The 144179-nt window shown below is 42.9% G+C and overlaps 1 protein-coding gene across 1 annotated transcript; it reads right to left on the reverse strand.

Moving 5' to 3' along the window:
- Positions 1 to 33228: 33228 nt before the first annotated feature.
- Positions 33229 to 97104, reverse strand: LOC126456437 (calcitonin gene-related peptide type 1 receptor-like). Its single transcript, XM_050092187.1, has 5 exons — positions 97090 to 97104; positions 67967 to 68265; positions 58079 to 58367; positions 33379 to 33507; positions 33229 to 33333 (listed from the first exon to the last, which is right to left on the reverse strand). The coding sequence occupies exons 1-5, from the start codon at positions 97102 to 97104 to the stop codon at positions 33229 to 33231; spliced, it is 837 nt and encodes a 278-aa protein (XP_049948144.1).
- Positions 97105 to 144179: the final 47075 nt, after the last annotated feature.

Below are 144179 nucleotides of genomic sequence, written 5' to 3' on the forward strand. Positions count from 1 at the left end.
CAGTACCAGTAGTGTTCCACAAGAATGAAAATTTCTGAATCCGAGCTGGTTACGTGACATAAAATAATTTTCTACGATGTATTTGATTGTGTTCAAACGCAGTATGTGCTTCAAAATCCTGCTGGACATCAATGTCACTAATAGGGTCTGTGATTCAGGGTATTACTACTGTGCTGGCCGTGTGGCCGAGCGGTTCTGGGCTCTTCAGTCCGGAACTACGCTGCTGCTACCGTCGCAGGTTCGAATCCTGCCTCGGGCATGGATGTGTGTGATGTCCTTAGGTTAGTTAGGTTTGAGTAGTTCTAGGAGACTGATGACCTCAGATATTAAGTCCCATAGTGTTTAGAGCCTTTTGAACAATTTTTTAATACTTCTGCGTTTCTTTTGGTGCACTGACAGAAAAGAATAATCAACTTAACAGGCTACAGTTCCGTTGAGAGGTAGTTTTTATTTACATGTTTAATCATCGAGTACTTTGATGCCATCCTCTGTTTGTTTTCTTACCTTGTGATGATCTTTCCACCTCTTTGTAGCAACTGCATTCAACATGATCTGTTTTTTTTTTTTTTTTTGTTCTTGTCTTTGTCCACTCTTATTGTTCCTTGCAGCGCCTAATCAACTATATACAAATATCGTAGCAGATGTCCACTGATCTGCTTGAGGGTCTTCTTCTTTTCTCACATATACTTTTTGCGCGCTTAATTTGTCCACTTAATTTTTAACATTTTTCAGTGGCATCAAATTTCAAATATTTTCAGTGTTCTCTTCTCTGGACTTCGCATGGATCTGTTTCACTTTCATAGTTCTACACTGTACATACATTTCCATATTAATACGTGATATCAGGGAAGGTATTTTATTAAAGAACGCTTTCTTCATACATGTCAATCTACCTACCATTTATTTTTTGATGTTGTGTGATGTTGCTTATTAGAGAGAAGAATTGAAGGTGTCAGTAAATGTACAAGCGAAAGCATAGTTTTAACTTACTGTGTGTTGCACGTTTCGTTTAATATAGAAGTCGAATATCACAATGTACTTATTTGTAACTTCTTCTACAAATTGTTGTACTGTTTTCTGCAATGTGAGTAAAAATGAAGTTCTAGAAAACTGTTTACTTATAACATTGTCCCCAATATTGCGAGTTAGCGCTGTCGTCAGCAAAAAAAGATACTTGGAAATGTTTTGACAGCAAAGATGTGACTCACTATCTTGTATCAGAAATCGGTATACTACAGACGATAACGTCAAGGATATTTACAAAGTAACAATGTCAGCTTTCCTGTGGTGGTTCTAGAGTTTCTGAACTTTTGTGATCCTTTCCTTTTGCGTTAGAAAACAAAACACAAGTTAACCATAGCATCTCATATAAATAAACTATAATTCAGTTTATGAAAACACTCAGGACATAAACTATGTGAGTTTTTTTTAGTGTAGTCGCAACACTAATAATGCATGTTTGGATCTTCATTATCTTCATTATTCACCTGAAGGTCTTCAATACAGAACTGCCTCTTACCTCTTTTTTTTTTTTTAAAAAAGAAAGGTTTAAAAAGTCAACATTCACTTGATGTTCGACCTCCATTGACATTGTCGTCTGCTTAGCACTTTTCTTTTAGTAGCTGTAAACTACTCTCCTTCCTAAAAATAAATACACACAGAAACATTTGTAGAAGAATAAAACAGGTTAAAGATAGTGCTAATTCACAATGTTTAACGTTAGGGTCAAAACAATATTAACTCTTAAGCACGGTTGTTAGAGGTATTTATATTGTAACAAGACAAAATGAACCAGTGACTGTGACAACTTTACAGACGTTCACTGAAAAAAAAGCACTCCGTCTTCAGGCCACATGTAGCTCATCGGGACCATCCGACCGTCGCGTCATCCTTAGCTGAGGATGCGGGTAGGACGGTAGTGTGGTCGGCACACCACGCTCCCGGTCGTTATGATGGTTTTCTTTGACGGGATCCGCTCCTATACAGTCGAGTAGCTCCTCAGTTGGCATCACGAGGCTGAATACACCCCGAAAAATAGAACAGTGCATGGCAGTCCAGATGGTCACCCATCCAAGTGCCAGCCACGCCCGACACCGCTTAACTTCTGCTATCTGATGGGAACCGGTGTATCCACTGCGGCATGGCCATTACTTTGGTATATACTGAAGCGCAAAAGAAACTGGCATAGGATGCGTATTCAGATACAGAGATATGTAAACAGGCAGGATATGGCGCAGTTGTTAGATCGGTTACTGCTGCAGCAATGCAAGGCTATCAAGATTTAAATGAGTTTGAACGTGGTGTTACAGTCGGCGCACGAGAAATGGGACACAGCATCTCCGAGGCAGCGATGAAGTGGGGATTTTCCCGTACGACCATTTCATGATTGTATCATGAATGTCAGGAATCCGGTAAAATATCAAATCTTCGACATAGTTGCGGCCGGAAAAAGATCCTTCAAGAACGGGATCAACGAAGACTGAAGAGAATCGTTCAACGTTACAGAAGTGCAACCTTCCACAAATTGCTACAGAGTTCAATTCTGAGCGATCAACAAGTGTCAGCGTGCTAACCATTGAAAGAAACATCGTCGATATGGGCTTTCGGATCCGAAGGCCTACTCCTGTACCCTTGACGACTGCATGACACAAAGTCTGGGTCAGTCAACACCGACACTGGACTGCTGTTGACTAACACGTTGCTTGGTCGAAGGAGCCTAGTTTCAAATTGTAATGAGCGGATGGACGTGTACAAACAACCTCATGAATCCATGAACTCTGTAAGTCAGGAGGGGACTGTTGAACCAGGTAGAGACTCTGTAATGGTGAGGGGCGCGTGCAGTTGGAGTCATATAGGACCCCTGATGTGTCAAGATGCGACTCTGTCAGGTTAAACGTACGTAAGCAGCCTGTCTGATCACATGCATCCATTCATGTCCATTGTGCATTCCGATGGACTTGGACAATTCCAGGGGGATAATGCGACACCCTATACGTCCAGAAATGCTACAGAGTAGCTTTAGGTACACTGTACTGAGTTCAAACAGTTCAGCTGGCCACCAAACTCCCCAGACATGAACATTAATGAGCATATCTGGGATGCCTTGCAACATGATGTTCAGAAGAGATTTCCACCCCCTCGGATTTATGGACAGTCCTGCAGGACTGTGGTGTCAGTTCCCTCCAGCAGTACTTTAGGTATTAGTCGAGTCCATGCCACGTCGTGTTGTGGCACTTCTGCGTGCTTGAAGGGGCCCTACACGATATTAGGTAGATGTAGTCTACCAGTTTCTTGACCTCTTCAGTGTATATTACAGTGAATTTATATAGTGCTAACACTGAAGAATTCCACAAAATTTCAACAAGTGCGCTATCTAAATCTTTCGAGGTTTGACCGGTATAAATATAATTTCAAACAACAGTTACGATATTTTCAACGCCTACTCAAGATCAGTATCACTGCTATCAAAAATGGACCACACTTATCCCTAAAATCGTCCCTAAAAATCCATCTCTTTAATATACTACTGGCCATTAAAATTGCTACACCACGGTTATGACGTGCTACAGACGCGAAATTTAACCGACAGGAAGAAGATGCTGCGATATGCAAATGATTAGCTTTTCAGAGCATTCACACAAGGTTGGCGCCGGTGGCAACACCTACAACGTGCTGACATGAGGAAAGTTTCCAACCGATTTGTCCTACACAAACAGCAGTTGACCGGCGTTGCCTGGTGAAACATTGTTGTGATGCCTCGTGTAAGGAGGAGAAATGCGTACCATCACGTTTCCGACTTTGATAAAGGTTGGATTGTAGCCTATCGCGATTACGGTTTATCGTATCGCGACATTGCTGCTCGCGTTGGTCGAGATCCAATGACTGTTAGTAGAATATGGAATCTGTGGGTTCAGGAGGGTAATATGGAACGCCGTGCTGGATCCCAACGGCCTCGTATCACTAGCAGTCGAGATGACAGGCATCTTATCCGCATGGCTGTAACGGGTCGTGCAGCCACGTCTCGATCCCTGAGTCAACAGATGGGGACGTTTGCAAGACAACAACCATCTGCACGAAGAGTTCGACGACGTTTGCACTAGTATGGACTATCAGCTTGGAGACCACGGCTGCGGTTACCCTTGACGCTGCATCGCAGACAGGAGCGCCTGCGATGGTGTACTCAACGACGAACCTGGGTGGACGAATGGCAAAACGTCATTTTTTCGGATCAATCCAGGTTATATTTACAGCATCATGATGGTCGCATCCGTGTTTGACGACATCGCGGCGAATGCACATTGAAAGCGTGTTCATCATCGCCATTCTGACGTATCACCCGGCGTGATGGTATGGGGAGCCATTGGTTACACGTCTTGGTCACCTCTTGTTCGCATTGACGGCACTTTGAACAGTGGACGTAACATTTCAGATGTGTTACGACCCGTGGCTCTACCCTTCATTCGATCCCTGCGAAACCCTACATTTTAGCAGGATAATGCACGACCGCATGTTGCCGATCCTCTACGGGCCTTTCAGGATACAGACATCTGATTTTATTCTGACAAGCATTTATGTAATGCAGCATTGCATGTAACTTGTAACTATTACCAAGATAAAAAAAATACACAAAGATAGTAATATTAAAGTACTGTATAAAGACGTGTAGTAGTGTGAAGATTCATGCTCTTGGGTTCTGTTCGCTCTTGCTCTTGCACTCTTGCCAGTTTACTCGCTTTTCTTATCTTACTTACGCTATTGTCTCTGTTATCATTACCGACACGAGATTGGTGCTGTGCTGTATCAGTTTATGTAAAAAAGTGTCGTAAAGGCTATTTCACATTAAAGAAATCTACTTAGTATAGACTACGTTATTTGATGTACGTTTCAGTGAAAAGTGTGGTAAAAGCATACCAATGAGAGCAAGTGAAATATTTATAAACGGAGACTTTTCGTTTGGTTCACGGTCCTTTTATGCGCCATTTTGTGAGTGATAACCATTTATAGTTGCATCGTTAAAACCTGCAATCATATTTATTTCTCCTAGTCCGAAAATGTTCTTAGATAATGTTTTCCGAAGGGAACACATTAGCTCTGTTCAAGGTCAAATAAACATTAAGTTGCCAAACAAATCGTTCTCCAATAAAACTGTGGGTCATAGCTAATTTCAGAAATCCACTCAAGAAAGTCATAATAATGGCAATTATTCTTGGCTTTCATGCACATTAATTATGATAGATCAAAACGACAAAATTCCATTGCTTGGCCCCAGCCTTTTTATAACGCTGCCGGCGAAGATTGGATTTTCAATAATTCATTTACATAACTTCAAGTTTTCTTATTATTAGATTTCATAGCTAAACTCAATTTTTACTGCAAATTAAGAGGCAGTAGCACTATATGTTCTGTCCTGCAAGTTCTTTGCTAACATGTGAAGAAGCAATAAAAAGCAGACCAGCCTGACATCCGAGTCTACTGTCTCCAACCACAGAGACCTAAAAAATCTGAGCTTGACCCCAACACTGTTTCACTCCTGTACACAGGCGCCCGTGCACCAAGAAACGGATGACCAAAAATCCTGGATCACCTCTGATCTGAAAGTGAATTTTCCAAGTAAGCATGTCGCGACCCATGTGGGGTTACAACATATACTAAGGTGGTTTATAAGTCGGGTGAATTTCCACGAAAGAACGGTTTTTTTGTGCCTTAATGGTTGGTAAGCTTTATTCTTCCAAGGATAGTATAAATAATTTGAACAGTGTACAACTTACAGTACATTGTTGACAGCCGTCTGAATTGGTTAGGGTTTCGACTGCGATTGAAAACGCAGAAAATCGAGTTTCGTGCTGTTATTAAATATTTTCATTTGAAGGGTTAGACTGCAGCACAGATCAAAACAGAACTGGATGAATTTTGCGAGGACTCTGTACCATCATTGTAGGCCAATTTTTTGGATTAATGAATTCAAACGTGGTCGGACAAGCAACGAAGATGAAGCGCGCTCCAGCCGTCCAATTGCAGTCACCACGATGTAAACCTGTGGCAAAATCAATGACGTGGCCAAGCAAGATCACAGAATAAAAATTCGTGAGATTGCTGAGACTGTCGGCATGTCAACAAAGCTAGTGCACAATATCCTGCACGGATAATGGGCTATGAAGAAGCTGTGTGCGACGTCGGTGTCGCGATTACTCACACTCGACCAAAAGCGCATTCGGCACAACATTTCAACAAAATGTCTGACGATGTTTGATCGTAGTCCGCGAGACCGTTTGTGCCGATTTATGACTGGTGTCCAGTGATGAATCCAGATATTATAAACAGAGTCACAACGGTAGTCTAAACAATGGACAAAGCTTAGTGAAAGTGCACCAAAGAAGGCGAAGAACATTTTGTCAGCTGGTAAGGTGATTGCCACTGTATTTTGCGAATCTCAATGAATAATCCTAATAGATTACTTAGAAAAAGGCAGAACCATAACTGGACTCTACTATACTTCATTGTTGCATCGTTTGAAACTTGTCTTGGCTGATAAAAGACCGAGATTGGCATGCAAAAGCTGCTGATTTACCAGAATAATCCACCACCTCACACATCAGCGATGACAATTGCGAAAGTGTATAAATTGGGCTCTGATTTGGTTCCTCAACAACCCTATTCACTAGACGCAGCCCCAAGTGGCTTCTCCTTGTTACTTATCTTGAAACATTGGCTTACTGGGAAGACATTTTCATCTAATGAGAAAGTGATAGTAGCAGACAACGAGTATTTTGCAGAATTTGACAGAAACTATTTTTCCGATGGGATGAAAAAGTGGATCGCTGGAATAGGTTTATATCTCTCAAACGGTATTATGTCTAGAAGGGAGAAGAGTTGTTCATGAAATAAACATTTTTCTTACATTTTTACCAGACTTATCAAACCACACTCGTAAAAGTGGTGTCGGATGTGGAATACTGGATTCGATTCCTAACTGAGTACCGTTATTTAGAAGTAAGGTGCCTTGAGTATGGAAGATAAGGTTTTTTCTTAGGAGAACTAGCAAGCCCGTTTTAGGACGAATCGGCTTGTGCTTTCGAGGTAGATCAGGTGCAGCGAACAGGAAGAGCAGTCTTGTTTGGTGCACAGCAGGAGCGAGACGAGAAGGAGCAGAGAAGAAGTCACCGTTCCGTATCGAAGAATTACGAGACCACAGTAAGCAGCCCGCAGCAGTAGACAAAAAGGGATGCCTTCACAGCAGTTATTACAAATAAGGTCGAGAACACCAGCACTCGAATCAGCGGCACGTGTTTATTGACCAAACCGAATTCCAACCATACGCCTGATCGAGCCGTCAACACATCGCCGCCACCTGACCCACAAATGCAGTGAGTGGGTCACAGCACAGAATGGAAACGAGGTCTACAGATGGGAAAAAGGGCTAAAAACGCCTAATATTTATCTGGAAGGTGGTGAGGTCCCTACTCAGCGTATCGTCTTCACTAATGCATTTAAGTTAATCACAATAGTTTTTGATTGAAATAAGAATGAACTTACGGAATTCGCGGACAACTATGTCGTCGCATTTGAACTAACGCCAAGTCATAGTCATAGTGTGCTTTTACTATTTGTTAAAACTGGTTCAAAATGGCTATGAGCACTATGAGACTTAACATCTGAGATCATCAGTCCCCTAGAACTTAGAACTACTTAAACCTAACCAACCTATGGACATCACACACATCCATGCCCGAGGCAGGATTCGAACCTGCGACCGTAGCGGTCGCGCGGTTCCAGACTGAAGTGTTAAAACTAAAGTAAACTACTAGTACTCGTTTTGACTGCAACTTGGGCAGATGTGAAAGGAATTTTATTGGAGAACTATGAGCCAAACTCACTGTGGATTACCATGCATGTTTTTTATTCTCTAGTAGAAAGAAAAGGGTGGAAAGTATGGCCGAATGGGCGAGCCACATTGACACATTGCAGCACCAATTTCGAGAAGCTGTCCAGGCAGTGATGAGCGAACGAGGTGTTCCGTGTAGCCTTGCACTAATTAGGAAACTAACACGAACCGTGTTCTCACACGTAGTTGAAGATAAGAGGATAATAACAGCCTTGAGAGTACGAGGAGAGATTTAACGTTAGCCCAAACAGTAGATCTAGCGTCAGCAGAAGAAACATCCATCACCTCTCGTAAAGAAAAATTCGCTAAAACCAGTTATCCGAGAGATTAGTGTTTTAGGTGTAAGTGAGGTGGCCATCATATGAGTAACTGCACTATTGAGAAACACATCATGAAAATAGACACCATTCAGCCGAATTATAGTGAAGTAGAGAAACGGGCGCACCATCGGCCACCACCACCCAGAAAGATAGAGGAAATACTATGCCGAGATTGTCACAGGGAAACTGGAAGCCTGCGACCGAAGGGCTGCCGTCGATGCCATCTTCAAGGGCATCCAGGGCCGTGTGACAAGGCGACACCCGTGATATGTTACGTTTGTAAAGAACCAGGACACTTGGCCCGACAGTGTAACGCCAATGTCAGGTTAACAGATACGAAGACTCAGAAAACGGGAAACGAAAAAACGACATGAGTATGCAGTCGAGTAATACCGAAGATTTATTCTCAGTAGACTTCAAGAGCAGTAGTGATTTTGTGAATATAAGATACTCTCAGGGAAGCGTGGAAGGCACAAGTTTCCTAGTAGATAGCGCCGCTCAGCTTAGTAAAGGAATCAGCATTGAAGGACACGGTGGACAGTAACGTCGATGAAAGAATGAAACTTAAAAGGATCATAAAAGAAGTAACAGAGCAGCGTGGAGCCGCGATGTTAACGCTGAGGACAGACGACGAATTAGATGTCCCGTATGAAGGAAGTTTAGTCAGAGACTTCTGCGAGAGTTTAAATCACAGAATACGCAAGCGAAAACAATGGGTCCATGGCAGACAGGTGCGGTTACGTACGGAACTGGAGCCGAAGGAACAAATATTGACGACTAGAAACAAGAAATGGCTTGCGATGGCAAATGCGACACCAGAGGTATCAGTAGGAATTCACGCAGGATCGGAGCCTGAGCCGAGAGAGAAGAGAGGCCTCCAAAGTGAAGAACCAGAAGAGATAGAAAGCGATAGGGCGCCGGACGTAAAGAAAGTGAGGATCAAAGATGACCAGCAGACGGTAAGGAAAGGGAGCCTATGACGTGGTGTACGAAAAGGCCCACGAGAAGAAAAGATTTTAAGGATTTAAGTGCAGAACACAGAACTCACCGAAGGAATAGTGGCGAAACTACAGTTGAAAACATGAAAGCATTTGCCTACAGCCTTGGTGATCGTGCAGGGTATTCTGAATACCACAGAAGAAGAAGTTATAGTGGAATGTCCCAAACTGAAGATAGAAGCAGTAACTGACGTGGGAGGAGGCGAGGAACGCCGCATACGTAATATAGTTGCAGTAGACCAAGAGACAAGGTTGGGTTTCAGCTGTTTAAAGGAAATGATGCGAGTGGATCACTTAAACAAAGAAGAAAGAACTCCGTTTATTGAACTGTGTATTGATTACCACCTGTTTCATCTGCCTGGAGGTAAATTGACATGCACTGTGATGGTGAAGCATGAGATTAAGTTGAAAACAGAGGCGCAAGATGCAGTGACAAATAACTAACCGTATCGACTGCTAGAGGCACAAAAGGAAGCCTTCCGAAACGAGCTAGGTCCGATGTTAAGGGAGGACATCAATACGCGGAGCACAAATGAGTGGAATTTTCCGTCATTGAAGATTCCGAAGAAGATAGACACCCCAGGGAAGTGAAAGTGCACAATAGTTGCAACCTACTGGAGATTGAATGACATTTGTATTAGCACTGTATTTCCGCTACCTTGTAATGATGAGATTTTATATAGATTAGGAAAAGTCAAGTACTTTACCATCAGGGTTACCACCAGATACTGTTGAATGAGGATGATCGAAAGAAAACAGCCTTCTCTATTCCAAAGGGGCATTATGAATACGAAAGATTACCGATGGTAATAAAAGATAATGGTGCTACTCTTCAGAGACTGATGAACACAGTAGTAACAGGACTTCAGGACACGAGATATTTGTATATTTAGATGATGTGGTCGTGTCTGGAGTTACGTTAGAAAAGCATAATTCCAGGCTTGGAGAAGTGTTTGAAGGGTTCCGATTGCACCACTTGAAATTTCAAGTTTACAAGTATGAGTTCCGACAGAAAGAGGTAACTTACTTAGGACACTTATACAACTGTAGGATTGAAATTTGACCCACAGAAGGTGAGCGTGATAAAAGAACATCCAAGATCCACTACCACGAAGCAATTAAAGAGATTTCCAGGGGTTGTGTAATTTATCATCATTTTATCAGAACTTCAATCTGATAGCGAAACCGTTACACGAATTATTGAAGAAAGGCCCAAACTACGATTGGTTGACTCAGCAGAAAGCTGATGTCTGGGAACTGAAAGAGTAACTAGTTAGTCCCCTGATGTTACAGTATCCCAGTTTTACGGACCAGTTCATAATTACAACAGACTCTCGCAAGCAGTCGATCGGTGCCTTGTTGAATCAAGGAGATTTGGACGGGATTTGCCAGTAGTCTTTGCTCCAGAACGCTGCACAGCACCTAGAGAGAATATAGTACGATCAAGTGAGAGGTCGTAGCTATAGCGTTGGCAGCGAATCACTATCTACCTTATATGTTTGGAAGAAAATTCTTTGTACGAGGTACATTCAAGTTCTAAGGCCTCCGATTTTTTTTCTCCGGACTGGAAAGAGATAGAAACATGCACATTGTTTTAAAATTAGGCCGCGTTCATTGTCAATACGTCTTAGAGATGGCAGCACCGTATGGCAGATGGAATTTTACCGCCAGTGGCGAGAATGAGAACTGTTTTAAATACTTAAAATGGCGACGTTTTCCTTACTTGAACAGCGTGCAGTCATTCGTTTTCTGAATTTGCATGGTGTGAAACCAATTGAAATTCATCGACAGTTGAAGGAGACATGTGGTGATGGAGTTATGGATGTGTCGAAAGTACGTTCATGGGTGCGACAGGTTAATGAAGGGAGAACATCGTGTGACAACAAACCGAAACAACCTCGGGCTCGCACAAGCCGGTCTGACGACATGATCGAGAAAGTGGAGAGAATTGTTTTGGGGGATCGCCGAATGATTGTTGAACAGATCGCCTCCAGAGTTGGAATTTCTGTGGGTTCTGTGCACACAATCCTGCATGACGACCTGAAAATGCGAAAAGTATCATCCAGGTGGGTGCCACGAATGCTGACGGATGACCACATGGCTGCCCGTGTGGCATGTTGCCAAGCAATGTTGACGCGCAACGACAGCATGAATGGGACTTTCTTTTCGTCGGTTGTGACAATGGATGAGACGTGGATGCCATTTTTCAATCCAGAAACAAAGCGCGAGTCAGCTCAATGGAAGCACACAGATTCACCGCCACCAAAAAAATTTCGGGTAACCGCCAGTGCTGAAAAAATGATGGTGTCCATGTTCTGGGACAGCAAGGGCGTAATCCTTACCCATTGCGTTCCAAAGAGCACTACGGTAACAGGTGCATCCTACGAAAATGTTTTGAAGAACAAATTCCTTCCTGCACTGCAACAAAAACGTCCGGGAAGGGCTGCGCGGGTGCTGTTTCACCAAGACAATGCACCCGCACATCGAGCTAACGTTACGCAACAGTTTCTTCGTGATAACAACTTTGAAGTGATTCCTCATGCTCCCTACTCACCTGGCCTAGCTCCTAGTGACTTTTGGCTTTTTCCAACAATGAAAGACACTCTCCGTGGCCGCACATTCACCAGCCGTGCTGCTATTGCCTCAGCGATTTTCCAGTGGTCAAAACAGACTCTTAAAGAAGCCTTCGCCGCTGCCATGGAATCATGGCGTCAGCGTTGTGAAAAATGTGTACGTCTGCAGGGCGATTACGTCGAGAAGTAACGCCAGTTTCATCGATTTCGGGTGAGTAGTTAATTAGAAAAAAAATCGGAGGCCTTAGAACTTGAATGCACCTCGTATGTGCTAATCACAAACCCTTGAAATGGTTGGCAGGTATAAGTGAACCATCGTCAAGATTAAAGACATTCAGGATTAAACTGGTAGAATACGACTGAGATAATATACAAAAGGGGATCGCAAAAGACAGCAGCAGATGGACGGACTGTTGCATGATACTTGCTTTCCGCACCCTCGGCAGGCATCCTCAATTTTATAAATGTGACCTGTACTATAGAAGACGCCGGCGGCCATTTGCAGCAACAAGCATCAATACTCAAACTAAGGTTTTATTCGGTGGTTTTGATCAAGTTAGAATAAGAATATTATTATAATGAAGTTTTAATACCACCTTACAGAGTTTATTAAATGAAATATGCCCATGAGTGGGACATAGACAGGTGATTAACTGAAATACGCATACCAAATATTCTGTGAAATGATAAGGGAATATGGTGTAGCTGGGAGAAGTCACTGTAACATATTTATATAATAACACGATCACATTTATTCAATAAACATTACCATCTCAAATATTCCCTCTCACTTATAACGGAATGCTGGCGTGATACAAATAGTATCATATCTAAGTAAACTTAGTTAAACATCCGGCTAACATGTGCCGTGAATCGACAATGACTACCGCCTGCACATTTCTATCATCATTTAGCCACACACACACACACACACACACACACGCACACTAACATTCACTCTATTCATTTTATCTAACAGATAAAAGAGGAAGGTTCCCATACACCAAGTGGGACAACATTGGGAGAGAGCACATGGTTCCAACTATAACTTTAATTCGGGCAACTCCCGTCTTCACGTTTAACTAACTCCGCGAGTTTTACTGGATATTATGAAGGAACAATTAAATCACACGCGTGAATTTACGTAGAAGATCCAGCTCGATCACGAAATGTGATTACGTCGAGCTGAAGCTTCTCACCAAGAAATGCACGAGGTCTGCGCACCACGTGTTACCAATCTCTCCACAATCAGCAGTCAATAAACACATTTAAATAAAATACACTTTGCATATATACTTCACACTCACACTGAAATGCAAATTGAGCAATTCTGAGTATTACTCGGCAATGAGCGCCTGTTCACTCCCAAGTGCAGTGAACACAATTCCCATGAAATTACTTGGCAAAAGAAATCATCTCCCTATCTCTCCTAACCGAGATGATTCTAGGAAATACCATAGTGGCTTTCCTCAGCAGGGAAGCTGCTTCCAAGTTCAAAGTGAACATGGAATTCTAAATCTTCGCTAACTATCGGAGCGATAGAGCAGAGCGTGCTTACTCATCCAGGTCTTCACAGCAACAACCCCGATACGGTCTCCCTCGTCCGGGTCCTCACATCGTGGCCGCAAGGACTCAGAGATACCGCACACGGTTATTTGCCAACCTAACGAGCGCTAATGACGCGCGTGGAGCTTATGCCTCTCTGGTCCATTGCAGTCGCGCTCTACTAGATTCGAGGTTGGCTACACTTCCACTATGCCTATCGCACACCCACAGCCGACATCTCACGCATACCTCATCATACGTTCGCATTCACACTTTGCAGACAATTACCATATCTAATATTAAAATGATCGTCTATATTTAAATAACCTTATCTTACTAATTATCATCAGGCTCTTCCCTGAGTGTCGGAAGGGCACTCAGGTGTCTTTAGTTGTGGGGTCGAGCCGTGTAGCGGCTTACATGGAACCGTTACACTGTCACTGATAGAAGGAAACTCAGCTACTGTCATTACGAATGTGCAAGATATTGAAGAGGAAGAACAAGACGATGAGCAGCCACTGATTATTGAAGATGAGGAGCTAGGTATTCTGAAGCAATTTCAAAATTCACCGACAAGGGAATACCAAGGAATCAGCCTAAGATACGGACACATTCAACGGGGACTTTATAGAGAGGTATGAAGAAAGACATAGAAGAGTACATTCGAAGTTGCGAGAGTTGTCAGGAGAACAAGGCTACGCAGAATTAGGTAAAGATGCCATTCGTGCTGACCCAAATACTTTACCATATATCCACTGGTTGTGATATCGACGAAGTTGAACAGCTTCACGTAACGGAGAATAGGAGGAGATACATCTTAACGTTTCAGGATGTCCTCACGAAATTCGTCGTAGCAGAGCCTATAACACGACAGGATGCTGGGACAATAGCACGAGTGTTAGCGCAGAGAATACGAGTAATATGCAATTCTGGAATACCGTCAGTATTGGCGAGTGAGCAAGGAAAAGACTTCCCAAGTAGCATTTTAAAGAACGGTTTGTTGTGACAGATGATAGAGAAGATTCAGTCAAAGACAAGGCTAAACTCTGTGTCAAAACTGACTCAAGAGAGATCAAAGTACAGGAATGGCCTGTGAGGGAGACACTGTGATCCGTCTTCGGAGACAGGCCAACGCGCGGTCAGTTTATCTTTATTCGCCTAACCCTGGCAGCAGCAGCAAGCAAAAGGGACAGGACACTGTATGAATGAACGAAAACTAAGTTAGGATTAAATAAAATAATAGCAGAGCTTGAGAGATCCAACTGGAAAACCTGCATTTCCGTTAATGTATTAGGGACTACCATTACCCTCGTAATCTGACACAGACCTAATTACTAACGCCATGCTAAAGCTGCTCCCACCTGCTGATTTGGCATATATTGCTGACATCTTTAACAACATACTGGAAACGGGGACTTATCCAGCACCTTGGAAACACGCCGAGATTGTCGCTATCCCCAGACCGGGTAAAGATCTGGGATCCAGTAGACTTATTGGGCGATAGCTCGATCTCCCTCGAGATATGGGCCAATAAGTCTACTGCCTGCGATCTCTTAAGTATTTGAAAGGCTTTATAAGCGTCGTCTACTGGAACACGACGATCGGCGGTTTCCACAGTTTCTTCGACGAAGCTGAAGAGCTGACGAGTGGTTTAGTGTCCTCGACGAAAGCCAAATTGAGCACTAGGGAGAAGCTGCGTGATTCATCTGGAAAGGTCACACGTCGCCACTCAGTGGCATCCAGTTGTGGTACTGGCGTGCAAATTACAGTCTTCGTCGCCGATGAAGAGCAGTCAGCACGGATGCATGACCTAGGCAGTCTGCAGAGACCCATATGCAGCAAAGTGCTCTGTCCTCTCACTTAACTGAGTGGTCAGCGCGTCTGAATGCCATGCAATGGGCCCGGCTTCGATTCCCAGCCGGATCGGAGAGTTACGCTGCTCGGAGACTGGATGTTGTGTTGTCCTCATGATTATTTCATAGTCATCGACACGCAAGTAGCCCAATTGAAAAGACTTTCAACTCAGCAGCCAAACTTGCCCAGGTGGGGAGTCCCAGCCATCAATGCCATATGATCATTTCATTTCAGCAACGTTCGCTGCATGGTCGTTCAGGGGACGCTGTTGGTAGCCCCTTGGTTCATCTGGGCGGTCAACGACTGCACTGCTATCCGCGTCCCTCCGACACGTCTCGTATAAAGTCCAGTGCTAGCGCTACCGGCTACCGTCTGTGAGTCGTTATTGTACGCTCATGTCGAACATAGGCGATGGTCACATTAATGTGATTGAACCAGCTTATCATTCAAAAATTCGTCTTTACAACTAAAGCAAATTTCAAATTCTTCTTCGTCGTTGTTTCTCGGGTTATGTAACACTACTGGCCATTACAATTGCTCGTTTCTTACTGCGTCTAACAGTCGCACACAACACACTACTGGCCATTACAATTGCTACACCAAGAAGAAATGCAGATGATAAACGGGTATTCACTGGACAAATATATTATACTAGAACTGACATGTGACTATATTTTCACGCAATTTGGGTGCATAGATAGTGAGAAATCAGAACCCAGAACAACCACCTCTGGCCGTAGTAACGGCCTTGATACGCCTGGGCATTGAGTCAAACAGAGCTTGGAAGACGTGTTGGTACAGATGCCCATGCAGCTTCAACACGGTAACACAGTTCATCAAGAGTAGTGACTGGCGCATTGTGACGAGCCAGTTGCTCGGCCACCATTCACCAGACGTTTTCAATTGGTGAGAGATCTGGAGAATGTGCTGACCAGAGCAGCAGTCGAACATTTTCTGTATCCAGAAAGGCCCGTACAGGATCGGCAACATGCGGTCGTGCATTATCATGCTGAAATGCAGGGTTTCGCAGGGATCTAATGAAGGGTGGAGCCACGGGTCGCAACACATCTTAAATGTAACGTCCACTGTTCAGAGTGCCGTCAGTGCGAACAAGAGGTGACCGAGACGTGTAACCAATGGCTCCCCATACCATCACGCCGGGTGATACGCCAGTATGGCGATGCCGAATACACGCTTCCAATGTGCGTTCACCGCGATGTCGCCAAACACGGATGCGACCCTCATGATGCTGTAAACAGAACCTGGATTCATTCGAAAAAAATGACTTTTGCCATTCGTGCACCCAGGTTCGTCGTTGAGTACACCATCGCAGGCGCTCCTGTCTGTGATGCAGCGTCAAGGGTAACCGCAGCCATAGTCCATGCTGCTGTAAACGTCGTCGAACTGTTCGTGCAGATGGTTTTTGTCTTGCAAACGTCCACATCTGTTGACTCAGGGACAGAGACGTGGCTGCACGATCCGTTACAGCCATGCGGATAAGATGCCTGTCATCTCGACTGCTAGTGATGCGAGGCCGTTGGGATTCAGCACGGCGTTCGGTATTACCCTCCTGAACCCACCGATTCCACATTCTGCTAAAAGTCATTGGATCTCGACCAACGCGAGCAGCAATATTGCGATACGATAAACCGCAATCGCGATAGGCTACAAACCAACCTCTATCAAAGTTGGAAACGTAATGGTACGCATTTCTCCTCTTTACACGAGGCATCAGAACAACGTTTCACCAGGCAACGCCGGTCAACTGCTCTTTGAGTACGAGAAATCGTTTTCAACTTTCCTCATGTCAGCACGTTGTAGGTCTCACCACCGCCGCCAACCTTGTGTGAATGCTCTGAAAAGCTAATCATTTGCATATCACAGCATCTTCTTCCTGTCGGTTAAATTTCGCGTCTGTGGCACGTCATCTTCGTGGTGTAGCACTTTTAATGGCCAGGAGTGTAGTTAACCACCCGATAGGTATCTGACGTTGCAATCAGAAACATGACCAGACTAGTGGCCATAATGATTATGGTTACCAGATTTCGGCACCGACTCCCGTGATACTGCTGAATGTTTTGAAACATTTGTCCCATGTAAATTTTCCCTTGCTGAGATGCTGTAAGAGTATCTAAAGAGTGTATGAGGGTGTTGTTAAGGTAGGTTAGAGTTTGCATTGACAGTACTTCCAACGGTTTCCCTGGCCAACACAACGCAAAGTGGGTTAGTTGGAGTACAGTCCTGTCCTTGAATATAGCCGGGAAGTGGATGTTCGTCCCGGCTGTGTTATAAGTTGTGCCATTTCCCAAAATACAATTATTGCCCAAATCGAACGTTATCCGTCCTTGAGGTTTTCCACTCTCGTGGAAATTCATGTTACAGTTTCCAGCGAAAAATCTAAGTAGATCGAATGTGCTCCTACCATCTGAAAATGAGGTTGTGGTGCCAACATCTCTTTCCGGTATTTCTTTGTCTCTGCTTTTCGTAGAAACAATTTCACATTTGATGTCTGTGCGTCAGTCCGCACTTCTCCAGCTGGAGGCATGGTGGTGCTTTCCTTCAGACACTTCACTTATAGCAATAAACACGCCACTTATAGCCATTTACCCCTTGTTCCCCATCATAATGGGTAGGGGTGAACCGTACAACACTGATACTGCACGTTAATTCCTGCCACTGGCAGTCAGACCGTCATGCATAACTCTATCTGTCTGTGCTCACTTCCACAGCTGCTATGTGGTAAAACATCGTTAAGATCTTTCTGACACCACAGTCACTTATTGTAATTCCGCAAGAACTTTTTACCGCAAAGTGCAACCCTGTCAGGAATTGTTATGATGGTAATAGTATCGAACTCAGTTACCTATTCACCGCATGATAAACTGCTTCTTTCACTCCACAGCCATTCTCGAATCGTTGAGTCTATGTCCTATTCCCTGTAATAATCTGACCACCGCTATTTTACTGTCCAGTTAGCTCAGCCGATTCTGTATTCCTCCAGAACACTGTTCACTGTTTTCATTGTACCCCGGGTGTCCTGAGCTAACTCTGTGATTAACTCACGTACCATTTTGGAGTTATTCAGAACACTCCGGCATAAATACATGTGTGTAGTATCCCGCTTTACTGTGATTTTAGTAGTTCAAAAATGGTTCAATTGGCTCTAAGCACTGTGGGACTTAACAGCTGAGGTCATCAGTCCCCTAAAATTAGAACTAATTAAACCTTAACCTAAGGACATCACACACATCCATGACCGAGGCAGGATTCGAACCTGCGACCGTAGCAGCCGTGTGGTTCTGGACTGAAGTGCCTAGAACCGGATTTTCGTAGTGCATGCCATCAGTTGCACTTGCCCAGTGGTGTCACTCATCTCCTGAATATTCTCGGTATCCACCATTCCAAGCACTGTTTTTTATTATTTTCCTCTCGTACGTCTATCCGGCCTCGTTTCCTACGAACTAACGTCTGTGGAAAAATGTCAGTACTTTGCTTCAGTTGAGCTCTGAGTTTGTCACACTATACCCCCAATTCCTGGTATTCAGCCAGCAGCTCGCTGAAAATTTTGTTATTGAGCGCACCCCTATGCAGTTCCATGGGTGCGTCCTGCAAGCTGCAAAAGAATGGAAAAGAATGACACTGCCGTAACCCAACATAGGGTGCGACAGTCTTACTTCAGAAGCTCACTCTCAGATCAGAGGCGATGTGGGACTTTCGTCATTTGAGATTTTTCCATGAACTGGATCACAGTTCACATGCACATGGTCGTAACACTTCTCTTCTTTCCACTTCCTGCAGAGGATACCGCGGCTGAGACGTCTGTGCACGACTCCTATGGTTACAAGGGCGCTGCTGCTGCACTCGTCCGTCAACAGGATGCCGTGATCCACAGGTGTGGGCAGTTCCGACACTGAAGTGCTTCTTCTACATGCGTAGGGCGCTGCTGTTGTGGAGTTCTTGACGGTCGGACTTCGGGTTTCATCGGACTAACCATGATTGCTGTTGCAGTCAACGTGTCTTGGCTGGTGCCGTGAGTGCGAACAAGACAGGAACACCCATATGGAGCAAGTGTCGTTGCGTGTCAGCTGACTAAGGACACCATTGGTAGCAGGGACGGTCGACTTAGAGCCGGACTAAATGAGGCCATCGCATGCGGCGCCTCCAGTGCAGTTTATCACTAAGGGCACGGGTGTGTTCATATTTGGAAGCAACACAGTATTCATAGAATTGCCTCGCCGTTTCACGGTAGCGCTCGCGGCGAGGAAGAGGTCTCTCTAATTGATGGAGAAGGCCTGTGGCATACCCTTGGGGGTGGCGGACTGCAGCTTGTAATGCACGGTTTCGCACCCATTGCAATTGTCGTATGTAGGTGTCAGTGGCATTGCCCCAGACGACTGCAGCATATTCAAGTGGACGAATCAGGGATTTGTACAGTGCGATGCCGACGTGAGGGGACAATGAGGATCTCCGGAGCACTGGGTAAGGATTGTGGAGGCGCCACATTGCCTTTTTCCTGATATCACCGATGTAGTGATTCCAAGTAAGTCGCTGATCGATGTTGACGCCGAGGTACCGAGCGTGGTCAGACCACGGGATGGGGATACTGCCGGTGGTATGTGTCGCCTTGTGAGGATGATAGCCTGCGTTCTATTAGCGTAGGACGCAAGACGCAATTTGGTGACCCAGTCAGAGAGATCATCAGTGGAACGTTGTAGGCGGTTGAATACTAGATCGATGTTTCGGCTTTTGGCATATAGTAATGTGTCGTCAGTATATAATGCGAGGTGAACGTTTAGAGCACTTGACACGTCCGCGGTATAGAGAATCTAGAACAAGGGGCCCAAAACTGAACTTTGCGGCACGCCAGCATTAATTCGTCGGCGAGTAGAGTGGCCTGAACCGATCCTGACATGAAATGTCCTGTCTTGCAGGTAGCTGTGTATGAGACGCACGTACGAGGAGGGAATTCCAAGTGTATACAGCTAATACAAAAGTTCCTCGTGCCATACTGAACCAAAGGCACTGTAAATAGGCTGTTTAGGTTTTTTTTTATTGATAACGCCACGTAGCGCTCTCTATGAAGATCACTGGCTGTGCTGTGTGCAGTCTTTGGCTGGTTTACATTGTTGTTTGCTATTGTAGTGTTGGGCAGCTGGATGTTAACAGCGCGTAGCGTTGAGCAGTTGGAAGTGAGCCGCCAGCAGTGGTGGATGTGGGGAGTGAGATGGCGGAGTTTTGAGAGCGGATGATCTGGACAGAGACAGTAAATTTGTAAGACTGGATGTCATAAACTGATTTTATATATACATACATATATATATATATATATATATATATATATATATATATATATATATATATATATATATATAATGACTTTCGAACACTATTAAGGTAAATACATTGTTTGTTCTCTATCAAAATCTTTCATTTGCTAACTATGCCTATCAGTAGCTACTGCCTTCAGTAGTTAGAATCTTTTATTTAGCTGGCAGTACTGGCGCTCACTGTATTGTCACAACGGGTGTGTATGAGACGCAGATTGCGTTGCGCTAAAAATATTGTGTGTCACTTTAGTGAATGTCTGAGTACGTTCAGTTTTGCTCAGCTGCTTGAAAATCAAATAACGTAGGGGTTTGTCAGCACAGTAATTCATTAATTTTTCTAAGGGGACGTTACAGCACTTGTGACATCCAGAAGGAGAGCACCAAGGAATTCGCGACGATCAGATGAATCACGCTTTATGCTCCATCGGGCTAGTCTGAAGGCAAGCAACCTACAACCGTCGTCGTCGGAAGACGCATCAACACAAGTACTGACTCAACTTGATAATGCCGTAAAGAGATACTAGCAAAGGTACTGTACTGTTGGCAACCATGGCAAATGCATATACCCTTAAATGGAGATACGAAACTGGTTAATTAGCAAGTGGTACGATATTTAAGTGGTACATATTATTGCACACATTCAGTCATGATCATCTATCGTGCTGTGCAATAACTGAAGAGTGGTTGATGAGGCAACTGAATATCAAACTGTGGTAATCATGTACTCTATGTACAGTCAAGCCAATAGCCTGGACACTGGCTTTTACCACAGACTTTACCTTTTTTTTTAATCCCTAAGTTTGCTACAAATGTTGATATACTTACTATTAATTTGAATTTTTTGCAAGCCAGAGATAAACGGCTGTAGTATAAATATGTAAATAGTCAGAGTACTGCAGTGGAAGGACATGAAAGCTATGGATAATAAACTGGATTAATAAGCAGTTATTGATATTTACATGTGAAGGAATGCACAAATAAAGAGAAGTACTTCTTCACAGTGCGTGCTTTCATATATCTTCCAGATCACATTTTTCATTTTTATTTTTATTTCATACTTACAAATTCAGGCATGATGATTCAGTAGAAGTCGTCACTAACGTCTACCTGTTGATCGTGCCATTGAAAACCGAGATAGCGAAATTCCTTGCTGCCTCACATGTACTGACTATGTAAACAGTATTGCTCACCTACCTGGTGCCATACACGTTTCTCAAATAGCACTGACTCAACTTGATAATGCTGTAAAAAGATACTGGTAAAGGTACTGTAGTGTTGGCAAGCATGGCAAATGCATATACCCTTTAATGGTGATATGAAAGTGGCTAATTAGCAAGTGGTATGATATTTAAGTGGTACATATTATTGTACACATTCAGCCATGATCATCTAGCGTGCTGTGCAATAACTGAAGAGTGGGTGATGAGGCAACTGAATGTCAAACTGTGGTAATCATTTACTGTATCTTGATTTGGATAATTTTGAACGACTGTGATGTGGATTACATCTTGAATCCCAGCTTGACTCTCTGCTTGTTGAATAATTATATGTATGCTACTTACCACGTTTAAAATAAGCATTATGGTAAAAGTGAGTAAATTAAACAACAACTGAACACATTTAGCAACAAGGATATGGACACGGATGCTCGCTTTCTGCTTAAGTTGTTTACATTCATTGGTTCTCAGTGATCAACCATCTATGTAGTTCTGACGTTTTATTACAACCCATCAGTAACATTTTAAGTAAGATTTGTGTGTGTGTGTGTGTGTGTGTGTGTGTGTGTGTGTGTGTGTGTGTGTGTGTGTGTGTGTGTGAGTGTGTATGTGCATATTATGATCCCTGCTATTTCAATAGTTTATCAACACTGATCTTTTACTAAAAATTGGTTGGACGATATGACAAAGCTGTCATTTACTTTAAATTTAAATAGTCAGACTATCATCACTGTCATCATAAGACAACAGCTATTGTTTGAGTTAAATTCAATTTATTTCTAGTTATTTCTTCTAAATACAGGATTATCCAAAGTTGTTACCACTCAAATGGGATCTATTAAGCATGTACCAAATATGTGTTATATTCAAATTCAGTACGATAATTAAACTTTATCTTATAGGATATCAAACTATAAATGCTACCACCGTAAATGTATTTCTTTGTTATAGGTAAGGTTCCATAGTGTCTGTATGACTGACATTAAAGACAGAACATTTGTAGCATGTTTGATGAAAGTGTATGGTTCACCGACTGCAGACAGTCGAATGTTTCAGGACGGATTTGCACTTAATCCACTAAGCCGTTTAACAGTTCGCACAGTCATCAAAGGTTTGTGGAAACTGGCTCAGCGTCAGACAAGTATAGGACGTCCAAGATCCTGATGTCGAGTAGCAAAGTGTAGTGCAGGGTCCTTCGAAGTCAGCCAGCCAGTGCTGTTTGGTAACAGCAATTCCCAATCAACCGTGTGGTATATCTTGAAATATGACTTTAGATGTGGCCCTGTCACTTTCAGATTGTTCAGTCACCAACAGTTGAGCAAGAACGCTTTAGAGTTCAATGCTGTCAGACTTTGGCTGAACTAACAAATATTCAGAAATGACATTTGGAAGGTACTGGATTCAAAAGAAGCTGATTTTAATACAAGTGGATATGTTAACAGTTATTACACCATTTTTTCGGGCAGTGGAAATTCCCTTTAAATTCGAAAAGATGAACGTGGCTTCCCTATGGCGAATATTTGGGGTGCTATGACCGACACTGGAGAAATCTTTTATTGGGTACACCTACAATGAGCAAAGTCGCGTACTTCATGATGCTGCAAGAGTATGCCACCGATGAAATTTCGCTACAACTCCGACGCGTGAGTTTCTTCCAACCGATGGGGCACCACCGCATTACGCGTGCACTGTTTGTGAATATCGTGAGCAAATATTTCTCGGTAGACGGATCGGCCGTGGTGGACCAACGCGCACGATCGCCAGAGTTGTACCGTGTGTTTTTTGCTTGTGGGGAATGGTCAAGAAGCGTGTGTACAGCAGGAAAATTAACATCAGTGACCCCAAGAATGAAATACAGGAAGTGAGTTTATACATTCCCCGTGAATTTAGTGTACATACTTTACGTGTTGTAATATTTTATTCACGGCTGTCACTTTTAGCAGCTGTAGGGTTATTTTTTCAGGATAAATTTCAGTCGTCAGTTGCAAATAAATTTTATTACGCTCTACCGGTTTTGACAAATTATTCATCTTCAGACGCTTAGTTTAGCATATACATAGATGTGATTCAATTATTGCAAATTGTCAAAACAGTGTTTAAAATAATCACACACAATACGTAAGTTTCTGAACGTACCATGGCATTATCCTTCCATGAAGAGGATATTGACCTCGGCTTAACTAAGGTTCTGAAGATAACAGATTAATTTGTAGAAACCGGATAAGCATAATAAAATTTATTTGCAACTCATGAGTGAAATTTATCCCGAAAAAATGTTAAGAGTTGGTTACAATGTATTAGACATGATGGCGAACAAGTTGACAACCACTGTATTTAAATTTTACCAAGCAGTAGTACAGAAGGTGTGGGCAAATACACTTTGAATCTTAAATTGGAACAAGGGAAGTTGTGGTAGATAGAAACTGTCATTTAGCCTCTGAGGCGTATCTCGATTATTAAAATAAGAGACAAGTGCAAGGGCTCGATTCTCGGTAGGGTGACAACGTGAAAATGACTGGGATCATTACGTTTGATCAAAGATCATTGTCTTCATTCTTTCTAAAATGTCAGCATACCGATATATGGATGTTACTTTTTACCAGGAAGACAGAGTCACACCTCATTTTCTGCCTATTGTTTAAACACTTACTTGGATGAAGCGTCAAATGTTTGTAATATACATTTACATTTATTTTAGACGCAATCACAGAATACGATTACAACCATAACGGTCTTCATACACACATTGGCCGTCTTCAGATTCTGTATGTCATGGACAGCATGCGGTAAACAATGCGTCAACATGTGTTGTACTTGTGTAACTATTGTCTTGTACTGGACTGTACGTCATCAGCGATGGATTCTCGTTAGGAACGCATGTGTTTGTGCAGCTGAGGACGCTAGGCGAATAAATGTGTGGGATGCAACGTGTACAGCCTGAACAGTTCCAATCAATGCCTTAGCGAAAAGACAGGAAAGGGCCTTGAAAGGGATAAAAGAAAATATCTGACACAGACAGATTTTTATTATGAATTGTTTGAAATCAAATACATTCATTTAAATAGACAAATATTTAGTTTTACGTTTATTACAATGAAAACCAACACTGTAAGCGTAATTTACCCCCACTGTAGAAAATACGTCACTGTTATTACCATGACTGTAACACAAGCAGAGAAAATAGAGAAACATGTATGTCATTTGCGGTATCCGTCTTCTACCTCTGAAAAGATTAAAGGAAGAAAACATATAGGATAATTTTGCTCTCCTACAAAAGAATACTACACCTTCGCCATATTTTGAGAAGGTTAGCACGTCTTTCTTGCTCAGTACCTGAACAATTCAAACATAGGAAATTTGAATGTTTCCTAGGTTATGTAGTTCACTCACAACTTGAATTAATTTTCAGTTCAGCATCTACCTATTTTCTTCTTTCCAAAGGACATCAAAAAAGAGAGGACGTCAGCCTGATGCTGACATAAGCATCATCCATCCACATTTGCCTCTCATTATATCTGGGTGATGTTAATGAGTTCTATTATAGATCAGCACTCACTGAATTCACTCTTAAATACTTTTGAATTTACTAATAGATCACACATCTACTATTCTGCATATGGAGTAATAATTTCGCTATTTCATGAAAAACCAGCACACGATACATCTGGTCCAACTGATAACTAGTAGAAACTTCTAGATACAGCAACAGAATGTCACCTTACGAAATTCATCGGAAGCGTCAAATCTGAAACGATGATAGCGGCATATAAGCAAGCCTACTATATCTAATTGCAAGGACTTGTCACATTAGTTTAATATACTAACTGAGGATTACCATCGGCACTTCAAGATTGGGTCAAAATCAAAATAACGTGTTAATAACAACTCCTTGTTGTAGGTGGATGTAGCTTTTCCTACAACACAGACAAGGAGGAGGAAGGGTCGTTGCGGGCGATGTGATGCAGAAAGAAGGGTGGCTGCAGACATGTTGGTGTTCTTCCTGGGTAACGAATTTGGTGCCTCTCTCCCTCACCTAAGAATCATATAAACCGTAATATTACGTAGTTTCGACGGATGATACAATAATTATTATTTACCAAAATGAAAAAGAGTATAAAGTATTTTTAAATGTTTACAATACTTTTAACATGTATACTGGATTTTTGAATCATCTATTGGAATTATGCTTCTAGATGACTAGTAACAGTTACAATCAAACGATGCTCATCTACTTCAGTATGCTGTTCTGCTTTAGAACCTGGTTCCAAATATCTTGCTTTTATCCTTGAATATTTAACATTTTCAGAATTATTTGTCTCTATCTTTGGAAACTGTTGAGAAGTCAACTAGTCTCTCCTAGACCATTGAACTTCGGGGCTAAACTTTTAGTCAAATTCAACTGGTATGCACATGCAGCAATGTGCGAGATAAAGGCACCAATAATGTAACGGGACGAATAACCTGTTCCTTAAAATTTTCTAGATATCCACATAAATTTTGGTATCACACTCTCTGTTTCCCCTTCTCCAATTTCCTGCGAACTAGATGGTTGCCGTGGTGGCAAGAAAGAGCAACAAAGATATTATTTGGGTAATTTGCCATCTTCTGTGAAATTCGAGGTTATAGAACAGGGAATGGGAGGATAAATGCTCGGAACAGTTATGCAAGGATTGCATCATCAGAGAGACACCTTACTGAAATTGTTAGAGATTAAAAGGAAGAAACACACTATATTTAGATAATCAACACAAATTCTATCGTGTTGCTTGCGTACTATGTTCGATGTTGCTGTTGAAATATGTCTTTGCATCAAATAATATGTGATGTTATAAAATTGCAATCTTACAGCTGGGTATTCGTCTGGTTCCAGTATATTTATGCAGATAGTTCTGTTGCAATAGGTACAACTACGACGGTTTACGGTATTCACACAATGCTGTTGATACTGATGTGATACAGTGTACAAAAGCGTGTAGCGGAACCTTCCAGTGACTGCTTAGCTTCTTCCATACCTCGGAAACTGTTCATTAAACGTCATACGAATAACAGGATAAGCTGTATTGAATTGAAATCTCATTAGGTTGCATTTCGAATTAAAGTCTATGAAAGACGCAGCATGTCGAAGATAACACGCCCAGAAATTGACTGAAAAGTCAACGGGTAACCTTCTTAAACAACACAGTGGATACCGTTGAATGTCCCCAAAAAACCAGTTGTATTCTGTGTACGAGACGAAAAAATCTGCCATACGTGTAAAGCTTCCAAAGAATGGAAAAGTTAGCTCTTGAGATTCCTTTGGACTTCGCTTTGTTATAGTGAAGTACGGTTTCATCAGAGTGGACAAGTAAGCACTCAAAAAGATGTGAATACATTTAGCAGGCTATATAGCGTAAACATGGAAAACAGACTATATTTCAGCGCACGACAAATGCTGTGCCGGCTTCTGTACTGGCGATTTTACAGCCAGGCACCTGATTCTTTTTGACAGTAATAATATCCTGCAATGATAGAAATAGAACATTTGCACTATATATACTAATAACAATGCAAGATGTCGAGGATTTTCAACCACTGTTCTGACATTCTTGTGCGAAATGCAAGTCCGGCTGGTGGTGTCATTAATTTCACTACACGCTGGACTGAAAACTAATAAGATATAATCATAGAACCAACATACGTGGCTTACGTGATCTTAAGTCTGAGTTAGTTGGTTAAGGAATGACATGTTTTAAAATTTCCTCCTGTACAGAAGTGTCGGAACTAATCTCAGTTTCTCTATAAATGTTTCTGACATGTGTACATTCTTCAACTTCGTGAGTAGCGGAACGTAACGGAATCTTCCTTTTTTAATTTTTTTATTCACATAATCTGGTCAGACCAGAGCTCCACAGTTACAGTACTTTTTTATATAATAGTTACTAAAGAAGCTACAATAATTTTAATATTTTTTGTCAATCATGTCAAAGGAAACATAATGCATCATCTTGTACTCTGTCCAAATTTAAGATTAACTGATCATAATTCAGTCCAGCTATTGTATCCAGTGTTAGTTCATTCTTATAGAGTTGACTATGTACTTTACTTGTCAACTAACATAACTTTGTGAACTGCATGAAGATGCGTTATTAGTATTTACAGTACACAATGTCAGTGCATGACATCAACGCTGCTCACAGATTTTCACAGCGGAAGACTAGCGCGGCAGTTATGGAAGAAGAACGACCTAGCAAAAGTAAGCAATAAGTGATCTCACTGTAGCTGGAGACACAATCGTGACTGTAACGTGCAGCTAGATGGCCGAGGCTTTAATGAATCCATGACTCTATCAAGCTGTCCCACCCTTTGAACCCGGCAACACCTGCTGCTTCATATAAAAGCAATAATGAAACTGGACACGTATCTGGTTCTGAAAAAGTGAAATGCAACTTGCTATATTAATTCACGCTTACAGTCTAGGTTAAAAAGTCGTTCTGATATCAAAAAATTATTAGTAACTTGACTATCATATTCCTTAACTTGTGAACTAGCTGAAAATAAATTACAACAACCTAAAACTATTTCACCGCTGAAGTTCGAACCAATATGCTTGCAATTAGCGCACAGCGTTATCCAATTCGAACCACACGATATCTTTGCGGAATAATCCAAAGCTTCAACTTGCCTTGCGCTCCTCCTCATTCCTCGATGCAGGGAATCGTCTAGGAAGCAATATAACAAGGAAGACAAGGATGATAAAAGGGTGTAATGTCAGGTCCATATCAAACATAGGTCTCTTAGGTGGACAACTGTGGGGTGGTACCCCCCGTCGCGTTGTAGCAAAAACTTATCACAGCACTCGCCTGATTGATTTAGAGAAGTTGTGATCACAATGCTCATGGGAAAATCTAAAATAAACTCCGCGATTTTTCCCGGAAGGCCATGCTGACAGGCCATATCATACTCTACTAACCGCATCACTGGATGTGGTACAGGGCGACAATTATTGAACTATATGAAATAAAATCGTCATAACTTCTGAACGGCTTACGTTAGCACGTTCAAACTGCACGGTTGGCCGCGGGGCACGACGAGAATTAGTATGTGCATTATGGTTTGGTTGGGCGACGAAGCCCTGTTTCATTTGCATGGGTTCGTCAATATGCAAAACTGACGAATTTTCGGGATTAAGAATCCGCGTATCGCGGTCGAGAAATCTCTCCTCCTTCAACGGGTGACTGTGTGGTCTGCAATGTCCAGTCACGGAATAATCGCTGCGACATTCCATGATGGCACAGTGGCTACCGAACGGTAGGTGAAGGTTTTGGAAGTTGATTTCATACCCATTATTCAAAGTGATCCTAATTGCGACAAGATGTGATTCATGCAAGACGGAGCTCGACCCAATCGAAGCAGGTGTGTGTTTGACATCCTGAAGGAGCTCTCTGGGGACCGCATTCTGGCTCTGGGGTTCCCAGAGGCTACTGGCATTGCCCTCAGTGGCCGCCTTATTCTCCGTATCTGAACACATGCGACCAATTTTTGTGGGGCTATATTAAAGGCAAGGTGTACAGCAATAACCCCAAAATCATTTCTGAGCTGAAAACAGCCATTCGGGAGGTCATCGACAGCATCGATGTTCTGACACTTCAGCGGGTCATGCAGAATTTTACTATTCGTTCGGGCCGCATCATCGATAATGATTGCAGGCCTATCGAACATATCATAACCTAAATCCGAATATCTGTAGCACCGTGTCTATGTTTAATAAACTGCGTGCACGGTGTAGTTAGTAAACAATTTAAGGTTTTTTCAAATAGCTCGGTAATTGTTCTACTGTACGAACGGGCAAGTGGTCTTTTCAGATCTCTCCTAGCCGTTAATTACATCACTACTCGAGGAGCTCCTCAACTGGCCTCACAACGCTGTGTGCAGCTCCTTTCCACTCACTCCACCCGGTAACAATTACTGAGAATGCTAAAAAACCAACTCGCATCCTCCTCGTGGCATACAGACAAGCTCAGTTCTGGTGGCGGACTGCTCTCTACTCAGTCAAAAGACTCACATGTTGTACCCCTACCCTTTGTGGAATGCGAGACGCCGTCTGCCGCAGACATCTACCACTCCATGCGCTCTGCGCCCCTTGATTTCCCTTAAACGGGTGCGCCTACTTAGCTGGGTGGTAACGTGCTCTCCTCCCACGCAAGCGCGCCGGGGTTCGATTCCCGGCCGGGTTGGAGATTTTCTCCGCTCGGGAATTGGGTGTTGTGTTGTCCTCATTGTCATCTCATTACCGGCGCGCAGGTCGCCCAATGTGGCGTCGACTGAAATAAGACTTGACGGTCGAACTTCCCCGGGTGGGGCCGCCCGGCCAACGATGCCATACGCTCATTTCGATTGTTGACGCTAGCTCGCTACGAAGTACGTAGGGATATTACAGTACATGTTAAGCGAGTTATACGTTTTACTCTTTGATATAAGCAAATACCTACAGTCTGGTGAACTAAGCCTACTATTTTTTTTTACTTACACAAGACCGTGCCAACTGTAAATTGGTGTAAAATACTCTGGTTTTAGATATATTACTATAGAATGGTAGAGAAATGGCAGAACTGGAATCGCTTTTATTTGGTTGAAAAGAATCGATGTCTGGACTGGGAGATTTCTGGAAAAAGTAGCTGACCCTACCCAGTAACGCATGGAGTGAGTCACACCGGACATCAACACTTTCCCACCTTTTGGCGTGCTGAGATTTGTTGTTCAGCGTACAGTTCCACCTGTAGGTATCTTCATTAGTTCGATATCGTACTTCAGTTCGCAAGACGCCATTTGTCATTACCTAGACGAGGGCGTTTTCAATGGCGATGTCTTTAGCACAAGGACGTTTCTTAACAACCTTGACTTACTGATAGAAATGTAATTACTATATTAGCAGCGTATAAAACAGGCGGTATACTAGTTTCTACACGATGACATCAATGATTGGTCCTATATGGCAGAAGAACAACCGTGGCTAAATCATACAATTACTTATCACTAATCTAAAAACTCTTCAAAGTTTTTGTTGAAAGTTCAAGTTTGTGTTCTGAGTCTCAGGGCAGTTCTGCAAATTTTTCCTGAGATTTTAGTTACATGTATTTTATGTGTTGCATTGACATGGGAAAAGGATTCTGAAACCAATCTGATTAATTTTTGGTTCTGATACAAAAACTCCGGAAAATTACTTTTCAAAGAAACCAAAAGATATTTATGCACACACATGTTTGGTAGGCTGTTTCTGTGACGCTTTAAAGTAAAAATTTAAACACACTGTAACCAGTCAATACATTTTAAGTTCTTTGTTTACGACGAGTTTCGGAGTGTTTGCGCCATCATCAGGTGGAAGTTCAATTGTTCACTTAGGGTGGGTTGCTTCCGGGAACCAGCACTATCCGAATATCTATAGTTCAGGGCATCACCATTCTGTGCTTTTCTCGAGAACTTTGCATTTGAATTTAACACATTCACCGTTTACGAACTTTAATGGAGCGTACTTGAAGAAAGTACATATGGATGATACTCATGACGGCAGATATGCAGACATTGTTGGCTTCGCAGAAGTATTGCAGCAGAGGTAAATACTGGAGCTGCCATCTGAAGATAGAGCAAAGCCTCCGAAAAAAGGTAGTAAATAAAAAAAATTGTGACTGCTTACGTTATGTTTTGTTAATACCAATCCTGTTCTAATTAAAGAAGGGAACGCTGAAGTGGCAGGAATATACAGATGATCTTTTTACAAGGAAACTTGACTCTCAGACAGTATTACATCGAGAAGAGAGATTAAATGAAGTTGGGAGGTAAGAAATTACGAGAAGAATTTGATAGAGCACTGAAACATCTTAGCCAAAACAAGGCCCATGGAGTAGATGACATTCCCTACGCATTATTGAGTTCTTTCGGAGAGGTGGCCTTGACAGCATGCAGGACTTACTAGACAGCCGAAATACCCTCAGACTTCAGGAAGGATGTAATGAGTCGTAATCCAGAAAGGCAGTTCCTGACAAACAAGGAGTTGGAATACACATAACTTCAGTGCTATTTTCAAAAGTAAGGGGAAGTGTAAATAACGCAAATGCAGCGTAAGAAAAAGTGCAAAAAGGCAAAAACTGCACAGTGTATATGTGTAACAAAGTTTCTTTCGTCATCAGTCTCTGATAACTAAGAGGGAATAAGCTATGGTTTGATAAATATGTAGAAAAGAGGCAGAAATACCAATGTCCACAGAAGATGCTTTGTAAACATAAGCGAAAAACGTCTGGTGTAAAATTCTCTTTACTTAATTGCACCAACCTTAAGACGGAGGAACCAATAATAATTGAAGTCAGTTTTTCAATCTGTAAGTGACTCGACTAAGTTGATGACGAAATAAGGCCAGTCAGCGAAGACTAAAAAACATCGAATTAATCGGTGCAATCGCAAAATTTTGCACGGTCGTAGGAAGGAGTGCCATGAACTACATACTAGATATCGTGACTGATGAAGTCTGAGTGTTGGAGTTGGGGTGCGTTTGAAGGTTACTTTTGTACGTTTTTCTTGGATAAATCGAATACTACGGCCTCTAGAGAAAACGTGTCCCAGTACAAAATTTCACTATATAAAATTCCCTACTAAAAGTTTCTGTTCATTTTTCTGTATGATAAAACAGTTTGCGTGTAGCAAGCGAGAGAATATGACTATCTCTAGTGTGGTTTTGAAGGCCAGATATAACTTTGCGGGTTGCATAAAACGACATCGGTAGGGGCAGCTGAATCACCTTGTATAAATGTCAGCATAATTTGAAAAGCCAATTTGGATAGTGTTAGAAATTTACATATTCACAATCTAACTGATACAAAAAGAAGATTATATTATTTTTTAGCTCTGAGCATCGTTTCAGAGGTCGTTCTTTTTTACAGCCATTGAAAGACTAAAACATTCCTAAAACTAGTTTCTTCCAGATGATTAAGTGATTCCTGAAGACTGACGCGATGCCGCTGCGGTCGCGGCCCCTAATTTGAGGATACTGGACGTACACAATAGCTAGACTGTCTAAGACTTTCATAAATTGTCTTGAGGTCTGGGTGGGACAGTGCAATAAGATTTGAGAGTGTGTGAACAGAAATCGTAAGATGTTCCATTTCAGACGCGATCCGGAAGCAGTGCAACAGTTTCATAAGTCTTGGTTCTTTGCAAAAGAAACAGAGCGCCTGTAAAGTTGAAACTCTGAGATGGTTCCTGAGACGCTCCCACATGTCTCAGCCGAACAGCAGCACAAGCAAAGAACATAAGTCTGTGAACACAAACAGTTTCAAGTTGTAGCGAAATTCATCTTAATCAGCTACCTGTCTATATATTCCTAACGTTACATAAGCGGGAACGATGACAATGCACTGTCAGAGAAGTTTATTGTCTGTCTGTCCTAAGGAATCACAAGACGCAGTCACTTGCCAGCGCACCAGAAGCCCCTGTCGAGCTACAAGAATGTCTGTCTGCTACGTTCCAGGCAGGCGCCTCGGCGTCAGACGACGCTGACGGCGTGGCGCAGCAGAGGCGGAGACGGCGGCGGCTCCGGAGAGCGGAGGCTGCGGCTGGCGCCGCCCCCGCCGCCGGCGCCGCCCCCGGCCTGGCGTCAGATGCGGTGTCGGCGCGCTGGCCGGCGGCGTCAGACGCAGACGTCGCGGCTCTGCGTGTGCATCGAGGCTGCGCGCTGCCGCCCCCACAGCCGGCACAGCAGCGGACGCAACGCGCCGTGCACGTCCACGTTCGCGAAGCAGAACAGGCACGACACGCACAGGCCCTGCGACAGCACACAGACACAAACAGGACAGTATTGAACGGTCCGCCGACCTGTCGATCCGTCATCGGTTGACGACACGAGAAAACGCGACTGAGCTAAACCCAATACGACACTTGCAGCAGACGGCATTACCAACGAATAACTGAGTTCCCTTGCAGAGAAAGTATTATGCAAGAAATCAGAATTATATTAATAATCCGCACAACAGAAGAAGGTCATGGCTGGTATTGCCAGAACTATATACTTATATGGATACTGTGTCTGTTCTTTCGGACATCTCGTGAACAGAACAGACATCACTAATGATCTGCAGCCGCCTAGAACGAAATTAGAATTATATTAATACCGTTAGCTGCCGACGGCATCTCTACGCCAACTTCTTGCATATTCTTCAATTAGACATTTAGGGTGAATAATTAGATCCATAACAGTCAGAGAAAACATCTGAGAACTATACTTTATTATTTATTCACTACTACAGGGCTATTACAAATGATTGAAGCGATTTCATAAATTCACTGTAGCTCCATTCATTGACATATGGTCGCGACATACTACAGATACGTAGAAAAACTCATAAAGCTATGTTCAGCTGAAGCGGCACTTCAGGTTTCTGCCGCCAGAGCGCTCGAGAGCGCAGTGAGACAAAATGGCGACAGGAGCCGAGAAAGCGTATGTCGTGCTTGAAATGCACTCACATCAGTCAGTCATATCAGTGCAACGACACTTCAGGACGAAGTTCAACAAAGCTCCACCAACTGCTAACTCCATTCGGCGATGGTATGCGCAGTTTAAAGCTTCTGGATGCCTCTGTAAGGGAAATCAACGGGCAACGGGTCGGCCTGCAGTGAGCGAAGAAACGGTTGAACGCGTGCGGGCAAGTTTCACGCGTAGCCCGCGGAAGTCGACGAATAAAGCAAACAGGGAGCTAAATGTACCACAGCCGACGGTTTGGAAAATCTTACGGAAAAGGCTAAAGCAGAAGCCTTACCGTTTACAATTGCTACAAGCCCTGTAACCCGATGATAAAGTCAAACGCTTTGAATTTTCGGCGCGGTTGCAACAGCTCATGGAAGAGGATGCGTTCGGTGCGAAACTTGTTTTCAGTGATGAAGCAACATTTTTTCTTAATGGTGAAGTGAACAAACACAATGTGCGAATCTGGGCGGTAGAGAATCCTCACGCATTCGTGCAGCAAATTCGCAATTCACCAAAAGTTAACGTGTTTTGTGCAATCTCACGGTTTAAAGTTTACAGCCCCTTTTTCTTCTGCGAAAAAAACGTTACAGGGCACGTGTATCTGGACATGCTGGAAAATTGGCTCATGCCACAACTGGAGACCGACAGCGCTGACTTCGTCTTTCAACAGGATGGTGCTGCACCGCACTTCCATCATGATGTTCGGCATTTCTTAAACAGGAAATTGGAAAACCGATGGATCGGTCGTGGCGGAGATCATGATCAGCAATTCATGTCATGGCCTCCACGCTCTCCCAACTTAACCCCATACGATTTCTTTCTGTGGGGTTATGTGAAAGATTCAGTGTTTAAACCTCCTCTACCAAGAAACGTGCCAGAACTGTCAGCTCGCATCAACGATGCTTTCGAACTCATTGATGGGAACATGCTGCGCCGAGTGTGGGAGGAACTTAATTATCGGCTTGATGTCTGCCGAATCACTAAAGGGGCACATATCGAACATTTGTGAATGCCTAAAAGAACTTCTTGAGTTTTTGTATGTGTGTGCAAAGCATTGTGAAAATATCTCAAATAATAAAGTTATTGTAGAGCTGTGAAATCGCTTCAATCATTTGTAATAACCCTGTAAGTCTAATCATGGTTTTACTATTCAAGCAAATAAATCTTTTCTTTACAAACCAGATTTATTCAGCCAGAAATATAAAAACTGAAATTAAATTCATAATACTCTTATCTCTTCTATCTCTAGGTGGTTTACCACCATTTCTTGGATCCCTACCAAAATGAATTGTAATACAATCATTAATAGAAAACAACATAACAACTATTATAACTATTATAGTCGTATTAACTACAATAACACTTTATTATTACATACCTATTAGATTCTGAGCCTTAAATATGTCATATACAGAAAATTCATGATCTATAAAGATACAGTTTCAAAAATCAATAATTATTCTTCCTATGACCGTAATAATTTCAACAATAGGATTGATTTCAACATCAAACTTAAACTCATTATACTAAGTTAATTAAACTAATAACCTTCAAACTTACAACTAAAAGAATAATCTTTTAGGCCATAGTAAAACTTTACACCTCTAGAATTGCAATCTAGAATCATAATTGAATATATGACAAAAATACGGCAAGAGAGAAAATATCTCATAAGTAGATTTACTGTCTACCACCTAAAATTCAGCCATCTTACCGCAAAAATGATTATTCTCAACAAACCATAAGGACATTGGTACTTTATAGTTTCTATTTGGAGCCTGAGCAGGAATAGTAGGAACATCGATAAGAATATTTATTCGTGCTGAACTTGGTCAATCAGGATCTCTAATTGGAGATGACCAGATTTATAATGTTATTATTGCAGCCCACGCATTTGTAATACCTATTATAATCGGTGGACAGGTGAAAATGTGTGCCCCGACCGCGACTCGAACCTGGGATCTCTAGCTTCATGGCAGACGCTCAATCCATCTGAGCCACCGAGGGCACAGAGGATAGAGCGAGTGCAGGGACTGTCTCGCGCACGCCTCCCGTGAGACCCACATTCTCACCTTCTGTGTCCACACACTACATTCTTAGTGTCCCACCCCAACTCATCATTACTCGTGGAAGACATTCTTACCAAGTCCCGTAAGAGCGGAGAATATGCGTGTATCTGCACAGAAGAAGAAGGTCATGGCCAGTATTGCCAGAACTATATACTCATATGGATATGGTGTCCGTTCTTTCGGACATGTCCGACAGGTCAGACACCATATCCACGTAAGTATGTTATGCAACAGATTACGAGATCATAGACTGCTGTACGGCATGAGCCCTCAGCGGTGGGCATTCAGGTCAACTGAAGACATAGTTAATGCAGTCAGTTCCACAAGAAAGTGTACGCCATAATTTTAAATGTAACATCCCACTGACATCTCCGGTAATGTTCTCGAATCTGTACTCAATGCGATTTTGCACAGTGTGTAGATGAACAGCGTGAGAGTTAAATGTTTTGTTCTGTCAGTTGCACTTTAAAATCAGTGCAAAATACCTAAAGCGTCACGAGACACTGTTCTTTGTAAATGATCTTTTTGGGCGTGGTCTCCTTTTTCAAAAGCCTCCTGTACCAAGCGTGAAAGTTTGCTTCAACGGACTGTCATGCACCCATTAAAAGTGAATGTTTGGGGATGTTTACCTAAACTGAGTTTTGGCTATTTGCCCTCATTTACAGCCAATTTAAACGCTGAAAAAATGTACAATATTTATCAAAAATGAATTCCGAGATCCATTATGCAGATATTTGGTTCAAACGGTGGGTGCTTCAATAGGATAATGATCAGAAACATCGCAGCCGTCAAGACAATGGGGTGTCCACGATGGACTGGCCTGCAATGTTTCCGAATATCGCCAAAATTAGGGCCATTGCAAATTTTGGTGATATACATCTCAGTAAATTAGCTTACCACGTGTATTTTCATTCTCTGATTTCGTATGGCATCATATTCTGGGGTAACTCATCATTGAGTAAAAGAGTGTTCATTGCACAAAAGCGTGCAATCAGATTAATTGCTGGAGCTCATCCAAGATCATCCTGCAGACACTTATTTAAAGAGCTAGGGATCTTCACTGTAGCCTCACAATATATATATTCACTTATGAACTATCCGAATGAGTTCAAAAGTAATAGCAGTGTGCATGGCTACAACACTAGGAGAAAGGATAATCTCCACTATTCAAAGTTAAATCTAACTTTGGCTCAGAAGGGGGTAAATTGTGCTGCCACAAAAGTTTTTGGTCACTTACCTAATAGCATCAAAGGTCTGACAGATATCCATATAGCATTTAAAAGGAAATTAAAAGAATTTCTGAATGGCAACTCCTTCTACTCATTAGGTGAATTTTTGGATATAGTACGTGGGTAATTTCCCCCGCCCGCACAAAAAAAACTTAGTGTCATGTAATATTTTTTGTAATGTAGTATCTTATATAGACACCTTTTATTAACCTAACACGTTCCACATCATTACGAAGTGTCGTATTCATGATCTATGGAACAAGTACTAATCTAATCTAATCTATCGAAGCTCTGGCGATGATGATCGATATTGCTGTCGCTTTCGATAACCTATAGTGGCCGTCTTTCTTTGGTCGTCTTAGGAAGTTGGGGTTTCCAGAAGCGCTTTAGAAGTGCCTGAGAGATTATTGCCACGGGCGATATTCTTTTTTAATATGCCCAGGAAAGAAAATAACGAAGACAATAACAAAAGGCTGTACGCAGGGATCAGCGTGTTGATCAGAGTTTTCGAATGCTGCATTGGAGTCCATACTACAGATGTTACAGATGGCGCCGACATAAGCAGACTGGTAGCATCTGCAGATGACGTGCTGTACGTTGTTAAGTTGTGACTCCAAAAGACATCAACCTGATGGCTGCTTCACAAAACAACGAACTTACTACCGAAATGAAACACAGCAAGAAACCTTAAAACAAAATTTAAGAATAGAACGATTAGGAGAAGCTCATTCACGAAATAGTTAGGAGTATTTCTGGATGTCGTGCCTTTGCACATCATATACGGGAAGCAGGCAGGAAAGGCACGAACGTGATGAATCAATTATAATCACTGCAAATATTTAATTTCGGCTTCCTTGAAAACAATCAGAGCATACCACCAGTCTCTATTAGCATCAATCGCAGGATATGGTGCGAGCTTTTGGGCTCATAGATTGAGATAGTGTAGCCCCCTTTATTAGTGAGAAGAGTTCAATGAGGTATGCTATTAAGATTGACGGGCGCCTAATGCGTTACCCCGAATTCTAATTCTAGGAACATACCCATGGAAATTAGGAAAAAGGGAGACTTTGGCTGTTAAAAGAAAGGCAATCAAATGTGTGTACGAAAGATGCTTTGAACTGAGGCCGATACGAAAGGGTTGATGAAAGATCGCCTATTAAAACCGTAGCAAAAATTAAAGGGCCACTTCAAGCACAGGTAGGAGACCATACTAATTTCTCCCTAACATCAAGGAAAGACTAAAAATGAGATTTCTTAGCCTGCCGAGTGGATCGATAAATTACCTGACTGACCATGGCCCGCACGCTACGTATTTATAGAAAGCCAAAAGACAGATATAGCTGCGCTTGCGGCAGTATGGGTACACCAGAACACTGCGCGTTCTACGAAGATGTGGCACGTAATGGGTGTCAGGCATTAAGGATGTTGGATCCCAAAGCAGCACTAAGGAGCGAGTTGAGCTGGCGCATCTCCCACGATTTTGCAGCTGCAGCATCCAGAAAGGCATTCAACTACACGTCCACTTGTTGCGATCCCGGCAAGATCACATACTCTGCAGACGAGGAGACGACAGCTGGGGTCGGCGACCAACGAATTTAATAGTTTCTCAAGAATGTACACTGCGTTGGTGTAAGTGGTCATGGAAGTGTGGATTTCAAGACGTAACAGTGATTAGTGGAATCGCTCGTTATAGTGGAAACGTTGCTGTCGTGCTGACCGACGCTCAAGGAATCCAGGAAACAATGAGTGTAGGCCGGAATAGTTTGAGAGCGGATCCAGTTGAGGAAAGAACCATCTACAGGTTGAATTAACAAACACAGCACAGATTCTCTAGTACTTGTAGTAGTATTAGTAGATGGGTCATCTACATCTACATGGATACTCTGCAAATCACATTTAAGTGCCTGGCAGAGGGTTCATAGAACCACCTTCACAATTCTCTATTATTCCTCTCTGGTATAGTGCGCGAAAAGAATGAACACCTATATCTTTCTATACGAGCTCTGATTTCCCTTATTTTATCTTGGTTACCGTTCCTCCCTATGCAGGTCGGTGTCAACATAATATTTTCGCATTCGGAGGAGGAAGTTGGTGATTGGAATTTCGTGAGAAGCTTCCGTCACAAGGAAAAAGGCCTTTCTTTTAATGATGTGCATCCCAAATCCTGTATCATTTCTGTGTCACTCTCTCACATATTTCGCGGTAATTCAAAACGTGCTGCCTTTCTTTGAACTTTTTCGATGTGCTCCGTTGGTCCTGTCTGATAAGGATCCCACACTGCGGAGCAGTATTCTAAAAGAGGACGGACAAGCGTAGTATAGGCAGTCTCCTTAGTAGGTCTGTTACATTTTCTAAGTGTCCTGCCAATCAAACGCAGTCTTTGGTTAGCCTTCCCCACATTTTCTATGTGTTCCTTCCAATTGAAGTTGTTCGTAATTGTAATACCTAGGTATTTAGTTGAACTTATAGCTTTTAGATTAGATTGATTTATCGTGTAACCGAAGTTTAACGAGTTCCTTTTAGCACTCATGTGGATGACCTCACACTTTCCGTTATTTACACTTCAAGAAGACAGGTGGTGACAGATGTGAATATTACCGAACTCTCAGTTTAATAACCTTTGTTACAAAATACTGACAGGAGCTGTTTACAGAAAAACTGAAAGACCGGTAGCAATCGACCTTAGGGAAGATCTTTGTATGTCCACTAGATATGGAAGAATGCATTAATCAACACTAACCCTACGATGTATCCTAGAAGCTAAGTTGGTGAGAGTCAATCATCCGTTTACACCAGTTGTAGATTTAGACAAAACTTTTGACCCTGTTGATCGGAGTACACTCTGTATTATTATGAAGGTATCAGGATAAAAAGAAAAAAAGCGAGAGATTATGAGCAAGTTGTATGTAAGCCAGAATGCAGATATTATAGTAAAAGGGCATGAAAGGGAAGCAGCAGTTGAGAAGGAATCAGACAGTTACGTAGACCATCCCCGACGTTATTAAATGTGTGCAATGAGCGAGCAGTAAAGGTAACCAAGCTGAAATTTAGAAACGGAAGAAATAAAAACTACAAGGTTTGCCAATGACACTGTAATTCTGTCAGAAACGGCAAGGGACTTGAAAGATCAGTTTAATGGACTAGATATTGTTTAAAAAAAGATAATTAGATGAACATTAACAAAAGTAAAATATGGGTAATGGAAGTTAGTCTAATAAATTTGGCGATTCTGAGGGAATTAATCCAGAAATGAGACACTAACAGCAGTAGAATAGTAGATCAGTTACAAAATAACTGACGATAGCTGAAGCAGAAGAGACATAGAAAATAGGGGTCTATGGAAAGCAGAAATTTGTTAACGTACAATATAAATTCAAGTGTTAGGAAGTCTTTCTTGAAGGTATTCATTTTGAGTGTATTATTGTATGGAAGTGAAATGATGATAAGCAGTGCAGTAAATAAGAAAACACAATTATTTGAAATTCGATTTTAAGAATGCTGAAGATTAAACTGGTAGATCGAATAACTAATGAATTTTGTACTGAATCTAACTGAGAAGAAATGATACTCATGGTATGTTTTGACAAAGTGTAGGGTGAAGAGAATGTGGAAAGAGACCAAGATTTGACTGCAGTAAATAGATTCAAATGGATGTAGGTTGCAGTAACTACCGACAGATGCAGAGACTAATGTACAATAGAATAGTGTGAACTTCTGAATCAAACTTGTCTTCGCACTGAAGGCTACAACAGCAACAGTAAGAACAACACTTTATAATATCTCTTATAATAGGAGTAAGTTAGTGACTCTCTTTTACAGTATTTATGACCCTTATCGTGAAACTAAAGGATTTTAAACAATCGGTCTATTATTTTCGTTTCCAAAACACGTTATTTTGTGCAGGAGAATAGGTCTTGTAAGGTGGCATGGTCTCCTGATCTTCATTTCTTACATATTCCGTCCTCACAATCGTATTCTGCACACCAAGACGCTTCATTTGAACCCAAACTCGATGAGGTAGAGTCAGTTTTGTATGAATTCATGTAAGCGATATGCAAATCTAATAAGTAAATCGCAAGTGCGCACCAAGGTTGAAAAAGTCGAGGCTGGGGTACACAAGATGACGGCCACAGGAATTTTCGTTCTAGGGTGGCGGCCGGCCTGCTGGGAGGCCCGTCCCTTCAGAGGGGTGGGTCGGTGCACACCTACGTTGGCCGGAACGACCACCCAGAGAGAGTACAGCTTTTACCAGAGTGAAAGGATAACAACCCCTGTGTTCGACTTAAAAGCAAATTCTGGTACATTGTGTGGGAGCTCCCAGATGACGCATTTTTTGATGGAATGACTGCGTAGTTACGGAGTTCTCACATGAGGACAGTATATATCTAAAGGGGATGTTACATCTTTTTGCATTGGTCGACTTAAACGAAATGTCATTCTCCCATTTAAAAGAGCAACGCTGATTGGCAGAATGTTTCTGACACAAAGAGCCGGAGGAGTGAGGGAAGACAGAAAAAGCGGCTATTCCATTGTCGCTCTTTGAGCAGGAACACATAACGAGAGTGAGTGCATTCGTACGTGTATGCAAAAGAGCGAGGAACAAAGTCTGTCCTCAGTACTTCACTGGGACAGCACCTCTGTCATTAGTGAATCAGAGTGATTATATTGAGTCACTCGCGATTAAGTGTTGTTCACTGTGTTGGCCGCCACACTTATTGTGTGGTGTGAACACGGACAGAGTACTAGTTAAATGCCGGCGAGTGAATATTGAGTGGCATCACAGTAGACTGGTTATCTGACCGGTGTACCATGCCAACAGTTAGCCTAGGGGCAGATAGGAGTTCTTGACTTGATCAAGGCATAGGGAGAGTTTGATTAGCGAAGGTCATTCCAGATAGAAAGAGATAGTTGGGTTATTTGTCAGCAGCGAGCGACACAGGTAGCAGTCATCACAGCTCACGGTATTGTCCACTACAGTGTATGCAAGCCCTATCTGTGCTCCATAACAGTACACTCCATTACATTTCTCATGTGACAGCCTTGACCGTACCTAGAAAGTTTATTCAAGTTGTGGAGGTGCAGCTCTCAGCCATTCTGCAAAGTAAGTAACATTCTTAAAGAGATGGGAGAAAAGAACCTTTCCATACTTTGTAAATTAATAGCATTCCTATCCATAAGAGGCAATCTACTGTTCCAAAAAGAACCTGGAAATTTATTAATTTATACAAAAAAGTTTCACTTGATTTCTAAGAATTTTTTTGCAATAAATAATATTTTTCGTTCATTTAATGTTTTTCTTACACTAACTAGCAATACTCCAGTACCCAAGTAATCCACTACTTACGTAAGAATATACAATATTTTTGTGTCTTTTCCTTACAGTGGACGACTCCAGAAGATATTTGTTGTTGAATGTTTTTCAAGCAGTTCTTGTTGGTACATTAGGAGCATCTTTCTGACTTCTGTAATAGTGTGAGGTGGAAATTATTTCTTGACGGAGCCAAAGAATACTTGTTGGGTCAATCCATTGCGCAACTTGGCAAAATAAAACCCACATGCTCACAGTCTATAGATTAGAAGGCAGTAACTGAAAACAGATTTACTTAGGAGTTGTAATTATTTGTAACTAGGTAAAATAATGTCGCCAGTCCAATTCGGACATTTAAATTTGAAATAAGAGTTAACAATTGTTAGGCGTCGGAGATTTATTAGATGAAATGGAACCTTCTAGGATTGAGAGCAGTTTCGCCAAAGCAGTCACTAACAACAGCTTGTGTATGGCTCTCCATCACAAAACTTGGTTTACTGAACCGTTTAACTCTGAAAGTATATCTCTCTGACAGTATGTTATCAAGAAATCAGTTTACGTAACGTCTATAACATGGGGGCCCTCTCAATAGGAAAACACATTATAACATTGATTTGGAATAGTCTTAAAGCAGAAATGCTTTCAACCTTTGTATCAACTGTGCATTCAAGAATGATTTCAAAACATAATGAAACAGTATGTTAGTTATTTTCTTCAATTAATAAATTTACAGTTCCTATTATGCAATCTAAGAAAGACAATCTTTTACTCATATTTAAATCACTTCTGTTATTATTATTAACATAATCAAATAGTCCTTTTGTGATTAGATTCGACATTATGGACACTTAGATAACTTCAGGGATAAGTAAAGAAGGGTCCTAGTACTAGTCACACGACTAAGGTCAATAACAGTCTCGTATCATACCAATATAAAAATTTGACAAATCTATTAGATCATATTAAAGAATATACTGATTCATGCTTTTTTACATGTCTAAACAAACAGTAGGTTACGTGTAGGGAGTGGTTATCACTGAAAGAACCGTTATCGGTTATATGGATTTTTTCCACGTCATTTTAACCCGAAAGTTATAACTGCTCAAATTAACCAGTTTCTGAAATAACCGGTTTTCGGTTTTTTATTCCCATTAATTCCTCTGATAAACGTAGGAATGGAACAAAGGTTGAAAAATTTTGACCGACTCTGTTTCAGGACACATAGATGTCAAAATATTAAATTAAATAGGCATATACACACATCAAAAAAAGTTTTGCATCACCCTGGTTCCCAAAACTCCTGAAGATAGACGTTGACTGTGGATATTGTATCACAGACATAGTCCCTTTGACTGCTCAGAGATGTCACTAAACGCAACCAAAGATATAAAGAACCATGTATGAGCAGCGCCTATTAGACAGAGGGGGTCCGAAAGCCGATCAGTTCCAGTCATTTTACCAGGAAGGAGGTACACGGCTCGTTTTGTCTGTAGTGCAACCATGCCTAGACGGTCAACACCGCGGTTTGGTCGCGTCCGCATTGTTACTTTGTACCAGGAAGGGTTCTCAACAAGGGAAGTGTCCAGGCATCTCGGAGTATATCATGGCGATGTTGTTCGGACATGGAGGAGATACAGAGGGACAGGAACTGTTGATGACATGCCTTGCTAAGGCCGCCCATGGGCTACTACTGCTGTGGATGATCGCTACCTACGGATTATGGCTCGGAGGAACCCTGACAGCAAATCCACCGTGTTGAATAATGCTTTTCATGCAGCCACAGGACGTTGTGCTACGACTCAAACTGTGCGCAATAGGCTGCATGATGCGCAACTTCACTCCCGACGTCCATGACGAGGTCCACCTTTGCAACCACGACACCATGCAGCATGGTACAAATGGGTCCAACGCCACGCCGAATGGGCGCTCAGGATTGGTATCACGTTCTCTTCACCGATGAGTGACGCATATGCCTTGAACCAGACAACAGTGGGAGACGTGTTTGGAGGCAACCCGGTTAGGATTAACGTCTTAGACACAGTGTCCAGCGAGTGCAGCACGGTAGAGGTTCACTGTTGTTTTGGGGTGGCTTTATGTGGGGCCAACATACGCCGCTGGTGGTCGTGGAAGGTGCCGTAACGGCTGTACAGTACGTGAATGTCATCCTCCGACCGATAGTGCAATCATATCGGCAGCATATTGGCGAGGCATTCCTCTTCATGGACGACAATTCGCGCCTCCCATCGCGCACATCTTGTGAATGACTTCCTTCAGGACAACGACATCGCTTGACTAGAGTGACCAGCATGTTCTCCAGACATGAACCCTATCGAACATGCCTGGGATAGATTGAAAAGGGCTGTTTTGGGACGACGTGACCCACCAACCACTCTGAGGGATGAACGCCGAATCTTCGTTGAGGAGTGGGACATAGTGGACCAACAGTGCCTTGATGAACTTGTGGATAGTATGCCACGACGAATACAAGCATGCATCAATGCAAGAGGACGTGCTACTGGGTATTAGAAGTACTGGTGTGTACAGCAATCTGGACCACCACCTCTGAAGGTCTCGCTGTATGGTCGTACAACATGCAATGTGTGGTTTTCATGAGCAATAAAAAGGGTGCAAATGATGTTTATGTTGATCTCTATTCCAGTTTTCTGTACAGGATCCGGAACTCTCAGAACCGAGGTGATGCAAAACTTTTTGATGTGTGTAAAAGAAAATTTAGTCCGTCCACAGTTCGTTGCTTTTCTTGAAAGCTGATAAGTGGTTGAATACTACAAAAAATCAACAGTATTCTCCTATTGATTCTAATTTATGAAACTCTGTTAAAAATAACGTTAAAGTCAGGGTTCGTACACTGCCTGGGCGCTACGAACAGTTAGTGCTAAATGGTGAAAACTGAATTAGAAGAATATTTTTCGTATTAATTTATCCGTTTTCAAGGGCTACCCGCAGATGAAGGCATATTTTCTAGACACAGGCGGCAGATTGGCTACTTACTGTTTTTTTTTTGTATAATAAATTGTGAAGTTTTTAATTTACTACTGTTAACATAATTTCCTTTCTCTTTTATTATTTCATAGAAATCGTAGTCAGACTTGAAATCTTTTAAAGTAAATGGAGAACTGTGATTCAATACCACGTCACTCCATAAAAATATTTCCATACAGGGGTTGATGTCATTGTCTAGTACAATGGATGTCTGGTGACGACAGCGAGAAACTACCGTATAGAGCAGTGGGGGTAAGTCTCACACTCTGAACGCACACGCGTACCTCAAGCCGTCTCAGACGGCAACCTGGATGTTATTGTCTCAGCAATGCAGTGCCAATTCTTGTGTCACCAGTTTGTTGCTCGTCTCTGTTGGCATTATTATTAAAACGGCACTGATCGCTCTACACATTTTCCAAAATAACGCAATATTTCAAACAAAAGCTAGTTTTATGAATAAAAATTATCTAATTTTTTAAATATGGTTTAATTAAAAATGAAAAAATGTTAGTACTGCTATTATCGTTAACTGATATTTCTGTTTTTTACTTGGTTGTTAGCAAAAAATAAAAAAAACACCTATTATAACCGACATCAATGAAGTACCAAAATACCGGTTATTCGGAATTAAAATACAGGTATCAGTTTTAATCGCTCAGTTTTCCTATGCCTAATTACGTGGAGGCGACGATGCGTTGAGCTGCAGCGGTGATTGCATCAATTAGTAATGGGAAAGCGTCGGTTATTACACAAACTGCTGTAATACAGATATACAGCATCTCCACTTTCAAAGGACATAGAGCGTTGTATAAACATTCCATGCTTGAATAAGTTGGTAATGCGTCAATCCGTAACTCATTTACAGTGAACCTGCAGAAATTTGGCCTCGCTTCCACTCCATGGTGTTGACAATGCAAAGACTAACGACTGTTTGGTAGCCATCCCTCTGTTAGCGCGCTCACTACTAGCCGTTAGACCTTTTACTCTGGCTCGCTAACCACCTCATGTACACAGACCGATTTCTCTCCAGCTCATCCTTCCCTGATGATATATTTTTACCAATCAATTCCTACGCATTAATCAGTAATATAATTAACAATTTATCATATAGAAAGTACACATAGAAAGATTTATCATCACTACAAATAGTGAAAAAATATACACATTTATGCACAGACTGTAATACTATAGCAGCAGTTATATTAATGACGTAGTGTGTTTATGTCGCAACTTGGCATCACCGAAATAAATACAAGGCGCATCTCAATCGTTCGTTCGGTGCATGGTGTCCAAACCGGAGAAAACAGACACAGGAACAAAATAATAATAAAAATGGCTCTGGGCACTATGGGACTTAACATCTATAGTCATCAGTCCCCTAGAACTTAGAACTACTTAAACCTAACTAACCTAAGGACATCACACAACAAAATAATACGTCCACAATTAATATTTCAGTCTGCATCAGAGAATACGCTATTACCAAACTTCCTGGCATGTCGAAACCGTGCACCGAGCGAGGTGGGGCAGTGTTACCACACTGGACTCGCATTCGGGAGGACGACAGTTCAAACCCGCTTCCGGCCATCCTGATTTAGGTTTTCCGTTATTTCCCTAAATCGCTTTAGGCAAATGCCGAGATGATCCCTTTGGTCCCCTCCCCCAAGTCAACCAACTGAAGCTTTGCACAGGACGGGGACTTGAATCCGGAACCATGACTTCACGGGCAATGCTCTTCCTGACTGAGCTACCCAGGCCCAACTCACGAATTGTCCTCAGGGCTCCACTTCTGTCAGTATCTCTCTAGCCTCTCCTACTTTCTGCTCAGCATGAAAAAATGGAATTTCTTTTGCACTTTTAATGGTGACGCCTTTAGGTTTTAATTTCACAGGCAGCTATTTTAACTGTTTTATAAGCTGCGTCTCTCCTTTAGACACTCAGTTCTTTCGATATCTTCACGTTTTCTCTGCATCCATGTCGCATTAACTTCCCCGCACGTCTTACTGATGTTCTACATGACTTGTGTTTCTGTGTGTCTTTATTTTACTGATTTTTAAATTTCTTTCCTTCGTCGATCAGTTGAAGCATTTCTTCTGCTACCCACGGTTTTCCGCCATTAAATTCGTGATACCTATAATTGTATCTCCAACTTCTGTGATTGTCCATTTTACGGATTTCAGTTACTCTTCAGTTTAACTGAACTGTGGTATACAGTATCGCTTTATCGACAGTCTAAAGAGCTTCAAATGCACTTCGTCATTCCTCATTACTCCAGTACTCTGATTTTCGAATCTATGTCTGACCATTATGTAAACCAGACTGAATCCGCCCGTATCTCTATGCCTTTCCTAAGGGTACCTACTCATGTGTACCCATGTAAAGTAATTGCCATTTCCTTAATCTCCTTGTCTTGTTATTCTCAAAATGTACGCTGAAGTTTGTTTCAGAACTTAAGTAGCTTTTTTCCTCTTTCATTTCTACTGCCGAACACGTATTCTCCAGCAATTCTGTCTCATATCTCTTCTCCTATTATATCGTCCAAACCCCCTACGATTATTAGATTTACATCTCCCTCTATATATTCAGTTAACGTTCAAGGTCCTTATACACTCTATCCTATAAACTCCTGCTTATGACGTCGGCATGTATACCTAGACTAGTGTTACTGATGTTAGTTTGTTCTCGATACTGACAAGAATAACACAATCACTCAACTGTTCAAATCAACTCACGCTATGCCCTAACTTCCTATTTATAACTGATCTTACTCCTATTATACAAATTCGTGTCTTCTTTATTTCTTTACATTTTACTTCATAGTTCCTTAGTACGTCTATACTGATGCTCTGCATTTCCCTTTTCAGATTTTATAGCTTTCTTACCATATTGAGACGTCTGGAATTCTATCTCGTAGAACGTTACTCTTTCGTAGTTTATTCAGTGTGTGTCTCGTGGTTGTCCTTTCCTCGGAGGCAGCGCTCCAAATATATGAATTTAGGACCATCCCGGAAACTTTTGCCAATGGAAAGGTCATCACGACACTTTCTTTTGAGTTACAGGCCACATTTCCTTGAATACGCATAATCTGTCTTTAATGCAGTGGTTACCATTGCCTTTTACATCCTCATGCTGAATATCATTGCTGACTGTTCCGCATTCATCAGCTGTTTACGCATCTCAAGGGCAAGAGAGTGCCCTACATTTCTAGTCCCTCCTCGGCTCTCTTTACAAGGCCGCTGCCGCATTGAGGGTTACTTCTTACACGGGAAGTCTTCGGTCGCCTTTACCGAAGATTTTTATTACAATCTAAACATTTTCTGGAAATGAAACCGGGGACTAAGCAGCAGTCGAAAAGTTACAGTTATCTCTAAGCTCAGGTCAAATCAATAATCAGCTCAAGTCCTAGAAATTCCATTTTAGCGTGATAATTCTATGTATTTCAGACAGTTTCAACTATGTAACGCACGTTGGTTGGCTTTATTGTTGTCGTAAATACTGAGAAGACAAAAAAAGAATAAAAGTTACCAAAGAATGTAATATCATCCCCATTAAGCATAGATTTCATTTTAGACCAATTCTCTCAAAGCAATGAGTGGTATTTAAATTTATCAGTAACGTAAGTGATATAGTGTCAGTTATGCATTTTCACCATTATCTTCCTTCACTTCTTCTCTAACCAACAAAAAGTGAAACTTCATATAAATTTATTTATAGTAAAAGTCGGTGCGCCATAACTTCCAGAAACATAAAAGAAATGGAATGACACTATAAATTTATATTGGAATGAAATCAGGTGATTACATTTTAAAGTTTCGGTTGTCGACGTCTGAATATTCCTCAAGAGGTAGATAAGTAATAAAGGTGTTCACGGAGGAGAGAGGAACAACTGCACAAGTATGCTCTACTATAGAGGGCCAACAGAAAGATTCCAATACCAGTACCATCTCTGCAATGAAGCCGAAAAGAAACAGAATGCAAGACAGAGAGAATGCTTTTCTTTCCACAGACGTCTTTCGGCAGCTGTTGGAAAGAGAAGAGCGAAGGCAGTTGCAAGATACCACAGGCAGCTGTTACCCGACGGCTATTGGACATAGCGAATACTGCCGGTTGCACTAGGCCACTAAGGATCGCAGTTCTCAGTCCGTGCCTAGAACGGAACTGCGCAGTTTTCTTTTTCTGGTGCAGGTTCCTCGGATTACGACCAACAATGCAGCTGTAGTGGTTCCTTCTCCGGAAAAGGAATACAAGGAGCGTCACCAAAAACGGGACATCTTGCTACTGTAAAGACATAAACGCGATACTCAAGGCATTGAAGCAGGAGAGTCTTTGCATAGCAGTACGTGTGTAATGTACAACACAGCCGACCGCTGTGGCCGAGCAGTTCTAGACGCTTCAGTCCGGAACAGCACTGCTGCTACGGTCGCAGGTTCGAATCCTGCCGCGAGCATAGATGTGTGTGATGTCTTTATGTTAGTTAGGTTTAAATGGTTCTAAGTCTAGGGGACTGATGACCTCAGATGTTAAGTCCCATAGTGCGTAGAGCCATATGAACCATTTGAATGCACAACAGACAAAGAGAGAGAAATGCAAGTAACAGGAATCTGTCGCCAACGATGATAAAGTTAGTAGACTGTCTTGCAATTAAACGGAAACGTCGAAAAAATTGAAGTAGAGTGAAAGCAAAAGATCAGAATATTTATTTTTTTATGGGACCCGTAGATATGGTACATGTTAAGTAAGTCAGTGATAATACTATTTGTCAGGCGTACGGTAACACACAGGTGCAATACGCTGAACATTTTTGTCCGAGCCACTTTGACCCAGAATCAAACGGACACTGCATCCAAACTCTCAGTTTCAGCCAGGACGTTTGACATTATTTTAGTGGATGCACAGCAAGTGCCATGACAATGAATTCCCTTCGTCAACAGACGTGAAGCGGATACAATGTGCTTCATGGACAATAAGGTGATTCCCGCTTGTGGTGGTCAGATGTGGTTGACCGGATCCTTGACGACGAGTATGGCTGCCCTCACTTTCCCTTACAGTCCACAGTCGCGTCACTGTTACATCCGAATGCCCCACGAATCTAGATAATGCACAGCTCGACCAACTGGCCAAATGGAGACAGACAATGAGGCCACTTTCAAGATCTGTAGGTGCTTATAGCTCTGTTTCAGACGGTTACGAGGCATTTGCGTGTCCTTCATAGAAATCACTCAGCATCTGACGGTGTTCACGACCGTTATAAATACTACCAGTCCTGATAACAACACCAAACACGAACAACACCAATGCATTCCGGTGGCCATGTACGTGCCACAAAGAATTACATTTCTAATGAAACTTCCTGGCAGATTAAAACTGTGTGCCCGACCGAGACTCGAACTCGGGACCTTTGCCTTTCGCGGGCAAGTGCTCTACCATCTGAGCTACCGAAGCACGACTCACGCCCGGTACTCACAGCTTTACTTCTGCCAGTATCTCGTCTCCTACCTTCCAAACTTTACAGAAGTTCTCCTGCGAACCTTGCAGAACTAGCACTCCTGAAAGAAAGGATACAGCGGAGACATGGCTTAGCCACAGCCTGCACTTGCCCGCGAAAGGCAAAGGTCCCGAGTTCGAGTCTCGGTCGGGCACACAGTTTTAATCTGCCAGGAAGTTTCATATCAGCGCGCACTCCGCTGCAGAGTGAAAATCTCATTCTGGAAACATTTCTAATGGTTTACATATACGCCGATGGTGTGTAGGTGTACGAAGTTACATTCATATCCGACCATGTGTTCTGGGTGCTACACTTTTTTATCGGGCAGTGTATATGATATGAATCACATGTGCCTACCCCAACACTGATCTTCACTGTGAGTTGTGCCACATCTTGACGCCTATTCTGCCTTATGCAGCGCACTAAGAGCTGAAATTCATTTTCTAGGATGATGGATGTGTTTTACTTGCTCCTTGCGCAATTTAGATAGGTACGAGCATGCGAAGAGCGTAGCCAGGCCCAGGATTTGTGATGGTGAGGGACGGGGAGGTGGCGGTAACTTGGGTAGGTTTCGCGGTGAACGGCGAAATAGTTTTGAGATTTCAGGAAAAATGATTCTGACTACATTTGCTACCTGTACTAGTCAGTATGCAATACACGTGCCGCCTTTCTTCAGACTGATACCCAACTGACACACCGATCTGTGTGGAAGGGCACGATTAGATTTCGGTTTGTGAAAATTATTATTTTTTTTTCTTGGGGGGGGGGGGGGGGGAGGTGTAAGCTATCCCGTTGCCCACCACCCGAGTATGCGTGCGTCACGTACCACTCCGATTTCACAAAAGTAATTACTAGTTTCTCGGTCACTGTAATTAGTTTTTGTCACTCTCATTTTAAGTAGGTGCTTGAACAACTGTTTGGAAATGGATTAAGTGAAACGTACTTTTTACGAAATGAACTTTTTATCGCCTATTGTGGATATTAATACGTGGTGTGGCTGTCCTTCATCTTAATGACACCTTGAATTCTACTGGAGATATTTTCAGTGATGTGTCTGTCTGTTGTAAGGGATCCAAGCTTCCTTACTCAAAGATAAGCGTATTTTACTGGTACAGGTCGAGGATAAAGGAAGAACCGATAGTCAAATGCCGAGTGCGTCCACCGAATGCTATTGTTGTAAATCAGTGACTCGCAGGTGAGCCAGTAAAGATATGTCGGCTGTAATGGTGCAGCGGGAGGAATCATATTGTAGCGGCTGAGAGCGTGTCCCTGTCGCCCTGGGTTGACATCCAACAAACCGAATTATACTGGCTAGTGACAAGTGTTTACCAAGAAATGATTATAAATATGGAATGCCAATATTAAGCGTTCACGTCTACCGCGCCGACCAATGGATTGCAGTGAAAGGATAGCATGTGCAGATTTTCGCAACGTGTGACGATGTTTCAGCGTATTTGAACTGTGTTGAGCTTAAACATGGGTAGAAATGTACAATGGTGGAAGTGAGTGCCTCCAATTGCGTTTAAAGTGAATATATAACCTTTTACCTTACAAACGTTTCGCGACTTAATAAAAAATCTCTGTCCTTGGATTAAAGCGTAACTGAGCAGCGACAAACGATTGAAACCGCTCGCGAAGCGGTCAAACGGATTTGCAGTTATCCATTCGGATAAAATCATTAACAGTAAAGTTTAGGCTGTTAAATTTTTAACCGGCCGATGTGGCCGAGCGGTTCTAGGCGCTACAGTCTAGAACCGCGCGACCGCTACGGTCGCAGGTTCGAATCCTGCCTTGGGCATGGATGTGTGTGATGTCCTTAGGTTAGTTAGGTTTAAGTAGTTCTAAGTTCTATGGGACTGATGACCTTAGAAGTTAAGTTCCATAGTGCCCAGAGACATTTGTTACATTTTTAGAACACTAATAACACTATTAATTTAATTGTGGGTTGTTTCACTTTGGAGGAATGGCATCCCATTCTTCCTCAAACGCCGATTCGAGAGAAGGTAGTGGTGCTTGGATGCTGGGATGAGGAGCGAAGCTGACCTTCTAACTCATACAAAAGGTTTCCATTGGAAAGGCCAGTGCATTTCAGGAATGTTATTGTTCACGAGGTATTGTCTCATAGATGCTGTCTTATGACAACGTGTACTGTCATGCCGTAAAAACGGAACCTTTACAGGATCACTTCTGTTATCCGTTTCTTAAGATCCCTTTCCTCAGGAACGAGTTTATGTATCAGCTTCAGATTTATATCACACACGATGGTCTACGGTACCATGGCGGTGTAAAAAAGTTAAGATCCTAAGTTATGGAATCAAGAGATATGGCCATTTATACAACATATTTCGATAGTCGCAAAAAGACTCATCGAACCGAATAGGAAACCGTATTACAATTCTTATAATACATTATAAAATCAGCTACAATTTCTGCACATACACCATCACCTTTAAACTATACAAAAACAGAATGGTTCAAATGGCTCTGAGCACTATGGGACTTAACTTCTGAGGTCATCAGTCCCCTATAACTTAGAACTACTTAAACCTAACTAACCTAAGGACATCACACACATCCATGCCCGAGGCAGTATTCGAACCTGCGACCGTAGCAGTCGCGCGGTTCCAGACTGTAGCGCCTAGAACCGCTTGGCCACTACGACCGGCTCAAAAATAGACTTGGTCTCATTAGCCTTACGGACATTGTGAGTGCCTACATCTCAAGACATACTGGAACTGAAGTAAGATGTTCCGATGTTCCTATTAAAAACTTCTGACATCTGGAATGTGCGATAAGCAATGAAGTCCCACTCGTTGAACGATTAAAGGGCAAGCTTATCCTTAACATTATCATAATGTACAATTACGGCTGTTATCCACCCACAACCAATATCATTCTCATGACGTATATTCAAAACTCCTCCAACAAAAACAGAAGGCTGCTTTTGCAACGGCGTTGAACGACTTACCAGAGATGACGCGTTAGTAGAATCATGAAATTTGTCAAGTAGCAACGTTTCACAGTAAAGAAGAGAAAAAAATCCGAAAATGGTTGATTTGTAATTCTATTACATAAAAGATATATTTTTGTCGTTTCTTATCCGATTGTCTGTTCGTCTGATACCACCCATTTTTCCCAGGAACCGGTAGACAGACGTGTATCGCACCAGTGTCGATATCGACAACAGGCTAAAATCGTCGAGATTCTCGACTTGCAGGGTGGATGAACTATCTGTACACATAAGTAAAAAGTTTGTGTGTAATCCACGGTGGACGAGTCGTACTCGCACTTTACTGGATTTTGTACATCCACCCTCCTCATGCTCGATGATCTCTCTGCACTAGTACGTGAGATTTACCTAGCCTTGTTTTAGCTGTAGCTATTCCTTTGGGTTTCCACTTCACCATCGCATAACGAGCAGTAGAACTGGGCAATTTTAGAAGGTCTGAAATGTCTGTGATGACGTCCAGGTAGGTCACTGAGCGCTTCTGAACGACCAGTTTTACCGCTACTGCGTCTCTTCGGACAACACAATACACTTTGCTTACTTTTATACTGATGGAACCGCCTCTGGTGTCATCCAGCGGTCAATTCCACATTACAGAGAAGTGTCCGGACACTTTTGAACATATAGTGTACGAGGAGCGTTCAATACTTAATGAAACACCTTTTTCTCGGGCGATTTCGGTTGAAAAATTGCATAATTAGTTGTTGGACATAGGGGAAAATTCCTCCTCCTCCACCTCCTATAGTTTCATGAAATTACGGTACGTGGCGGTGCGATACGTGGCCTTCAAAGTGGCGTCTGTAACGGAGATGCATTCCAGGATGAGAGCTGTCTTCGAGTTTCGTTGGCGGAAAACCGGAGAATGGCAGACGTTCAGAGGCGCATGCCGAATGCCTACAGAGACCTGGCAGTGAACAAAAGCAGGCGAGTAGTTGGGAATGGCATTTGTCATCATCGCAACAAGGTCATGCAAACTATTCCGATCACCTGCCTGCTGGCTGGTCACTCCCAGCTGTGACTCCTGCAATTTTGGAACGTGCGGACACTCTCATCTGATCTTCGTTGATCCATTATGGATCGTGGGAGGACGGCTGGCATGAACTACTTGATGCAATAATTTACCAACAGCCGTATGTACTGTAGAAATTTATTTTATTTTATGAACTTCTATGTGCTACCAGTTTCAGCATTACATTGATGCCATCTTCAGGCCCCATTCGTCATAGACGCAAAATCGCTATACATCGAAGGAGCCATATAATCGTCCTGCAACAGTTCTTGGTGGCCAGGGGACACAGATTGAGTCTGTGTCGCCAGGCCACCAAGAACTGTTGCATAACGATTTGATTCACGGATCCAGTTATAAGGCTCCTTCCGTGCGTAGCGATTTTGCGACTATGACGAGTGGGGCCTGAAGATGGCATCAATGTAATGCCGAAACTGGTAGCACATAGAAGTTCATAAAATAAAATAAATTTCTACAGTACATACGGCTGTTGGTAAATTATTGTATCAAAAAAGACTCTCATCCGAGATGATCGACGGCTTACAGCCAAAAACCTCGCTGCTCAACTGGACGTCTCCATTGGTATTGCTGGCACACTCCCACCACTTGAAGTATCAATCCCGCCTAACAGAAGATTGAAACGGGCAACGAAGGACCACCTGTGCCTAATTGGTTGTTTTACGACACTGATTGTGACACGTTTTTGCTAAACATCGTCACAGGCAATGAAACATGGGTTCATCATTTCTAACCGGAAACAAAACGGCAGTATGTGGAGCTGCGTCACCCCACCTCTCCTCCAAAGAAAGCCGCAACCTTCTGGGACTCTGAAAGAGTAATTTTGTTATGAGAAAGCAAGGCCTCGCAGAAGTCTGCTCACCCGAGAGGAGCTCACAAATCTTCATTAGTCTGTTATTCCTCATCCACCCTACAGCCTAGATCTCATGCCTCTTGCTTCCATCTGATTGGCACAATGGCGGATGCACTCTGCAGAAAGCCGTACGTGGATGATAGAGTGGTTACTGATCCAGCAAGACGTTGATTCATAAGTCGACCAGAGGATGACACGCGTAAAGCTGAAATACTAAACACCTTTTTCAAAAGCTGTTTCACAGAGGAAGACAGCACTGCAGTTCCTTCTCTAAATCCTCGTACAAACGAAAAAATGGCTCACATCGAAATAAGTGTCCAAGGAATAGAAAAGGAACTGAAATCACTCAACTAAGGAAAGTCCACTGGACCTGACGGGATACCAATTCGATTCTACACAGAGTACGCGAAAGAACTTGCCCCCTTCTAACAACCGTGTACCGCAAGTCTCTAGAGGAACGGAAGGTTCCAAATGATTGGAAAAGAGGACGGGTAGTTCTAGTTTTCAAGAAGGGTCGTCGAGCACATGCGCAAAACTATAGGCCTATATGTCTGACATCGATCTGTTGTAGAATTTTTTGCTCGCGTATCATGTCATTTCTGGAAACTCAGAAGCTACTCTGTAGGAATCAACATGTATTCTGGAAACAGCGATCGTGTGAGACCCAACTCGCTTAATTTGTTCATGAGACCTAGAAAATATTAGATACGGGCTCCCAGGTAGATGCCATTTTACTTGACTTCCGGAAGGCGTTCGATACAGTTCCGCACTGTCGACTGATAAGCAAAGTAAGAGCCTACGGAATATCAGACCAGCTGTGTAGCTGGATTGAAGAGTTTTTAGCAAACAGAACACAGCATGTTGTTCTCAATGGAGAGACGTCTACAGACGTTAAAGTAACCTCTGGCATGCCACAGGGGAGTGTTATGGGACCATTGCTTTTCACAATATATACAAATGACCTAGTAGATAGTGTCGGAAGTTCCATGCGGCTTTTTGCAGATGATGCTGTAGTATACAGAGAAGTTGCAGCATTAGAAAATTGCAGCGAAATGCAGGAAGATCTGCAGTGGATAGGCACTTGGTGCAGGGAGTGGCAACTGACTCTTAACATAGACAAATGTAATGTACGGAACGGAGAATCCTTAGCAAATGTAGTCCATCAACAAAGGAAATGGCTTACAAAACACTCGTTCGACCTATACTTGAGTATTGCTCATCAGTGAGGGATCCGTAGCAGGTCGGGTTGACAGAGGAGATAGAGAAGATCCAAAGAAGAGCGGCGCGTTTCGTCGCAGGGTTATTTGGTAAGCGTGATAGTGTTACGGAGATGTTTAGCCAAGTGGCAGACTCTGCAAGAAAGGCACTCTGCATCGCGGTGTAGCTTGCTGTCCAGGTTTCGAGATAGTGCGTTTCTGGATGAGGTATCGAATATATTGCTTCCCTCTACTTATACCTGCCGAGGAGATCACCAATGTAAAATCAGAGAGATTCGAGCGCGCACGGAGGCTTTCCGGCAGTCATTCTTCCCGCGAACGATACGCGACTGGAACAGGAAAGAGAGGTAATGACAGTGGCACGTTAAGTGCCCTTCGCCACACAACGTTGAGTGGCATGCGGAGTATAAATGTAGATGTAGAGTGGTACCGTGCTGACATACAGGCCCTCTCAGTAAGATGACAAAAGGACGTCACATTGAGGCGAGATAGTGCTGATAAATAGGGTTCTGTAGCCAAAAAAATGTGACGAATAATATGGTATATTGGAATACTCAATAAAACCAACTTGCTTCCAGGCAAAAATGTGTTGTATTACTTATTGAGCACCCCTCGTATTTTATGTAGCACAAGAATGGTACTTCAGTTTTAGGCCCCTGTGGAGACAGGGGGCTGCGTACCTGTAGCGAGACGAGCACGGCTGAGATGAGCTGGTAGGCGCGCTCGCCCGGCTCGTGCGGCGCCGGCCGGAACGGCAGCAGCACGTGCTGCAGGCCGAACAGCGGCACCAGGATGGCGGCGGCGCGCACCGCCTTGCGCATCCCCACTGGGGTCGGGTTGGCCGAGTGCGTGTGCAGCTTGGTGAGCAGCACGCGCACCACGTTCACCAGGAAGACGGCGCTCGCCACCAGCGACAGGCACACCGGCACCGTCAGCACCCACTGCGCCGTGCTGTCGTGCATCCAGCACCTGGCCACACAACACCGCAGTGAGCGGCGGGCGCGACGCATTGCCCTCAGCAGCTTGTGTGCTGACACCTTCGGCATCCTCTGCACGACACTCCCAGGCATCTAGCACCTTCGTACACCGACCATATGCTGTCAATACACACGCACACGCTCACACACACACACACACACACACACACACACACACACACACACACACACAGACAAGCACGCGCATGCGTCAGTGAGAATGCGGCAGTCACTTCTCTTAGCTTCAAGTGAAACAGTATGGTAAATACAGGGTGTTTAAAAAGTGATGGTCAATAATTCACACATGAAAAGTACGTGCCAATAGTAGCTAAAATGCTCCTATAAATATGGGTCCATAAATCAACCGTTGACGAGATACAACACATTTTCTGTTGCGGTTCATCAGTCTCTATGAACATATGGTATCTCTAAACGTTAAAGTAGGTGCTCGAAATGTTGTCCATGCGTCTGAATGCAACATTGAACTCGTCTCTGAAGTGAGTTGCGAATTCTCTCATGCAGCCCTGGGGAATTCTGTAAATGCTTGAAGGCTGCTTCAATCGGCAAACGTAATTCCTCAAGAGAGTTGACCTCGTTAGCGTAGACCACACTTATGACATGACCTGACACACAGAAATCTATGGGATTTAAATCCGGAGACCTTGTAGGCCATGGCACAGGCCCTCCTCTACCTATCCTATGTTGACCATACGTCCGAGGTAGAAGCCAGCGCACTCGTAAAGGAAAATGTGTTGCAGCAACGTCATGCCTGAACCACATGTTCAGACGTTGGTTCAGTGGGACATCATCATGAACATTTAGAAGTACAGTCTGCAGACACCGCATGTACTGCTATCCGGTTAGTCTCTGTGGTAGGAAGTGTGGCCAATTATGTAGTTTCCGAGCACTCCTGCCCAGACGTTCAACGAATAACGCTGCTGATGTCGTGGTATGTTTGTTGCATTAGGGCTGACTTCGGCCTAAATGTGACAGTTATGGAAGTTAAAAATACTGTCACGGGTAAATCCAGTCTCACCCGTTAACAGAATACTGCTTCCAAACAGGAGATTCAGAGTACACTCTTGTTGCAACCATCGGCAGAAATTCCCTCTAGGAGGAAAACCTGAACTATTGAGGGCTTGCACTCGCTGCAGATGATGTGGGTAGAGTACTTGCCGACGTAAAATCCGCCACACATTGCTATGACTCAGGACACGCTCTTGGGTAGCAATGCTGGCTGTTGTGGCCGAGTGGTTCTAGGCGCTTCAGTCCGGAACCGCGATGCTGCTACGGTCGCAGGTTCGAATCCTGTCTCTGGCATGGATGTGTATGATGTCCTTAGGTTAGTTAGGTATATGTAGTTTTAAGTCTAGGGGACTAATGACCTCAGATGTAAAGTCTCATAGTGCTCAGAGCCATTTGAACCATTTTTTTGGGTAGCAATCCTCCTTTTCGAAGTACTCCGACGTTCGCGTACGAAACTCCCCGTTTCTCTAAGGCGCTGATGTAAATGGCTAAATGTACGCCCGTCGGGATGCGTGTGGAGAGGAAAAAGCTTTTTCATACAGTATTGTAGCCTCAAGGGCACTGCCATACGCTTTGCCACACATGATGTGCATGGCAGCTTACTCTTCATTGGTGTAACCTCTGTCCATGGTGCCTTCACGCTCGTTACTGACTGTGAGGCCGTTACGGCACAGTGCACGGAGCGGAAAGGGAAGTAGGTGTGAGAGGTGGCCATTGTCTTTGGCAATTGCAACTGTCATATATATTTCTAATAATGTAACAATACTTAATGCAACATATAGTCGGGTTCTTCTGAGAACACGAGTTTGATCCAAATAACATCATTTTTTGATCGTAATAATATCGTTTAATTTACTAAGCACAGACTTACTGTCGGTCTCTGCAAACCAACACCAAGTTATAAAAGAATGACCAGAGGAATCGAACTGTTTTTATTGATTGAATGTATCAGATAGATTATATAATGGTAAGACAGAGATTTAGGAAAAAGGTCTTAAATTGTAAGACATTTCCAGGGGCAAATGTGGACTCTGACCACAATCTATTGGTTATGAACTGTAGTTTAAAACTGAAGAAACTGCAAAAAGGTGGGAATTTAAGGAGATGGGACCTGGATAAACTGACTAAACCAGAGGTTGTTCAGAGTTTCATGGAGAGCATAAGGGAAAAATTGATAGCAATGGGGGAAAGAAATACAGTAGAAGAAGAACGGGTAGCTTTGAGGGATGAAGTAGTGAAGGCAGCAGACGATCAAGTAGGCAAAAAGACGAGGACTGGTAGAAATCCTTGGGTAACAGAAGAAATATTGAATTTAATTTATGAAAGGAGAAAATATAAAAATGCAGTAAATGAAGCAGGCAAAAAGGAATACAAACGTCTCAAAAATGAGATCGACAGGAACTGCAAAACTGCTAAGCAGGGATGGCTAGAAGACAAATGTAAGGATGTAGAGGCTTATCTCACTAGGGGTAAGATAGATACTGTCTACAGGAACATTAAAGAGACCTTCGGAGAAAAGAGAACCACTTGTATGAATATCAAGAGCTCAGATGGAAACCCAGTTCTAAGCAAAGAAGGGAAAGCAGAAAGGTGGAAGGAGTATATAGAGGGTCTATACAAGGGCGATGTACTTGAGGACAATATTATGGAAATGGAAGAGGATGTAGATGAAGATGAAATGGGAGATACGATACTGCGTGAAGAGTTTGACAGAGCACTGAAAGACCTGAGTCGAAACAAGGCCCCGGGAGTAGACAACATTCCATTAGAACTACTGACGGCCTTATGTTAGAAGAAAGATTAAGGAAAGGCAAACCTACGTTTCTGGCATTTGTAAGCTTTTGACAATGTTGACTGGAAAACTCTCATTCAAATTATAAGTTGGCAGGGGTAAAATACAGGGAGCGAAAGGCTATTTACAATCTGTACAGAAACCAGATGGCAGTTATAAGAGCCGGCCGCGATGGTCTAGCGGTTCTAGGCGCTCAGTTCGGAACCGCGCGACTACTACGGTCGCAGGTTCGAATCCTGCCTCGGACATGGATGTGTGTGATGTCCTTAGGTTAGTTAGGCTTAAGTCGTTCTAAGGGACTGATGACCACAGATGTTAAGTCCCATAGTGCTCAGAGCCATTTGAACCATTTGAGCAGTTATAAGAGTCGAGGGGCATGAAAGGGAAGCAGTGGTTGGGAACGGAGTGAGACAGGGTTGTAGCCTCTCCCTGATGTTATTCAATCTGTATATTGAGCAAGCAGTAAAGGAAACGAAAGAAAAATTCGGAGTAGGTATTAAAATCCATGGCGAAGAAATAAAAACTTTGAGGTTCGCTGATGACATTGTAATTCTGTCAGAGACAGCAAAGGACTTGGAAGAGCAATTGAACAGAATGAATAGTGTCTTGAAAGGAGGGTATAAGACGAAAATCAACAAAAGCAAAACGAGGGTAGTGGAACGTAGTCGAATTAAGTCGGGTGATGCTGAGGGAATTAGATTAGGAAATGAGACACTTAAAGTAGTAAAGGAGTTTTGCTATTTGGGGAGCAAAATAACTGATGATGGTCGAAGTAGAGAGGTTATAAAATGTAGCCTGGCAATGACAAGGAAAGAGTCTCTGAAGAAGAGAAATTTGTTAACATCGAGTATAGATTTAAGCGTCAGGAAGTCGTTTCTGAAAGTATTTGTATGGAGTGTAGCCAGGTATTGAAGTGAAACATTCACGATAAATAGTTTGGACAAGAAGAGAATAGAAGCTTTCGAAATGTAGTGCTACAGAAGAATGCTGAAGATTAGATGGGTAGATCACGTAACTAGTGAGGAGGTATTGAATAGAATAGGGGGGAAGAGGACTTTGTGGCACAACTTGACAAGAAGAAGGGACCGGTTGGTAGGGCATGTTCTGAGGCATCAAGAGATCACAAATATAGCATTGGAGGGCAGCGTGGAGGGTAAAAATCGTAGAGGGAGACCAAGAGATGAATACACTAAGCAGATTCAGAAGGATGTAGGTTGCAGTAAGTACTGGGAGATGAAGAAGCTTGCACAGGATAGAGTAGCATGGAGAGCTGCATCAAACCAGTCTCAGGACTGAAGACCACAACAACAACAACAACAAGTTAAGAATGCCCACTGTTTCCTATATTTCCTTATCCTATTGAGTCCACAGCAGGAGAGAGAAAAATAATGGCACTGAGCACCATGGGACTTAACTTCTGAGGTCATCAGTCCCCCTAGAACTTAGAACTACTGAAACCTAACTAACCTAAGGACAGCACAGACATCCATGCCCGAGCCAGGATTCGAACCTGCGACCGTAGCGGTCGCGCGGCTCCAGATTGTAGCGCCTAGAACTGCTAGGACACCCTGGCCGGCAGAGAGAGAAAGAATGTACGAAAATAACTGCAGGAAGAGAGTTTTGGGATAGAATAAGGATCGAACGATATTTTGCGATTGTGGGTGTACGATAGGGAACAACTAGTCGATAGGCAGCGATTATGGAAGTTCTGAAACTTCAGCCTTTGGCTGTAGCGAGGTGTAGGAAGGCTGGATAGTCTGCAAAACTCAAGTTTCCGTCTTTGGGAAGCAAAGTGCGGGATCTTTACCATTATGTAGAAGGGATGTTTGACTGGAAACTTTAAACCGGGGAATTTCTCAGCTGATGATTGGTTAGGAGCCGCCCCCACGATGAGCGGTGAGGCGGGCAGGACTGTAGCGTGGGTGCGAATCGGGACTGCTGCTGAAGACTTGGACGAGAGAGGACGCTTTGCTAAGATGGGTCGAGCCACGCTCGATTTAAGTGTGAGAAATGTGCTATATTTATGATTAATGGTTTCACATTAGGTGAACAACCCTTTTTTGCAGCTAGACGTAAAGTAATATTAATATTTTGGGGGAACGAAATTTACTTAGGTAGGTAATGTGCAGTAGTAGGTGAAGTAAAATTGTTGCTTTCCTTTGTGATAGTAATTTGCAACTTTGGGGTTTTATAACAATTTCGCGGTGAATAATTTAATCTAATTTGTTTGAGCAAGCAAGTTTATTATGAAAAATGAAATATTTAAGTGCGTGTGGCAATTTATTTAGTTTTACACCTGGCACATACCATGTGGGGCTGATCAAGAATTTTATGAACCAGTGCTAGGGACCTAAAGCATGTATGTAGGAAGTGTGCTATTACATGAAATATGCGTGTGAAATTAAGTACTGTTATAAATTTTCAATTTTCTTAAATATCTGCAATCTTGAAAGATTTAGTAACGAGGATGCTTTGTTAAGGACACGTGGTATCTCGTGTGAAAGCGTGTGTCAAATTTTAGCAAACCAAGTGAAGATAATGCTTGCTTATTCATGTTTATTGGAATGTAGAGTCACGTGGGGAGATTTTCTGAATAATTAAAATTGCAAAGCGGGGAAAGAGATTAGTAAACTGATAACGTAACCATGAATTTTGGTTGCAACAAAGTAAGTAGTTCATCTTGAGTGTGTGTATTTTGTATATGTAATTTTGGAACGGTTTTCATATTTCAGTGGGTGAATTTGTGTCGGGAGTAGGCAGCAGTACAATAGTGGCTATTACAGTGAATGATCAAATAGGCGCGGAGGTTATATGTAATAATTTTGGTTTTCGGTGGAATAATTTTGAGTAGAGATAGTTACTGTACGGTGAATATCGGAACCGGTAACAGCTCGATCCTTACGTTTCTCCCTTGCATATGTTGGTGCAGTAATTGTGTGTGCACGTTGATTAATGGATACAGTTATGGAATATCCTTTTCTTCCGATCCAAAAGTGGGGACTTGTGGTAATAAGAGATACCATTCTGTAGGAGACCATAGTTTTAGTAAAAAGTCAGATGCGTTAAATTTTGCATTGCTAATGAGAAAGTCAGATGCGTTTAAATTAATTGTGGAATCTGATGCAATTTCATGCTGTGCGTTAATATTTGTTTAAAGAAGTGAATTTTTTGTTCTTATAATTATCTGAAGTGCTTAATGAATAAACCAATTTGTTCTATAAAAATTCAAGTTTTAGTCGGAACATTCTTTCTATAAGAATAGACAAACCTTTCATTACTTTGTTTTATTATCAGTTGAAAAAGAAATTTTATTTAATAATTTTACTAAATGTTTGAAAGCCATTCATTGGGCCAAGCAGAATTGACATAGCTTTCAAATTAGGGCATTTATGCAAAGGTCCCGCAAATAAATCCGTTGCGCATAGTGTTAAACTGAAGTAATGGGTACTTTGCAGGTGCACAAGCGTAAATAGACAGACAGTCGATTCCAAACCTTGAGATACCAACGCAAATACCGCAGTATCCAGCGGCGTTTACAGTTGGTTCCCAATTCCAATTAATGCGATACCTCGGCAACTGTTTGATTTGTGGACCCATGTTTATTGGACAGTTTTAGCTCCTGTACTTTCCACGTGTGAATTAATGACCACCACTTCTGAAGCACCCTGTATAGTGATAGACAACAAATAACAGAGACATCATACCCACCAATATCTAGCTCTCTATTGTTTTGCAGAATTGCAACACTGAGTCTTCATGACAAAAACCTCTTTTAAGTATACTGATCATCAAGCTTGATCAGCAACTGCAAGACTACAGAGGTATCGCAACACCCATCCTGACATTATCGTAGGTGCCCTCGGCCAGAGCAAGTTCAGCTGATGCAGGAGAGAAGCAAAAGCTCTAGGCTCGCATCAAGCCTTTCTGAAATAATTTGTATTTGACGGAGTATTCCATTAGTTGTTCACTGTGTCACCTGTGATGTGCAAACGTTCACTATATAAAATTAAGCCCGCTGCCATATGGCCGGCAGCTGTGAGTCCAGGAACTGGAGACGTCAACCGAAGGCATAGGTAAAGACCGAACTATTAGCCGAGCGGGGTAGCCTCGCGGCCTACGGAGTCTTGTCACGGTCCGCGCGGCTAACCCCGTTTGAGGCCACCCTCGGGCATGTGTGTGTATATGCGTGTGTGTGTGTGTGTGTGTGTGTGTGTGTGTGTGTGTGTGTGTGTGTGTGTGTGTCGTCCTTATCGTAAGTTAGTTTAACTTAGATTAAGTAGTGTGTAAGCTTAGGGACCGATGACCTCTGCAGTTTGGGCCCATATGACCTAACCACGAATTTCCAAATTTACGGAACTGTTAAACGGAGAGCATGCTGATGCACCAGACTGACGGGAATGTCTGCAAGTAAGGGAAGAAACGACGTCCAGATATTCTCCATAGTGGAACGTCGACTGCCTTTCTAAGAGGAGCATTGCGGAAGGATAGTTGTGCCAAACAACAGTCCCTTATATGGATCTGAACTCAGTGGTCAAGAAAGCTGGTTATCACGATTGGAACTGTGAATGGCATGCATCCCAGAACAATAAGGGCGACAACCTGGCGGCCATATAACGGAAGGTCTCTCCTCGGATATGGTTCACCTGGGTGAAGCTTAGTAGACTTCATCTGACTTCTCTCATCTGCATGGCACTTGGACATAGGTGTTAATCCACCCAACTGCACCAGATGAAAATCATCGCTTCTGGACGTTGTGGTCAGGACACAATGGTGGTGGCTGGTGTGAATCACGTCATACTTGCGAGAGTAGGGGAACAAGGTGGTGTCACCCCAAGTACCGTTATTTAAGATGGCCTACTTCGATTCTGGTAAATAATTAATAGGTTTCTGGAACCTATCTCCTGGTTGAAAATGGAATTCTGTAGCCATTACTAGTAACTGATAGTTTAGCTCACCCCTAGTTGTAGGCCAGACAAGGCTATTTGAATAAATAAATAAATAAACGCAACAGCTGCCGGGACTACATTTATTGATCTCCTGTTGGTTCCCAATTAGTTTCCTGACAATAAAGTCACATCCTTAGGTGCCAAACGACTGACCAAAGCCGGCCGAAGTGGCCGTGCGGTTAAAGGCGCTGCAGTCTGGAACCGCAAGACCGCTACGGTCGCAGGTTCGAATCCTGCCTCGGGCATGGATGTTTGTGATGTCCTTAGGTTAGTTAGGTTTAACTAGTTCTACGTTCTAGGGGACTAATGACCTCAGCAGTTGAATCCCATAGTGCTCAGAGCCATTTGAACCATTTTGACTGACAAAAATAAGATGTTCAAAATGGTTCAAATCGCTCTAAACACTAGGGGACTGAACATCTGAGGTGATCAGTCACCTAGACTTAGAACTACTTAAACCTAACTAACCTAAGGACATCACACACATCCATGCCCGAGGCAGGATTCGAACCTGCGACCGCAGCAGCAGCGCGGTTCAGGACTGAAGCGCCTAGAACCGTTCGGCTACAGCGGCCGGCTAAATAAGATGTAAAAAAACCTTTTGTTAACCTATGCCGGCTAAACTATATGACAAAATTTTAATTGCATTATAAATAACAAAAGAAAGGTACCGGACCTTTTCAGACGTGGAAGCCGTCTCTCAACAAAACATGGATGTCTCCTACATTCATGATGATCGTAGCGTAAAACAATGGATTACATGCGAGATGAATCTTAGAAGAAACTGGAATGCTCAGAAATCAATCCATTTATAAAACAATCCGGATAATGCATAATGATACACAAGGGAAACTGAGAGCCGATTCTAAGAACCCCCAGAAATAAATCGTGCTTACATAAAGTGAACTGCGTGTGTCCTCACAGCTGATAGTGTAAGCAGTATTTATTGCTGGAGGTTCTTATAATGGATTCTCAGTTTCCCTTCGGTATCATTATGTATCAGTGGGATTCTTTTACAACTTGACTGGATTCTGAACATTGCTGTTTCCTCTAGATTACATCTTGCACTTTCAAGTTTTCTTGACGGTTTCATTTTTACGCTATGATCAGCCTGATCATAGGGGACATCTGTGTTTTCTTGAGGAACGGCTTCCATGTCTTAAAAGTTCCATGCTCTTTCTTTTGTTATTTATAATGTACTTAAAATTTTATCATATAGTTTAGCCAAAGTAAGTTAAATGGTTCAAATGGCTCTGACCACTATGGGACTTAACATCTGAGGTCATCAGTCCCCTGGAACTTAGAACTACTTAAACCTAACTAACCTAAGGATATCACACACATCCATGCCCTAGGTAGGATTCGAACCTGCGACCGTAGCGGTCGCACGGTTCCAGACTGTAGCGCCTAGAACCGCTCGGCCACTCCGGCCGGCTAAAGTAAGTTAACAAAAGGTTTTTTGCCTTCTTTAGGTCACTTATTTGGCACCTGAGGATGTGACTTCACAGTCATAAACTGATTGCCAACCAATAGATCAATAAATCTTCTCAAGGCAGCTGTCGCAGTTATGTATTTATTCAAATGGATTTCTGCAGCTATGGCTGCCACACTCACCAAGTAGTATGTGATTGTAAAAACTACCAAAAGCTACAGCAGAATAGGTCTGGACAGTGGATCCATCTGAACAACCATCTTGTGTCCTAGTGTGGAATCACCTTGCCTATTAGCATTCGGGGAAAGGACTAATCTATCGCGTTTGCACTGAAGTTACTTATCTTCGAACAGTTCTGTTTTGCTTTTGTATTGCGTCACATTGCCGTTACTCACTGTAGCACGTCAGCAGGCCGCGACATGCGGACCCCCACGTAGAGAGCGGCGATGGGCAGCGGCAGTCCCCAGCCCACGAGCAGGAACCAGCGCATCGCCGACTCGTCCTTGACAAAGACGACGACCAGCGCCAGGTGCAGGTGGAGGCCCTCGCAGAACATCCACAGGTAGTTGGCCAGCATCAGGTACTGCAGCGCCACGTGCAGCGCCTGGCACGCCACCTGTGAACCGCGTAACCAGGTTCTCAACAGCCAGTTCGTGGTGACAGTGACGCCCAGCGCCAGGTACAGAGGAGGGACCTGTCAGGGGTAGCTGAGCAGGGCCAGGCAGGCCACTTCTTTGACTCCGTACCACATTGTCGATGCCTAACGGAGATTAGGCTATAGCCCGCAGCTCGTGGTCGTGCGGTAGCGTTCTCGCTTCCCACGCCCGGGTTCCCGGGTTCGATTCCCGGCCGAGTCAGGGATTTTCTCTGCCTCGTGATGGCTGGGTGTTGTGTGATGTCCTTAGGTTAGTTAGGTTTCAGTAGTTCTAAGTTCTAGGGGACTGATGACCATAGCTGTTAAGTCCCATAGTGCTCAGAGCCATTAGACTATACAGGGTGGTCCACTGACCATGACTGGGCCAAATATCTCACGAAATAACCGCCAAACGAAAAAACTACAAAGAACGAAACTTGTCTAGCTTGAAGGGGGAAACCAGATGGCACTATGGTTGGCCCGCTAGATGGCGCTGCTATAGGTCAAACGGATATCAACTGCGTTTTTAAAAAATAGGAAACCCATTTTTTATTACATATTCGTCTAGTACGTAAAGAAATATGAATGTTTTAGTTGGACCACTTTTTTCCCTTTGTGATAGATGGCGCTGTAATAGTCACAAACATATGGCTCACAATTTTAGACGAACAGTTGCTAACAGGTAGGTTTATTAAATTAAAATACAGAACGTAGATACGTTTGAACATTTTATTTCGGTTGTTGCAATGTGATACATGTACCTTTGTGAACTTATCATTTCTGAGAACGCATGCTGTTACAGCGTGATTACGTGTAAATACCACATTAATGCAATAAATGCTCAAAATGATGTCCGTCAACCTCAATGCATTTGGCAGTACGTGTAACGACATTCCTCTCAACAGTGAGTAGTTCGCCTTCCGTAATGGCTCTGAGCACTATGGGACTTAACATCTATGGTCATCAGTCCCCTAGTACTTAGAACTACTTAAACCTAACTAACCGAAGGACAGCACACAACACTCAGTCATCACGAGGCCCTTCCGTAATGTTCGCACATGCATTGACAATGCGCTGACACATGTTGTCAGGCGTTGTCGGTAGATCACGATAGCAAATATCCTTCAACTTTCCCCACAGAAAGAAATCCGCGGACGTCAGATCCGGTGAACGTGCGGGCCATGGTATGGTGTTTCGACAACCAATCCTGAAATATGCTATTCAATACCGCTTCAACCGCACGCGAGCTATGTGCCGGACGTCCATCATGTTGGAAGTACATCGCCATTTTGTCATGCAGTGAAACATCTTGTAGTAATATCGGTAGAACATTGCGAAGGAAATCAGCATACATTGCATAATTTAGATTGCCATCGATAAAATGGGGGCCAATTATCCTTCCTCCCATAATGCCGCACCATACATTAACGCACCAATGTCGCTGAGGTTCCACTTGTCGCAGCCGTCGTGGATTTTCCGTTGCCCAATAGTGCATATTATGCCGGTTTACGTCACCGCTGTTGCTGAATGACGCTTCGTCGCTAAATAGAAGGTGTGCAAAAAATCTGTCATCGTCCCGTAATTTCTTTTGTGTCCAGTGGCAGAACTGCACACGACGTTCAAAGTCGTCGCCATGCAATTCCTGGTGCATAGAAATATGGTACGGGTGCAATCGATGTTGACGTAGCGTTCTCAACACAGACGTTTTCGAGATTCTCGATTCTCGCGCAATTTGTCTGCTACTGATGTGCGGATTAGCCGCGACAGCAGCTAAAACACCTACTTGAGTATCATCATTTGTTGCAGGTCGTGGTTGACGTTTCACATGTGGCTGAACACTTCCTATTCCCTTATATAACGTATCCATCCGGTGAACGGTCCGGACACTTGGATGATGTCGTCCAGGATACCGAGCAGCATTCATAGCACACGCCCGTTGGGGATTTTGATCACAATAGCCATACATCAACACGATATCGACCTTTTCCGCAATTGGTAAACGGTCCATTTTAACACGGGCAATGTAACACGAAACAAATACCGTCCGCACTGGCGTAATGTTGCGTGATACCACGTACTTATACGTTTGCGTCTATTACAGCGCCATCTACCATAAAGCGAAAAAGTGGTCCAACTAAAACATTCGTATTTCTTTACGTACTGCACGAATATGTAGCAAAAATTGGGGTTCCTATTTAAAAAACGCAGTTGATATCCGTTTGACATATGGCAGCGTCATCTAGCGGGCCAACCATAGCGCCATCTGGTTTCCCCCTTCAAGCTAGACAAGTTTCGTTCTTTGTAGTCTTTTCGTTTGACGCTTATTTCGTGAGATATTTGGCACGGTCACTATCAATGGACCACCCTGTATAAAGTGTCTCCGCTAATATATGATTGAGTAATAATTTTTTGAGTAATATAAGAAGCAATTAAAAAGTTTCTGTTTGAAGGCCGTACAGCCCAGAATAGGTACATCAATTAGGCAAAATCGCCATGAGCATTGAGACAATCATGCCACTGTCTCACCAAGTTGAAGATACCCATGTGGTAAAACACTGTGTCCTGCTGAGTGCAGAAGTCTGTAACTGCCTGCTGAATGTCCTCGACTGACAGGAATAGTCGACCCTTGAAGGCCTGTTTTAAGAGACCAAAGACGTCAAAATTGCTTAAGGAGAGACCACAGATCAAAGATCGCGATCCACGACTCTGTATATTTCGAGCCCGCAATAGGGAATTACAGGTACCGCACATCGCTGCTCTATAGACACTCGGACCATGACTGTCACCTGAGACAGCGCGACACACTGAGAATAGGGGAATTGTATTGCTATTCTGGCTTGTTAGGGCAACCAGGATCACAATCTCACCACTTATTCTCAGTTGAACCAGCGTAGTATAGCTTCTGTGTAGAATAAATCTATCAAATTCTATTGAGGGTTAGATAAGATCAGATGATACTATCGATATTTTGAGTCAGAGTAAATAATTCAGTCAGCCGCCATTCAGAGAGTGTTAACTGCATGTTGCGTATTTCAGCTGCCATCAGTTCATGTTTTGTTTTGTCATCAAACTTAACATACACTCCTGGAAATGGAAAAAAGAACACATTGACACCGGTGTGTCAGACCCACCATACTTGCTCCGGACACTGCGAGAGGGCTGTACAAGCAATGATCACACGCACGGCACAGCGGACACACCAGGAACCGCGGTGTTGGCCGTCGAATGGCGCTAGCTGCGCAGCATTTGTGCACCGCCGCCGTCAGTGTCAGCTAGTTTGCCGTGGCATACGGATGTCCATCGCAGTCTTTAACACTGGTAGCATTCCGCGACAGCGTGGACGTGAACCGTATGTGCAGTTGACGGACTTTGAGCGAGGGCGTATAGTGGGCATGCGGGAGGCCGGGTGGACGTACCGCCGAATTGCTCAACACGTGGGGCGTGAGGTCTCCACAGTACGTCGATGTTGTCGCCAGTGGTCGGCGGAAGGTGCACGTGCCCGTCGACCTGGGACCGGACCGCAGCGACGCACGGATGCACGCCAAGACCGTAGGATCCTACGCAATGCCGTAGGGGACCGCACCGCCACTTCCCAGCAAATTAGGGGCACTGTTGCTCCTGGGGTATCGGCGAGGACCATTCGCAACCGTCTCCATGAAGCTGGGCTACGGTCCCGCACACCGTTAGGCCGTCTTCCGCTCACGCCCCAACATCGTGCAGCCCGCCTCCAGTGGTGTCGCGACAGGCGTGAATGGAGGGACGAATGGAGACGTGTCGTCTTCAGCGATGAGAGTCGCTTCTGCCTTGGTGCCAATGATGGTCGTATGCGTGTTTGGCGCCGTGCAGGTGAGCGCCACAATCAGGACTGCATACGACCGAGGCACACAGGGCCAACACCCGGCATCATGGTGTGGGGAGCGATCTCCTACACTGGCCGTACACCACTGGTGATCGTCGAGGGGACACTGAATAGTGCACGGTACATCCAAACCGTCATCGAACCCATCGTTCTACCATTACTAGACAGGCAAGGGAACTTGCTGTTCCAACAGGACAATGCACGTCCGCATGTATCCCGTGCCACCCAACGTGCTCTGGAAGGTGTAAGTCAACTACCCTGGCCAGCAAGATCTCCGGATCTGTCCCCCATTGAGCATGTTTGGGACTGGATGAAGCGTCGTCTCACGCGGTCTGCACGTCCAGCACGAACGCTGGTCCAACTGAGGCGCCAGGTGGAAATGGCATGGCAAGCCGTTCCACAGGACTACATCCAGCATCTCTACGATCGTCTCCATGGGAGAATAGCAGCCTGCATTGCTGCGAAAGGTGGATATACACTGTACTAGTGCCGACATTGTGCATGCTCTGTTGCCTGTGTCTATGTGCCTGTGGATCTGTCAGTGTGATCATGTGATGTATCTGACCCCAGGAATGTGTCAATAAAGTTTCCCCTTCCTGGGACAATGAATTCATGGTGTTCTTATTTCAATTTCCAGGTGTGTATATTTTTCGCTCCTATTTTATAATCAATAAACTTGTGCCACAACTTGTATAAAAGATCAATTCAATGTTGCTATATTAGTCACCCATCAACAATTGACTGAAATAATGACAGGTATGCCATTTCATTAATATTATTTCAGCATTCAAGTTCTTTTAGATTCTGATAAATGTGATAACCACAGCCGCTAATGCAGGCTATCAACAGTAACACAGTCAAAGGACAATATAAATTTAGCAGACGCATGGGGTAGATAGACAAGTGGAAGTTTTACTAGTTAAAGTGATTGGTGTCAGGGCGGTAACTCATAGTCGTCTGTCGCCCTCGAAAACATACCGCAAGTCCAGTGTAGTCTTGGAATTTGGTGACCGCTGCTAGGAGTTGAATTTATGGCACCATATGTGACCGTCTTATGCAATTTTACTACATCTATATCTACATTTATACTCCGCAATCCACCCAACGGTGTGTGGCGGAGGGCACTTTACGTGCCACTATCACTACCTCCTTTTCCTGTTCCAGTCGTGTATGGTTCGCTGGAAGAAAGACTGCCGGAAAGCCTCCGTGATCTCCTCGGGAAGTATAGGTAGGTGGAAGCAATATATTCGATACCTCATCCAGAAACGTACCCTCTCGAAACCTGGACAGTAAGCTACACCGCGATGCAGAGCGCCTCTCTTGCAGAGTCTGCCACTTGAGTTTGCTAAACATCTCCGTAACACTATCACGCTTACCAACTAACACTGTGACGAAACGTGCCGCTCTCTTTTGGATCTTCTCTGTCAACCCGACCTGGTACGGATCCCACACTGATGAGCAATACTCAAGTATAGATCGAACAAGTGTTTTGTAAGCCACCTCCTTTGTTGATGGACTAAATTTTCTAAGGACTCTCCCAATGAATCTCAACCTGGCACCCGCCTTACCGACAATTAATTTTATATGATCATTCAACTTCAAATCGTTCCGTACACATACTCCCAGATATTTTACAGAAGTAACTGCTACCAGTGTTTGTTCCGCTATCATATAATAAAGGATCCTTCTTTCTATGTATTCACAATACATTACGTTTGTCTATGTTAAGGGTCAGTTGCCACTCCCTGCACCAAGTGCCTATCCACTGCAGATCTTCCTGCATTTCGCTGCAATTTTCTAATGCTGCATCTTCTCTGTATACTACAGCATCATCCGCGAAAAGCCGCATGGAACTTCCGACAAGCCGCATGGAACTTCCGACACTATCTACCAGGTCATTTATATATATTGTGAAAAGCAATGGTCCCATAACACTCCCTGTGGCATCACAGAGGTTACTTTAACGTCTGTAGACGTCTCTCCATTGAGAACAACATGCTGTGTTCTGTTCGCTAAAAACTCTTCAATCCAGCCACACAGCTGGTCAGATATTCCGTAGGCTCTTACTTTGTTTATCAGGCTACAGTGCGGAACTGTATCGAACGCCTTACGGTAGTCAAGGAAAATGGCATCTACCTGGGAGCCTGTTTCGTTACAAGGTTTCTGCATTCCCATGTTGAAATACAACTGGTGCAGTGAGGTAAATCAATTTCGTGTAACCGTAAGAATTGCTGGCTCTAAGTGCATTGGTGATTTGTAAATTCTATGTGCGTTGTTTGTTTGTATTAATATTCATTTCTAGTTGTGATTTCTGTGCCACTTGTTAATTGTTCCTGTCGGAGAAGGCGTTGTGTTAACGTGTGGAATGTTTGATCATTGTATTTTATCTTAGACTAGGGTTGATACGCGTTTCCATGGATTTAGAATTAGCGGCTCGCCGGAGCAAATTTCAGGGTAGAATTGTACTACATTACGACGAGAACCAACAGAAATCCCTGGGGAGCAGAAACCAGAATGCATGCTCATTAGAAGCAAAGCACGTTTGCTCCAAAGTAGTGGGAATATTCGGATCTAATAGCATATTGATTAATGTCAGACTGGTAGCACTGATCAAGAGGAAGCTGTGGGGAACCCTCAGTCGAATGTAGTTGCTGACCTTTCGGATATATCAAACACGGAATTTTCTGATTATGAGGACGAAATTCAGTCAGACAACGAGCGCGAAGATGAAACGGCTGCAGAGAGCCATGTAGAATCTGCTGGCATGGCAAGACGTACAGTTAGTGAGAGTAGCGGAGCAAACTCACGAACAAAAAGTCATAGAACTATGGAATCGCATTCCTTTAGACCTGGAGGTGTCAGCGGATGATCTCAATTTGAGGCCTCATGCTACCCATGCGGGAAGCGGAGCGAAAGAGACAAGAGAGGCAGGAGAACGAGGAGATAACCTCAAAGGAGATGAAGAAGATGAAGAAATTAATCACTAAGGAGACGAAGGAGATATGGATGGTAGCTGAACAGCTTGCTGAAAGTATAGACCAAGTTAAGAAGTAAGTAGCGAGTGTTATAGAACGGTTAGAATGCGTCAAGGAAACATCGACAGAGACACAAGAGGTCGCGAAAGAGGCAAAACGCAATGCGAGGGCGGCAAGATTAGCAGCCGAGGATGCACCCAAGGACCCTGTTTTAGCTAAAGGACAAGTAAAACAGGCTCAACCGAAATGTGCAAAATCGGAAAGGTTCTTGCCACGCTCCAAAACCGCGGAAGAAGGATCGTCCAGGAAAAGCAAGAAAAAAATTAGCTACAACGTGAAGAGCATCGAACAGATCTAGAACAAACAGGCAGAAATGTCAGAGATTAAAGAAGAGCAGACTCTGATCGTCTCAGAGCAAAACGATCTGGCAAAAGACGTCCAGCAAGATCATCAGCGGGTTGCACAATTATAATCACAATCTGGTACGGCAACACTCCCGCATAATCAGGGAAGGAGTGAAGAGCATGGATTACGACATTTCGGTGTGCATCACCAGCACAAAGGCGAATGATGCAGGAGAACACACCAGACGCTATAGGGCGCACGATACAACACGCGCCGCTGGAGCCGCAGAGTATGACAGAAACCCAATCAGAACACAATTGTGTACGTCTTCGGCGGACGGAACAATTACTTCGTGAATCTGACGACACAAGAGGAGGTCTTAACAGTGCACAAGATCGTCTGGACACCGATTTATGGACATGCATGCTACAGAAACGAGGGAAATTTCGTTAGCGGGAAATGTCGAACCATTCGACCAAAAATATTTCTTATCCATTCAAAATTTCCAAGTGTATAAAAAGAATAACAATACGTTTCATTCAAAACGTTGGATAACCAAGCGCACTAAAATGCTACCAGAACAGTCACCACCGAAATAAAAGCTGGAATTTATCTGTGGATTTTTAGAGGGATCGATTGTGGAGCATAGGCGCAGAGTTGCTGAGAGTTGTCGCTCGTATAAACTAGTTCAGGAAGGCATTCCTTAACACGTATTGGTCGCAACACACGCAGGAAAGAATCAAGCAGGAGATTATGTTGGCCAAAGGTTTAGAAGCGTTAGGATTCCGTAATCCGGTGAAGTTTTCTTAGAAGAATCGGTTTTTGGACCAGCCGTACAGCCTCAAGGAAATTATGAAGCCCTGTTACGTCAAATCACCTCTGCACCACCAACAACTCCTCATCAGACGGTGCAACGAGTCCACTGAATCCTTCAAGAGCGCGCTACGCGAATCTGACTATGTCAACGAGGAATAAAACACAAGAGATAGTAACAACGACCGCAGCTGACAAGGATCGTCAGTAAGGAACGACAACAGACGAAATGAGGGAAATTATCCATCACAGGGAACAACAAAACTCGAACTATAGAGTGAAAGGTCTCTGTTGGATTCCTTTCATGTTTGATTTCTTAAATCTGTTGTCATTTATGGAATAAATTCCTCTTCTAAATTTACTGTGGCGTTTCTGACTGTCTGGGAGGAGACTGAGTAGTGGAACGTGTTACTTTTACACGTAAACAAGAACGATCTGTCACACTACTAAACTTTAAAACACAGTTTATATGTAATTCATGTCACACAGTCTCATACGGAACCTACATCCGCTTTCTGTTATATACTGTATATGATAAGATACTGTCATTCCCCTTCCCTTCTGTGTGAGAGGATCAATGATCAAATGTGTTTGTAGTTGCATGCTTGAGGGTAGCAGACAAGCTTGTCTGCTAGAGAACAGTAGGACCAACGTCGGAACAGGTAGCTACGCTTCCTAAAAGCAAAGAGGTTTCTATCCTTAGTATGGTTCTGTCCATCCGTTGTCATGTTGGTATAGGAAGCTGCCCCTCTGGCCACTTCCGTTTGTCTTTGTGAGCCACCCTCAGGAAGCACGCTCGGCAGTAGGCAGTTGCAGTCTGGCGGTGGCGAGCGTCTGAAGTGGTAAGATCTCCGGCTAAGCGCGTGTCTGCTAAGTCCATAGGACAATGGATTTGTTAAGTTCAGCCTAACTGAAAATTTAATCATCTTTATTTCGGGTTTAACTCTAAAATACTAAGGTTATCTTAAATTGCAGCGTAGTGTAATTCTCGTGTGAAGTTCATAGTATTTTCCGGTTGTTGCTTTGTTACTACTTTGTGAGTAAAGTGGAACCACGTGTTGATCAGTAACTCTAACTAAGATCAATCTTAAATGCGAATGCTTGTGTGATTATAACGTCTCGTCTTGACAATATTTTCAATATAGCAACTTTTCTTTATGTTCAACCCACGTGGGGTGTACTTTGCGAGACCAGTACCACGTGCTTATATAACTGTTTGACCCGTCAGGTTAACAGTAAGACGTTAATAACCAGTTCGAGGTTTTTCTTTTGTAATTTGCTTTTCGATCTAATTTATTTTAATTATCAAAATTATTGTGGAGTTATACGCTTTGTGTAAACCAAGTTGACCACGTGAAGCATGTGGTGTAATCATCAAAGTAGCCCTCAGCTATTCTTTTCAGGAAGATTTCACAAAGAGTTAATATGAATTTAGTATACCAGTGTGTGGTAATTAGATGACGGACAGGATTGTGCTACGAACGTAATTTCTTTGGGTGAAAATTTGAATCTGTTGGTAGTGGTTAATTTTCTCTTGGATATGTTTCAATGTTCTTTGTGTGTTGTTTTATGAATGCAGTGTTGTATGCAGACTCCGAATCTTGGCTCCATATTTGATGTGTTCCGTAAGATTTTCACAATCCCAAATATGGCACCAGCTTGTTACGAGTAGAATTTAATATGCTGAAATTTCAGTGAACAATGTTAAAATAAATTTCCAAATATAAACTGATTTCTTTCTTGTTATTTAAATTCTCCTTTTTATATATATAGTACCGGTTGTTGTATGACTGTAAAAGATTATAATCAATGTTAGTCTGATTGGTAATGTGGTAAACCTAGACTAGTTACCTGGTGAAACAGTTGCGCAGTAATGCATGGTTAACTTCTCCCCAGACAGCTCACAGCTTGTAACCCACCTTTATTCTACTATTAGCACCCGATTTCAGCATAGCAAATTCATGTAGCAATATTACACATGGCGATCCTGTTCTGTGATTCCGCTAGACTCTGGAATCTCTGAGACGTTAGATTGCAAGCGTTGTATAATCTTAATTTTTTTTCCCTACAGCGCTCAAACAACTTCTGCGTTGTTTCTGAGGAGACTTTCTAAAGATTCACTGCGTTGTTGAGCGGCGTTGTGTTGTTTGTCTTGTTGTTTTGTTTTCTATATTTGTGTGTTTTATATGTGTGTGTGGTTTTTTTTTCTCGCTTGTAAATTCCACTGTTTCGATCAAAGATAAAAATTTGTTTTGCGTGTGAAAAAGTGAGTACTAGGTTGGGTACCTTTCGTGTAACTGTCGAAATTTTTGGGGGATACATTTACTGTGATTAGTGTGTTGCGTACTGGGTATAAATTGAACTAATGCAGACACGTAACCAAACTAAAAGTAAGCGGTCCGACAAGTTAAGCAACATGGACCAAGGGGATAGTCTGATTTCGAATGTTAACGCGTCGGGCGGTTCCGAAAATGCAATGGGAAATACTTCAGACGAAATGCAGAACAGCACGAACGGGCTCACATCAGAGCCACAAATTAATTTGCCTCCTACTAACCAAAATGATTTGGCAGAACTCATGAAAGCCTTATTGCAACAAAATAAAGAAAACGCACAGAAATCTGAAAAATCGATCCGCGAGCTAGGGGAACAAATGACGCAGAAATCTGAAAAATCGATCAGAGAGCTAGGCGATCAAATGACGCAGAAATCAGAAAAATCGTTCCGAGAACAAAAAGAATCATCCGAAAAAGCGATCCGCGAGCTAGGCGAACAAATAGACGAAAAACTAATCCAGCAGACAAATAAAGTCGACAAGTCGATGCAGAGAGTGTCCGATGATATCTCACAAAGAATAAACAATCTGGCAAGTGAAATAAAAAGTGATATTATGAAAGAATTAGGCCGTACATTTGAACAAATCGATGATCGTCTGCAAGCCTTAGAACAGAGCAAGCGGAGTCGCGATGCCGAATCTAAAGAAAGCGAAAAACGGCTACTTAGGAATTTCCAAGAGCTGAGGGAAGAATGCCAAAGGGAACACCAGCAGGTACTCTCGAGGGTCCAAGAGGCGGAAACGCATTGTCCCACGTCCGTTAGCAACACAATAGCGGACAACAGTTTAGCGATCCACGCTTTGGAACAGCAAGTAGAACAATTGAAGCAGGCTGGGGCGGAGGACAAGAGACAAATAGATGATAAGATTGCGGCATTAGCGGACATTGTAGGCAGGATGAAGCTGACGGAAAGCGAGAACAATACTACACCGGTAGCGGCCGCAGAGACCGAAGAAGTGCGTTCACTTCTGAGATTTCAGAAGGGACAGTTCGAAGTGAACAGGCAAAACAAAGCTGTAACAGGCGAATTACAAGAACGCGTGGCGCATCTGGAAAACCACATGGCGTGTGATTCCGAACTCGCCAATAGCACTAAAAATAGCCGTACGAACAGTGCAGAGAGGGACTCCGGCCACGAGGGAGATTTTGACGACAGGGAAGAATGTAATTTAAGGGGCAGACATGAGAGACATTGAAACATTCAAGGGCCTCGCCAGGAGGAACTGCGGGGATTTGATTTCAAACATTTCCTTACAGTAAGAAAGATTGAGATATTCCGAAATTCGCAAAAAGGAATACATCCACGTGCATGGCTCGAGCAATTTGAGTTTTGTCTTCCCCCCGACTAGGCAAGTTCACATAAGATAGAATATATGTGTGGCTATTTGGAAGGCGAACCGGCGAGTCGCATGAGGTCGGCAGCGCGTCACTGCAACTCCACTCGGGAGTTTCGACAAGCCTTTCTCTCCGCCTATTGGTCGGAAGCGGCACAAGACAGGGTCAAACATGGCATAATTATGCTGCCAAATTTGAATCAGTCTGGTTTCGGCAGCCCTGCACGCCTATTCGACCACATGCTGCAGGCAAATCAATTTTTATACGACCCATACGGGCCTGCGGAACTAATTAGGATATGCATCACCAAATTGCCGATGCACTTGCGGCACGTCATTCTTGCGGGACGATGCAAAGAGGACGTGGAAAGGTTTAAAACACTTCTCCAAGAGTTGGAATATAATACAGCAGAATGCCCGCCTAATCAGGCACAAAGTTATTACGGGGCACAGCAGCGCGACCGCAGTCGTGGCCGTATTACTAATCAACGGCGTGACTGGTCGTCGCGACGCGAACGGAACAATAATCGGGACCGGCCGTATAGAAACTGGGGTAACAGTCGCGAACACAGGTGGAACAACGGAAATGATCGAGGACGTGGACAAGATCGTGAACGCTACAGGTACGGCAACCAGAATCGATACTACGATGAATACGGTGGGAATAGGACTGTAGGGGGAGCACCTCATGATGTCGAAATTCGGCCGGCCAATCCTAGACATAATCCAGCAAATGGAAATGAACAAAACCGGCAATGACAAATGATCAGCGCAGAAGGCGCCCAATCAGAACAAATGAGCGACATGGCAAATGAGTAGAAAGGACAGTGAGAAGTAGAGAGGACGGTGAGGAGAAAGAATTGATTAGTATAAATTTGTGACGTATGCATTTTGAATAATATGTTGCTAAAAATAATGATAAAGATGTTTCTATGTGATTGATTGAAGTGATGTTTTAATTTTTTTTCTTTCCTTGTGCAATTAGGATTTAGTTTGATTCAAACGTGAAGATAAAAGGTTTCTTTGTGAACGAGTGAAATGCTGTTTATGTTTTTTTTGTGTAAATTGAAAAGAGTCGCTCCTGAGGGAAGCAAGATCTGTGTTGAATTAATGCAAAACTCAGGGGAATATCCGATCTGTGGGTATTATGGGTCTGGCAAACCCAGGTCCCCAGCTGTTAGTAGCCTTGTTTCCGATTTTCTGCTTTCAGTGCTACTATCTATCTATTACTATTCTATATCTGTCAGTATAAATGAGGATCTCTTACTATAGTATGCGTGCTGTATGAATATTTTAAGATAGGAGAACTCTGAGAAAGGAATGAGTAAGTTTGGAATCTTGAAAACAGGATGCGATAATACGATTGTTTAACCATTGGCTTCCCAATATGCGATGATATGTTAATATTGATGATATATGTCTTTTTTGTTCTTTATAGCTGAGTACGTAAAGTGCTGTCTGTGGATTTCGTAAGTATATTGATTCCCTTCAAGGTGAAAGAAGAATTGTGGTTTGTGTAATTTACGTGGCCCTGAAATATTATTGTGGTAGTCAAATACGAGCAGTTTTTCAGCAAATGGAGAATGGAACAGAAATATGGATCCTTTCTGTACTCTTGATCGATGTTGAGCCAAAGCCTAAAAAAAATTATTCTGCGTTAATACTTGTCCTAGAAAAGCGACGTTTATGTGTTTTGCTGATGCTGTGAGCATTACAGCTTACTGTTTTCGCTGGTGCGGGATGCACTGCAGCCTATATGATGTGTACTGAGGAAATTTCCCTCTTGAAGGTAGAGGATGATTAAATAATTTTGATTATGGGACCGAAGGAAAGCTTGGTTTAAGGTAATAAGGATGAAGCAAAACATTTGTCATTTAAACTACAAGAGAATTCGGATCTTTTGTGTCTGTTGTGAGTTCAACATGTTAAGATGAAACTGTTTTACAGAATAGAGGAGACCACAATTTTGCCATTCATGAGAAATGAATCCAGAATAACCACCACAGGCGAAATAACTGATTTGGAAGCGAAAGGTAACTTAAAGAAGGAACGAAATCGAAGCAAAATGGGTAAGAAAATGTAGTATAACCTGTATAGTGCAGACATTTTTACCGTTCTCAGAGCCATCTGTGTGATTAATTCTTGTGATAACGTAATTTTAGATGAAATTTTCTTACTGTTTTATGTGTGAATATATGAGTATGATAGATGTATAATTGCGAGTCTCTTTTCAGGTGTGCGAACTGGTATAAATGTTTTGGTGTGTAAATAACCATTGTTCTTTTTACTGTGTATGTTTAAGGAAAGTTTCGCCATATTTATCATGTGACAAGACGTATGCCGCGAGCGTCAAGAAGAGGACGAATTAGAACAATGTTGTAGTGGTATATACACGGTGTTGAAATAGCATTGAAGTAGCTTATTGGCTTAACTAGTAGTGGATAGAAGTAGAATATTGAGTAATGCATGTTTATGGGTAGTTAGTTTGTAGAATAGACAACAGGTGTGCATGTATGTGTGTGTAAATAACATGTGAACCCTATGCTGTCCTGACCTATACTTGCACAAGGCATAATCCTATTCATTTTAGTGAAGTAATAAGTAGCACTTGCTTTATTAAAACGTAAGTGAACCACATTAGTGATGTGGATTTAAATATTACACTCCTGGAAATGGAAAAAAGAACACATTGACACCGGTGTGTCAGACCCACCATACTTGCTCCGGACACTGCGAGAGGGCTGTACAAGCAATGATCACACGCACGGCACAGCGGACACACCAGGAACCGCGGTGTTGGCCGTCGAATGGCGCTAGCTGCGCAGCATTTGTGCACCGCCGCCGTCAGTGTCAGCCAGTTTGCCGTGGCATACGGAGCTCCATCGCAGTCTTTAACACTGGTAGCATGCCGCGACAGTGTGGACGTGAACCGTATGTGCAGTTGACGGACTTTGAGCGAGGGCGTATAGTGAGCATGCGGGAGGCCGGGTGGACGTACCGCCGAATTGCTCAACACGTGGGGCGTGAGGTCTCCACAGTACATCGATGTTGTCGACAGTGGTCGGCGGAAGGTGCACGTGCCCGTCGACCTGGGACCGGACCGCAGCGACGCACGGATGCACGCCAAGACCGTAGGATCCTACGCAGTGCCGTAGGGGACCGCACCGCCACTTCCCAGCAAATTAGGGACACTGTTGCTCCTGGGGTATCGGCGAGGACCATTCACAACCGTCTCCATGAAGCTTGGCTACGGTCCCGCACACCGTTAGGCCGTCTTCTGCTCACGCCCCAACATCGTGCAGCCCGCCTCCAGTGGTGTCGCGACAGGCGTGAATGGAGGGACGAATGGAGACGTATCGTCTTCAGCGATGAGATTCGCTTCTGCCTTGGTTCCAATGATGGTCGTATGCGTGTTTGGCGCCGTGCAGGTGAGCGCCACAATCAGGACTGCTTACGACCGAGGCACACAGGGCCAACACCCGGCATCATGGTGTGGGGAGCGATCTCCTATACTGGCCGTACACCACTGGTGATCGTCGAGGGGACACTGAATAGTGCACGGTACATCCAAACCGTCATCGAACCCATCGTTCTACCATTCCTAGACCGGCAAGGGAACTTGCTGTTCCAACAGGACAATGCACGTCCGCATGTATCCCGTGCCACCCAACGTGCTCTAGAAGGTGTAAGTCAACTACCCTGGCCAGCAAGATCTCCGGATATGTCCCCCATTGAGCATGTTTGGGACTGGATGAAGCGTCGTCTCACGCGGTCTGCACGTCCAGCACGAACGCTGGTCCAACTGAGGCGCCAGGTGGAAATGGCATGACAAGCCGTTCCACAGGACTACATCCAGCATCTCTACGATCGTCTCCATGGGAGAATAGCAGCCTGCATTGCTGCGAAAGGTGGATATACACTGTACTAGTGCCGACATTGTGCATGCTCTGTTGCCTGTATCTATGTGCCTGTGGTTCTGTCAGTGTGATCATGTGATGTATCTGACCCCAGGAATGTGTCAATAAAGTTTCCCCTTCCTGGGACAATGAATTCACGGTGTTCTTATTTCAATTTCCAGGAGTGTATATTGTCAGTTCATTTAATTCTTATTTTTTTACATTGTAAAGTCATTTCATTTTTAATCTTTTACATTGTCAAGTCATTTAAATTTTATTTTATATTGTCGATTCATATAATTAAAAAAAAAATTAAGTCTCACGTTTGTTCTTAAAAATTGTGAAAGAAAATACTAAGTGGTATTATGTATGACATTGTGTAATCACATAACTACGATAAAAAAAATTTTCTGTGAATGCAGTTGAGAACGTGAAAGCGAACCGGCTAAACTCTTACGAGACAGCGGGAGCAGCCGGACTAGTTGTAAACTGGCGGGTTTCCCAGCGGGGGACGCTGTCAACCGGGCCACTTCGGGAGCGCGGTCGACCACAAAAGAAGGGCATGCGGCAAACACTTTCCCCTGCACCTGGAGCTAATGGGCGGCCGCCCCGTGCGACCCTGCCTGAAGGCGACGACCTGAGATGGGCGAGCGGTCCACCGCGCGGAAATCCATCTGCTGGCAACGCACCACACGCACGCGACCGTGACGAGACGGCCGCGGAGAAACAACACAAGGGGCGCGGAGCCTTTTGACACATACTGTCCAGAGAAACTGGCAGACTTCAACGACTGTCCAGAGAAACTGGCAGACTTCAACGACGCCTATCAACATTTCCTGATGGATGCCTACTGTCAAGCGACAGTAAATCATGGTTCGATGTTCTCTGGTCGCTAAGGGTGGCACAAAAGAAGAGCCACTAAGTGCCATCCTTGCTCAGGAATATCAACCTGGCGTGTCAATCGAGGATACCGCACGAACTTGACAACACAAACATGGAAACAAATCGAGATGTACGTGACACAGACCACCAAGAGAAACTTCATGAGAGGGCAGAGACGGCGGGATTGCACGCAACAGATGGACAAAAATCCCTACTGACAGCTGCGGCGACGCACCCCCTTCCCCTCCCCTCATATTGTGCCTCGGAACAGTGGAACTAGTGAGTGTATCAGTGAACAGTGATTATACGGTTCTTAGTTCAATGCATATACGTGTGTTTCTGTCACAGAAACTTTGACTCGTGTGTTTTGCAGGGATTCGATTTATTGGTGTTTACTAGACTGACTCTTGTATTTTGCAGGTGTTCTATTTATTAATTTTTTTTAGACTTTGACTCTTGTGTTTTGCAGGCGTTCTATTTATTATTTTTTTTAGACTTTGACTCTCGTATTTTGCAGGTGTTCTATTTATTGTTCTTTTTAGACTTTGACTCTTGTATTTGGCAAGGTGTTTTATTTATTGGTGTTTTTTTAGATGTTGACTAGTGTACTGTTTTATTGATCAATGTTTGTTCTTGTGTGATGTATTAGATTTGTGTTATTTTGTTTCGTAAATTCATGCATGTGGCATTGCATAGTTTATCAGTCAGATTGCTATTCATTCTCATTGGAGTGTGATCGATTAGCCTTTGCATGGGGCATATTTATTGTGAGGAACCCCTTAAGGGTAACAATCACATAATTATTGAAGTTTCAGTATAATGATACAGTGCTCATTGTTTGCTAGCTAATTGAAATGTAGGAGAGTGATTAAATTGTGCCACATAGTTATTTTAATTCTACAAATTACTAGTTTTATACGATATAGAATTTTTTTGCGATAACCACTTTGTAAAAAATGTTTTTTTCTCTTATCATTTTTTTTGCTTTTGCGGATTGTGCATTGTAATGTTCTGCTTTATAATACTGATGTTATTTCATGTTCTTTTTTAATTGCTGTGGCACCTTTGCTATTTTCATAAATTTTGCTTGTTAATAAACAGTCATAAATTTGGCTGTGATCAGTTGGCTCTTGCAATGAGCAAATACTGGTGAACTCCATAAGGGTAACAACCAGAAATTGTTTTCATATTAATGACACAGGAACCATTGTTTTTACTTGCTGACCGAATTAGGTCTACACTATCTTTTAAATAGGTGTCACAGATTGTGTTCTTTTTTTTCTGTTTGAAATTAGTAGATTTTAAAGATTTGTGAAATTATTGTGTTTTAGCAAGTAGCTGGTGACCTTTTGCCTTTTCTTTACACTTTTGGTTTAAGTAGGGTGTGAGAAGCCTGCTTGGGAATGTCCTAGCATGGCCAGAAAATTCCCTGCACAGTCTTTTCCCGGAGCGTTGGGGTTATGAAAGGTCTCTGTTGGATTCCTTTCATGTTTGATTTCTTAAATCTGTTGTCATTTATGGAATAAATTCCTCTTCTAAATTTACTGTGGCGTTTCTGACTATCTGGGAGGAGACTGAGTAGTGGAACGTGTTACGTTTTACACGTAAACAAGAACGATCTGTCACACTACTACACTTTAAAACACAGTTTATATGTAATTCATGTCACACAGTCTCATACGGAACCTACATCCGCTTTCTGTTATATACTGTATATGATAAGATACTGTCATTCCCCTTCCCTTCTGTGTGAGAGGATCAATGATCAAATGTGTTTGTAGTTGCATGCTTGAGGGTAGCAGACAAGCCTGTCTGCTAGAGAACAGTAGGACCAACGTCGGAACAGGTAGCTACGCTTCCTAAAAGCAAAGAGGTTTCTATCCTTAGTATGGTTCTGTCCGTCCGTTGTCATGTTGGTATAGGAAGCTGCCCCTCTGGCCACTTCCGTTTGTCTTTGTGAGCCACCCTCAGGAAGCACGCTCGGCAGTAGGCAGTTGCAGTCTGGCGGTGGCGAGCATCTGAAGTGGTAAGATCTCCGGCTAAGCGCGTGTCTGCTAAGTCCATAGGACAATGGATTTGTTAAGTTCAGCCTAACTGAAAATTTAATTATCTTTATTTCGGGTTTAACTCTAAAATATCTAAGGTTATCTTAAATTGCAGCGTAGTGTAATTCTCGTGTGAAGTTCATAGTATTTTCCGGTTGTTGCTTTGTTACTACTTTGTGAGTAAAGTGGAACCACGTGTTGATCAGTAACTCTAACTAAGATCAATCTTAAATGCGAATGCTTGTGTGATTATAACGTCTCGTCTTGACAATATTTTCAATATAGCAACTTTTCTTTATGTTCAACCCACGTGGGGTGTACTTTGCGAGACCAGTACCACGTGCTTATATAACTGTTTGACCCGTCAGGTTAACAGTAAGACGTTAATAACCAGTTCGAGGTTTTTCTTTTGTAATTTGCTTTTCGATCTAATTTATTTTAATTATCAAAATTATTGTGGAGTTATACGCTTTGTGTAAACCAAGTTGACCACGTGAAGCATGTGGTGTAATCATCAAAGTAGCCCTCAGCTATTCTTTTCAGGAAGATTTCACAAAGAGTTAATATGAATTTAGTATACCAGTGTGTGGTAATTAGATGACGGACAGGATTGTGCTACGAACGTAATTTCTTTGGGTGAAAATTTGAATCTGTTGGTAGTGGTTAATTTTCTCTTGGATATGTTTCAATGTTCTTTGTGTGTTGTTTTATGAATGCAGTGTTGTATGCAGACTCCGAATCTTGGCTCCATATTTGATGTGTTCCGTAAGATTTTCACAATCCTAAATAAGGCACCAGCTTGTTACGAGTAGAATTTAATATGCTGAAATTTCAGTGAACAATGTTAAAATAAATTTCCAAATATAAACTGATTTCTTTCTTGTTATTTAAATTCTCCTTTTTATATATATAGTACCGGTTGTTGTATGACTGTAAAAGATTATAATCAATGTTAGTCTGATTGGTAATGTGGTAAACCTAGACTAGTTACCTGGTGAAACAGTTGCGCAGTAATGCACGGTTAACTTCTCCCCAGACAGCTCACAGCTTTTAACCCACTTTTATTCTACTATTAGCACCTGATTTCAGCATAGCAAATTCATGTAGCAATATTACAAGAGTAAGTAACCAGCCACCGTGGGAGAACAAAGGTATACCAGATAATTACAATGATAATTACAACGAAAGGCGAAAAGGAAATTGGAGAGAACAAGGAAATCCCAACCAGTACCAGCGGGATACTGGAAAACAACAGCAGCAAAGAAGCAACTAGGGGAACAATAGTCGATGGCAGCTAGAAATCCAACAAGATCATTATATCCTCATTAGGCCATCCAATCTGTGTCTGGGGAAACGTAGCAGAAGTCTAAGTAGAAACTGAGGGAATCTCTTCACTATATATGTCATGTGAAACCATTTATAGAATAGGTTTTTATGGTATATCAGTAGAGTCAGAGTCAATTTGTACATAGATCTTCAATGGATCAACAAATTCTACGTCATTTTGTGTAGCACAGACCACATTATTCCTTTACTGACTTTCTGAAACTGAAATATTCATCAATGTCATTTATTAGCTTGTCGTACGACTGCTTGAGGAACATGGTAAAACGGGTAGTGCGGTTGTTACAACACCATATCAATATGTTCACTGCCTGCTTGAAAATCAAAGTCAGGGATGAGAAGAAATTCGTCGTCAGTGACTACTCTTCGTATTAACTGACACCTCTCTCTGACATGATAACTTCCGCATATTGACTGAACAAAGCTCAGGGTCCAACCTGCATTTACCTTTGTGACAAATGGTCATTATTTCTTCTAGTCAAGAAACGACTGCATTATGAATAACAAATTCAGATTTATAGTTCTCGTAGTAGTGTCTTCAATCATATCACTATAGTCTGTGAAAGTACTTCTGTCCCTTTCCCGCGGTATCTTATGCACTGCCTAAGACGCGAGTGTACGTTGCTTTCCGCTGTTGGCGATGACGAGATTGTGACCATGCCACTGCGTATATTTGTCTCGGTATTCAGGTGTGTTATGGGTGGTATTAGCTGCCTACGCATGGAGACGCAAAGTTTACGGGGATTCAGGGCCATCACCAGTCATGTAATGAAGTGTTTCTCGAGATCTTTGTGTTTTGCTGGCGCCTAGAGAGAGCGCCATAGGCAAAGCACACTATGAGGAATGAGCACATGCAGTGCGAGTCATGGTGGTGTGGCGTAGCTCAGTTTCAGGAAAAGGAGGGCAGCAGTAAGAAGGGGATCGTTGGTGAGGATGAGGACCGGCCTACATCGGAAAACTAACTTAGCTTTAAGTATTTTATTACAGTAGAGATTCAACAAGGGGAAATTGGAGGCGTTTTTGTAACGTGTAGAGTAACAAGTAAGCGGAAACTAATGACGTTTGTAAGTTTCAGATATGCGAATGCAGGAGCAGGTGTCATGAGAGAGAACATCTATGCAGACAGATGGGAGCATGGTTTCTGACCACGTTGGCACTGGGTGACAATGCTGAGAGAAGTATCAAGAACAGGAGGAGTGTACGTAGCGTAGTCACAATCTAAGAGTAGAAAGGACTTGGAGGTAAAGTTGACAGGTGCTGGGTAAAGCGAATAAGGTAATACTGAGTGCTGAGTGGAAAGAGCATGTTGGGTGAAGAGTGGATGCAACGCTGGCCTGTCATAGGGGTAATGCATGTCGGGAAATGGTACTAACACAACTCTCACACACAGATCAGAGACACTTCACACCATATATTTAAGACATGTATTAATATTAAGGATGTCATGTTTAGTCTGTATGATAACACATACTTCCTCTTTTCATTTCTTTGTTATTACAATCACACAAGGAATTATATATACTATTTCAATGCATTTATTCAAACTACGTATTTTTGTGTTGTTAATTTTGTTCGTAAGAAACTATGCACATAGAACTTTGTAAAACATTGGCACTGAAAAGTACTACAAGGATTGTGCAGATTTTGGGAGCTGTTAGACTCTCAATCGATGCATCCGGTGGGACGCTGCAAGGCAAAAATTTGTGGCCGGCAACAACGCTCACGTGGTAGTCTGAAGGAGAATGCCTGCGGTGGCACAGCCTGGAGATCTGCCTGCTGAGTGGAGGGGTGCCGTCAGCGCTGAATGAATGCCGGGATAGCTGGGGGTCTACCTGTCGCCTCCACTGCCCAGCGAAAGTGGAGGGGGAGCTAGGCCACGTGCAGCGGCTGCTGTAAACCAGCCTTCACCAGGTGGCTGTGAATGGAGGCGACCCTCGAAACATGGCTTACCCGTCACTAATACCATGTTACTCCTTCGACAGCCTATCGAGAGAGCCAGGCCCCGACTAAATGACAGCCGACAGCAACCTCTCACTGAACGGTTGCGAATGGCACCGCCAGTCTGCAGGCTCATCCCTGACATCGCGACACGCCTTCGAACGACCCACAGAAGAGCTGGCGCCACGACAAGGCCCAGAGAGATTCCACAGGCGGACGCGCGATTGAACCGTCGTCCTCCCGAATGCGAGTCCAGTGCGGGTGGTGTTCTACCCTTGTTTGCGCAAAACAAAGTGGAATAACCTTGAAGCAAGACAACACGTCAATGAAGCTTAAAACTTTGTGTTTTGCCTTACGGCAGGTCTGGTCACGGGGGAAGCCCCGTCAGACAAGTCCACCGAATGAGCGTCTAGGTAAGTGATTCCAGTGATGGTTTCCCGTTGTCTTCCTCTGATAATGATGAAATGATAATGAGGACAACACAGAGCGGAGAAAATCTTCGACCCAGCCGTGAATCGAACCCTGGCGGCTTGACGTGACAGATCGCCGCGCTGACCACTGTGCTGTCGGGGCGGATCAATGAAACTACTAAACTACTGAAAACTTCCAGTGTAGCCCTCTTAAACAAAACTATTTCAACACAACCGTATTAGATACACGCTTTTGTCATCAATGCGTTATAATGAGTTTGTGACGAACCTGCTAGCTTTCTGAACAGCGCTCAACAATTTATAACCGAGAGAGCAACCCTCCGACGTAGAAAATAACCTCTCCTCACACATTCTGTTAAATGCCATTAGCAAATCAAACATGGCCTACGCTACATGAAATTTGAGAGCAGGCATGCTGTGATGTTCCGACTAATGATTTCCCCACTCACCAACAGAAGATCGTTCTGTACCTCCAGCTTTTCGTGAATTATCTGTTAACTGTTTGCTAATCAATGAGATAGGAATAAATTGCCATTGACTTTGATACCAGCAGCATATTACAGTTTTAGTTCGTGGTTGTGAACTTATTGCATTAATGTACAGTTTTTTTAAAAGATTTTCACAAATAATTTGGTACAACCCATGGCCTTCAGTGAATCATTGCAAGATAATTACATTTCTCAGGACCGTGTACTAGTTCATCTGCAAAGCAACACTCGAAGATGCGCTCAAAACTCCATAGAAGATCTTCTGCTAACAATTCATGTGATTGTACGTTTTTAACTTAGTGATACACTTTGTTTGTGATTGAAGAAGTCACGTTGGAGTACAGTTTCGGGTAACGACGGCTTTGGTTGTGGTTATGATGTTTTATGACTAGCTCAGTTTATGATGTTCTAGTGGACACTATAACGTCTCTGGCGGGAAGGAATTACCGTAGCCTCCCATTTTTCCAGTCAGTCTTATATTGCAGTTTTTGCGACAGTACATGGCTCATTGTTGTGCGGTCTGTTTTGATAGCGATAGTCAAAAGTTTAGTCAGTTGCTTCAAAGAAATGGCACCGGCCTTGCCGCAGTGGATACACCGGTTCCCGTGAGATCACCGAAGTTAAGCGTTGTCGCGCGTGGCCGGCACTTGGATGGGTGACTATACAGCTGCCATGCGCTGTTACCATTTTTCGGGGTGCACTCAGCCTCGTGATGCCAATTGAGGAGCTACTCGACCGAATAGTAGCGGCTCCGGTCAAAGAAAACCATCATAACGACCGGGAGGACGGTGTGCTGACCACACGCCCCTCCTATCCACATCTTCAACTGAGGATGACACGGCGGTCGGATGGTCCCGATGAGCCACTTGTGGCCTGAAGACGGAGTGCTTTTTCAAAGAAATAGCTTTGATCAGTATCATTAGATATAAACTGCAGCACTGTGACACAAATACAATCGTCTTTATACTCATAATTGTTGCTTGCATGAGTGGTATAATTTAGGATATGTGATTACCTGCTCCCATGTATACGTTAGAACGTTCATTAGAGGACAAGCAGTAGACGACTGTTTTATTGTAGAAATAACAAGACGACGACATTCCCACAAAATTATTGACAATCTACAATGACAAAATTATTGCATCTAATATGCAAAATATATGAGACATGCGAAATACCCTTAAATTCAAGAAGAAAAGAATAACTCCATTTCCAGACAATGCAGAATCTGAAAAATGAAAATATTACAGAACCATCAATTAGATAAGTAATGACTGCAAAGTACTGACACGAATTATTTATAGAATAATGGAAAAACTCATAGAACTTAATCTGGTGGTAGATCACTTTGGGCCCCGGACAAACGTAGGAACACGTGGTGTAATAAGGATCCTATGAGGTATCTTAGAAGACCAAGAAGGAATGCAAATCTACATTCATTGCATTTGTATATTTTTAGAAAGATTTTGACAATATTGACTGGAATACACTATGAAGCTGTGAGGGCAGCAGGGATAAAATACAGAAAGCGAGATACTAACTACAATATACACAGAAATAAGTCTGTAATTATGAGTCTAAGGATATGAAATTGAACTCTTGGTCGAAAAGGAAATGAGACTGCTCCGTAACATACACTCGATGTTATTCAATTTGTTCATTGAGCAAGCACTAAAATAAAAGAAACTAAGGAGAAGTTTGGAAAGAAAATAAAATTTCATATAGAAGAAGTAAAGATTTTGTGGATTGGTAGTGACACTGCATTTCTATCACAGACAGCAGACGGCTTGGAAGATCATTTGAACGGAATGCATAGTATCTTGAATAGTGGTCTAATGAATAAAAGAAAAACAAGGATAATATAAGGTAGTCGAATACAATCAGGCAATAACGAGGGAATTACAAAAGTAACTGCGACAGTAAAATCAACATATGTTTTGTTATTTGCGCAGGGAAATCAGCGTGAGATAAGAAGGACATTCTCAATAATAGTACAAGCGATTCTGGAAAAAAGAAAATAACTAACATCGAATAAAAATGTACGAGGGGCGTTCAATAAGTAATGTAACACTTTTTTTTCTGAAACAAGCTTTTGTTTTTATCCAGGATTCCAATACACCATATTATTCCTCACTCGTTTAGCTACAGCCACATTTTTCAACAAAATCTCGACTTTGGATCCAACGTCTTGCTGCATCAAGAGCCTCCCCATCACCCACGTACTGACCGCCCCGATAGCTGAGTGGTCAGCGTGACGGATTGCCGTCCTACGGGTCTCGGTTCGATTCGCCGCTGGGTCGGGGATTTTCTTCGCTCAGGGACAGGGTGTTGTGTTGTCTTCATCATCATTTCATCCCTATCCGGCCTGCAGGTCGCCCAATGTGGTGTCGAATGTAATAAGACCTGCACCAAGGCGGCCGGACCTGTCCCGCAAGGGGTCTCCCGGCCAATGACGCCAAACACTCATTTCCATTTTCATCCACGTACTGCTTCTCGCAGAGTGCATCCTTCATTGGACCACACAGATGGAAGTCAGAAGGTGCGAGATCTGGGCTGCAGGGTAGATGAGCAAGAACAGTCCATTGGACTTCTCTGCGAGCTCCTCTCGGGTGAGCAGAGTTTTGTGAGGCTTTGCGTTATCATATCAGAATTACATCTTCAAAGTTCCGACAGACAGTCATAATGACTTTACTGGTTGAGGCTGTGGCTTTCTTCGGAGGAGAGGTGTTGTGAAGTCGCTCCATGGACTGCGTTTTGTTTCCGGTTGTAAGTGATGAACCCATGCTCCATCGCCTGCGACGATGTTTGGCAAAAAATTATCACGATCAGTCTCGCAACGATCAAGCAATTCGGCACAGACGGTCCTTCTTTGCTCTTTATAGTCTTCTGTTAGGCAGCGAGGAACCCAGCGGGTTGAATGGTTCAGTGGTGAACGAGTGTGTCTGCACTACCAACGAAGAAGCCGAGTTGAGCAGCGAGGTGTTTGACTGTGATCCGTCGATCAACTCGAATGAAAGTGTCCGCATGTTCCAACACTGCAGGAGTCACAGCTGTATATGGACGGTCGGTCAGCAAGAGATCAGACAGGTTTGAGCGACCTTATTGCGGTGATGGCAGACGCCTCCCCCAGCAGTTCATCGTGCTTTTGTTCACTGCCAGGTTTTCCGTAGACATTCAGCAAACGCCTATAAATATCTGCGATGCTCTGTTTTTCCTCCAAAAGAAACTCAACGACAGGTCTCTGCTTGAAACGCGCCTCCGTTTGAGACGCCATGTCGAAGGATACGTGTAGTGCCGCCACCTATCGAGGGAATATTCCACGATGTCCCACAGCAAATTCTACAGTCTTGCAACTGAAATGAACTGAGAAAAAAAGTGTGTTCGTTGTGAACGGGGAAGTGTTTAAATGGGGGACCAAGGCTTGACCAAGCAGATTCAAGCCAGTGTGGACATTAGCAGTTACAGAGAGGTGAAGAGGCTACCAGAGGACAGAGTATCATGGAAAGCTGCATGAAGCCAGTCTTCTTTCTGAAGATCACTACATCAATAACAACTAAAGCTCCAGCCACAACTCAGAAAGAGTACTTTGTTCATAGATGTCTGTCAATATGGAACGACTGTTTCGACTTTGCTGGAATGCATGGAACTTCGGGTGACTGTAAACCGTCTTTCAGACTATGATCCTAATATTTCTACACTCTACTATTGCATTAGATGCATGCCGTCTCACTTACATCGGTGGGGAGGCTACGCTATTCGGAGATATTACAGGAAAGTCACATGGGTGACAAGAGTGCACATTGCCATTCCCTCATGTCAACCTGTGTGTAAACGAAGGTGTGTATTCTGGAAGTTGTGTACTCGAGTGTGTATGACAGAGACACGGAATGTGAGAGGCATTTGTAGGTACTGAAAGATAAAGATGGGCTCTGCTGCGTGGGGTAGCCGCGAGGTGTAGGGCGCCTTGTCACGACCCGCACGGCTACCCCCGTCGGATGTCCGAGTACTCCCTCTGATCGGCCGCTGTGGTCGAGCGGTTCTAGGCGCTTCATTCCGGAACCACGCGACCGCTGCGGTCGCAGGTTCGAATCCTGCCTCGGGCATGGATGTGTGTGATGTCCTTAGGTTAGTGAGGTTTAAGTAGTGCTAAGTTCTAGGGGACTGATGACCTCAGTCCTATAATGCTCAGAGCCTCCCTCGGGAATGGGTGTGTGTGTGTTGTCCTTAGCGTTGTTGTTGTTGTGGTCTTCAGTCCTGAGACTGGTTTGATGCAGCTCTCCATGCTACTCTACCCTGTGCAAGCTTCTTCATCTCCCAGTACTTACCGCAACATACATCTTTCTGAATCTGCTTAGTGTATTCATCTCTTGGTCTTCCTCTACGATTTTTACCCTCCACGCTGCACTTCAGCACTAAATTTGTGATCCCTTGATGTCTCGGAATATGCACTACCAACTGATCCCTTCTTCTTGTCAAGTTGTGCCACAAACTCCTCTTCTCCCCAATTCTATTCAATACCTCCTCATTGGTTATGTGATCTGCCCATCCAATCTTCAGCATTCCTCAGTACCACCACAATTCGAAAGCTTCTATTCCCTTCTTGTCCAAATTATTTATCGTCCATGTTTCACTTCCATACATGGCTGCACTCCATACAAATGCTTTCAGAAACGACTTCCTGACACTTAAATCTATACTCGATATTAACAAATTTCACTTCTTCAGAAACGCTTTCCTTCCCATTGCCAGCCTATATTTTATATCCTCTCTACTTCGACCATCATCAGTTATTTTGCTCCCCAAATAGCAAAACTCCTTTACTACTTTGTCTCATTTCCTAATCTAATTCCCTCAGCATCATCCGACTTAATTCGACTACATACCATTATCCTCGTTTTGATTTTGTCCTTTGCTGTCTCTGACAGAATTACAATGTCATCGGTGAACCTCAGAGTTTTTATTTATTCTCCATGGATTTTAATACCGACTCCTAATTTTCTTTTGTTTCCTTTACTGCTTGCTCAATATACAGATTGAATAACATCGGGGGGAGGCTACAATCCTGTCTCATTCCCTTCCCAACCACTGCTTCCCTTTCGTGCCCCTAGACTCTTATAACTGCCATCTGGTTTCTGTACAAATTGTAAATAGCTTTTAGCTCCCTATATTTTACCCCTGCCACCTTTAGAATTTGAAAGAGGGTATTCCAGTCAACATTGCCAAAACTTTCTCTAAATCTACAAATGCTAGAAACGTAGGTTTGCCTTTCCTTAATCTATTTTCTAATATAAGTCGTAAGGTCAGTATTGCCTCACGTGTTCCAAGTTAGGTTAAGTCAGATTAAGTAGTATGTAAGCTTAGGGACCGATGACCTCAGCAGTTCGGTCCCATAAGACGTTACCACAAATAACCCACTTTCAAAATTTGCAGATGGACTCGGTGCACGGTTCGCCTCTTACTTTTAATCAAATTACGTACTACGGAGAAATTTAGAAGTTTATTTCAGGTGTGTGATTTGTTATACAGTGTCTATATCCAAAGTTTCGCAATAATAAATAGCACCAAGATAGTAGGCTATAATTTTGAATATGTTTCTATTTGTAAATTTTCTCTATTCTTCATTTCTTATGGTGCAGGTCTACTTGAAGTTAACGTTTACAATTCGGTTACACGGATAGGCGAGTGACGTAGGTCCGTAATGCTGTGGAGTAGCCCCATTTAAAAAAATTTAAGCATCGGTGTGCTCTATGCTGTAATCCAGTCACAGGAAATAGTTCTCTGTTGAAGGGAAATTGGTTAATTAGGTCAACAGTGGAGCTAATTAACAGGAAAATCCTGTACAGTACGTGACGGGCATTGATCCACCGGGCCCCGAGATTGTCAAGCTTTAGCAGTTTCAGCTGATGTTCAGTACTGCTTGTTAGCGACTGGTCGGCGTCCCCGTGCATCGCCAGCACAGCTAGCAGCCGCTCCGACCTTCAGACGGACCTCGCAACCACGAAGCGAGCAGCGAAAGAGGGCTTTACTTCCGCCCAGGCAGGGGCGCAGCGGCGCGCCTCCCGCCCAGTGGGCCGCACCTGATGACAATGGTTAGGAGCGCCAGCGGGCTCGAAATTAGCAGCCGCGCGACCTGTCGCAAGGACGTTCTCGCAGGAGGAAGTCCCCGCAATACATCCGCGGTACGACCAATCCACTCACGTGTTCTATTGCCATCCTCGCCCTCAGTGTGCAGCACTTCTGAAAAATCACACAGTCTTCGCATGTTCTAGACATTACTGTCACAGACAAGACTAGACTGGCGAAATCAGGCGTCCAGTTGTGCATAGGGACTTGAGAGAATAAGCTAAACATGTCGTCTCACGCTAAGGCCACTGCGCAACAAGAATGGCGCACTGTTAGGAGAGAGTACACGAGGACCGTCGTTTCCAAACGTATTGAATGCACCTGAAGTTAAAATACATTTTGATGCCCATTTTTGGAACAGTGATCAAAGATTTTTTTTTTTTAAATTTAGTCTTGATCACACCACGTATGTTACAAGAACATAGGTGACCGGTTTCGATCATATCACATGACCATCATCAGACCCATGGCATCCTTCGAAGATGGTAAGTGGAGCAGTTGACATCACAGCAGCTGAGAAGAGTGCTCCACCTATCTTCTGATCAAGACTGAATTTTAAAAAGAAACATTTTGATGCATTTCCAACCAAATTGTGGTTTGCTCTTTAAGGCTCTTGAGTCGGATCGCGTCATTTCCTATACTTTTCCAAAGTGATCTAGTGTCTGAAAACATGCATCGGAGCAAATCGTATTATGTACACCGCAGCCCACGGTTCGAAACGAATTATATTTATGGCAAGTTTCGCAGCTTGCGTTATTCACCCGCTTCTTTGCTTGCTGTTTCCGCTATTTTCATCTTGGAGCTCGCAGTGTGGTGTTGATTACATGACTGTCAACTTCGACCTCCATGGTGGGCTACTTATCCTCGGGAGAGAAATCGAAAGAAAGTGCAATGAGAATTAGAGCTGTGAAAACTAAAAGACAGCTTGAGAAGAAAGCTCAGTAAGTATTAACACCTGACGTAATTCACGAGTGATTACTTTCAGTAAAAGTAGTAACGTCAGTGTATTGGCGTGTTATTCGTGTGGGAAAGATTCCATAAAAGCATGTTTTTATGCTTCGGTTCAGCTTTACTATATTTAGCTGCGACGAGACATATACTATGTGATCAAACGTATCCGGACACCTGGTTGAAAATGGCTTACAAGTTCGTGGCACCCTCCATCAGTAAGGCTGGAATACAGTATGGTGTTGGCCCACCCTTAGGCCTGATGACAGCTTCCACCCTGGCAGGCATACGTTCAATCAGGTGGTGGGAGGTTTCTTAGGGAATGGAAGCCCATTCTTCACGGAGTGCTGCACTGAGGAGAGGTATCGACGTGGGTCGGTGGGGCCTGGCACGAAGTAGGCGCGCCAAAACATCCCAAAGGTGTTCTATAGGGTTCAGGTCGGGTCTCTGTGCAGGCCAGTCCACTACAGGGACGTTATTGTCATGTAGGCACTATTCCACAGGCCGTGCATTATGAACAGGTGCTCAATCATGTTGAAAGATGCAGTCGCCATCCCTGAATTGCTCTTCAGCAATGGGAAGCAACAGGCTGCTTTAAACGTCAATGGAGGGCTGTGCTATGATAGTGCCACGCAAAACAAGGGGTGCAAGCCCCCTGCGTGAAAAACACGACCACACCATAACACCAGCGCCTCCGAATTTTACTGTTGGCACTACACACGCTGGCAGATGACGTTCGCCGGGAATTGTGTACCCACATCCTGCCATCGGATGGCCACATTGTATACCGAGATTCGTCACTCTACACAACGTTTTTCCACTGTCGTCCAATGTTTACGATCCTTACACCAGGTGAGGCGTCGATTGGCATTTACCGGCGTGATGTATGGCTTATGAGCAGCCGCTCGACCACGAAATCCAAGTTTTCTCACCTCCCGCCTAGCTGTTATAGTACTTGCAGTGGATCCTGATACAGTTTGGAATTCCTTTGTGATGGTCTGGATAGATTTCTGCTTATTAAATATACGCCCCTCTTAAAATGTCGGTGGTATCTGTCAGTCAGCAGACGAGGTACGCCTGTACACTTTTGTGCTGTATGTGTCCCTTCACGTTACCACTTCACTATCACATCGGAAACAGTGGATCAAGGGATGTTTAGGATAGGGGAATCTCACGTACAGCCGTATGACACAAGTGACACGAAATCAGCTGACCACGTTCGAAGTTCGTGAGTTCCGCGGAGCGCCTCCTTCTGGTCTCTCACGATGTCTAATGAGTACTGAGGTCGCTGATATGGATTACCTGGCAATAGGTGGCAGCACAATGCACCTAATATGAAAAACGTATGTTTTTAGGGGTGTCCGGATACATTTGATCACATGTAATTCAACCGAGATCCACATTCAAGTAATTTTGAGCCGCCTCGTAATTACAAAGAAGGCAAAATCAGGTATGGAAGCATCCCAGTATTCTACCAGGTGACAGCAAAAAATAAAGTTTGCGCCGTACCGCAAAGAGTGGAAAAAGATCGCAGACTCTAGTTATTTGATGAAAGTTAGATTTCCAAAACCAAAAAGAACTGGAAAGCGTTATGAAGGAAAGCGTGGTCGACATTACACTGATAATTTCATGCCAGTAAACTGTTGAAAACAAAATTTGGAGACAACTGGAAAGAGGTTGGCAGTTTTTTTTGTATCGCCACTACACATAGATGTGACATCAACTGAAACTAGTAGGCTGACTCATGGGGACGATGGCTGAAACTGTTTGCACGAGGAAGATGGACTGAGTGCAAGACTGTAACACATCGATCTACCGTCAACATGTTAATGACTTTAATTTCTTACGAGACGGGCTGTGTCCAACAATAAATTGGATAATAAAATTAATTGAATGTTTCAAATCGCAATACTTGAAAACATGATTGGATCATAACGTACATTGTTAAGTGAATTGATTCAAAACGTACTAAGTGTAGTTTAAATACACTACTGGCCTTATAATTGCACAAGAAGAAGAAATGTAGATGATAAACGAGTATTCATTGGACACATATATTATACTAGAACTGACATATGATTACATTTCCACGGAATTTGGGTGCATAGATCATGAGAAATCAGTACTCTGAACAACCACCTCTGGCCGTATTAACGGCCTTGATACGCCTGGACATTGAGTCAAACAGTGCTTGGATGGTGTGTACAGGTACAGCTGCGCATGCAGCCTCCACACGATATCACAGTTCATCAAGAGTAGTGCCTGGCGTATTGCGACGAGCCAGTTGCTCGGTCACCATTGACCAGACGTTTTCAATTGGTGAGAGATCTGGAGAATGTACTGGCCAGGGCAGCAGTCGAACATTTTCTGTATCCAGAAAGGCCCATACAGGACCTGCAACATGTGGTCGTGCGTTATCCTGCTGAAATGTAGGGTTTCGCAGGGATCGAAAGAAGGGTAGATCCACGGGTCGTAACACATCTGAAATGTAACGTCCACTGTTCAAAGTGCCGTCAATGCGAACAAGAGGTGACCGAGACGTGTAACCAGTGGCACTTCATACCATCACGCCGAGTGATACGCCAGTATGGCGATGACGAATACACGCTTCCAATGTGCGTACACCGCGATGCCGCCAAACACGGATGCGACCATCATGATGCTGTAAACAGAACCTGGATTTATCCGAAAAAATGACGTTTTACCATTCGTGCATCCAGGCTCGTCGTTGAGAACACCATAACAGGCACTCCTGTCTGTGATGCAGCGTCGAGGTTAACCGCAGCCACGGTCTTTGAACTGTTCGTACAGACTGTTGTTGTCTTGCAACCGTCCCCATTTGACTCAGGGATCGAGACGTGGCTGCACGATCCGTTACAGCCATGCGGATAAGATGCCTGTCATCTCGACTGATAGTGATACGAGGCCGTTGGGATCCAGCACGGCGTTCCGTATTATCCTCCTCAACCCACTGATTCCATATTCTGCTAACAGTCATTGGGTCTCGACCAACACGAGCAGCAATGTCGCGATACGATAAACCGCAATTGCGATAGGCTACAATCCGACCTCTATCAAAGTTGGAAACGTGATGGTAAGCATTTCTCCTCCTTACACGAGGCATCACAACGACGTTTCACCAGGCAACGCCGGTGAACTGGTGTTTGTGTATGAGAAACCGGTTGGAAACTTTCCTCATGTCAGCATGTTGTAGGTGTCGTCACCGGCGCCAACCTTGTGTGAATGCTCTGAAAAGCCAATCATTTGTATATCACAGCATCTTCTTCCTGTCGGTTAAGTTTCGCGCGTGTAGCACCTCATCATCGTCTTGTATGAATTTTAATGGCCAGTAGTGTATGAAAAAGACGCCTTCATGCAATGGGAAACGATATCAGTCAGGACCCATTCTGGAACGTAAGATCCTAGGTCCTGCGTTCGCGAATTTTGACGTGTTTCATTTGGTTAGGAAGAGAAAAGTTATTTGAGCTCCCTGTAAATTTGTAATCTGTACACTTAGTATGAATTGAAACGACGCACCACACACGTTTCGCAATCGCTTTAGATACAGTTCTGCTGCGGTGCAGAGAACAGGTGCATTACAATCAGCGACTTAAATGGTTCGACAACGGGAAAAGTACTCCAAAGATGAAGTACAATACGAATCTTGTGGGCCAATCGTCTGAATAGCAAACAGATCCACGTGAAATTCTGGCGATATGTATGGACCAAAAGCAATGCCGCTTTCAGCTGTACTGTAATTGAGTCAAAAATTTGAACAAGGGCCCACAGACGTGGGTGATGCCGATCGAGAAATTCAGATCTTGCACATGCAATCTTTTCGGCGAGCTGGAAGAACATATTTGGGGGGGGGGGGGTAGAGATTTTGCAGCTATGAGGACATTCACACAGCGGTTCTCGAATGGTACCGTACACTGTGATCAATAGGCCGCTTTCCATCGTCGAGGAATTCAAGCATTGGTAGAACGTTCCGACTGTTATTCATAGAGAACTGGTGACCATGTAGGAAAGTAGTGTCACCTACTTGTGTCATTACGGAGAGCACTGCAGCATTAAATAAAAGTACTTACCCTGCCATACTAATGTTTAATTTACTGTTTGAATTTCCCTCGTAGTAGCCTGTGTTTATTACTTAGACTCTATGAAGATGTATACAAGACATTTTCAAATTAATCAGAGCGTAGGAACTTAGCCTATAGCTGATTTTCCTTGAATATACGGCCACAGTTACTAAGAATTTTTAATGACTCCATGCCGCCTACATAAAGCGATAGGTTTAAGAAACTAGGTGATTTAGTTTCAGGTCGTTGTCCAAGGCATATTTCTTTGCTTAAAGTTTCGTTTCTCAGTGCTAGAGGCATCTTCAGAGGCTATAAAGACTTACATAACAGTATCAAACCTAAACAAGCTCAACAGGACAAATAGTTTATATGTATTCACGCAGTGGTCGCTTAATGACATCATCAGACCGCTGGTTGAGACCACGGAATAGCACCGACGTGTGTAACGGAGCTTGTATTGGGGAAGAGTCGGCACAGTTTCCTTTATTCAGTACTAAGTCCCACAACTTACCTAATTACAATCCTTCTTCTTTGCTATTAAATCTGTTTTCATGCTTATGAGTTTCTATGTGCCTTGTATAAGAGGCGGTCAAATAAAACGAGACAGATGGAAGAAGCACACTGTTTGTTATTAAAAGCAATCGCCGTAACTGTTAATATTTTTATCCCTCAAGACAGTAAATGTCCTCATGGAAAAATGTTTGCGGTTGCATGCGGAACCATGAATTCCATCCAGGTGTGCACCTTTTCGAGGCAAACTTCTGCAGCGTAGTCGAAAGAAGAGGCACACCAGGTCCGGAAAAGTCATGATGACCTTTTCCTTTGACTGCAAGGGTCCGCTGCTCATTGACTTTCTGCAACACGGCGCCACCATTGACGCACAATTGGTACATGGGTACTTTGCAAAAAGTGATAAAACCATACATCGGAATTTGGTGATTATCTGTCACCGAAACATCATCTGCTACTGCTAACTAAATCCTGTTTCCAAGAAGATAATTTCTCTTGAGCTCCTTAGTCAGCTGTTAATGCTTCTTATTGTAGTTAATATGTGCGCCTGACCGCGTGTGCAAGGCAAGCGGCAGGTGTAAACACTTTGCAGTGTCCAAATAATCTTCTTAGCACTCTGCTGATGCGATCTGTGACCGTTTTTTACGAATGGGAGGAAAACTCTCCCATCAGTTGACTCTTTTTCACTAGGAGCTGCAGACGTTTTAGGGTGTAGTACCCTATTTATCTCTTTGTCAATGAAACAGTTTCATTTGAAAACAGTTTTTAATACTTGAGCTCGTCCTGCAAGTATTGTGGTTCACAGATTCTTTCATCGCTTTTGTTTAGATCGCTCCTCTTTTGTGCCTAGAATAATCATTGAATTTTTTTTGAGGATACGTATCCATTTAAGAGGCTTTCTATAGGCTTTGTTCCCTAAATTTTCATTGAGTTTTCTAAGTATTTGTAAATGCAAAAAATAAAAATTCAGCTCCTTTCTCTGTTCCCATAGTGATTTTTATGTTAAAATTAATAGACTTCAGAAAATTTAGAAATCCATGACGCCACACACAAAAAATATCACCAACGTACCGCAATATACATGACGGCTTCTTCTTCGCCATCTTAAGGGCAGTTTCTCCAAATTCTTCCAAATAAAAATTAGATATAGCTTCACTGAGTGTGTTCACAAAAAGCCCTGCCATTAATTTGCTCATAGAATTTGTTGTCCCATTGGGAGTAAGTTTATGTGAGACAATGTTTAAAGTGATCTACCATATCTTCTGCGAAAATACTTTCCTACTTTGACGTCACGTCATTAAGAGAAACCATAGTAAACAGTGATACAATATAGAAATCATAATTTCTCATAGACTCAACCTGAAGGATTTTAATTTTTCTATGAAACGACCAGACAGTTAATGAGTATCAGTTTTTTTTACTATAAATGGCTGTAGAAGATTGGCCCAGTGTGTAGGAGTCCCATAGGCTGGGCAGTCACTAGCGCTAACAATAGGTTTACTGCAATGAAAGTGCCGGCCGGGTGCCCGAGCGGTTCTAGGCGCTACAGTCTGGAACCGCGCGACCGCTACTGTAGCAGGTTCGAATCCTGCCTCGGGCATGGATGTGTGTGATGTCCACAGGTTAGTTAGGTTTAAGCAGTTATAAGTTCTAGGGGACTGATGACCTCAGTAGTTAAGTCCCATAGTGCTCAGAGCCATTTGAATCATATTTTGCAATGACAGTTATGTAAATATTTCTAAATCACACAATCTTGGTGGCAACGCTACTGATTGAATGAGAAGCTTCGGGTCAATGGGGGAAACTAAAGCAGGTGCTGTTAGCGTGTTCGTTGCCCCAAGAACAGAAGCTTTGAGATCTCCCTTACGCTTTTTATCTTCCTAACGTGTATCGAACTTGCTGCGGTAGTCTTCTTTCCTCATTACCACTTTAGCAAGTCCCTTCTCTGCTGTGGGGATTAGAATATCTTTATCAGATTAAGAACAACCGATTCCAACTTTGATATACGTTCACTACTGGCCATTAAAATTGCTACACCAAGAAGAAATGCAGATGATAAATGGGTGTTCATTGGACAAATATATTACACTAGAACTGACATGTGATTACATTTTCACGCAGTTTGGGTGCATAGATCCTGAGACATCAGTACCCAGAACAATCATCTCTGGCAGTAATAACGGCCTTGATACATCTGGGCATTGAGTCAAACAGAGCTTGGATAGCGTGCACAAGTACAGCTGCCCATGCAGCATCAACACGACACCACAGTTCATCAACAGTAGTGACTGGCGTATTGTGACGAGCCAGTTGCTCGGCCACCACTGACCAGAGAGATCTGAAGAATGTGCTGTCCAGGGCAGCATTCGAACATTTTCTGTATCCAGAAAGGCCCGTACAGGACCTGCAACATGCGGTCGTGCATTATCCTGCTGAAATGTAGGGTTTCGCAGGGATTGAATGAAGGGTAAAGCCACGGGTCGTAACACATCTGAAATGTAACTTCCACTGTTCAAAGTGCCGTCAATGCGAGCAAGAGGTGACCGAGACGTGTAAACCATTGGCACCCTGTAACATCATGCCGGGTGATACGCCAGTATGGCGATGACGAATACGCGCTTCCAATGTGCGTTCACCGCGATGTCGCCAAACACGGGTACGACAATCATGATGCTGTAAACACAACCTGGATTCATCCGAAAAAATGACGTTTTGCCATTCGTGCACCCAGGTTCACCTTTGAGTGCACCATCGCAGGCGCTCCTGCTTGTGATGCAGCGTCAAGGGTAACCGCAGCCATAGTCTGCTAGCTGATAGTCCATGCTGCTGCAAACGTCGTCGAACTGTTCGTTCAGATGGTTGTTGTCTTGCAAACGTCCCCATCTGTTGACTCAGGGATCGAGACGTCGCTGCACGATCCGTTACAGCCATGCGGATAAGATGCCTGTCATCTCGACTGCTAGTGATACGATGCCGCTGGGATCCAGCACTGCGTTCCGTATTACCCTCCTGAACCCGCCGATTCCATATTCTGCTAACAGTCATTGGGTCTCGACCAACGCGACCAGCAATGTCGCGATACGATAAACCGCAATCGTGATAGGGTATAATCCGACCTTTATCAAAGTCGGAAACGTGATGGTACGCATTTCTCCTCCTTACACGAGGCATCACACCAACGTTTCACCAGGCAACGTCAGTCAACTGCTGTTTGTGTATGAGAAATCGGTTGGAAACTTTCCTCATGTCAGCACGTTGTAGGTGTCGCCACCGGCGCCAACCTTGTATGAATACTCTGAAAAGCTAATCATTTGCATATCACAGCATCTTCTTCCTGTCGGTTAAATTTCGCGTCTGTAGCACGTCATCTTCGTGGTGTAGCAATTTAATGGCCAGTAGTGTAGTTTCAGATAGGAATGATCATCCTCAGATGAATCTAGACGACACAAAATGTGTCTGATTAGGCATTATTAGCAACAAACCCCTACGTACAACGTGGAAACAAGACTTATGAAGCATAATAATATCGTCGCAGAACAACACATCTGTATCAATAGACTTTTGTAAGAAACGTTATAAAGTTTCTGCCTAGAGTGGCAGTCTCAGAAAATATAATTGGATTATAACATTAAAGAACAAACATCGTGAGTCGTCCGAAGAGTAGGTCACATTTTCTATGAATGTCTTACATTGATATGGTACTGCAGTGCTTGTGTTACTAAGAAGAACGATGCAATGTTCCTTCGGACATGCATGCCTTCGTGTCCAAAGGAACACTGTACACTTATTATTAACAACGCAGGCGCTGCAACGTCGTATTTATCCGCCGATATCAGGCTGTGACTTTCAACTAAAATAAAGTGTCCTCCGCTGTGGGTGAATCGCATAAAATGTGTACGAGAACAGGCTGTGACGCAGGAGCGACGGACGGCCTGGGGAAGTTTGGGAATGGCCATGAGTCGTGCACTGATCACTGAAGCTGCTACGACGACCTGTCGAGTAAAGCGAGAAATCTGTGTTCGAATCCCAGTTCGTTATAAAATTTTAATCATCGTCATTCCCTTATACAGCTGATGGTTGTTCATATTCGCAACGGCGGATAGATTTCACGTACACTATATTTGTATTGTGAATAGATTTTATTAAAGGGATGAATAGTACGTTATTTTGCAAGAGTAGATGTGTGGTTTACTACAAACATTAAATGCCAAATAAAGAAAGGAAAAAAAATATGCCGGTGTAAGTAAAAAAAGTAAAGAAAGCTTTTCAAAATTTCATTCTGAAATCAACATTGGAAATACCGATAACATCATTCCTCTACATTGTAACATAATGTCTGACTTTATATGCATTTGGTCTATTTCTTGTCAAACATCCTAATTCTGAGCCTGGAAGGAATTTTGTGGCACCGTGCGCAGCCTCTTGCACCATCTCCGCGACCGCGTCATTCGATGAAAACTGGGATTCACACGAGCGCTCCTTCATCGAACAGGAAAGATGAAAATAACTTGCTGATAGTCAGGGGATGTATTTAGGGTGGCCCTCCAGGTCAAGCCGATGACTTCTGAGTAGTCTATCTGGGCCCTTCTTTAGCTGTCTGGGGTATAGTAGAGGCTTGCAGCTGCTTTACAGAGAAATATTCGCTGCATTCAGTCTTCCGGAAGCGATTTCACTGCTGAAAGCGAAGACAGTCTCTTGCAGCGCACTGATGGTGCGTAAGATGAATATAAGGATCGGAGAGTTGCTACAGAAACCACTGCAAGTACGATGAGATGAGCAAGAAGTGTTATTTAACTCCCGATTAGAAGAAGGCCTACTCTTTTTGTATTATATCACGGAGACCGTAAAGATGTTCAGCAGACATAGAAAATAGCAAAATAGCAGCACAGCACAGAAACGAGAAAGATTAAAATGTGTTCCTCCTGCATGACCTGTTCCCTCGAGAAATATTTGATTTCGACGAACTGAATCAGACAGCATTCTAGCAGTATTAGAAACTAACAATTGTGGAGAGAGTAAGAAACACAGCTTCACGGTAAGACATATGGTACATTATAACTGTATGGATGTGCAGTAATTATCTGGAAGGGCATCGAGATCACTGTAAGAGAATGGATCTCATTTGTCCATATCATTCTATGAGCCTCCTGCTATGTTTTAAATACAGTGCGCTTAGCAGAATCCGAACAATAAGCACTTAGTACAGCTTTAGCGAAACTGGCGTTCCCAAACGTAGACGTGGTCCAGCAACCACAGTTTAGCCCCACATTGAAACACAGGGAAAGGGAACATAACCGCCCTCATCGCGGAAGTGATACAAAGATCTATAAGCAATCCACAACCACAAAATGAGCTTGGTAGAGATGTTTTGAACGCTGGAGAAAAATAGTCGTTAGTGGGAAATTTCTGGGGTACCTGCAGTGACAGAGTTGAATGAAGCTTGCTCAGATATGTGCGGCCCTGCTGGAGTTCACTTTTAACTTCTCAGTTGCTCGTGGGAAAGCGATGACTTTCAGTAGGTAACGTAAAAACGCTGCTGAAGGGGCGGCTATAGCGTCTAACAGCACATGGGCGACAACATCAAGAGCTTCGCAGATGCTCTTGTTGATTATTAAAAGATCGAAAGATGTCATTAGAAAAGGTACGCCAGTTTATACACGCGTAATGGTCTCCAATTCATATCAGGCACTTTGTAATAGAGAAGAGTCTAAGAAATAGAACAGTGTTAGCAGACAAGAAAAAATTCTGAGTGAATGTGCAGGAGCTACGGAACTTCACCAAATGCTCACTACAATATATATTATGTTTTCAAGAATGGTACACAATTACAGACCTATGCTCCAGGCGTTAATCTATTGTGGAATTACTGAACATATTTCATGCTCAAGAACTATGAGGATTCTGGAGAACGAAAATCTATAAAAATCAACTTGGATTCCGCAAACAGACATGTTGCGAAACTCAGCTTACTCTGTCCTTCCATGAGATCTATAGCGCTGTTTCTTGACTTCACGAAGGCATTTAACACCGTACTATGCTGCCAGTTAGTTAAAAAATTAGGAGCGTATAACGGAACAAAATCGACAACTGTAAAGGTAATTTACAGAGTACCTCAAAAAGTGTGATACGGCCGTTAAAGTTTACAATGTATACACATAATCTAGTAGAAAGCGTCGGATACTCTTCAAGACTGTTCGCAGATGATGTGGTTGTCCTCAACAAAATAGTAACACCAGAAGACAGTATCGATTTGCAGAATGACCTACAGATGATCGTATGGGCGGGAATACATAGGGTCGTACACATTGCGAAACATTAACTGTTGCTGTATACCACCGCTTTCTGCGGGATGAATTAGCAGCGCTATTGGAGAACGTTGCCCTTGATTAGAGACAACGACTATGATTTGTGCAGGTTGGAGTATAACTCCATTTTGTATAGATTGTGTTCAGATGGCTCTGAACACTATGGGACTTAACTTCTGAGGTCATCAGTCACCTACAACTTAGAGCTACTTAAACCTAACTAACCTAAGGACTTCACACACACCCATGCCCGAGGCAGGATTGGAGCCTGCGACCGTAGCGGTCGCGCGGTTCCAGACTTAGCACCTAGAACCGCTCGGCCACCCCGGCCGGCGTATGATTGTGTGACAGTTTCCTTCACCACACCGTTTCATGGGCGATATATTGGCGAATGATGTCTAGGAGATCTCCTGCCAGTTCACCGGACCTGAATCCAATAATGGACAATGACTTGCAACCACAGAAGAAAAACTTGAAATGATGGCGAATGTAGGAGAAATGTTGACGATGATGTTGCCGTGTATGCTGGGCATTATCTGGATAATGTTCCAGAGAAAGTTCTTTCTCTCCTTACTTTTTTTTTGTCTGATGGCAGCGTAGACACCAATAAAAAGAAGCGAAGATAGTCCGTTACAGGAGAAGGTAATGAAATATTTGTACTAGCAGCTGTTCACCAAGGCCCACAGACGAGCACTCGGCATTTGCAACGTGTATTGTCAACATATTTCAATGTTATAAGTGTAACCCATAGCGCATTTCATTGTATCAAGAACTACATGGTGATGGTTTTCATAATCGAGTAGTATTTTGTGAATGGGTAGTACAACAAATTCAAACTAAACCCAAGTTGTTTGCTAATGTACTGTTATCAGATGAGTCTACATTCACAAACCATGGTAGCATTAATCCGCATAATATGCGTTACTGGCTTGTAGGAAATGCCTACTGGTTACATCAAATTGAACATCAACGTCCTTGGTCAGTTAACGTTTGGTGTGGAATCATAGGGAACAAATTCATTGATCGTTACTGTTTTGAAGGCGCTTTAAACAAAATCAGATATCGAAATTTTTTAGACTAGGAACTACCAATAGTACTTGAGGGTGTTGCTTTGAACACTCGGCAAATTATGTGTTTTCATTATAATTAATGTAGAGAGATCCGCTTCAGTTGTATTAATATTTATTGAAATCCATGAACGGTTTCTAGATTTTAAAATCTCATCTTCAGGTATATGGTAACCCCTGCCACTGCGCAGCTGGAAGGTGGGAAGCCAACCGCTACTGTGCCCCTGCCCTGAAGATGGAATTTTAAAATCTCCGAACTGATCGTGGTTTAAATAAATATTAGTAAAACTGAAGCTAATCTCTCTAAATTAATTATCATGCCTCTCAGTTTTGATTTTCTACGTACCATGTCTTGTATGTGGTTTCAACACGACGGCTGCCAGCGCATTACTCAGTTAAAGCATGGTATGTAGTAGTCCATGTTTATAATGTTCGGTGGATGGGAATTGTCTGCCTAGTCGCCTGATTTCTTTCTGTCTGGTTACCTAAAAGATAATGTTTACCAACAAGTGCCAACAGACACGGTAGATAGTATAAGTATTGATTTTGCTGAAATTCCCAAGATACGCTTCTGTCCTGCGCACAGTCATTTGAAGAAAGGATCAATAAGTGTATTCAAGTTGAAGCCAAAAGTTCGAACATTTACTCTAATTGAAAAAAAAACCACTCTGATATGTGAGAGGCAAGGGAACTTACGTTAATAAAGCACCCCAACTGCTTTTTTGTGTAAAACTGACATGGTGAGACCGTGGCTGTGTACAATTAATGTAGGTTGATTCTTACAAAGACGAAGACAGCAACCAGGCACTATTAATACTGCTATTTATTTATGTAAATAGAGCCGTTACCGGTTTAGAACTGACAAGTACATCATCATACGGCTGTTCACGAGATTTGCAAGACACACTTTATAAAAATTGAAAACTGACGATTATGTAAAGTGTATCTTGCAAATCTCGTGAACAGGCGTCTGATGATGAACTCGTCAGCTCGAAACCGGTTACGACGCTATTTACTTAAATAAATAGCAGTATTAATAGTGGCTGGTTGCTGTCTTCTTCTCTGTAAGAATCAACCTACATGAAGCACCCCAAAGCCAACAAACTACCACACGATGTTATTGGGAAACCCTAAATACAGTTTTTGACTTAGTGTTAATCGAATCCCTGAATCTTTTTTCGATCATACTGTACTGCCTTTTCTCACAAGTCGCAGTTCGCTATATGGCCACAATGGCGCATCGTGTAGTCCCCTTTTCGTTATGTTGGAGGAAAAGAGCGTTGAGAATGAGTTTTCCCATTAAAAGCTACGAAATAATTGCCTGTCCTACCCTCGCGACATGGAAGGGTGGGAGTGAGGGCTAATTCAAGTGTAACTGGATAGCAAGCGTTTTGAAACATACGATTTTCTACCCGTTTTCATTGTTTCGATTAAGCGTCATACAAAAGTTTCAGACAAATTTTATATATTTTTTCCGTAGAATACGAATCTCCAATAAGAAACGGGGGTTCGCATTTAAGGTTTAAAAGTTGCCCCGCAACACACGTGGTGGCCAAGGGTCGAGTTTGGCATCATTGAATGTCCCCCTCCGAGACAAACAAATATTAATTATAAATTATTTCGATCCGATGTCTTGCTTTCGAGATATATCAATGTCTTCAGATGAACTGAACAGTCTGTACATATGTGTGTAGTGGATTACCTAAAACTCGCACACCTTTTATTCGATGAAGAGTTTAAGATATCTAAATGAGGTTTACGGCAAATGATATTAGGTAGGAGGATACTGAAGCAGGTATAATGTTCTTAATAGGACGATGTTCTTGCTTTTAATAGTATTCTAAAACTCTCGAAAACGGGCGTAGAGTGCTGTAGCTCTCGTTAATGTTATATCAAAAACTTTTCTCAAACATAGCTGAACAACATAATGAAACCGAAACGCTGTCTGACCAGGCCGGGCTATTGTATTGTACAAATCAGCAAGCACTCATGCCAGGCATCGCCGTTGCGTTAAGACTTCCCATCGCTTTCTTGTTTCCACAAAAGCTGTTGAATTAAACATGAGTATGTATACATTTGAAATAGTTTTCCTAAGCCCCCTCTGATACGCTACAAGTTGGCATATACTCTCGTTACCAACAACCGTAGATACAAGTATGTCGTACAAAGTGCGACCAAGAGAAAATATATTCAATCTTAGTAAGTTATGGCTATCTTCTAGCTGCTGTGACGGTACGTCACGTAAATGGACATTTGGTGAAGTTTTTGTTATGGAAGTTTTTGTTATGAGACATGTGAATTATAAATTATTTCAAGACTGTGTACGTGTGCGCGATGTATAGCAAATAGTAAAGAACGTAAGTTATTTTTATCAAAACACAAATATCGATGTAATTAACAAGACACAGTATTTTTTGGTCTAATCTCTGTGTTGCATAAGCCATTAAAATCAGAGACAATGCGGTAGGCCGCCATTGTATTGCTGTCTGATAATTAACGGAAGTTTTATCTGTATTTTTGAAAAATATAATAGAAATTGTTATTAGAAAGTGTGTATTATTGACTTAGTTGTCACCTCTCATGATCGCAACCATTAATTATAATTAACAAAGTTTTTACAGAACTTCGTAGTGCAGGGAGCTCATCTCCCCTAGCAAGATGTAGTCTGCCATTACGCTGACTGTATTATTTAATTAAAATTTCAAGTCGTAATGTTAAATGTAAATGCGAGAGACTTCTCAATTTTGATCTTTAATTAATTTCAAAGTTAAAGACAGTAGTGATAAATTTCATTTACTAAAATCCACAGCACAATGAGTTCAGTATGTTTCATTTTGGCCGCTTAACGGCAGATGAGATTTTCTCCAGTTTTGTCTCGCAAATAATGAACAAGAAATATTGAAAATCATTACATTCCGCAATATCTCAGTTAATCTTTATGTAATTTGGTACATAAATAATCAGTAGCCCCTGAGACCCATATTAATAATTACAGTTTGCGTAAGAATAGGCATATTTTCTATTATACATAGCAGCGCTCAAGCAAACTATTTATTAGAAGGCGGTGAGTCGCGCGCTGTGTTTAAAAAAAATATTATATCGCACGTACTTCGGGGCAGCCAATGTCCGTACGAGTTTTATCGTGGTATAAGTTAATTAAAAGTCTCATGCTAGCCCACAGTATTTAAAGCCACCCCAAACCAAAATCATAAAATATATAATTATAAAAGTATATAATTATCCCATGATAAAGTGCACCCAGACACACACAGCCACACCTGTACACTTATATCGTGATACTGCATACAACGACGGATCCTAGCATGAGAGACCCACTCGGCGGAGTTTACTCCTCAATAGCAGATTCCCATCGACTGGAATGGATTCCACTTCTCAGACATTTTTCCGAAAACTTGCAACGCCAACATTAGCGCCCATCACACCGGTATACTCGTCTAGTCAAGAGATTTAGACTGGCGTTGAAAGGTATTCGTTCAGTTAAAAAAAACCGTACCTGCTTCAATGGTTCAAATGGCTCTGAGCACTATGGGACTCAACTTCTGAGGTCATTAGTCCCCTACTTAAACCTAACTAACCTAAGGACATCACACACATCCGTGCCCGAGACAGGATTCGAACCTGCGACGGTAGCGGTCTCGCGGTTCCAGACTGTAGCACCTAGAACCGCACGGCCACTCCGGCCGGCGTACCTGCTTCAATATCGCGTTTGATACAAGAATTACGAGTAAACTTCGTATCTGTCGACTGTCTTGAATATGCTTTCGAACGTAAAGTATTTAATAATACCTCACTACTCTGCTCCCACATGGATTAACTCCGCTGCTCTGAACTGTGTAGATGTGTGACGATTACCAACTCCGTTGTGTAGGACGCGTTGAAGAAGTTGCATTAAGATGCCAGCGTCTCCATTTCTGTCACTCTATTACTTAAGTGTAATATTAACAACAACGCCTGTTCAACGCGAGAGCTAATATTTAACATTATACTGAGCTAACATAATATATAGGCCATCAATTAGGGCTACACTAAGGTTTATTTAAACAGCGGTCATCAATTAGGGTTACACTCGAGTTTATATAAACTGTTTGACTCGGAAACTCGGTGTAGCCACAATACCTAGTTATTATAGGTTGCAGTCTGATTTGCCTCTGTCATCTCAGCAGTGTCAACCATCTCGCCCGCTGCTTTATGGACGGCAGCTAATATATTCAGCAACGCAGGCGACTCAAGTCTGTCATCCTGGAGTGTTGACGCAGACGCGCTGCGCTGTTTGCTCGCCTGGAGAGCCGTGGCAATGAATCACGGCCCGCTGCTTCGGTTAGAGCGAGAGACCGCAGGCAGACGGACCAAGACAAACAGCGGACGGAACCGTTACGACGCCACGCGTCTGTCCAACCTCGGTACGGCTTAGCGGTCCCTCCGGTGTCCTCACATGGCAAGCAGCATGGTACGCCGCACATCTTATATGGCCGCGCGCCTCCTCTAATTCACGAAGCATCTTATACAGAATGCGTAATTCAACTTCACCACCCCAAATAACTTTTCCTCCAGAAACCGAAATAAAAAAAAGGATCAAGAAAATGTTGGTTCGTTACCAGGGAGACACTAACGGGATGATAACCTTTTTTTGCCAATTTGCTCGTTCAGAAGCTTTTTTTTTTTTAAAAAAAAAAGAAAACGGCACTTTATATTTTTCACTCAGTATGGAAATGCTCCAGCAGGCCACGGTTTTTCAATCGCCTTGGGTCAAACCGAGGCGCTGTAGGCGATGTCCTGCTGTTAGCGATGGCACTCGCATCAGATGTCTGCTGCCATAGCCCATCGACGTCAGATTTCGCCGCACTATCCTAACGGATAAGTTTGTCGTACGTCCCACATTAAAATGGTTCAAATGGCTCTGAGCACCATGGGACTTAACGTCTGAGGTCATCAGTCCCCTAGAACTTAGAACTACTTAAACCTAACTAACCTAAGGACATCACACACATCCATGCCCGAGGCAGGATTCGAACCTGCGACCGTAGCGGTCGCGCGGATCCAGACTGAAGCGCCTAGAACCGCTCGGTCACAACGGCCGCCCGTCGTAAAATTATTTATGTGTTTTTTTTCGGTCAGAGTTCTTTGTCTGTTAGCACTGACGCATCTACGCACACGTTGCTGCCCTCGGTCGTTAAGTGAAGGGTATCTGCCATTGCGTTGTCCTTAGTTAGAGATAATACCTGAAATCTGGTATTCTCGGCGCACTCTTGACATTGTGGATCTCAGAATATTGAATTCCCTAAGGACTTCCGAAGTGAAATGTCCCACACGTCGACCTCGAATTACAATTCCGTGTTCAAAGCCTGTTAATTCCCGCCGTGCGGCCGTAATCACATCGGAAACCTCTTAACATGAATTAACTGAGTACAAACGACTGCTTTACCAATGCACTGTCCTTTTATGTCTTGTACACGCAACACTACCGCCATATGCATACGAGCATATCGCTACTCCATGACTTTAGTCGCCTCAGTGTTTATCTTAACCTGTGAGTCCATGACAGACAAAGACTCTAGATTTTAATGTGCCCAAACAAGCGGAAGATATAAAAAAATAAAAATTATAATATCAGTTGCCTCCAGCATTCGGTGCAATCCTGCTATAATAATAAAATAATCCACACACCAAAATGAAACCAACCGCCGGCCGTTGTGGCCGAGCGGTTATAGGCGCTTCAGTCCGGAACCGCACTGGTGCTATGGTCGCAGGTTCGAATCCTGCCTCGCGCATGGATGTGTGTGATGTCCTTAGGTTAGTTACGTTTAAGTAGTTCTAAGTCTATGGGACTGACGACTTCAGATCTTAAGTCCCATAGTGCTTAGAGTCATTTGAATTTTGAAACCAACCAATTCATCAAGAAACACAAACAGGAAGACCACCTTCATAAGTCTACCTTTTCCTAGGAAAGATATCACACCAATTTGTCAACCTATTTAAGACTATGACATAATAATTACTTTAATACAAACTTTTTTAATGTAACACGTTTTCGAAGTGCACTAGAAAGCATTAAATGATTTCTCACAGTCCCGTACACATTCCCGAACCCATACGGACTGTCCTGAAAATTTTTGTTCCTGAAATTTTAATACCTACTACAATACGTATAAAATTTAAAATAAAAAAAGTCGAACACATGCAATAGATAACTGATGCATGAGTAGATCACGTAAGTCATTAACAATTTTATTATACTATGAATGATATAAGCCGTTGTATGTTTATTCAAACGACATCGAATCTCTACACTTCTTACTATTATCTACTGCATGCGCTCTACGTTTCTCGTTTTAAATTTGAGAAGTAATTTCATAGTTACTAAAAATCCACAAGCGCAAATTTCCATGACTATCCGTGTGGGGTTAGGAATCTGTGTGGTGCTAGGAGAAATTATTTTATACGTTTTAGTTCGTTTTAAAAACGTGTTATATTAAAAAGTTTTTTATTAAAACAATAATTTTCTGCTTTTCAGTTTGATCTGTGTCAAACGTTTCAATCGGTTTAAAATATTTTGATGAGACCGCGGCCGGCCGCTGTGGCCGATCGGTTCTAGGCGCTTCAGTCGGGAACCGCGCTGCTGCTACGGTAGCAGTTTCGAATCCTGCCTCGGGCATGGATGTGTGTGATGTGCTTACGTTAGTTAGGTCTGTTCTGTCTAGTGGACAGATGACCTCAGATGTTAAGTCCCATAGTGCTTAGAGCCATTTGAACCATTTTTGATGAGATTCCGAAAATGACATGCGACAAATTTCAGGTTTATTTCCGTTTCTCTTCGCCTGAGTCTGCCAAAATATTGCTTCAACCTCCGTATATATCGCGGAAAAGACCATGAAGGTAAGAATTAGAGAGAATCGCGCTCATACGGGGACCAGCAATCGTGCTAACCACGAAACATTTGCGACGGCAAGAGGAAAACGAAGGAACAGCACTGGTACACGAATTTCGCTCCAGCACGCAGCAGAATAGGAAGCGAGTTAACAATGCATTGTCATCCACGTCTGAGCTACGCTGAAAGTTTCAAGTCTCTAGCCCATCGGGAAGTTAGTTTCAAATCGAATGCAAACTCTGAACCGAACAGACAGACAGACAGAAGAAAAGTTCTATACCTCACACACCAGACACGGAAGCGAGACAGTATTTCATTGTCATCCACTTGCAAGAGACTAGCTCATCGGGCAACTATTTTGGAATCATCGACAGTACCAAAACCACTACTCAACAATATAAAAAATCAGGTTAATGCAAACTCATTTGCAGCTCGTGTCCACGCTTCTACACTCGACAAACCGGTAGAAGCTTGACGAAGAATTCAAAGAGAGGCATCAATGCACTCCGTCTCAACAAAGTGAACAAATCCAGCTTTGTCACACTTATTGCCCAACACTCATTTTGCAAACAGCGTAGACCATGGCCTACAGATAATTCATCTTGATAACAAAGGCATGAAACTTGAACTTCTTGAAGAAACTGATTTCTTCGTCCGACAGGATATCGATTCCATTCTACACAGACTAGGCGAAAGGACTGCCAATTTTCTAGCAGCAGCGTATCGTAGGACTCTTGAGGAGTGAAGCGTTCCTAATACTAGGAAAAAAGGACAGGCATATCCATTTTCAAGGAAGGTCATCGAACAAACGAACTAAACTATAGGCCTGTATCTCTAACGTCGGTCTATTGTAGAATTTTGGAACATGTTTTATGCTGGTGTATTATGACATTCCTGGAGACCATGAATATAATGTTAGAGAGATTCGAGACCAGATGGAGGATAACCAGCAATCGTTCTTCCCACGAACCATTCGCGACTGGAACAAGAAAAGGGACAAATGACATCGGTACACAAAATACCCTCCGCCGCGCACTGCAAGGTGAATTGCGGAGTACAGATGTAGATGCAGATGTTTATCAACAAAAAGACAGCGTAAGACTGCCTACTCAATCACCACATTGAATTCAGAAACAAATTGTTCCTTCACAATTTCAAGGACTTACAAGCTCAGAATAGCTAATCTGTCTGTCAACACCTGTCCCCCTTACACCCCCCCCCCCCCTTGTCCCCTCTCTATCAATAATCTGCACTAAACACAATATGGTTTCACAAATATTCCAATTCACGTTAGTGTAAGAACAGAAATAAAACAACAGATAATTGTGAGAAAGAAATTATAAATGTAAGTTCATGTGCAAACAAACTTCTGCAGTTCTCTGGAACTGTTATAACTTATTTTATTTTGGGCACTCATGATAACGTCAGATCCTGAGAAAGTATTTGCCCATACAACAACTGCACTGTACACAAAAATAACAAAAAAAAACACCAGATAATGTCAATAAGTATGTATGAAGATCTCTGTAACAAGCATCAGTGTATGCTGGATGCTAGCAATGTTTTCTGACAAACGGTGATATAATCACATCCAGTGAAAAGTGAGTGCTCTGCAACCAATTGACAATCACAGTTGAAACTACTGAGTGGATACCAATTACAAAGCCGTCCATACTCTCGCAGTAAGTACAGAATTACTTTTGGGGACAGATCGCGAAATAAACATTACTCACAGCGATACACTAAAAGATTTTCTATCTTCTTGTAAGAGAGCCCATACTCAGCATTATGCTATGAAATAGTCATTTAAATTCCATGTGAACCATAATAAGCCTGAATAGCTTCTACAGTCGGTTTATGGAATGAAAGTATTCAAAACTGTGAGTGACTGCAGTTTTCGTATTTGTACACTGAGGTGGCAAAAAGCCATGGGACGCCTCCTAATATCGCGTCGGACCTCTTTTTGTCCGGCGTCGATCAGCAGCTCGACGTGGAATAGACTCAAAAAGTCGTTGGAAGTCCCTGCAGAAATATTGAAACATGTTACGCCTATAGTCATCCACAATTACACTACTGGCCATTAAAATTGCTACACCACGAAGAAAACGTGTTATAGACGCGAAATTTAACCGACAGGAAGAAGATGCTGTGATATGAAATGATTAGCTTTTCAGGGCATTCACACAAGGCTGGCGCCGGTGGCAACACCTACAACGTGCTGACATGAGGAAAGTTTCCAACCGATTTCTCATACACAAACAGCAGTTGACCGGCGTTGCCTGGTGAAACGTTGTCGTGATGCCTCGTGTAAGGAGGAGAAATGTGTATCATCACGTTTCCGACTTTGATAAAGGTCGGATTGTAGCCTATCGCGATTGCGGTTTATCGTATCGCGACATTGCTGCCCGCGTTGGTCGAGATCCAATGACTGTTAGCAGAATATGGAACCGGTGGGTTCAGGAGGGTAATACGGAACGCCGTGCTGGATTCCAACGGGCTCGTATCACTAGCAGTCGAGATGACAGACATCTTATCCGCATGGCTGTAACGGATCGTGCAGTCACGTCTCGATCCCTGCGTCAACAGATGGGGACGTTTGAAAGACAACAACCACCTGCATTCGACGACGTTTGCAGCAGCGTGGACTATCAGTTCGGAGACCATGGCTACGGTTGGCCTCGACGCTGCATCACGGACAGGAGCGCCTGCGACGGTGTACTCAACGACGAACCTGGGTGCATGAATGGCCAAATGTCATTTTTTCGGATGAATCCAGGTTCTGTTTACAGCATCATGATGGTCGCATCCGTGTTTGGCGACATCGCGCTGAACGCACATTGGAAGTGTGTATTTGTCGTCGTCATTCTGGCGTTATCACCCGGCGTGATAGTATGCGGTGCCATTGGTTACACGTCCCGATCACCTCCTGTTCGCATTGACGGGACTTTGAACAGTGGACGTTACATTTCAGATGTGTTACGACCCGTGGCTCTACCCTTCATTCGATCCCTGCGAAACCCTACATTTCAGGAGGATAATGAACGGCCACATGTTACAGGTCCTGTACGGGCCTTTCTGGATACAGAAAATGTACGGCCGCTCCCTGGTCAGCACATTCTCCAGATCTCTCACCAATTGAAAACGTCTGGTCAATGGCGGCCGAGCAACTGGCTCGTCACAATACGCCAGTCACTACTCTTGATGAACTGTGGTATCGTGTTGAAGATGCATGGGCAACTGTACCTATACACGCCATCCAAGCTCTGTTTTACTCAATGGCCAGGCATATCAAGGCCGTTATTATGGCCAGAGGTGGTTGTTCCGGGTTACTGATTACTCAGGATCTATGCACCCAAATTGGGTGAAAATGTAATCACATGTCAGTTCTAGTATAATATATTTGTCCAATGAATAACAGTTTATCATCTGCATTTGTTTTTGGTGTAGCAATTTTAATGGCCAGTAGTGTACGAAAGTAGTGCCAGTGCAAGATTTTGTGCACGAACTGACTCCTCGATTATGTTTCATAATGTTCGATGTGATTCATGTCGGGCGATGTGGGTGGCCAAACCATTCGCTCTAACGGGCCAGATTGTTCTTCAAACCAATAGCGAACAATTGTGGCCCATAACAGGGCGCATTGTCATTCACAAAAATTCCATCGTTTTTTGGAAGAAGTCCATAAATGCTGCAAATGGTCTGCCTGTAGTCGAAAACAACCATTTCCAGTCAATGATCGGTTCAGTTGGACCAGACGACCTATTCCATTCCATGTAAGCACAGCCCACACCATAATGAAGTCACCACCAGCTTGCACAGAGCCTAGTTGACAGCTTGGGTCCGTGGTTTCGTGGTGTCTTGGTCACACTCGAACCATACCCTCAGCTCTTACCAACAGAAATAGGGACTCATCTGACAAAGCAATGGTTTTCCAGTCGTCTAGGGTCCAGGAGAGGCGCTGCAGGCGATGTCGTGCTGCACTTGCATCGGTCTTCTACTACCAGAGACCACCGACGCCATATTTCACCGCACTGTCCTATCGGATATGTTCGTCATACGCCGCACATTGATTTCTGTGGTTATTTCGCTCAGTGCTGCTTGTCTGCTGTCAACTCTACGCAAATGCCGCTACTCTCGGTCTTTAAGTGAAGGCCGTCGGTCACTGCATTGTCCGTTGTGAGGGGTAATGCCTGAAGTTTGGTATTCTCGGCATAATCTGGACGCAGTGGATGTCGTAGTGCTGAATTCTAACGACTTCTGAAATGGAATGTCCCATGTGTCTAGCTCCCAACTACCACCCCGCGTGCTAAGTCTGTTAACTCCCGTCGTGCGGCTATAATCACGTCGCGCCTTTTTTCACATGAATCACCTGAGTACAAATTTCAGCTCCGCCAGTGTACTGCACTTTCCTATCTTGTGTACACGACATTTCATCCATCTGTGTATGTATATATTGCTATGCCATGACTTTTGCCAACTAATAGTATGGAATAAAGATCAGAGGAGTCGAAAAAAAGTTCGTGAGAATTTGAAATTACACTAACAATCAATACATGGTTTGAAAACTGAATCTTGAATCTCATGTTTCACATTCAAGTTCAGCGAACTATGTGTCTTTACATGGCCATTCACATGCACAAGACGAACAAAATCACCCCATATTCGAATTAACGCCTATCGTATTATTTAATGAGTGAAAAGTTATTGAGATTAGCACTTTGTGTGCCTGAGTGACTGAAAAGAAATTGAATACTGATTCCTACGTGTTCTAACCAAGTTGTGAACCTGAACAAGACCTAATGTTGCCCATGTTGCATATGATTGTGTATCTCGAGTAAATCGTAAGAAGCACGTAATATACTTTATGCTAATGGAGTGTAAGCAAGCTAGCCAGGAACCATCTCACAATAATACAGAACCATGTCGCATAAAGGTCCCCATTCGTTATCTCAAGACAAATCGTCTTGCCAACATAATTCAGAACAATGTCGCTTATGTGTGCCCGTTTGCTGTTGCCGAGCGGTTCTGGGCGCTTCAGTCTGGAACCGCCCTGCTGCTACGGTCCCAGGTTCGAATTCTGCCTCGGGCATGGATGTGTGTGATGTCCTTAGGTTAGTTAGGTTTAAGTAGTTCTAAGTCTAGGAGACTGATGACCTCAGATGTTAGGTCCCATAGTGCATGAAGCTCTTTGAATTTTTGTGCCCATTTCATTGTCACAAGACAAAGCGTCTTCACTAAACGGGTCGGTACGTCGTCATAGCACCAAGAAGAACAACATAGTGTGTCCTCTTGTAAGCTGACAATGCCACTAAGTCTCCCTACTGACTGACTAACCTCGCAGTTTACGCGACTTGCTAAGACATGTCTCACAGATTACACCCAAAGGCAAGCTACTCTAGCAGACGGATAAGCGACTATAGGTTCTTTGAGACAGGCAAGTGCTTATGGATGCGCAAGTGAGTACGTGGAACGAAAAGTGTCGAATAGCAGACGACTTTCAAGTATTCCATTTTCTCTCCTCGAGACCTCCTGTGTGAGCACAATGCACACCAAAGAACAGAAGAAGGTAGGAGTGCTACATATCGTCTGAAAATACTACGGTACTGTACTACATGCTGCTACATTGTGAATAAGAAAACATTATTGCAATTACTGTTCTCCTAATCTATATTCTCATAGATGTGAAGCATGCACCAGGTTGACTAAAGAGACTGCCTACACTACGCTTGTCCGCCGTCTTCTGGAGTATTGTTGTACTGTGTGGGATCCGCACCAGATGGGACTGTCGAAAGTTCAAAGAAGGGCAGAATGTTTCGTATTATCGCGAAATAGGGGAGAGAGTGCAACGGACACGACGTTTGAATTAGGGTGGCAGTCATTATAACAAAGGCGTTTCCCGTTGCGGCAGAATCTTCTGGTGAAATTTCAATCGCCTTCTGCTCCGAAAGCGAAAATATTCTGATGGCTCCCACCTACATAGCGAGAAATGACCATCATGATAAAATAAGAGAAATCAGAGCTCACACAGAAAGACGTAAGTGCACGTTTTGCCCGCGCGCTGTTAGAGAGTGGAACCGTAGACAACTAGCTTGATGGTGGTTCGAAGAACCCTCTGCCAAACACTGAATTGTGAATTTGCAGAGTAATCATATAAGTGTAGATGTTGGTGTAGATGGATATGATCAACCCGAAAGTCATTTCTGAGTTGTTACATTTCGTTTGATTTCCTACCCCAATTACCTTCGTAACTGTATAGCACTGAAAATATCTACACAACAGTGTTGACAGCAGTAATGCTCACTTTACCCTTCGACTTCAAGATTGCATCCAGTAATGCTAAGTTCTGTCTCGAGGTTGATTTTCCGGCAATGATTATTTACTGGTTCCAGGTAAAGCTCATTTCACCACATTCTATGACAGGAAGATGGACCAAAACATGGAAGCACCAAAAAAAAAAAAAACATATGTGGTCATCAGTCCCTTTAGACTTAGAACTACTTAAACCTAACTAGCCTAAGGGCAACACATACATCCATGCCCGAGGCAGGATTCGAGCCTGCGACCGTAGCAGCAGCGCAGTTCCGGACTGAAGCGCCTAGAACCGCTCGACCACAGTGGCCGGCTAAAAACACAACACATTACCACGACGTTATCGAAGTTCATAGAATTACCGTTAACGACGCAGAGTTGAGAACCAGCAGATTTATTTCCGATACCCTGTTCATGTACGGTGTTCGAGGTTTGCCCTATACTGAATTTGTCATGCATTACAATCAATCTGTAGACCTTTTGTACCTTGGAAATCGATCACTTGTATCTGATTTTCTTTATAAAAAATTCGGCGTACTTTCAATTGAATACTTTCAGCGTCAGGAACGCCAGCAGATGTTTAAATACCTCTGTGTCACCTTTCAAATTCGCAGTGTATAACCGTTTGTTATATGCATAAACTTTGCGGATTAGTTGAGACAGTGACACGTCGGCGTCTAAAAAATCATGACGTCTAAAACACCCTAGGGGCTGGCAGGAAGGAATTTACAAAAACGAGTCTGCCTCACACGAAAAAGGGTATGACAGTATTTTTTCCCTCAGTTGTCTAACTAGTTCGATGCGGTCCACGATGACTTCCTCATCTGTGCCAAATTCTCTGTATCAAAAAATCCTTACACCCAACGATCTAGATTATTTGTTGAACGTATTCCAGTCTCTATTCATCCCCTTCCTTCTTGCAGTCAGTGTTTTGAGCTTTTCCTTTCATCGCTCATTCCGCTGAGGACCACCTCGTTTGCACTTAATTTTCAACATCCTCCTGAAACAAATAAATATTTAGGTTCTCTTCTTTCTCATTTTTTCCCAGAGTCCATGATTCACTTCCATTCACCGCTGTGGTCCAGACGTGCATTCACACGAATTTATTCTCAAATTAAGGCTTATATTTGTCACTGGTAGCCTATCTTCAGCGAGAAATGCAACCTTTGCCTATGCTAGTTTGCTTATTATATCCTACATTCTCCTCCCGTAAATAATTTTGCTTCCAAGGTACCGTAATTCCTTCACTTCGTCTGCTATATGATCCCAGTTTTGATGTTATGTTCTACGTTAATCTCATTTTGGATTTTTTTTCGAATCTACGTTAGCTCTTTCAGTATGTTATGGAACTTTCTATTCGGTGAAGCTTTAACGGACGTGAGAGTACTTGTCTAAATTGCAACATCACGTGAATGGAGTCCTACAGAGTTCACACTCAATTCTGTTCGCAAGAATTTGGATAGTGCTACAGTTAATCTCTGTAGGTTCTTGGCCTGTCCAAAGGGGTTACGTATCGCTATGGCTCCCCAAAGCTCTTGCTTAGAGTGATTTGTGGCTATCGTCGCAGGACTGTGCGCCGCTAGGGAGCTGCCCCTAATCCAACTGCTCATTAGTGTAAGTAACCCCTGCAACAGATAACACGGCGGGTCGTCCAGTTAAGCGAGGACAGTTGGGGTGTGGATTTCTCTGCTACAACTACGGCTATTCCAACATAGAAGCGGAATACAACGCCATTAGCGGCGAGTGAAGGTTTCCTGGACAATACTTATGTCGTCAATCATAACATCTGCTCTCGGCCTACATACCAGGGCATCAGCAGTAATTGACAAACTATCATCTTAGAAAAGGAAGCGTCATCGGAAAAGACGCAAGTATTGCTCATATTTTTAACGGTTTAGTCGTACTCTACGCTGTCAAAAATAAAAAAAAAGTCTACAGTTTGACCTGTTCAATACGACAAGTTCTGTATAGGACAAACTATGCACCATACATGAGGTAAGCGATGTAGGTGCATTGTAGAACAGAGCAGATTTGCTGTTTCTGAACGTTACATCACTAGTGACCACTCCATGAACTTCCAAAACGTCAAAATCTTGACTTCGGCGTGATTTTTATAAGACTGGCGTTTTCAGGGAGATTGGGGAGGATGGATTAATTATTGTGTTGGCGGTTTCCACTTCGATGTACCTTTCTGCCAAGTTCTCTTTCTAATTCTTCTAGAACAAGATGATAGTTATGTGTGACGACACACGACGTTTGTTAATGTTATACTTCGACTGCTGACATATTGCGTCTTATCAAAATGTTTCTGAATTTTGATATATATGACGAAAGCGCTTTTGCACGAGTGAGAGAATAACAATCATTCACCAGTATGAATCACAGCCTTTCCAGTAAACACTACTTCATAAGTAACTTTAAAAATTCTATTACACTGGCAAGCAACACGCGGGTTTTTGCCAACACAACTGTTGCCTCTTCCGCCAAGCCAACAATAATACCATTTCAGAACCTCATAACCGGTTATTGCAGTTTGTTACTTCAGTATGCTTAATTATAACTGTAACCACAGAAGTAAGCGTGTGATATGTGTAACAATCACAAGTACCTAACAAATAAAACAGGAACATGAACGCCATTAAATTCCACAATACGATTTTTCTCCGGGTACTCGAGAAGAAAGAGTTAAGCGCAAGAATCGGGTACGCCATATTCATAGTCATATTATTTCTAAGGAAGATTAAACGGCATAAATTAACAGAACGAATCACAATTTTTTCCGTGGAGACCATACTTTGTTCCTGTCGGTCCATATCAGCACCACAGAACAAAAACACAAATTAACTAGTGACAGGGTACGTACACAATGCTTCAATTTGAGTGCCCATTTTACTCAGTAGTTAAATTGTCTCATCACTTATAAAAACTAAATCCGCCTTTTCAGATAGGGGTAGAGAGGAGGAGAGAATGTGTGTGTAGACACGACGTAAAAAACAGCAGAAACCAGGAAAACAGATTCTTTCTCAAAATTAGAAGAGTTGTTCTCAACCACGAGTGAATTAATGGTTAAAATATTAGCATAACTTTTAATGCACGCAAAATAACATTTGGTGGAAAAATAGGAGGACTTCTAAACTGAATGCGTGGAAAATCCGCGGAAGTGGAGAGTACGTCCAGTTCTCACGTTCTTTGTTTTCAAAATAACATAAAAGTTGGCAAGAGACATGAAACAAAGACTAGCTGTTAGTTGTACTTTATTTTACGATAAGAATCAAGATTTGAACAGTTTAAAATTAGTGTGTAGTGTCTTATAAAAAGATCGTTTATAACAATATTTCAGAAGGCCCATTTAGCGATATTTTTTAATAAAACACATGACAGGGTACAGTCAAAAATTTACGCTGTCGGACGCAGCAGACACTTTTGATCTTTGTAAATGAATATACGAGGGCTATTCGGAATGTAAGGAACGATAGGTCACGAAATGGAAACCACAGTGAAAATCAAAACTGTTTTATTTGCAACAGTTAGCTACAACTTCCAGCTACTTATCTCCATAGTCGCCGATCCGACTTAGACGTTTGTCGTAGCGTTGTACCAATTTTCCAATACCCCCGTTATAGAAGGCAGCCGCCAGTGCTTTCTGCCAACTCTCTACGCTGGCCTACAGCTCGTTGTCTGTGCCAGAATGTTGTCTTCATAGCCAGTGGTTCATGTGATTAGGGATGAAACTCAGAGGGAGACAATTACGGGCTGTACTGCGGGTAATCAAAAATTTCCAATTGAAAACGATGCAGGAGCATCTTCATTGCCCCTGCAGAGTGCGGCTGAGAATTGTCTTGAAGAAAGCTGCATGACAGTTATGTAATGTTGACTGCATAGCTTCAGGCGAAGTTTCTCACAAGGCCCTCTTGCTTGGCGGGAGACACTATTGTTCTAGGTATCTTTATGTGCTCCCTGTGTGCTCAGAACTAAAAAGAACGACGTAACGCGATCGATGGGCATACGAGAGACACTGTCCAACACGCCTGTGCAAAACTTCATCGGATTTTCACTGTGGTTTCTATTTCGTGACCGATCGTTCCTTACTTTCCGAATAACCCTCGTATATTAAACGATCGGAGTTTTATCAAGCTGTCTATCTGAATATTGATGGAAATTTCAGCACTTTGTAACTCCAAGTCTGAGAAACTGCAACGCCGCTGCAGAAAATGCGTAACTAAAATTGGACGAGTTGGTTCATTTCCTCACTAATAATATGATGTAAATGCTGTGCGTCAAAATGAGATTTCTTGATCAAGGTTTCCATTGATTTCATCTTATTATGGAACAACGAGGAGAATATTTTAGCCACAAAAAATAGCAATACTAAATTCCTGTATGTTATTGTAATAAATAACGAGCAGATGAACATTAAATTGTTACAATTTGGGTAGCTTTACGAGTTATGTGATTGCAGGCTTTCTCGGCGTATTTCAGATATGAAATCTTCTCGGGTTATCAGCCGAGTTGCGTCGTCGTCTCGTCGCAACGTTTCAATGGATTCCGTATTCATCATCTTCAGGCGAAAATGTGGATGCGGAATCCACTGAAACGTTGCAACCAGACGACGACGCCACTCGGCTTATAATCCGAGAAGCATTCACGGCTTTACGAGTTTTGGAAACGGAAGAAATTGTATAACAGATTTCCTGAAGTTTTGTACGCGCCAGTAGCCAACGTTGTCAAACGGTGTGTGAACATCAAAAGACGTTAGCAAATTGACCCTGTTGCGGGGAGTGCATGTTTCATTAACTCGTTAGCACGCACTTAGCTTTGTTTTCAGTTCGTGAAGCGAAACTCACTTCTAAAACTTTGAGAGTACTAGCACATTTTTTTATTTTAAAAGTTCTTTGCATAAAGGATTGTGGGGCTCAAATGGCAACATACAGAAAGAAGAGACGAATTTCCATTAAATAGTAGATGCAGTTTCACTATCTATCGTCGCTAAAGTTCACAACTGCTAAGTGAATGTGTCTGTCTGGGTGTAGAAGATAATGGAAAAGACGAACAGTAACCTTGGTCTCTGTTAACTACGAAGCATTACGGAAATAGTCTACCGCTGCAACGGAGTGTGTCACGTGTCGAAACAGACAGGTACATTACCATCAGAGCTAAAAACGAGAGCTGCTGAAATATGACACAGACCAGGGAAGAAATATATGAAAGTTCTTTGCAAGAATAAAGTAGGATAATTGAATGTCTGCTACGACAACCAGGAATACTTAATTTGTAGCAGTAGAGTGAAAAATTATCGGAGTATGCAAAAAGTACATAGTTAGAATTGATTCTAGCAGTTTCGCAGAGATGAAAATACACTCCTGGAAATGGAAAAAAGAACACATTGACACCGGTGTGTCAGACCCACCATACTTGCTCCGGACACTGCGAGAGGGCTGTACAGGCAATGATCACACGCACGGCACAGCGGACACACCAGGAACCGCGGTGTTGGCCGTCGAATGGCGCTAGCTGCGCAGCATTTGGGCACCGCCGCCGTCAGTGTCAGCCAGTTTGCCGTGGCATACGGAGATCCATCGCAGTCTTTAACACTGGTAGCATGCCGCGACAGCGTGGACGTGAACCGTATGTGCAGTTGACGGACTTTGAGCGAGGGCGTATAGTGGGCATGCGGGAGGCCGGGTGGACGTACCGCCGAATTGCTCAACACGTGGGGCGTGAGGTCTCCACAGTACATCGATGTTGTCGCCAGTGGTCGGCGGAAGGTGCACGTGCCCGTCGACCTGGGACCGGACCGCAGCGACGCACGGATGCACGCCAAGACCGTAGGATCCTACGCAGTGCCGTAGGGGACCGCACCGCCACTTCCCAGCAAATTAGGGACACTGTTGCTCCTGGGGTATCGGCGAGGACCATTCGCAACCGTCTCCATGAAGCTGGGCTATGGTCCCGCACACCGTTAGGCCGTCTTCCGCTCACGCCCCAACATCGTGCAGCCCGCCTCCAGTGGTGTCGTGACAGGCGTGAATGGAGGGACGAATGGGGACGTGTCGTCTTCAGTGATGAGAGTCGCTTCTACCTTGGTGCCAATGATGGTCGTATGCGTGTTTGGCGCCGTGCAGGTGAGCGCCACAATCAGGACTGCATACGACCGAGTCACACAGGGCCAACACCCGGCATCATGGTGTGAGGAGCGATCTCCTACACTGGCCGTACACCACTGGTGATCGTCGAGGGGACACTGAATAGTGCACGGTACATCCAAACCGTCATCGAACCCATCGTTCTACCATTCCTAGACCGGCAAGGGAACTTGCTGTTCCAACAGGACAATGCACGTCCGCATGTATCCCGTGCCACCCAACGTGCTCTAGAAGGTGTAAGTCAACTACCCTGGCCAGCAAGATCTCCGGATCTTTCCCCCATTGAGCATGTTTGGGACTGGATGAAGCGTCGTCTCACGCGGTCTGCACGTCCAGCACGAACGCTGGTCCAACTGAGGCGCCAGGTGGAAATGGCATGGCAAGCCGTTCCACAGGACTACATCCAGCATCTCTACGATCGTCTCAATGGGAGAATAGCAGCCTGCATTGCTGCGAAAGGTGGATATACACTGTACTAGTGCCGACATTGTGCATGCTCTGTTGCCTGTGTCTATGCGCCTGTGGTTCTGTCAGTGTGATCATGTGATGTATCTGACCCCAGGAATGTGTCAATAAAGTTTCCCCTTCCTGGGACAATGAATTCATGGTGTTCTTATTTCAATTTCCAGGAGTGTAGTTGGAAAAAATTGGGAAAGATGGCCGCCGAGATCAAACTAATTGCAGTCAGATAATTTTTGCTTCAAAACTGAAATGTATTGTAGGCTGTAACCAGTTTCCTACACCAATCTCTTGCCACCTTACTCCAAGTTGTGTTGCGGAAATGTATTCTATGCTGTAACCAGGTTTTCTACTCCATATGTGTTGTCACCTTACTGCAAGTTGCGTGGCGGAGGAATGAAACAATGGAGACGAATTTGACAGGTGTGAGGGTTCACAGCCACATGAAAATTTGTAGATGTCTCACGGTTTTCCTAACCCATTATTACGAAAAACTGGTATAGTTTCTTAACAAGGCCATGGTCCATTTACTTCCCAATCTTCATCCAACTATGGTAGTCCTCCGTCTTCAGTGACAATGTGAACCAGATATTACGTTGCAATCTTCTTCCTTTCCTTTCCTAATCCGTACTGATAAACTGAATAAAGTACTGTACCAATGAGCAGGGAATTTCACGTAGTCTCGCATGCTGGGCTGGGACACTACTCACGTGCACAGGCACCGATCACCGCGTGACGTCCAGGGCCGATGTTTGGAAGCTGTACCAGGCAGCTATCGGTATTGAAAAGGAACTAGACGTGTTTGAAGCGGCTTTGGATTCAAGTCTGAGAAGATATTCGCTCCTTCTTGTGCTTTAGGTTCGTGTGTCACAAGCATCTGGTGACAGGGCTGTGCACAAACTAAAATTGAAACTTTACAAAGTGACGGTATGGTATCGTCTGGCCTATGAAGATATTGTTGCGCGGCGGCGGTGCTGCAACTGGTTATTGCAGTCTGTTCATTTGGAAAATACTGATCGTGAGATAATCTTTCTTCGTGATTAAGCATGGCTGCATTTATTGGCATACGTGAACTGGTAGAACAGTCGATGTTGGAGTTTCGAAAATCACCATCAGTTACATAAAAGCCTCAACATGCTTGAAAACAGGGGTATACGTGCAACGTGAAAGTTTTCACAGATCTGTTTCCGCCAAACTGTAACTTATGACAGATATGTGAACAACATACTGCAACTTTTGTTCAGGAAACTAACAGCTAACGAAAAGATGTAAGGTTATTTCATGCAGGATAAAACTAGTGCATACAGTGGGAATGCGTATTCTGATGGTAAGATAGTTCTGATAACTGAAACCATTTCAGGCTCAAACCTTCCATTACGCACAGACTGAAATAGCCACTTTTAGTGCTAACACCGAGCAAAAACATACATTACAATTATCCGGACATCCCTATGTAAAGACGAATTAACCATCAGACGTTACGAGAAACGAACCCGCCAGTAAAACAGGAGGCACGGAGGACTGTGTTGTCAGTAGAGAAATCGTAATTGGTCGGTCAGGAGAATTCACTGACTTAGAAGGTGAACTACACGTTTGACTTCGAAGGTGAACTACACTTGTACATCACCTGAGTAAGAAATACATCAGGGACGTTTCAACTCTTCCAAAGCTGACCAAGTCGAACCTTAGCGATGTGAGGGTGAAGTGGAAACTCGAAGGAACGTGCAACTATATCAGCTCTAGGCAAACTTCATGTGCGGACAGGTACAATAGATCATTGTGGAGGATGGTTGTAAGAATCGCATGTAATCAGCAGAAGGAGTCACTCGTGATTTCCAAAGTGATCCCAGCAACACACCTAGCACAATGACTGTGCGCAGGGGGTTACAAAGTATGGGGTGCAATGGTCGAGCATGTTCCCATAAGCCACAGACTTCTGCACTCAATTCTAAGCGACGCTTGAGGTATCCTATCATGTGTCGAGCCAACAGTGAAGTACGAAGGGGGTGGTGTGGCGGTATGGAGATGTTTTTTGTGATTAGGGTATGGCCGCCTCATTGTGCTTAACAAAACACTAAATGTGGAAGGATGTGAGCACATTCTGCAGAGTTGTGCGCTGTTCAGGGACGGTGATAGCTTGTATCAGCAGGACAGTGTACCCCGTTACAAATCCGCATCTGTAAGCCACTGGTTTGTGCACTAGTCCCGTTTGGAAATGACGGCGAAAGAAACCTGGCCCAGCTTTTTCGAAGAAAATATCCGCCATTCACTTTACGAGTTTTGGGAGACCAAGGAAAAACCAAATTTGGATGAGCGGATGGCAGTTTGGATGCAGTTCCTGGGAACACGAAAAATTGTTTTATTTTATGGCGGATCAGTGGTATGTTTTGCAGGTTTTGGTGAGCTTGTATCTTTTTTCGGTTATAAATTTTTGCGATTTAAACATTTTTCCATATGATGCTGAAAATGAAATTATGCCTACCATTTTATTAGCGTATTTTCGGACTATAAGACGCTACGGACTAAAAGACGTGCTTTAATTTTTAAACATTTTTAAAAAAGTAACATTTTTATCATTTCTATTATTAGATTGCAAAGCCAGAATAAAAATTTTCTTAGTTTATAAAAATGAGCTGACGTTTAAAATCACTGAACTTCTTTCTTCTTCTTCTTCTTCTTCTTCTTCTCCTTCCTGTTCGTCTTCATCGTTGTGCTCTTTATATATAAGATTGTCTTCATTGCCATCGAGAGCGTTACTTATGCCGGACTTCATGATAGATTTAATAATAATTTCTCTAATTCTAGACCACGATTATTTTATCCACTGACACACTTTTTTGATTGTAGGTCGTTTTAAAGCTTCCTTCGACGTCAATTCTGTTGAGTCCTGCCTAGTCGTTGTCCAATTGTGGGGCATCTAGGAACCCTGCTTTTTCGGATTGCCAGACAGCAATTCAAGCAAATCATATTAAAGAGTTTTATTACGAAAAGTAAATGACAATACTTAATTTTGTGAATTACGTAGATGTGTAGCAAGCAAAGGGCGACATGCAAAATAATCAATGTTCTTCAGTATAACCACTCCAAGATTGAACTACATAGAATGTACAAGTACGTAACGAGCTTTGATGCTTTTGTTCAGGTCGCTGGTCTTGAAACTTCTGTAGAACTGGGCCGCGGCCATTCGGGCGCGGCGTTTATATTCTCTTCCCATAAGAGGCCGCTGCTGTAGCGTTGTCGTCCTGGAGAGGAGTCGCTCAGCGTGCAATTCGCTGACGTCTTCTTCTCAGCCGTCTCGTTCCCGATTGGCGAGCCTGGCTTGACTTCACGCAGTAACAAATTCATGTCGGGTTTCCTCTCCTATACACATTAAATGGTGATTTACCAAGACAAAAAGATGTTTCCGTAGTAAAGAGTCCTCCTGGAGTAACACCAAGCTCATTATTTCCCTGTCTCAGTTTCTCTTCCACAGAATTTTTCAAATGACTACTAAACTTACCTAGCACAAGAAGAGAACACTTCTTCAATAAAGCACCTTTCCTTGTCTCCCACACTTTTTCAATCCTTAGTTTCATACCAGCCTTGTCCATCCAGCCCTTGTACGTGAACAACAATACTTGGCGGTACTGCAGAAGGTTTTGGCATTGTTTTGCGCTTGAAAATAATCAATGCATTTCTCACGTCCACTTATTTCTTTAGTTACAGTCTTAGCACCTTTCAAGGCAACAGTTCTGTTCCTCGGCGCGTCAAATGTCAGAGGAGTTTCAACCACATTCGCTATTTGTCTTAGTTCTTTGGTTTAGTTCCACGCTGGTTTCCTTTCGATGTTGAATAATAATGCGATGGAAAGATAATATATTTTCTTCTTGCTCTTGTGGCATTTTCTGAAATATTTTGGTTTTGGTCCGCATGCTGAGCCCATGACGCTTCATAAACCTGTAGCATAAATCAGGTCTGTTAAGTTCCACTGCAGCATTAGCTTACGAGCGTCTATTTGCATCATGTTTGTATTAATTCCAATGCAATTTTGACGGTGTCCTTAAACCAGTTTCAATACGTCATCTTCTAGTTTTGGCCATTTTGCATGAAGTACTAAATCAGCACATTTAGTCTCCCTCTTTTTTTTCAGTTCTTGACTCGCCCGCCAATCGCGTACGGTTTTTTCTGTTGGTGGAGGGCCGAAATGTTGGTCAGCTGCTCCGTTTCCATGTTCTTCTGCATATACACTACTGGCCATTAAAATTGATACACCACGAAGATGACGTGCTACAGACGCGAAATTTAACCTACAGGAAGAGGATGCTGTGATATGCAAATGATTAGCTTTTCAGAGCATTCACACAAGGTTGGCGGCGGTGGCGACACCTACAACGTGCAGACATGAGGAAAGTTTCCAACCGATTTCTCATACACAAACACCAGTTGACCGGCGTTACCTGGTAAAACGTTGGTGTGATGACTCGTGTAAGGAGGAGAAATGCGTACCATCACGTTTCCGACTTTGATAAAGGTCGGATTGTAGCCTATCATGATTGCGATTTATCGTATCGCGACATTGCTGCTCCCGTTGGTCGAAATCCGATGACCGTTAGCAGAATATGGAATCGGTGGGTTCAGGAAGGTCATACGGAACGCCGTGCTGGATCCCAACGGCCTCGTATCACTAGCAGTCGACATGACAGGCATCTTATCCGCATGGCTGTAACGGATCGTGCAGCGACGTCTCGATCACTGAGTCAACAGATGGGGACGTTTGCAAGACAACAACCATCTGCACGAGCAGTTCGACGACGTTTGCATCAGCATGGAGTATCAGCTCGGAGACCATGGCTGCGGTTACCCTTGATGCTGCATCACAGACAGGAGCGCCTGCGATGGTGTACTCAACAACGAGTGTGGGTACACGAATGGCAAAACGTCGTTCTTTCGGATGAATCCAGGTTCTGTTTACAGCATCATGATGGTCGCATCCGTGCTTGGCGACATCGCGGCGAATGCACATTGGAAGCGTGTTCATCATCGCCATTCTGACGTATCACCCGGCGTGATTGTATGGGGTGCCATTGGTTACACGTCTCGGTGACCTCTTATTCGCTTTGATGGCACTTTGAACAATAGACGTTACATTTCAGATGTGTTACGACCCGTGGCTGTACCCTTCATTCGATCCTTGCGAAACCCTACATTTAAGCAGGATAAATCTCGACCGCATGTTGCAGGTCCTGTACGGGCCTTTCTGGATAAAGAAAATGTTCGACTGCTGCCCTAGCCAGCACATTCTCCAGATCTCTCACCAACTGAAAACGTCTGGTCAATGGTGGTCTAGCAACTGGCTCGTCACAATACGCCAGTCACTACTCTTGATGAACTGTGGTATCGTGTTGAAGCTGCATGGGCGTCTGTACCTGTACACGCCATTCAAGCTGTGTTTGACTCAATGCCCAGGCGTATCAAGGCCGTTATTAAGGCCAGAGGTGATGGTTCTGGGTACTGATTTCTCAGGATCCATGCACCCAAACTGCGTGAAAATGTATTCACATGTCAGTTCTGGTATAATATATTTGTCCAATGAATACCCGTTTATCATCTGCATTTCTTCTTGGTGTAGCAATTTTAATGGCCAGTAGTGTACTATTACTTTCAATATATAGCTAACATCATATGAACACCTTTTATTTTTCTCCATTACGAACGAAAATAGTGTACTCTTACGGTTACGGTTAGAAATCACTTTCAGTTCAAGTTCAATGTCACCGTAGACTGCATTGACGCTTCATCGGCTAGACAGGGTTCTGGGTTTGTGATAGGTGGGTGCGAGGGAGACAGTGTTAGCAAGCTTGTGAACCCCTGTAACTCATGTTCGCGTTGTAGATACACTGCTGCTGCCAGTTGAATCCAGTGTTGCCAGAAAGAGAGAGGTTTCCCGCGGCGTCGAATATATGGCCATTAAGACTGGCGGGAATCTTAAATCAAACGCAGGAAATTTTTATGATGATTACGAGTATGAGACGCACCTGAATTTTGGAAGCAATTTTCCGAAGAAAAGAGTGCGTCTCATAATCCGTAAAATATGGTACAAGAGATGCATTCCACTTATTTACATTAGACTGACTGGAGGAGAAAGTGGAAATATGCATTTATATTGTGTTCTATAAACAAAGAAATACTAACACATTGCCGCCAAACATTACAAATTTTTTTCCAAATGACAGCGCTATCATCATTTCTGGGTTACCTTTCAAAAATTGTGCCGCCGATCTATGTAGTTAGAAAATACCTTCTCACTGTCTGCATTGGAACACGGAATTGAAATATCCTTCAGTGTCACAAATGCAAACTGCTGGTCTTTAACTCCTGTCGTCTGTAAACATTTTTTTATGTCAACATTTCCTTACTGTGTGGACATTTGCTTTTCAGCAAAATTCTGCAATATTGATACCAGTCGTTCCAGGGGCAGACTGCATGATCTTTCCCCTGTCTACATTAATGGGGTTCAAGCTTTTTGAAGACAGATTTGTTTGAATCTGTGGCTACGGAAGTTGACAAACCCGACTGAAAATGCAACTCAGTGCGCTAAAATCCTTCCTCACAAATACACGAAGCTCTTGCCCCTTCATTTTTTAAAATCTTATTTGTTTCATCATCAAAAATGCCTTTGCCCCCCGTACCGGAATATTCTTCAAGGTGTTTAACTTTGAATAAAGTTCGTTCGAAGTGGGATATTTCGAAGTTTGAAGTCTCTAAGAACACAATTATATTAATTCACTGTCTGGTATGTCGTCTAAAGAAATTCGCCTGCACAAGTATTGTCATACGAGTGAGCGGTAAGATGGCCGATCAAGCATGAAAACAGTAAGAAGGTGTACTGATTTGTGAGAAATGAAGCAAAATAGTAACAGTGGACGGTCCAAGCTCAAGATGTGCAAAAATGAGCGAACTGCAAGAACCCTGCTTTCGTGGTAGTGTGGACACGGTCTTGGACTGCAAAGAGGAAGATACGTGTTCAAATGTCCCTCCTGCCCCATTTTTTTTTAAATTATGAACTTTCCGTCCTGTCATTGACGTGTCTGTACTCCTTCTGTAGTCTTGACAATTGTACTATACGTTGATTAAAGAATATGAGTCATGTGGTAAGAATACATTAACGTCGCAAGTAAATGTGATGAATAGTGAGAGCAGGCGAAAAGCCACATGGGCCTATCACGGGAAAGAAAACAACAAATAAATGGGTGTGAACTATGTATAAACAAAGAAATTCAAGAGTCAAAGCCGGAAAAAGAGTCGTAACATTGGTACTTGTGGTAGAACAAATAGGAGGTACGTACGTTTAGAAGTCCCTGCCTTACACATCGCTGTTGCGAACGGACGTTACACCACGACACAGACACAAATTTGAATACAGCGAACAGACAAGTTCAAAAAAATGGTTCAAATGGCTCTGAGCACTATGGGACTTAACATCTGAGGTCATCAGTCCACTAGAACTTAGAACCTAACTAACCTAAGGACACCACATACAACCATACCCGAGGCAGGATTCGAACCAGCGCCGTAGCGGTCGCGCGGTTCCAAACAGACAAGTCAATGACCATAATTTTTTATAAAAAAGGGGGGAGCGAGAGGGGGGTAGCACAAAGGAATTTGGAGATTTGAACACGAATCTCCCCATTCCCAATCCAACACTGCGACCACATAACCACGACGTCTTGGCGATGCAAAGATGCTCGACGAAGCACTTCTTGTGCTTGGACCATTCACTGTTTCTATTTTATTTCTTTTTTCACAGTTAAGTACACTTTCTTTCTGTTTTCATGCTTGATCTGCGTTCAGTTTTTGACGGGCTATCCGCTTGGCCATCCCAACACTAAATGGGGAATTTCCTTTGTCAGTGCCAGCATTAGGCAGCTCGCACATGTTACCACAGTCTTCATGTCTTCAAAATATTCGATAACGTAAGTGGTTGTGGGGAGCTGTGAGTTCCATCGTGTTAAAACTGGAAGAGGATATGCTTTTGTAGCTCTCTTCCTTTGCTCCAGAAATTGCAATTACAAATTTTTCCTTTTCCTGATGTTAAGAAAGCACCCTTTAAAACTGATTGTCGCAGTGTTCGGAAAAACGTTCGCAGCCAGATCCAGTTTACAGGCCCAGCAATGAACAAGGTTTACATGATCAAAGAGTCAAAATATTGTTTGTGTGTCTAGTACTGTCCGTCACTGCTGCTTTCAGATTATCGTAGTGTGTATTATATTTCCGAAGAACCCTCAAAATTTTACGAGCACAGTGCGATAGGTTTGCGGTCTCGAGAACCTGTATACTTGCCACTAGAAGTTTCTGCTTAGTCCACGCTTCAACGACTCTCAGCAACAAAGCAAAAATGCAACGGGCTCCTCAGTCAGTGACCTCATTGGTTAATATAACATGTTTTCCTGATACCTGCTCAGCTACATCATTTTTTTGTCGTTGTGTAGTGAAGCTCGAGAGTCTCCCTTCCAATTTTTACGTTTGGGATGTTACGAGCATCCAAAAAGGAACAATTGTTCTATTAGTAGTCTGATTTTTAGAAATAATTTGATATTGTAGTAACACTTTGCTAAATTTTGTGCTTTAACTTTTAATAGAGTGAAGGTCAAACTGTATTTATACTGTTAAAAAAACGCTGCTCACCTTCAAAGAATTCGCCCATCCGGTACCGACAATTTCCTTTTACTGGAATATTGGCCTTTAAAAATGTTTCCACAATAATTTTGGGCTAAATATTCACTGTCACTTTTCTTATTTCTCGCAGCTTCAAAGCTACTACAAACTGAAGACTGCTGCTTTACTGGCGAACTGGACTAATGAATTTTGTTTCCCGTATGCTTTTCACTCTGCACGTGTTCCTCAAAAAACGGCTTTATGCCGCCATAAAATTCCGCCGGTTTATCGGAGGCATAAACCCCTAGGGTTTGAAATTCCTGTGCCCTGTCGTTAGGAGTCACAGGAGACTTCGGTGTTTTCCCAATCTAAGTTGCTTTAGCGCAAGTGTTTGTCGCCGAGCTTAAGATAGAATGAAAAGAGACCAATTTCTTCTCACTCGAGAGTCCACAATTATTTTGGAGAAGATACCAACAGCGCTGTATTGCCGGAAATTTCGAACATCCATGTGAAACACCTACACGACTAAAAAACGTGTAGCGAAACGAATATTATGACTATATAAACAGTTGTACGGATTTTTCCCTGAATGCAGGTGCTCCTTAAACGACTTTTGGAAACAATATTCAAACAATTACGGTGGAATTAATGAATATTTTTGTAAGTTAGTACGAGCTACAAGATGAATTTACACTGTGACAGATGCAGAGTTTGTCGTGCATTTACCCACAAGATGAGTGATAAAATACTTTGTCTAATCCAAATTTAGATCGCACAGTGTATTTACATGTTCAATAAGTGTACTTTTGTCACAAAAATGCGCTTTAGACTTAATGAAACACAACTTTTTACCATGGTTATCACAATGCTATTACGCGAAATATTGTTTGAAACTGGCAGGCAGCGAGCGGACACAAAACATATCCGGTCTCACTTTTTAACGCGGGAAGCGACCGATTACTTTAAACTATCATCCCTCACTAAAAAATGTAGTATCTAATTTAAACATTTAACAGCTATCATTTGTCAATGATGTCCTCCGATGTACGATGTTTTTTACCTGGAAACAGCAAATTTGCTATTTGCCGAAAAATTTCTTTAAAAACAACCGATTCTGCATTACCTCGCTAAAAACTGAGGTTTTCATTATTCTTTGAAAACTGCCGATTTCGCGTTGTTCGTTGGGTTATCGTTTAAACGCGCCTCGCCTTACACCAGCCGTTCCCCCCAAACACGCGTGCACTGCCGTAATCATTGCGCCATTTGTCTGGGTAGATAAGCTGAGCTGCACTGGAGAAATGAAGCCTGTAAAGCTAGTGAAAGTACAGAATTGAGCTCAAGTATCGATCAAACCCGTATTTGTTTCCCACAAACGGTTCATTTCAGCGGACGCTCCCTGCAGAGAGAAACTTCTCACGTTGCGTTCTTGCCCTACGAGGACGTCGAGTATAGGGAGGGAACTGTTCCTCTCCTTCAGTTCATGGCTGGTTGGTTAATTCGCGGGAAGGGGAACAAACAGCGAGGTAATAGGTCCCACCGGATTAGGGAAGGTTGGGGAAGGAAGTTGTTCGTGCCCTTTCGAAGAAACCATCCCGGCACTTGGCTTAAGCTATTTAGGGAGATAATGGAAAATCTCAATAAGGATGGCCGGACGCGGGTTTGAACCGTTGTCCTCCACTTTATGCAAATTATGTGTAATTTGTTACATGTTATTCTGTTTCTAAGCTCCAATTCTTCAGTGATATGTGGATGAGATTCACAGCTTCGTGTCCTTACGTACACTAAATGTTGCACAGGCCGTTCTTCAGAGCACTGCCTCTAATCCCAACTTCTGTCAGAATATGGACGCCTTAGCAGTTATACTGAACACCAACAAAAAGGGGATGGGGGATCTTCCCTTAACTCAAAAAGCAACGTATTTCAGGAAAGAGCATTTTCTTTACAGGTTAAGTTTACTTTTTTATCATTACAAATGAGAAATACATGCCTTGTCAACATTTTAGATTGAAAAAGCTCTTACAGGGAGCGAAATGCTATTTACAATTTGCACAGAAACCAGATGGCAGTTATAAGAGTCGAGGGGCATGAAAGGAAAGCAATGATTGAGAAGGGAGTGAGACAGCCTATCCGCGATGTTATTCAGTCTGTATTTTGAGCAAGCAGTAAAGGAAACAAAAGCAATATTTGGAATAGGAATTAAACTCCATGGAGAAGAAATAAAAATTTTGAGGTTTGCCGATGACACTGTAATTCTGTCAGAGGCAGCTAAGGATCTGGAAGAGCAGTAGAACGGAATGGACAGTGTCTTGAAAGGAGGATGTAAGATGAACATCAACAAAAGCAAAACGAGGGTAATGAAATGTAGTCGAATTAAATCATGTGATGCTTAGGAAACGTGATAAAGTAGTAAAGGAGTTTTGCTCTTTGGGAAGCAAAATAACTGATGATGATCGATGTAGAGAGGATATGAAATGTATACTGGCTACGGCAAGGAAAGCATTTCTAAGCAAAAGAAATTTGTTAACATCAAATATAGTTTAAATGTCAGGAAGTCTTTCCTGAAAGTATTTGTGTGGAGGGTAGCCATGTAAGGAAGTGGAAGTGAAATATGAACAATAAACAGTGTAGACAAGAAGAGAACAGAAGCTTTCTAAATGTGGTGCTACAGAAGAATGCTGAAGATTAGATGGGTAGATCATATAACTAATGAGGAGGTACTGAACAGAATCGGGGAGTAGAGAAATTTGTGGCACAACTTGACTCGAAGAAGGGATCGGTTGGTAGGACACGTTCTGAGGCATCAAGGGATCACCAATTTAGTATTGGATGGAAGCTTGGAGGGTAAAAATCGTAGAGGGAGACCAAGAGATGAATACACTAAGCAGTTTCAGAAGGATGTAGGTTGCAGTAGTTATTCGGAGATGAAGATGCTTGCACAGGATAGAGTAGCATGGAGAGCTTATCAAACCAGTCTCTGGACTGAAGACCACAACAACAACACATTCATAAACAGTAACATCTTCTAAAATTTTCACGCTAATTAAGGCTTTTCCGAATATACTTCTGACCAAAAAGCGATTCTGGTAGTTGGAGTCCAAAATCTTGGTTAATCATGCCTTTTGCGTTCCTGTGGAGATGCTTCCATAGCAACTTTCATCCCCAAACAAATAGTTCTTTATAGCTAAGCGAGAAGCAAATTTTCAGAAATTTAACTTTAAAGCTTTTTATTGTAATGAAATATTTTCTTAAAAATTTTCATCCCCTATTGCACTACCATTGGCTTTTTTATTTCTAACCGAGAAGTCAAATACCAGCTCTCATAGATGTATCTACAAAAATCCTTTAGTAATTCTTTATTAATTATTTATTTTCAAAATATTTTCACCCACTATTTTACCCCCCTTAGTGAATGATTTCCCAAAAATGCTGAAAAACCAATTTTTTTATTTTCTGACTGAGGCATTAGATGCCAATTTTCGTAGTTCTAGCTTCAAAATTCTCGTAAGAGCGACATAGTTTCAAGAAGCCTTTCATTCCCTATTTCAATCCCTTAGAAGTGGAGTTTAGGACACTCCCTTTTAAAGCGATGCCTGCAGTAAATCCACTCCTTCTCCAAACTACAAGTTCCTATCCCTAGCGGTTTGGTCTGGACGAATCAGTCTGACCCTATTTCACCCCCATAGGGGATGAATTTTCAAAAACATTGAAACACGTACTTTTTCATCTCCAACCCAGAAGCCAGACACCTATTTTCAAAGATTTAGCTTTAAAAATGCTTTGGCAATCAAATACTTTCATAGAACGTTTCTCACCCTATTTCACCCCATTAGGAGCTGAATTTCCAAAAATAGTCAAATGCATGTTTTTTTGTATTTCTAACTTACATGCCAGATTTAAATGTTCATAGAGTTATACAAAAAATGCTTTCATAATAAAATATTTTCATAAAAAATCTCATCTCCTATTTATTCCCTTAGGGGTTCAAATTCCAAAAGCATTGAAAAAGCTATTTTTTAATTGGTACCCGAGAACTCAAATACCAAGCTGTGGATTAAAATATTTTAGTAGTTCTTAAATAATGATATACTTAAAAAAGACTTTCACCCATTATTCGATCACCATAGGATTAAATTTCGAAAAGCGCTGAAACTTGTATTTCTTTATTTCTGACCTAGAAATCAAAGATGAATTTTCGTTTCTAGCTTCAAAATTGCCTTACTTGATGAGACCTTTCATCCTCTAATTCAGCCGCTTAGGGCTGGAATTTCGAAAAATCTATTCTTAAACGTCGCCTGCAGTATACATCTACATCTACATCTACATCTATACTCCGCGAGCCACCTTACGGTGTGTGGCGGAGGGTACTTATTGTACCACTATCTGATCCCCCCTTCCCTGTTCCATTCACGAATTGTGCGTGGGAAGAACGACTGCTTGTAAGTCTCCGTATTTGCTCTAATTTCTCGGATCTTTTCGTTGTGATCATTACGCGAGATATATGTGGGCGGTAGTAATATGTTGCCCATCTCTTCCCGGAATGTGCTCTCTCGTAATTTCGATAATAAACCTCTCCGTATTGCGTAACGCCTTTCTTGAAGTGTCCGCCACTGGAGCTTGTTCAGCATCTCCGTAACGCTCTCGCGCTGACTAAATGTCCCCATGACGAATCGCGCTGCTTTTCGCTGGATCATGTCTATCTCTTCTATTAATCCAACCTGGTAAGGGTCCCATACTGATGAGCAATACTCAAGAATCGGACGAACAAGCGTTTTGTAAGCTACTTCTTTCGTCGATGAGTCAAATTTTCTTAGAATTCTTCCTATGAATCTCAACCTGGCGCCTGCTTTTCCCACTATTTGTTTTATGTGATCATTCCACTTCAGATCGCTCCGGATAGTAACTCCTAAGTATTTTACGGTCGTTACCGCTTCCAATGATTTACCACCTATGGCATAATCGTACTAGAATGGATTTCTGCCCCTATGTATGCGCATTATATTACATTTATCTACGTTTAGGGAAAGCTGCCAGCTGTCGCACCATGCATTAATCCTCTGCAGGTCCTCCTGGAGTACGTACGAGTCTTCTGATGTTGCTACTTTCTTGTAGACAACCGTGTCATCTGCAAATAGCCTCACGGAGCTACCGATGTTGTCAACTAAGTCATTTATGTATATTGTAAACAATAAAGGTCCTATCACGCTTCCCTGCGGTACTCCCGAAATTACCTCTACATCTGCAGATTTTGAACCGTTAAGAATGACATGTTGTGTTCTTTCTTCTAGGAAATCCTGAATCCAATCACAAACCTGGTCCGATATTCCGTAAGCTCGTATTTTTTTCACTAAACGTAAGTGCGGAACCGTATCAAATGCCTTCCTGAAGTCCAGGAATACGGCATCAATCTGCTCGCCAGTGTCTACGGCACTGTGAATTTCTTGGGCAAATAGGGCGAGCTGAGTTTCACATGATCTCTGTTTGCGGAATCCATGTTGGTTATGATGAAGGAGATTTGTATTATCTAAGAACGTCATAATACGAGAACACAAAACATGTTCCATTATTCTACAACAGATTGACGTAAGCGAAATAGGCCTATAATTATTCGCATCTGATTTATGACCCTTCTTGAAAATGGGAACGACCTGCGCTTTCTTCCAGTCGCTAGGTACTTTACGTTCTTCCAGCGATCTACGATAAATTGCTGATAGAAAGGGGGCAAGTTCTTTAGCATAATCACTGTAGAATCTTAAGGGTATCTCGTCTGGTCCGGATGCTTTTCCGCTACTAAGTGATAGCAGTTGTTTTTCAATTCCGATATCGTT

Source organism: Schistocerca serialis, chromosome 2, assembly GCF_023864345.2.
Source record: "Schistocerca serialis cubense isolate TAMUIC-IGC-003099 chromosome 2, iqSchSeri2.2, whole genome shotgun sequence".
Classification (NCBI taxonomy): domain Eukaryota; kingdom Metazoa; phylum Arthropoda; class Insecta; order Orthoptera; family Acrididae; genus Schistocerca; species Schistocerca serialis.

What these genes read in the sequence shown, in the direction of transcription:
- LOC126456437 (XM_050092187.1), bottom strand. An exon ending in CGGCCTGCTGACGTGCTACA is followed by an intron (nt 58,368 to 67,966) that starts GTGAGTAACGGC and finishes TTGTGTGGCCAG; the next exon opens with GTGCTGGATGCACGACAGCA. An exon ending in CGCAGAGCCGCGACGTCTGC is followed by an intron (nt 33,334 to 33,378) that starts GTCTGACGCCGC and finishes ATCTGACGCCAG; the next exon opens with GCCGGGGGCGGCGCCGGCGG.